Here is a 121,896-nt window from a genome sequence, read left to right on the forward strand (position 1 = left end):
CCCTCATGTAAGCAAACCAGCAGCAAATAGGAAACAAATTGCCTGTAGCCATCAGAAAGACAAGAACCCGGCACATGTCCTATTGTACAAGGCTTGCACGGTTTTCCACAAATGCCTGGTCCAACAGCAAAGCAGCCAGGCACTTCAGCAGGCCGCCTGCAGATAGACTGGCGCCACTGTGCTTCCAAGGGCAGGGCAGGCTGGCAAACTCCCAGCTTGGTGCACCCCGTTCCTGCTGCCAGGACCAACCCACACACCCTGATCTGCCTCCAAACAGCAGCCGTGCACCCAATGTTTTGCTTCTTCCTGGCTCACACACAGAGCAGGAAAAGGGGAATGGTGTGAGTCTTAAGTGACCAGAAACACCTGTGCTCTGTAATGCCCACACAAGGAGCAGCTCGCTCCTCTTCTTATCTGGTGCTCTTCATTCAGCTTCTGTCTTCAAGACAAAGCAAACATCGCCCAGCTTTCAGCAAAGATCTTGAAAAGTCAGTTGTCACCATAACATTGCTGACTCAGGCTTCTCTTACAAATATTTTTGAGAAAAATCTTTAATGGCTTGAGTAAAGCATGCAAAACCAGGAGAGCTTTATCCAGGAAGATGGTAAACATTTCAGATTTTAGCTACAATTAGTACGCACACATTGTGAAGTCCAAGGACCCACCCAGCAGCCCTGGAAATTGCAGCTGCCCTACAGACCCTCTTCTCTGCCAGCAGAAAAAATGTGCACGCGCCAAAAATCTCTTTCAAAATCTGCAATTTTAAGGAAAAACTACTGCAGAAGACATTCTTCAGCTGTTCCCATTAGATCTCAAGTACGTTTCAAACGTTTCGAGCTGTACGCAAGCCCAGGGACGCACCGATCACCCAGTATTTCCTGGTCTGTAAGAACAGAGCCCTGAAACTTGCACTCGGCGAACACCTCAGACGAAGTGTCTCTGCTGCCGCCTGGTGCCACCAGCATGCCTGGCCAGCCGAGAGCTGAGCTCGGCTGCCGGGACACAGCTGGACCACAGCAGCTGCCTCCCACTGAAAAATTTAAAGACTATTGGCAAAATTAAAGCCCAGAAGGCATAAAAACTAGTATAAATTTAGATAAGCTAGATTTTTACCTTGTACGTCAATACAGTATGGTTGGTTTTACAAACAGCACTGATTACTGTGCAAGCTTTTAGGAAGATTCCACAAGAAAGAATTGGCACAAACATACATCAGCATCACAGCCACCAGTTGCACTGAAATTATCAAAGCAAACAAAAGCACACACACTCATAATCAGGCTTTAAGAGAGACTGTATAAACTTACATGGCTTGATTAGAAAAAACAAACATCTAATTCTACCTGAGAAGAATGAGGGTTAACAAGACCATATGAGCAAGGACTTTCCCTTGCTGGTCAAGGCCAGCCGCATAAAATAACATTACTGAGCATGGGACAAAACAGGGCTGTAAGGACTTACCACGTTAAGCAGAGGATTGCACACTCATCCTGTGAGCGCTTCATATATGCACCCACTCCAGCAGATACCCCAAGAGCAAGGGAAACACTTCCCCAACTCCATGCTCTCAGCATTCCCATGTTTGCAGGCACATTCCCAGCAAATGCATTCTACCTTCACCCTGATGCCTCTCACCTACAGCCCCTACCTGACAACCACCACCCCCACACTTAACCTGAACCCACAGCTGCTGCTCTCTCATTCCTAATTTAAAGCCACTTTCCTCGCTGGATTGGTCAACCTGCAGGCAAGTAAGGCCTGCAGGTTGACCTAAGGTTCTAAGGTTCCTAAGGTTGACCTAAGGTTGGCCGAAGGTTCTCCATGGCCAGGTGCATCCCATCTCCCATCAGCCTTCCAAAAGGGCTCTGCAGGGGTAAAAGCCCAATCACTGTAATTGATACCAGCTAGCACTGAAACCAGGCCCAGGCCCCTCACTGGGCAGGGTCAGGGGAAACCACCTGGGCTCTCCTGCCCTCGAACATCACCCAGGGCCACATGGGACCCTCCTACACAACCTTTCTGTACCTCTTCTGGACATGAACAAGAGTGTTTTCTATTGTACTAATGATTTTGTTTTTAATTAAAAAAAAAAAAAAAAAAAAGAAAAAAGACTCCCCCCAAAACTTTATGAAAGAGAAATCTTATGCTCATTGCTTTTTCCCTCTGAAGTACAAAAAGTAACACTGAGAAGCCTGCTTATGCTGTTTCTACTTTATTTCCAATAGATAATTTACTGTAAAAAACAATTGCCAATATATTTATCTAAATATCTCTATTATGTAATACATGTATATACATTTTTTGTACTAATTTCTATAGAATTGTCTTTCAGGGGGTTAGTTTCAGTATACTTAGTTTGTATTATTGTCCATCCTGAATAGTTTTCTGGGATAAAAATTGACCTTGGTAGGAAGTTGAACAGATTGCAATCAATAGTATATACTGTTTTCAACTATCTACCAGATCATCATACATATTTACAGAACTACTGGAAAAAAAAAAGTCAAATGAAGAATGAACTGAAGATATCTTTCCCATTAAATAAAGTAGATCTGTTGTCTTGGCAAGTTAATATCCCTGTGCAGTACTGTGATGTTTTCTAGGAGCCTGAGAAAACAGTTAGTCTTGTCCTAAAAACAAAGCTGCTGTCCACTTACAGTTCTCAGACTGCTGCAGATTCCTGTACTTGCCTCAGGATGCTGCCTTTCAGTTGCTACAAATAAGACATGATAAAAGAGAATCACCTCCATACAGTACTTTTTTTTCAAAACAAGAATTTCTCTGAAGTCAAAAATAGTAAAACCCTTCAAGTACATTTATTCATCACCAATGAAGTACTGTACAACACCCAAGAAAAGGAACAGGGGAAGGCAATGTATTAATGCTGGCTTTCAATGTCTTTGTCTGGATCCACTTCTGCAGCTTCACTCTCCTGTTGCTGTTTCTTCCAGAGTTTTAGCCATTGCAAGTAGTTTGAGATTAGGCTGATTGGCAGTATCTTCTGGGAAAATATAATCATAATATTCCTCCCAGCCAGCATCAGACTACGGAAAAAAAAAAAAAAAAACAAACACAAAGCAGGTTTAATTTGCATGTTAATGTTAGCTATTAGAAGATGCTTCTAATAAGCATAAAAATGAAATAAAATTAAAATTAATGTTTGTTACAACATCCATAGAAGCTAAAACTAGTAAGCTGAATGGGTGTGAGACCGTACTACTTCTGCTGTGCATAACAACCAAGCAGATGTGATTAACAGCTTACCTAGTTTCTCCAAGTTGCTAAACAAACACTGTCAGTATAGTACTACCTACAGCTAGTTTCATTTGCCTAGCCTGCTGAAGAGCAAGGAGCTTAACAGTCTGTATTTCATGCCAATGGTTGTCTTCAATCAGAGCAGTAATACTGGTATGCAGTTAGAGCACTCATCACTGCTGAATTTGTAAGGAATATCAGATCCCACCATAAAGCACATCAAAGCTTCAAAAAAGTACTTGCATTATGTTTTCTCTTACCCCATCTTCAGCCTGCAGTTTTCTCCTCTTCTTTATTTTTCAGGCATAAGTTTTTCTATTCTCTCTTTGGTGGTATCAGTTTCCGAATTCCTCTCAAAGTTCTTCCAGGATTCCAGAAGCATGACTCTCTCCTCTTTCTCCTCACAGTTTCGCATTGCTTTATTAGCCTCTTCATAAATCTGCCGACATCTTGACAAACTCTCTTCCCTTCCAGCGGATAGTTCAAACTGTGCAAAGCTGATCCATACCTGTGGCACAAAAAAAAAAAAAAAAAAAAAATCAAGGTGAAACATCCATCCTAAAGTCTTACAAAAATGACAGGTTAAATGATAGTTTAAAAGAAAACAAAGCAACCAAAAAATGAAATATCAATGCAAGTCTAAAGTACTTTTGTTTTTTATAAGCAGATACCCAGAAATTTCATGTTTGTTTCACGTGTAGTATTTACTTCATTTTGACAAGACAGAATATTCACATGAGCAACTTTGGCAAAACTCTTGCGCTTATTTTCAGGTCATGATAAATCTGTTTGAATTCAGTCAAATGACAGCACCAAATTACACCATGAAAATCACAACTAATTTTTCTTTCCAATGTTTTAAAATCTAAAATTCCAAAGCAATTCAGCAGGAAGAGGGCTGCTTTCCAAAGCTTCTCCAAAGCCTTCTTTCATATAAGATATTCCTTTTGTTATAGGAAAGTTAAAAATTTATTTTCCCTTTTAATACCACTGACATGAAACTGAACTTAGATTCTCAGTCAATTTCAGACAGCCAGGTAACCAAAGCAGTCAAGGCTTTCCATCAACCATGGACTGAATTCAAGCCCAATTCTGTACTCTGAGTACCTTAACATGCTGTGTCCGTTGAAGTAATCTGCGGTAAAGATTTCTTGTTTTCTCATACTCCCTCTTGCTCAATTTCAAAGTCAATGTAGGATTTCCAAAGAACCTGCAAAACAGAAGTCTCTCCTTACATTCACAGCCTCTTCAAAACAACCCTGTATCTAATACTGAGATAATGCCCCCAAAAAAAGTTTTTAATGGAAGAGCATGGATAAATGTGAACATTGTAAAAATGAATTTCAGAGACACTGAGTATTAATTCACTGTACTAGCTAAGATTAAGACTAAGTAATATGAAATCTTGCCACATAACCCATTTAGCTTACTCCTGTAAGCATGTTTCTCTCCATTCTTTGTCATGGGTTTTATAGTCTCGTGGGTACCCTGCTAAGAAACAGATGCTACATTAATGAGACACAGGCTAGGCCGCTATGGAAAGCGGTTCTGTTCAAGCTGTTAGATCATTTACATTTTAATTAGACACACTATGTAACAAATACCTTAAAATTACTCAAATGTTAAGTTCATCTTCCCCCTTACCCTCTGGCATGTCTAGCCGGGGCTGGCCAATAGCCAATTCATATATTGCACGGGCTCTGTCAATATCACCAAGAATGGTCTCCAGTTCAGCAAATTTAATCCATGATGTGCAGTTTTCTGGTGCAAATTCCAGGAATTTTTCATACAGCTTTCGGCAACGATCAAATTCTCGCAGTTGTAACTCCAGTTCAATATAACCCTTAAAAAGTTGTTTTTTGGACATTTACCTATGGATGTTCCCTGTTAAGAAGTCAAAAGCCAAAAACACTTACAGATATTGCCAAGGAGGAGAAAAAAAATCCTGCTATTTCTAAACAACTTTTACTGTTTGGTATTTAACTGAAATGCATTTTTGAGCGGAGTCTGTTTTAAGACACTGGTCAGGGTTAATATGAAATCTAATCAATGTCTGCAAATGAGTTTGCATACGTAAAACATCAACAAAAACCTGAAAACAGAAAACTTTCTGCCTGGTTACACTTTTAAATAACACCACTTGCATGAAGTATTAATTGAATCTCACCATGGCTCAACAAATGAACGCTTCATCTTGCATCAAAAGCTGAAGAAAGCGCAGTACTAGTCTGTGCCAGTCTTCAGGCAAGCAGTTTCTGAAGTACCTTATAAAACAATTATACCAAGAGAAACCATCTCCTGGACCACCAGTACTATGCATCATTAGATAGAGAATTGTCCACATTACCTGACTGCTGACTTACAGTAATGGATAGATGGAGAAGAAAGTTTAAACCAAATTTGTTTTGATATGCTTCAGCATCTGAACAAAACTGTCTGTCCTCAGCCACAAGTATCAAGCCATGAGAAAGCAGTTTCTGATTTTTAATTTGGTGAATCTTTTGAAGCAATAGTTAAGACTGACCAACCTATGACATGTATATAGTGAGCTTCACTCTGACACATTTCTGAAGACAAAGATTATTTATTAGGCACTGAAACCTCTGCTCCTTCCAGCTGGTATGAATAAGTAATTTGAGACCAAATTCCCTTAATGCAATTCTCCTGCACAGCTTCACTACACATTCCCTATATTGGTACTTAACAAAAATGGAGGAAATCAAACTCTGAAATACTGATTTGGTCACCATTAGGTCTCTCCAGCTCTAAAGTACGCATTTTCTGTTTCAAAATATGCTCGGTTCTTCCCCATGGCCCACCCCGCTACTATTTCTTAAGCAGCATAGGGTTCAGCCTGTCCTGGCTCCAAGTCCCAGCGTTTCTCAAACCCTAAGAAAACAAAGAATCCATGCAACATCTGCAGCCAGTGAAAAATAAGGCATAACAACGTACTGCCTGCATGCTGACAAGAGCTTCAGGATCAGGAGTTGAATCTGTTCTTCTGCATGGTGACAGTGTGAGACCTAGATACTCACCTCAGGACAGAAGCAAGGCTTCTTGCCAAAGAGGTGGTTCAAAATCAACTTACTGCAAAAGCAAGGTTAACTGCATGCCAAATATAGGTCCAATCCCCCCCCCAAAAAAGATTATGGCTGCACCAACAAAAGCTGGTTTGAAAGATAAGCAAAGTAACCTACTACAAAAAGGTCTGTCAAACTAAACAACAGAAATTAAACGACAATAGGAAGAAGAGAAGTCTAAAAGAAACTGAGGAAACTGGTTTTCCAGAGAGACCAAAAGAGCCTTTCCAGAATATACTAAAACTATTATGCCTAAAACAAAAGGTCTGGAAGCAGGGTGCTGATTGGTGACTAAGGTAATTTGGAAGCATCTTAAACTAAACTAGAACAGAAGTGTGCTTCAAGACAGATGGTTGTCCTCTCCTGCAGGGAGACATTAACAGCCTCACAGTGGACTTAATCCCTCTGCTTTGTGTTGTTGTTGTGTTTTTTTTTTTTGTTTGTTTGTTTTTTCTGGCCAGGGGCAGTAGTCCAGCTCAACAGAAAGTCTTATTAGCACATTAGAGGTAAACTTGATCCAGTGTCAGCTACAGAAGGCCATTCACATTTATAATCTTATCATCACTGTGACATGCGTACAATCAATTTCCTCTTTAAAATCAAGCCACCTCAACTGCTACCATTACTATCTTTCTCTCCAAATTCCTAACAGTCACCCAAATTATTGAAAGTATCTGAACCAAGAGGAAAGCAAATTTTTCATTTTAGAAGGTTTTCCTGCCAAAATGCATTCCATCATTCTCTGACATGGTAGTGAATACTGAAGAGAAGCTCTCGAGCTGCCCCAAAGTCCCCATGATTGCTTCTGTCAGCAACCAAGTAGCTGGGACTTAATCTATTATGCAAGTCTGAATTTCTGAGAGTCAAAAAACGCCTACTGATTTGGCTTTTTAAACAGCTATTGTTAGTATAAGTATTGTTCAAACAAATCACCAGCGGTTAAAAATTTTCAAGTGTACTAAGCTTATTTGGGTACTCTTGTGTTAAGATGTATGTTTTGTCAACTGAAACGGGAAAGATGCATTCATTTCAGTCCGTGGCTAATTCATCGTATCAAGCTATGCTTCGTTTTAAATCATACATGACAGTAAATACTGGTCCCTGCAGATTTTCTAGAATGCTTTATTTAAGTGGATTAGTAGTGATTTATAAAGGACAATTTAAGATCTTTTAATGTCATTCCCTTGTTACTATTAGTTAGTAAAGTCAATTATGGAATTAACCAAAGCTTACCAAAGCTCTTCTGGCAAGTGGAAGATTCTTCTGTCGTATTTCAAATTGTGCATACAGCAGCCATATTTTGGCAAATGTAAACTGAAAGAAAAACAACAATGTGATGCCTGGGTTGGAAGCTTAGCAATTAATTTGCACGTGTTCACTAAAAATCATCTCTGTCTACATACAGAGACACATTATTGCTACTGCAGTTAGTTGCATTTGACTTCTGTGTTTTCCTGCTGAAATTGATGAGAGACTGCAACCTAAAACAAACTCTCTACTCCAAGACAATTTATTCTACCATGGATGGAAAGTAAAAATAGCCAGGACAGAAGTCTCTCCAAGGAAAGAAAACACTAAATCAATCAACTGATTGGTAAAACATCAGCTATTACTGAAAAAAAAAATTGCTAATCAACTCTTAATTATTATAGATTAACACTAATCCATCTAGTTGATACTCGTATGACGTGACAAATGACAGATTAGAGAAGGACTAAGTACAGGGACTAAGATTTCTTGACATTCCAAAGCAACATGTTGGTTAATTGTTTTCAAGGTTTGGCCATGCAGATATTTTAGTTAAAATTCACTAGGAAAAAAAAAAAGAAAACAAAAAAAACAACACCAAAAAGTCAGAAAGTCAGGTATTGAAGACTGTAATGGAGGATGTAAACTCTAATGATGGTTTATGAAATGTACCTCCCTCAGCTGGGACCAGGTAAACAATTAGAAATAGTTACTACAAAAGGTGGTAACTCTACATAAAATTGACTAACAGATATTTTGCAAAGACTACAAACAAACAGGTTGAGAACAGGTATGAAAGAACTAACTTGAGGAGTAAATTAAGGGAAAAGAAGAGATAGAACAATCTTCTACCATTTAACAGCACTGAAGTGTCCACTAAGTATGTGATATTTCAGCTTTTCGTAGCATTCTTGATCACTTCAAAATACTGATGAAACATTAATTTCATTCTGTACAAGGAAATCTGACATCAGTGTGTAGCCTACTGTTTCCCAGTGATGATGCAAGTTACAGACAACTTATGCCTTAAATGGGGGGGGAGGGCACACACACACTATGGATTTTGGAAAATTAACTATGAAACTGGAAGGGAGTCTACTTAAAACCATGTATAAATACCTCCCTTGTTCTTGAGCAGTGTCTTCAGAAATGTGCTAGTAGCATTTTGGAGGGGCTTATGCACCTCAGCCTTGCTTTCTACACTATGCCTGATTAAAGACAAATTAAGGGACTTCTGAACCAGAAAATAGTGGAAAGAAGTAAGGGCAGAAAACTAAAGGATCTCAGTCCTAAGGATTTTAATCCAAGACTTTATATGAACTTGAAGGAGCCATACCTTCTTGTGGGGAATGAGCTCAATACATGCCTGATAAACTTGTCTGGTTCGCTCTGGATCCTGTAAGAACAGGCAAAACTAAATATTTCATTCACTACTCAGATTATGCTACACAGTTTTATATCACACAGTGATTACCAAATGCAGAACAGAGTATTTTTAAGCACAGGAGTTTAGAATCACATATACTTAAAAATATATATTTTTCTACATATCTGTATGCACAATTTAAAAGATGGTAACTTCTGAGTGTCATTAAGTCTTTTGAAACAAGGTTCCTCATTAAGAATGATACAATTATACCAATAGTGTTGCATTTAGGGTGAAAAAAAATATCTTTTTTCCTTTTACCAGACACAGAACTCTGATTTTATGAATAAAGCACAGCTATATTACATGACTGATAACAAGATAACTTGACTGATAGACAAGTCTTGAAAAGCCACTGTAGTGAGAATTTATCTGCTTCGCAGAACTTCACAAATAGTTTTGTCATACTACTTGTAATACCACTGTATTTGTAAATTAATGTTATGACTGATAAACAAAAGAAATAGTGAAGCTTAATACTTGTCTCCCATGTAAGGGAGATGTTACACACAAATGCAAGTGTCTGTGTATAGAGGGGAAAGATTTACATAGCAAATAATGTAGCAAATGACACAAAACTTTTTTTTTTTGTATTAACGTATCTGTAGCTATTTAGTGTAAGGAAAATACCTGGGAAAGAAAAAGACTTAGAATTACTACTTGCCTTTGCTTCCAGCTCTTCATATAATGCATAGTTAATCCAAAGATAAATATATCTCTTCCAGTGTCTCTTCTCTTGAATTGGAGGAACGTTGGCAATGGCTCTTTCATACACTTCTCGGACAGTCTCTGCATCTGCATCGCTTTCAACTAACCTTAAGTAGTCAAACCATGCATCATAATTATGTGGATTTGCCTTTCAGAAAGATGGGAGCAGAGAAATGGGAAAGAAATGTCAGTAACTGGAAATAACAAAATTTGTTCCTTTGCTTACAGTTTCTATGTAGGAATTTCTCTTTTAAAACTAATCACTGAAATATTAGTAAAAATTGTCAGTCTCCAGTATGCTAGAGGTAGAGGTTTTGAGGGGAGGAGGTTGGGGTTAAGGTTGGTACAAGTGTCGTTATTTCTCTGTTTTTATTTTTACCTACAAACGTTCTTTGAGAAGGCAAACCCAAGTATGAGCAGAGGAAATGAAGAACTGTGCAGAATTGAATAATTTGGTGAATAGTAGATAGGTATGGCACATCAGTTTCCTTACAAAAAGGTGTTTCTGCACAGATGAGTAGACGTTACTGCATAACAGAAGTGAAGGAATAAGTTACAAGCTAATTTGTGAAGGGTAATGAGTTCTCAGTGCAATCAAAAACTTTGGCTCCACCATCTACACTAGACTGCAGAAATGAAAGAGCAGTGAACACAAGTATTGTTCTCTCGCCTGTGGATGGGATTCTGTCTCCACAAAGAACATTTCTTGGAATATTTTTTGGCTGAAGTACCACAGGTAAAATAATAAATATAATAAAAAGTCAGTCTTCCTGTTATGAGACATTTGCTTCCCTTAAGCAGCAGGTGGATGTATGATGAGCCCAGTGAATATCCGTAATAAATACCTTCACCTCCTCTTCATACTGGAATCTTCTCTTGCTGACAATGATGTCTTCAATTCCCCTTCTATCTCCAAACTTCTTCTCAAAGATGGTGTAATTTTTGAAGAGATTTTGAGCGTCCTGTTTTGGAATTCTATCCAAGGCATATCTGTAGATCACCCTTACTCTTTCAAACTGAAAACATTAAACATCACTTGAATTGTATTTGGAATGCAAGTCTTCTACCCCATAATGTGTGTTTTAGTATGTCAATGACCTTTTAGCGGTATTTAATGTAAATGATTGTTTCAGTACAGGACTAACACAAATCTCCCTGAAGAGTAAGACTTGAAGGGGAAAAAAAACACAAAACCTATAAATACCAAAATCTATCATCACTTAGTCATTTACAGGTTTGGAATATTTAAAATATTTTTAAGGGTCTGTGGTCTGGAGTTCAGAGAATGTTTTGAATTACTAAATAGCCTGAGCACTTCAACAAGAGCATCTGGGAAGTACATGGCTTACGTAATTCTTCTTTTTATCAAGCAGTCAGTTGATATAAAGTGTCAAACTTTTAAATCTGAGGACAGGTATTGGATTTAAAGGCGCTGTTTTCAAGTTTGGTAGATTTTGTGCTTACTTTCTTAGAATATATTTACTCAATATCACCAAAAGGCAAATAGGAGCTAGGCAAAAAAACTGATTCCTTAACTCAGACTACAGTAAGACCTCAATGATTTTGGAAAAAAACAGAAGTATTGAAGTGATTGTTAAGCAGCCTGGAGTTTGATATTCAAAAAGAAATCTTGTGGGGATAGTTAGTATCAGCCTGATGTAAGGAAGTCTTACTTCTTTCTGGTTCTCCTCAAATTTTGCAAAAGCCACATACAAGTGCTCATCCATATGGTCTTCTCCAAAGAACTCCACTGCTCTCTCATATACTTTCCTTGCGTGAGCAAAGTAACAATGCTTCTCTTCAAAGCGAGCATACTTGATCCAGTTCTTCACATCAGGGTGAACAATAACAAGTAGAGCTACGTTAAAGAAACAGTAGCACTTGAATCAGACATCTCAAATTTCATTCTTCCCAATGACTACAAACTCATGGACTATATGAAACAACTTCCACAGATGATATATACAAGGGACACAACTGGGAAGAATACAAAACAGCTGAGTATGCAAAGGCTTCATGTTCAATACTGACAACCTGAATCTTAAAAAATATAAAGAAGTCAGACAAAGGTCAGGGAAAAGGTTGAGGAGGAAACTGAAATAAGTGATGACTACAAAAAAGCCAGAAGTATGAGTGCTCCTGCATATTCACTGTTGTGGCAGGATATGTCTATTCACGTAACTGAATTTGGAGGCAAAGTGTGTGTGCAATACCAACTGCTGGATCTCAGCATGGTGTTTTACCCCAGCACACCCCGGTAAAAAGGAGCCTAGGGACATACCTAGAGACAGAATAGACAAGCAAGAAATGAAGAAGTCTAAACTTGGCTAGCAGTGACCACGCACTAAAAAGGATATATCTCTCATAAATGGTACGTGCCCTATCCACCTCCTTGTATCTCAGCTCGAAGTTAATATAGGAATGCCAGGCTTGCTCCTCTGGTTGCCACTCCATCCAACGTTCAAACACCTGACGAGATCCAGCAACATTCCCCAACATCTCTTCCATGTAAGTATATTTATACCTTGGAAAACAGGATCAAGTGTTTACGATCACTTTGTAAGTACATAAATTTTAATAATTTTTCAAGTGCTTAATACAAGCATCACTGTGACTTCTACACCTATTCCCCACTTGCACTCCAGAAACACCTGTAGTGTTGTGATGGGCAGCATGCAGAAACATGAATATCCTTCTCTCCATACTCTTACCATTTGAAAAGTATAAAACTATTCCAAAACTAAGCCTTTACCTCTGGCTAGCCTGAAGAACTGCAGAAAGACAATGTACTTTTGCATGATGCCAGAACAAAACAAAACAAAAGATCTCTTTGGGGGTAAAAGAAACGTTCCATTCTCTGTAAACGTACCAGAACTGGTTCACCCTAGGGAGGGTGGTAATGGCTCGATCCCAAATGTTTCGGGCATGATTAACCTGGCGGTTCTTCATTTCCATTTCTGCATATTTCAGCCAGAGTGTGACATTTCTGTAGTCTACATCTAGAGCACGCTCGTAAATGGAACGGGCTCTGGAAAACAAAGAAAAGTTAAGTTGCACATTTAACATGCCTCTAAGACAGTGGTTATCAATGTTTCTTAAGAGGTTTAAGAGATCTACAGCTATATCATAATTACCTCTGTATTTCTTTTAGGCTTTCCTCCCATTGTGCGTACTTTATCCAGTTACTGATAACAGTTCTGTTTTTTCTTATGTTATCTTCAAAAGTCTGAGAAAAAAATTATTTCTGTAAGTAAAAAAAATTCTTCTGTGCAGACCAATCTTTTTATAAATGGCTTACAGATTATTATTACTAGAATGAACTCTAAATGTCTTGCATAGAATCACAGAACGGTTTGAGTTGGAAGAGACCTAAAAGATATCTATTTCCAACCCCTCACCATGGTCAGGGACACCTTCCATCATTTTGAGGTTCCTCAAAGCCCCGTCCAACCTGGCCTTAAACACTTCCAGGGATGGGGCATCCACCATAGCTTCTCTGGGCAGCCTGTTCCAGTGCATCACCACCCTCACAGTAAAGAATTTCTTCTGAATGTCTAATTTGAATCCAGTTTTTTAATTAAAGTCATTAATCTTTGTCTTATCTTTGCACTCCCTGACAGAGCCCCTCCCCAGCTCTCCAGCTAGTCCCTTTAGGCACTAGACGGCCACTCTATGGTCTGCTTGGAGCCTTCTCTCCAAGCTGAACCACCCCAACTCCCTCAGCCTGGCTTCATAACAGAGGTGCTCCATCTTTGTGCCCTCCTCTGGGCTCATTCTCATACTTCCATGTCCTTCTTGTGCTGGGGCCCCAGAGCTGAATGCAGGCTCCAGGTGGGGTCTCATGAAAGCAGAGCAGAGGGGGACAATCCCCTCCCTCACCCTATTGCCATGCTGCTTTTGGTACAGGCCAAGGTATGGGTGCCTTTCTGGGCTGCAAGCACATGTTGCTGGCTCATGTTGGGCTTCTCATCAACACCCCCAGGTCCTTCTCCTCAGGGCTGCTCTCAATCCATTCTCCACCCAGCCTGTATTTGTGCTTGGGACTTCCCAAGCCCAGGTGCAGGACTTTGCACTTGGCCTTGTTGAAGCTCATGAGGTTCACCCAGGCCCACCTCTCAAGCCTGTACAGGTTCCTCTGAATAACATCCTTTCCCTCCAGCACGCCGAGCGCACCACACAGCTCGATGTCATCAGCAAACTTGCTGAAGGTGCACTCAATTTCACTGTCCACATCACACACAAAGATGTTAAACAGTGTCAGTCCCCAGTGCTCTTCCCCTCTCCACTAATGTTGTAACCCCATTGTAGAAGAACACCAGATTTGTCAAGCACAACCTGTCCTTAGTGAAGCCATGCTGGCTGTCACCAATCACCTCCTTATTCTCCACGAGGATCTGCCCCACAATCTTGCCAGGCACAGAGGTGAGATTGACTGGCCTGTAGTTCCCTGGGTTTTCCTCTTCTTTCCTTTTTAAAAATGGGACGTTATGTTTCCCCTCTTCCAGTCAGTAGGAACTTCACCAGATGGCCACAGCTTCTCAAATATGATGGACAGTCGCTTAGCAACTACATCCCCCAGTTCCCTCAGGACCCACGGGGGATATGATGATATATATCATCAGGTCCAGCAGACTTACGCACCTTTAGTTTCCTTAGGCTGTCTCAAACCTGATCTTCTCCTACTCTGTGTGGTTCTTCATTCTTCCAGTCCCTAACTTTACCTGCTGGGGCCCAGTCCATGTGGCTGGAGCTCTTGTCAGTGAAGACTGAGGCAAAAAAGTCCTTGAATACCTCAGCCTTTGCCTCTATCGTGGGTGACCAGGTCTCCCGTTTCCTTAGGGAGAGAGCCTAAAGTTTCCCTAGTCTTCTGTTTATCACTGATATACATGTACCTACAGAACCCTTTCTTGTTGCCCCTGATGTGCATGTCCAAATTTAATTCTAACAGGACTTTCGCTTTCCTAAGTTAATCTCCAACTGCTCAGACAATGTCTTTGTAACCCTCCCAGGCTAGCTGTCCTTCCTTCCACCCTCTGTAGGCCTCCTTTTGCTGTCTGAATTTGGCCAGGAACTCCTTGTTCATCCATACAGGTTTCCTAGCATTTTTGCACAGCTTCCACTCTGTTGGGATGCATATCGCCCCTGAGCTGGGAGGAGATGATCCTTAATATTAACCAGCTTTCTTAGCCCCTCTTCCCTTCAGGGCCACATCCCTTGGTACACCACACCAAGCAGATCCCTGAAGAGGCCAAAGTCTGCTCTCCTGAAGCCCAGAGTAGAGAGCTTTCTGTGCACCCTCCACGTTGGCCTAAGGATCCTCAACTGCAACTTCCCACAGTCACTGCAGCCACGGCTGCTCCTGAGTTTCAGATTCCCCACCAGCCTCTCTGTTGGTGAGAATGAGGTCTAGCATAGCACCTCTCCTTTTTGGCTCCTCTATCACATGGAGAAGAAAGTTGTCAGCAATGCATCCCAGGAACCTCCCGGATTGCCCACACCCTGCTGTATGACAGGTATCAGGGTGGTTGAAGTCTCCCCTGAGGACCACCCAGACTTGTGAACAAGAGGCTGCTTCTAGCTGCCTGTAGTGGACTTCATCTGCTTTACCTTCCTGCGCAGTTGGCCTGTAGCAGACTCCCACTATATAATGTGGCCCATACCCACCCTCTCTGTAATCCTGACTCATCAGCTCTCCAGGCAGAGCTCCAGGCACTCCAGCTGCTCACTGACATTAGCGGGCAACATCCCCTCCTAACCTTCCCTGTCCGTCCTTCCTAAAGAGCCCATGTCCTTCCATCCCAGCACTCCAGGAGAGCCAACCCACCACTAACGCCAATGAGGTCACAGCCCTGCAGGTGCGTGTACATCTGTAACTCCCCTTCTTTACACCTCATTCTATTGCTTAGCACAGAGACACATTGAAGTTGGGCCCCTGATGAAGGTGATGTATGGGCTGGAACAGCTGGAATTCCTTTGTGCTGCTCTCCTACATCTCTCTACATCTACACAGATGTAGTGACAATACATACTCAACACAGCACTTCCTAAAAATTGCATAACAGAGCAGCTAAAAATGTTGATTGCTATACAGATAAGGACTAAACTCAAGTTCCTGCAAGCTGATACCTGAAATATTGATGGAACAGTAACTGAGAGCACTAAAACTGTGAACTCTTTTTCAGTCTCCTGGTTAGCAATTCCAGTGTCAGATGGAATCTAGTCTGCGTGACCCTGAATACACTTGAATGCACCAGCTTAAGTTTATCCGCTTTGATTTGTATACAGCATTGTTTTACGTTTTTCTTTAAAGCATGCTGCCTTGTGATTATTCCCTGGAATTAATATTTTGGCTTCAAATGTAATAAATTTCACAGCTCAGTGCGATGGTGACAGTGTTGTGTTCGGCTGCTGTCAAGATCAATACTATTGGTATAAAACATGTGGCTAAATACGGTTCAAACACAGCCAACGTGGTGGCTTTTTATTGCAATTCATACAAGCAAATAAAAAACTAAAAAATTTGTCTCTAGTTGTTGACTATATCTAAAAAGTAACTGATCAAGCCTAGTTTGTACAAGCAAAGCAGTCCTTTTCAATAAAGAAAAAAAATATACCTCTGATCTCACATGCAAAATGGTTGTTTCAAGACAACTGTCAAGAAATAAGCATGATTAGTACAGAAATCTGTTCTAATGGGTGTCCCACAACGCTTTAGTTCTACAAAACAGAAGTATTGCTTGTGAACACTGTGGGTTTTTTCAAACAGTTGACATGGAAATATCACCAGCACTACTACAACGATTGCTAACGTTACATCATACCAACTGCCATAATATTTGTGAAGAAGCTACATACAAATCACGTACGCAACCCACCTTGCAATGCTTGGAACATACTGAACGCAGACACATAACATGTATTACCAAATTTTGTTAAACATGTTTATACCTTAGTTTTTACACAATAGTTTTTCTAATAAAGTGCTATTTTTTAAAGCGTAAAAAATGCAGAAATAATAAATATGAAGAACACTGCGTTTAAATTAAGCATATTAAAATTTTGGTGCTTTATAGATTTTTTTATTAATATTTTTTAAATTTATTTTTGCTTTTACCTTCCTTTTCCGAAGTTTGTAATCGTTTAGCTCTTCGACATCTGTGATCTTCTGCTGAGGAGGTGGTGGGAGAAGCTCGAGCTCTCTCTCCTTTGCCTCCCTTAACAGCTGCTCCGCTGTGATCTGGACTTCGGCGGGTGCTTTGTTTTTCACCTACGAAGCGAAGGCCCGGTTAACGCTTCCCCCTTCCAACGCGCAACCGCAACCTCCCGTCACGACGAGGACGAGCTCGGGCCTCAGTCGCCGAGCCGGAGCCGGGGCCAGGGCCCAGCTGGGCCGGGCCTCCCCTCGTGCCGTGCCGTGCCGTGCACCCGCTCCTGCTCCTGCTCCTGCTCCCTCCCCCTCGGCCCGTCCCCAGCCGCCGCCCGGCCACCTTGGCCACTTTGGGGATCCGCTGCTTCCCGGCTGCCGTAGACGCCATCTTGTCGTCCCGCGCCGCGCCGCGCCGCGCCGGCCCCGCCCCGCTCCCGCTCCCGCCCCCCGCGCAGCCCCGCCGCGCGCCGTTGCCGGGGTAACCGCGGCGCGTCCCGGCAGCGGCACCGGCACCGGCACGGCACGGCACGGCGGGGCGGGGCGGGGCGGCGGCGGGCAGCGGGTTAGTGCCCGTCACGGCCGGCGGCCCCGTGCCCCTCAGGGCCCCCTCAGGACCCTTCAGGCCCCTCAGGGCCTCTCAGGGCGGTGTGGTTCCTGTCTGTCAGGATCCTCTGACTGCGGTGCCACCGACCTGAGCTCTGCTTTGGCCAAAGTGCACCGAGATCTCACGGAGCTGCCGTTAACGCTAGGCCGTTCTCATCCCCAGCGCTGCAGGCTCGAGGCTGTTCAGAGTTTGAGGGGACCGGCGGTGGGCACTGCTCGGATAGGTAGCGTGCAAATACATATACGTGAATAAATGCAAAAGCAATTTGTGTCCCGTTAAGGACATTTCCTGTGTAGCATGTAGAAGGCATGCAGGAGGCGTTATTGTCTACGTTATTTCTGCATGTGCACTGTGAGCACACTGTACATGTGTGTGTGCAGGCAGTAACCCTGTATACAGAGAGAGTTTCACAGGAAACAGGCACTGAAGTCCATCTGATTGCACTTCTTCACAGCTGTTATAAACATCCATTTCAAGTAACTGCATTGAACAATGGATTGCAACAGGAAAGATCTGCTAGAATCAGCAATGTTTTCTTTCTTTTTGTTACAGTTTACAAGATGACTACAATAACATCTTCAAGAGGACATACAGAAGTAGTTAGTGCCAGAAGGACAGACTTACGTGATGTTTCTGATATTATCAGCCTCTTCAGCCATTTTACAGAAGATGTTTTTGGGAGGATTGATGTCATGCACCTTTTGTAAGTGACACTGGTTTTGGAACTTTTATTTGGATATGACTGGCAGAGACCTGCCTCTAGGACAGATTAAAGGGAAATGCCCGTCTTCATGTTTTTACACCCTTATAACAGCTTTTGTATCTGTTCTCAAAATTTTTAGAATACAACCTGATTATTAAGTGTTAAACTTCCCTATGCTTTTCTTTGGTATAGTTTCTTCAAGTTCTGAATTAAATTGTTTTCACAGAGAAAAATCTAATCTTTCTCTGACACTCTGCAATGAGAAGAATGAGGTTATAGCCCATGCTGTCTTTCTGGATTATCCAAATTGGAATATCACTGATCAATCTGATTGGGAATCATTCTTACATAAAAACTACCTTAACAACAAATGCACTGTAAGTAAATTGTGTGATTTTAGTTGATTTTTTTTTCACTTAAGTCTCAGGTACAAAAATATACATAGGCCTCTAAAATCTCTTTTAGGTAGATCTGAGGTGTTCAGGCCAAAGAAGGTGGTTATCTTTCTAAACTCTCAGGTGCTCAGAAGTTTATGAGTACCTGTGCTTTTGCCACTACTGTAAAATAAGTTAACTGTCATCCTGACAGAGGCCATTAGGGAATGCAGGTTCTTTGCTAGACATGTCCAGAACACATCTAATGCACTGCGCTAGCACTGAGAGCAGCGTGAGCTATAGCTGCCACCAACATTTTTTGTTCAAATACCTGTCCAGCTCTGGTGCTATCTAACAGAGCATTTACCCAGGAGGTGGAGACCTTGCTGTAACATACTTCTTACTGTAGGGGAACTGAAATCCTAATTTCTCGCCTTTTGGAATAAAGTTCTGCTCTTTTACACAACGGAATCCAAATTTAATGGCTTCAGAGAAGAGGAGCATACTCCTCTTTGGAAGATGCTGAATTACACTGAGTAGAGGACTGTGCTGGCATGAGTATCTTGATTCTGGAGAGAGTTTTTTCAGTGCTGGTGTAGATATGGCTGCACTCCATTCTGTGTGGTGCCAGTTTTCATAACGGCTCCTCAGTCAAGTTTGTAAATTACCCTTAGAAATTATGGACTAGAAATAAGTGCTTAGAAGTTTATTCAAATGCTGTCCCTCATTCAGTCCATCTAGGCAATGGATCATCCTGTTATTGTTGAGAAAAGACCAAAAACATTGACCATAAACCCTTAAAAGCTAGGGAGCACGTGCCAGAATAAGGTATTGGTGATACTGAAATTACATCCCAACAGTGTGTTCATTAGTTTTCTGGTGCTGTTCTGGGTGTTATTAAGCAACGGCGTGCAGAAAAACTGACAAATACACTGATTGTATTTAAAACTGCTGTGCGTGCCATTAAGAGAAACAAAATTGTTACAGCCAAAGGGAGTATAGGGGAAAAAAGACCAACATGCAATTTTCTTGTAATCTGTTTTCTTTGTCACTTGAGTACACTTTGTGTACTGGCATATTGCAGACACAACCACTTCATTCACTGTGCAGCTGCTGCTGTTGGTTTATGCTGTGCTGTCAGTTCTGCAAGCTCTTCCTCAGGCTGTCTGCTTGACAGTATCTTGCAGTAAAGCTGCAGCTGACTTCAGTGTCAGGGGCATACAAAGAGAAAAGGAGACAAACAGACAAAGAGCTTTAGCATGTTAGGAATTACTGCTCAGAAGCAGGAGTAAAAGATGCTTCAGAACATTAACGAGGAGCAGAAGAACCCTTGCTTTGCTTAGAATGGAGATTATTTCCTAAAATCTAAATAGAATATTCAGTAGATCTTTCATGCTTCTGTACTGGTAAAGCAATTGTACATGTTCCAGTTGAGATTCTAAGTGAGATTCCTTTACTGTAAGGTGTTTTCCAGGTTAACTGGAGGTAAATAGGAAAGACATCTTTTAGTCAGCTCTGTTTCTGGATATTTAAATGTGTCTGACAATGCAGTCATAAGATCTTGTATTTTTTCCTACATCTTTTAAGGGAAGAACAATTTTGGGAGCATGAGGAATGTGTAAGCTTTTTTTTTTCCCCCTGAAAACCTGGGAAGAAATAATGTCTTTATTAATCAAATGTTAAATGTTGTTAGTTGTTGTGGTTAAATGGAAATTTTATTAGTTAACACAAATAAGGAACAGAACAGTGTTACAAATAAAAAAGTGATGTTTATAAAATCACAGTAACTAGCAGTAACTTACAGGAACTATAACATCACTAAGAGTAAGTTGGAGTATGAATCAAATTTAAAAATATTACATCAGCACAAATCATAATATAAAAAATGTCCTTTATTCATATAGCTTTATCCACACATGCCTTGAAGGCAATGAGTTACTCACATGCAAAGTTACTCACTTGAGTGTGGATCACAGATTTTGGATTCGTGCATGTTAACATTTGGGTAGACCATAAATACAGTATTCATGGTGTTTAGATTCTCATTCTTCATGTTCTAGCCTTTGAACACGCTGTTCATGCATCTTTTTGTGGCAAAAGAGGAATATGCAGCTGGATGTTCCCAAGAAATTATTAGGTGAGTTAGTATGCAACTTTCTGTAGTGAAGCACGTGCACTCTCCTCCCATTGTTTGCTATCAGTATTGCAGTTGCAGGGCAGATTGAATTTTTTTATTTTCTTAAATTTCCACTCCAAAATTCCATGACTGAGCATGAAGCTTAAAAAGCTGTAGATGTTTCTGGAGTATGGTTGTTCCCAGCTCATCTTTTGGTAGTTTATGAACTACAGATTATACAGTAAAGTCACAAGCTATGCAGTACAAATAGCACAATATATCATGTTAGCTAAATACTCAGTGATTGCTTGGGTTATTTGGTATCGCTCAGAACCTACTTATATAAGCAGAGTGAATTGCATTTGGTGCTGCTTCTGTGAAATGTAGTTACTTTGTCATGTCAAGCCAGGTCACATAGATGCCAGGTCAGAGATGTGCCAGCAGAGATCTGGCATCTTTAATTTTTTCACTACTGTGGAATTGATATAAAAAGCAGGCTGTTTGAAATCTAAGTATTAGGAAATTGAGGGAGAAATAGGGTAGAAGAAACAGTAAATGATGCCCTGATTAATTCCATATCATATTATTTGTGATAAATAAAATGCTTTAATTTTTGAGCCATATGGGCTCTTGAAGTAAGATTGGAGACACTGGAGAAAAAAAAAATCATGCATGAAAAGACTAGCTTCTGTTTCTGGTTTGGTGTAGTGATGAAAGACTGAATACAGTCATGTTATTTGTCCAGGAGGGTTTTTATTGAAATACCAGAACTGCAGTTCATACTTCTCTTCATACCAGCTGATGAGAATTTAGGTAAGAATTTAAAACTTTTTTATTCTTAAAATAACGAGAAGTAGTTATCACTATTATACTATGTTGATGAAGTGTGGTGTTTGTTTGTTTGTTTGTTTGTTTGTTTAATATATTGAGAACAGTTACCTTTTTCTAAACATAGAGAAACCACAGTCTTAAACTATCCTCTAATGGACATCCCTTGTAAAAGCGGTTTACGTAGCTGCATGTTCCTTTCAGCAGTCTATCCATTTCCTGCAGTCTTAACATTTGCCAGAAATGGATAGGGCTTCAAACAGAGGCACAGGTGTCTCAGAAATAAATTCCCACAAGTTTTGTGAAAACGTCTGGCTGAATGGGGTCAAGAGATTGAGATGTGTTTGTTGTCTGACAGGCAATGACTAACACACCAGTCAGCCAGGCATCATACCTATGCATCAAAAACAGTAACATCCAGTACTTTCTCTCACTTGACCAAGTGAGTACAAGAGGAGAAGAGGGCTGTTTGTGGTAAGGCGCGGAAGGAGTGCTGGAGACATGGAAGGAATCCGGGGTTTAAATTCAAAAATCCATTTTCCTCAAATAGTTTTGCTTATAATTTTAAAGTTCAAATAATTAAGTTTCTATGCTTCTCCTAACAGATTTTTATTGTTCACAGAGCCAGGCTTGGAAAGCGCCTTTGAAAAGATGATAACTGCTCCAGGTTCAGCAGCGGATACAAACTTTACTTTGCTTGTGAGCCCCAGACATCGGTATCATCCGCAGCTGCATGTTCGCAAAGCAAGGTAATGCAGTTTTCTTGCTTCTACATTTATGAGAAGATCTCTCGAGCAATTTAAAGAATTCCCATTTTGATTTACAGCATCAGTATCTTAATTCAGAGGCCATGATTTTTCTTGATAACCTAATTAAGTAGTTGTTTTATGATTATGCTGTTTTTATTCTACTTCATCGCAAGATCAATTGTATTTTTTGTAAATCTGGTTTTCTATCTAGAAATAATAGAAATAATACATTTTTTGGTCAGCAATGTTTATTCTGTGAATGTTGGCTTTATTGTCTTGTGTGTTTTAGTGAGTGCATATAGTTTTCAGGAGCATATTCCAATTAATTTTTCGTATTTTTTAATTGTATCATACTTTGACCAGATGAGCAAAAACTGAAGAGGAGGGTTTATCATCTAGAGCTATTAAGTAGAAGTAGAGACTCCCTAGTTCCACTAATCTGTCAGACATGGAAAGTAACCCTTCTGCTCTTGTACGTTTTTTTCTGCATAAGCACTTCACTAACTTACGTTCCCTGTCATTGTGTATCAGGGGAGCAGACCAGCAGGCTCCTCTACATTTTTTTTAATTTACTGCATAGTGTCATGTATTTCAATGTGTACAGTTTGGAGCAAAGACTTTTTTTTTTTTTTTTCTTGTATGATATGTTTGCACAATGTGCCTTTCACACAGCTTTGCAGTTATTTTGGGACTCATCATAAATGTCATTAAAAAGTTGAGAAAGAAAAAAATTAATATTGAGTCTCTCTGCCCATGTATTGGTAGTGTACACCAGGTAGAGAAGCAGGTTCCCCTAGCCGAATGCCTACTGATGTCTACCTATGTATAGACCATTACAACTATGTTTTTTTTCTTTCATTTGAATTCTGCTGCTTATGCCAAATTGCAGTTTTCTGCAAGTGTCAGCACTGAGTACACTAAGCAAGAAATGCAGTTTTTGCCCCAGACAGGCTTTATGTTTTTCTGTATAGGTTGCTGTATCATATATGCTATCAGTGCTTTGTAAATGCTTCTCTGTACTGTGGTCAAAATATAATTAGTATGTATCACATTTTGGTTCACTTATTTTCCTCTCCATGCTGCAAAGAGCACATGTAGTGTAATGTTTCATGAGGTAATAATTTTGATTCTGAGTCTTTCTGGTGTTGTTTTCCTTTGTTCTAAATGGAAGCGCTGTGTTGTCCTTATGTAGCAGTATTATGATTTAAGAGATTTTTCCAGTCCTTGTAATAGAAATTGAAGTTTAGGGACAAGCACGCCTCTGGGAGGCTTCATCATACAATACTGATGTATAAACAGTGCTAATGGAAGGTAATGCCACACTAGGAACCTCTGTCGGCCTGGTAAATCCACACCAATCTGTTCATGAAATAGTTCATGCTATCATCTTGCACTGGGTGCTGACAGAAACCTCTCTCTCATAGAGAGATGTTTTATACATACTTGATTTTGCCAAATAGGCCTGAAACAAATCTGCAGACTGTGCTATTTATCCTACAGTTTTATTCAATGCTTACAATATCCTATGGCTTGGGTTTAGAGCATTGTGAGATAAAGGGCTGAGACCTGATGTTGGCCACTTAAAACCATTCTGCTGTTGGTCTGGATATTTCATTATGTTGCAAAATCATTTGCATACCAACTTGATCTACACTTTTTTAAAAAGTAAGGTCTTTTTAAAGGCTTTTAAAAATTATTTCCTTTGAGTAGTCTACCATCTATCAATATATGAACAAACCCTTAATACTAAAAAGTTATCAGTGGGTGAATTAATTCCTAAGGATTTAAAGTTTTTCTGTACCCTTTGATTCTAACTGTTACAGTTTTTCATTTAATTTGAATCACATTATTTATTTTGATGGCCATCAGATATTGGCAATAGGGAATATTTTTGACATGACTGGAAGTGTCAAGCAGGCTGTAGCAATATAACACATAAGAGATACTGTCTTGCCTGGGACTTCTGTAGTTTTTATGAATAATATACATGATTTCATTTTATTAAAAACAAAACAAAAACAAAAACAAAATAAACTAAAAAACTAGAAAACTAACCAAGAAACTGCTTATTTTGTTTGAATTACACAGTCTCTGTTGATATTCATATTTAAATAAAGATATATAGATAATACAGATTCTCTGAGTAAGAATTATATTTCCAGGAGATGCTTTGCCTTTCCTTTTGCTCTGTATTCACTTTTGTACTTCGCTGGCATCCATAGTAACATTCAAAGGAGCCCTTTAGAGATTTATCTGTGTTGCCCACAGCCACCTGCCTAGCAACATGTTCTGGGTCAACGATAGGAGATTAGGGTAATCTCTTTTCCCTCTTCCCTTACTTATGGTGAGGGGAAGCAGTAAACTGATACTTTGCTTAACCATTAATTTTGAAATTGTTCTCTATCTGACCTTTATATTGTGAAATAAATCTGTAGTGTGCCTGAACCCAGTCCACGAAGCCTTTATGTTCTAGTTTCTAGCTGATGTATCATCTTTAGATCCTCTTCCTTGTTTTTGTACCATGTATGTAAGACATCACAAATGTTCAGCTCTGCGGAATTCCTTTATTGTGCTTGTTCTCTGTCCAGGAATCATATAGTGTTTTTATATATTTTTAAACAATTTTTTTGTTTTGTTTTGTTTTGCTTGTTTGTTTAAAAAAGGTCTAAGGTACTGGTTGGGGGCGTTGCAGAAACTAAAAATAGTTCTGTTCCTACAGTTTCTAGTTTGCTGGGAATTGACTGGGCATATGCAGAGCCTGCTGAGTGTCATGAGCTCAGTGTATGTATGGCAGTCTCTGCACAACACAAGTGTGCAGAATTGCCACCTGCGTCTTGAGAGGTGGCCTTGTGGTGTTGTGCTTTGCAGAGCAGAATGCTGTGAGGGACTTGGAGCAGCCTGCATGGTGAGGCATTGCATTGGCAAAGCATTCAGTTTGGAGACAGGGTCTGTGTTGTTATCTATCCCAGTGAAACAACAGATTTCAATTAAGACTTCAGCCTCAATCCTCTACCTATAAATCAGTTTAGTTTCTTTGAGGTTTTATAACACGTTAATGAATTTGCTATAATTACTATATGAAAGCAGTGAGGTTCTGATAATAGAAAACCTTTCTGCTGTTTTGCCCTTGAGATACTACTGCCTGGAAAGAATGGTAAGACTATCATTTTAGTTTGAAATACAAAGAATGGGAATTTATAATATATTTTTACAAGGTTTCATTGTTTTTGGAGCTTCATTTCACTTACAGCATTTGAAATGATTCTATAGACAAGTGATTTATAGTGTCTTAACAGTGAAAAAGGATGAAAAAGTGTGGCTTGGAAGTTTGTCTCCCCAGCAGCTGTCTTCAGTTTTGAGGGAATAGTCACAATATTCTTTCTTAGTTTCTCAAGCTGGCTTTCTTAACTTAAAACTCTATGAAAGAATCTGGTGACTGCCTTCCAGAAGAAAAATTAAATTATCTAAAACTCCTGGCAGATGGAATAGTTCTGTGACTCAGGGCATCCTAAAGGTCACAAGTTAAGCATTTATTCACCCCGCTCAAAAGGCTGTTAATAAGGCGTGTGTAACAGATACCCACTGGAGTCTGGAACAGCTCCCATACTGTCCATCTTGCGTGAACAACCTGCTCGGCTGACCTGAACAAAAAGAGGTCAGCGCAACTGGACCAGGAATGGAGGCGTGTGCAGGTCCTTATCTCGGGGCTGTTCTGGGCAACGGGAGCAACAAGGGCAAGTGGAGAGCTCTCAGACAGATGGCCTGAGAATAAGAAATAATGTCAAATAAAGGGGGTCTGTCAGAAAGGTGGTCTTACTCAGAAGGTCACATCCTTCTGGTGTGTAGGAGCGGCAAAAGCCATCAGAATTGTCCTTCTACCACTTGAATTGTCCTTCAGTCTTGTGTCAGAGTCCATCAGTACTTTGGTGATCAGACTGTGATTGATAAATTAGAATGTCTGGCCCAGCTGTGTTAACTTTAAGGCTTCTGTGAAATCCAGAAACATGCAAAAAGTGAAAATTAGAGTAGCTTTATTTGTTGTTGTTGTTGTTGTTGTTGTTTTTTCTGCACTTGCTGCCTGTACAGAGCTAAGATTTCTAAGCTATGGGTACAGGTACTTGGGTACAAGCGTGTACAAACTTGAGCAGCCGCAGCCTGAAGCAAAATGCAAGTTTTCCTAAAGCTGATGGAATTGTTATTAAGCATTCTTGATAACGATCTTCAGAAACATGTTTCTACAGCATGTATCATTTTCAGAGGAAAGAACTATTTTACAGTATTTTTCTACTGACACTGCGGGGGGGTTGGGCAAAGGATGCCCCGGCCTGAGGACTGAGTGGGGCAGTGGAGAAGGGAAGGGAAAGGAAGAAAAAGGAAGGGAAGGCAAGGCGAGGCGAGGCAAGGGAAGCGAAAAGGGCCTAGCCCTGCAGCCCACCCGGAGGCCGCCAGGGGGCGGGCGAGCCCCGCGACGCTGCGGGCCGTCGGGGGGCGGCTGCGGGAGGCCCGGCGGGGCTGTGCCGGGCTGGGCGCCCGCTCCTCGGGGTGTGCTGCACGCTGCATCCCGCGGGGGTCACCTTCCTCACACGGTTGCGCTAGCTAAGGTGGTCTAAAGAACGCTAGGAGGAAGGGATTTCCTAACCATGCCGTGAAAGCGGCCCCTCCTCACTGCCCACCGCAGGCCGATTTTTCTGAGCCCCTTCCGAGCTACAGAGTTGTCTCCCGGACCGCTTACGTTCTGGCATTGTTTACAGAAATAAAGCAGCGATTTCACCCTGTCACGGGAAAGTGTTCTGTGCTGGAGCTGCTTGGCCCGGGCCTACATGCCACGGGTGCAGCACATACCTCTGTTGAATTCCTTCATGGCAATTTCTACACGTTGGTAAAAGCAGTGAGGTTTTGGTGAGACTTGCATTGATCCTGCTAAAGAATTAACTTTTTTTTAGGTTGATTGATGAGAAAGAGCCTGTTATCTATTTAAATAAAAATCCATGCAGTCTGGGGCCTGTATGATTCTAACACTGAAACTTGGACAGTTTAGGAGTCAGCTCTGGCTGCTTTACGCCAGCAGCACGGACACCAGACTGGAGCAGCAGAGGCAGACCTGCGCTCCCACCTATGCAGAAGGCTTTTCATGAGGCAGAGGGATACAGTAATTGCACTTTGGCCTTTGTATCTTTTTCAATGGTGGAGCATTAACTTGACCTTACAAAGGCATAATGGTTCAATTTCTGCCAGTTGACTCCCACACTGCTGTGTGTAATAACAGTAATCAAGCCAATACTCACCACTGTTTCTCCCATACAAGAAAGCACTATTTTGTATTTTTTTTATTTATTTTTTTTTCTTGTTGTTCTTAACAGACACAACTGACTTCCTAAATTGCACTGGTGTAGCTCTTCTTGAGATCTCTGCCAACTCTAACAAACTGAGATTGGGCTCACTGAGTGTAATTATTTTAAATGAGGCCAAAAGCCCAGATCCAGCTGGCCTGAGATGCCTTAGGCAAGAAAATTTTGAACAGGGCTACCCTCATATTTTTTGCTTTGGGGGAAAGATAGCCATCTCCATGGTGAAATCCAGATCTAATGTAGGTTGCGTTGGCTCTTAATAATACTTTTGTCTCTCTGGTGCTGAGGCTACCAATTTAGTGTGTGTTAGGAGATGTCCTACATGAAATTACTTCTTCACTGGTAGGGGCTTTGGATCAGGTATTTTTAATATCTGTCAGTATGCTAACAGAGGGGAACAGAGGTATTGGGACCTGTTAATAGGAGAGTTTTAGGGCATTACATAATCTCTTTTTTATAGGTTGGAAGATTACAATGATCTCATGCCAATCTGGACGCGTCAGAGTGAGACTCTGAAAGAAACCTATAGTGAATATTTCCTTGCTGATATAATAGAACATCAAGATGAAGAAAATCAAGCTGTTGTTTGTGAGGTCAGTCTGTCATATGCTCCTGTTTGATCTAGTCACCATGTTAGTGATATAAATGTAAGTAGCTCATGCTGCAGCTCAATGAATAAAAAGAACAAGCTCACTTTTGGAAGGTAGAATTCATAATCTGCACACACACAATGCCCTCTGCCACTTTCTTTGCGTATCTCAGTTCTTTAGGAGTGGTATCTGCTGTTAAATAAATGAAGCAGCAATTCCTGGTAATTGTGTGGATTCTTTCCAAGTAATTAGAACAGGCTACTCTGAAAAAAGGGTTACTGTTTTAGACATTTTACATTATAGATAACCAGTTTTAATTCCTTGTGAAAATTAATATTGCATGTGAAAACTAGTAGCCAGTAATCATTTCTCAGTTAAAAATGATGTATTTTCTTCCATCTCCTGGCTGGGGCAGTCGGATTTATGCTGAATTGAAGACAGAAACTCAGGAATTAATTTAAATAAGAAAGAGGTACTAATAGCTATCCGTCTGAAAATTCCTCTTAATATTTTCATGCGTTAGTAACTGTGCATGGTATCGTAAGCTGATAGGCAACATAACCTACTTAATTCCAGAAGTCTGCTTTCTATACCAAATGATTTTATAAAACCTTAACATGTAATCACTGCCATTGGAAGCCAAATACGAAACAATAAGCCATTAGTGTAATAGCACATTACAAACGGCTATCTTTAAATATAATACATTTCAATTGTACGTTCATAGCTCAATATGATACCAGCAAAAGGTGTTTCAGGCCCTCATATTTTATACTTGCCTCTGCTGCTGTGAAAGACACCTCCATGCAAACCAAGATAGATGCCAATTTTCCCTGCAGAGAATGAAGCTGGCAACCTCTTTTTGCACATATGGTAGATGGATTGGTTAATCAGCCTCTGCTGAGCCTTGGGCCTAAAATTACACAGCAGCCAGACAACTGCAGTGACCCAGCTTTTGTTCAGTTACGCAAACAAACAATCACTTGTTGTTTGGGGGAAAAAAATTAAACTTGATTTTTTTTTAATTTTTATTGCAGTGCTGATGGCAGAATAAAACAGCTATACAAATCCATCCTGTGAGTTTTCATAATGTTTTTAAAGAAGGCTTTCATTATGTGTATTAAGGAAAAAAATATTTTGATTATTTGTTTTATGAGAAAGTTGAATATAGGAATAACATTTGAAGAGTTTCCTACTTCTAGACTGGTCTCAGCTTGAAGCCAAACCCCTCCAACATATTGGTTCTAATTTTCCAGAGTCTATTTTCCTATTTTCATCTCAACACTGCAACTTTCTGGAAACTTTCAGTAATAATCAAACATTATGTGACATGCCATTTCAGTGTTACAGGGATCTTGTCATTCCCAGGGGTTTTTTTTTTTTTTTTTTTTTTTTGAAGGCTGATTATTAGATATTTTTAGAACCGGAAAATACTCAATGCTTATAATTACTTTTTATAATACATACCGTATAACATTTTAGAACTTTTTACATACTGTACATTTTTTTTTTTTGTAGGAAAATAAAATATGCTTTTCAGTTTGAGCACACTTTATTTATGAAATAGCATCAAATGATTAGTCAACCATCATGGTTAGCTAAATCCAGATTGTAGGTTAGTTGCACTTAAGGAAAAATTATGCCCTTTTTGGAGTTCTCTAGTTGAAGGGTGTTATATTGAAATAGTAGATCATATTTTGATCCATATAAATAATTCTAATCCCCCTGCAAATCATAACCAGAAGAAGAAGAAGAAGAAGAAGATCTAATATAGATGGTGTAATACACTTAATTGAAAAAAAAAGATCTTTAACTTTCCCTTATACTTTTCTTTTACACACAGCTACAGCTAGTATGCTGAAATTCTTGTTTTGCCCTTTTTTTCCCCCTTTCCTCCTCACAACCTTTTTTTTTTTTTTTTTGTCCTCAACTAAAATTATCTGCTCAATTTTTGTGTGTGTATGACATTGTTTTTATATTGCAGGCTGGAGACACTGTAGTGGGATTCATGAGCTTATGCTCTCAAGTAGATGTTTCCTTGTTTCACGCGTGCTTTGACTTACGACCTTTCCATGGACTCTGTAAACCACATCCTGAAGATGTTCTCAAAGCGCCATGGGAGCCAAGCATTCCAGAAGGTACCTATATGCTAAAATTATAGGCAGATTTAAGGTGCATTTATTTCTAGCTTCTGAACAGGTTTTGAAAAAAAATGGAAGAGGACATAGGCTTATATTAGTAAGAAAAAAAGAATGTGTCTGCGCTTTGGAGATGGTTGCCTGGTGTTTTTTAATTCAGGGGGGCTGGTCTGTACAATGTGTCACACTGAAGACTCTCATCAAAACAGAGGTATGAGATATAAGTAGGTTTCAAGTTTTGGAAAGCCAAAAAATAGCGTCTACTTCCCATCAGTTAGCTACAGTTGTGCTGTTATATTAAGATTTTATTTTTAAACTTGGTTCTAATGTCTGTCAGCCACTAAGCAGCTGGTTATCAGTGGCTGTCATGTTGTCTTGAGATTTGTGCCCTCTTATTTCCTTGAGGCCCATTTTCTGCTCTGTCTGCTTACTGTTTGCAGTCATTTAGGTTACGAGGTTTTGGAAGATCAGGAACTGTTTTCATTGTATTTTTGTGTTGGACACAATATGAAAAACCACCTACAAGCCATCTTACTGCAACTAACAAATTGCAGTAACATGAATATGTTACCTATTTAGAGACCACTAATAATTTACAGCTGTCATCATTATTTTTCAGTGTTGAAGGTCTTTTTGTCCAGAAGGGCAGCATTTTGCTGTCTGCTAATTATTAGTAATAGAATTAAAGAAACACCACTAGGTTGTTACATATCTGCTTGTTTGAACACAAAGCACCAGGCAAAAATGCAACTGGGCATCTTCAGAGCAGTCTCCAGCTGGTATCTCATAGCTGAAAGCCATGGAACAGTAAAGGGAATGAAAAAAAAATGCCTTCCAGCCACACTTGTGGACTTCCCCTCCCCTGCAAAGAAGAATATTACTAGTAAGAGATGAAGGAACCCAGCTGCCTTGTCCTGTATCAGTCCACGCTCCTGGAACTTCAGGAGTATTATTTCAAAAGAGGTGACAGACATATATAGAAATGTAGATAGGACTGAGGGAGGAAAAAATATCATTTATGATAGTCTCTTCTAAAAACTAGACCTCTTTTTCGTTTCCTGCAGTTCTGGGCCAGCCCTCCTTGCACTGTTTGGTCAGGAACAAAGTTTGGGAAGAACTTTCCCACCCTGCAAAGTCATGCAAATTTTGCTCGGGATTAGTTCTTCAATAAGCTATATGAAAATGTGCAGAAAAGTATGAAATATATTTCATTTTAAAACTACAAATATTATCTCAGTATTTTAAATTCTCATTAACTATGAGTAGTATTGACTTCACTTTGACTTCTGTCTTACTGCTATATCAGCAGGAAGTTTAGACATATATGTCACCTAATCCCTTCAATCAGCAAATTTGCTGATGATACAAAACTGGAAGGAGGAGCCGGTATGGCAGAGGGCTGTGCTGCTGCCCAGAGGGGCCTGGATGGTCTGGAATAATGAGCTATTGGATTTTTTAATTGTTTTTTAAAAAAAAAAAAAAAAGCATGTAAAATCAGCATAAATGATTCTTTTCAGGTTTCTATAACACCAGCTTAGCATCTGAGTGCTTTTGAGAAGCGCATTAAGCACATTGGTTAGCAATCTCAGACATGATTCCCTCTCTTTTTCTTCTCCATTTAAAAGCTGTATTACCTTTGGTGGTTGTTGGTTGTTTGCAATGCTGTATTTACTTTTTAAGTACAAAAAAAAAAAAAAAAAAGGAGTAGTATACCTCTATTTGGAGTGGCAAATAAGTTTTGTGTCATGGATCCTGTGAAATACCTGCCTTCAGCACTGAGACAATTCTCAACATCTGTCTCCAGAAGAGAATGGCATCAGGAGCTGCTATGACCCTACTGTCTCCTCCATCTGTCTGCTGAGTGGGCAGCCTGTGGGTGCACTTGCAGCTGCAATTCTGTTAAGCTACAGCCACAGATTTCAAGCTTGTTGTGTTCAAGAGCAGCCTTGGGGAAAGAGAATTATTGGTAGGCTTTTTCAGATACCTTGAACACAAATCATTGAGGGTCTCAAAGACAGACACCTGAGAAGGAACTTGATTATCATCAGTGAATTGCCTGGCTCTGATACCATTCTTAGAGGGTGAGCCACTAGAAATTTAACAGTAAAATTAGAGGTAGCCCATGGCTATATATTGCTCAGGAATATTAATTCTATTATCATGGAATAATAATAAAAACTGTTGTGGTAACTCTACATTTTAGAACATAAAAAATTATAACATCTTAAAATAGTTTTGCTTGTCCTAAAGCATTGCAAACTGTTGTTTGTGTCTGCCCAGTATAGCCAAAAAGAAAGAAAGAAAGACAGAAAGAGAGAAAGAAAGAAAGAAAGAGAGAAAGAAAAAACAAACAAACAAATATATACTGTTATTTGTCTAACCTTTAATAATCAATTCAATAAAGTGTTAGCTTGTCGCAAGTTACTAAAGTTTTATACGGCTTATTGAAAATATATGCTTTATGATGGATATTTGATAAATGTCTTTTATAAACTATTAACAAATTGTTTATGTAAACACGAAGACTGCATTTTTCAAATGGTTGGAAAAAAAGCTCTGATTCAGGTTTTATTATTGCATGAGACGTGAGTCAAAATTCATCTCAGCAGTCATTCGTGAAAACATCCAGGAAAAGCAGTGGTGTTTCCTTTATTTATTTATTATTAAGAAAGGAAAAGAAAAGAGCCCACCATTTTAATAAAGAATTTTAGAGACCCCCCCCCATTGGCCATCATTGCCAAAAACAAACAAACAAACAAACAAATAAAAAAGCATAAGCATAGTTCCCCTTCTGTCTGAATTCTTCATTTTATTAAAAATTTAGTTTGAAAAGGGAATTGTATGAATTGTATCTTGGGCTTTTTTGGTAAATGGAGACCCAAATAATAGTTCCAACCTGGTAGTCCATTGATAAACCTTTCCAATATAAGGTCCTACCTATGTCCTTGTAGTTTACTATAGTGTCATTGACAAGTAGTTTAAACTTGATTATATAGTATAACATGCGCATGGCTGTATAAATGCTGTTATAATGATGGCACCATTTCTGTGGTCTATTGTATTGGAAATGTGCTGCCAAATTGTCTTTTATCTAGGGAAGCTTTGCTAACTTTGCATCTTATATCAATAGAGGACCTCGACTTTCTTTTATTGAATTCAAAGGCTGAGAATTTAAAATGTGAGCCACATTCCTTTGTAGAGTATTCACATGTTCCCATATGAGAAAACAAACAAACAAACAAAACAAAAAAAGGATATTTTTTTCAAGCTCGTTAGCTTAAAAATAGAGACCACAGGTTGATAGTATTTTTTCCTTTCAAAATGTAGTACTGACTAATAATGAAAGAGTGTACAAAAATCTGTGTTTAACACAATATTGATATGCCACTTACATTTCAGGGTAATTACAGTAATTTGGTTGTTACTCTATATGGTGTCACAGATTAGTAGCCAGAAAACATTATGATGCAGTGGGAATGATTCAAGGGCTTTTCATCAGGCTTCTTGTTGAACTGGCTTCTTGATCCTGCTGACTGATACCTCTGCTAACAACCTAGCAATCACAGAATTATTTTAATTTTCTTTTTGTTCATGTTCCTTACTTCACTGAGCGCAACGATATTTACATTCTTTGCAGTCACTTGTGTACAGCATATATATAAACAGTGATGCAGCTATATTTGACAGTAGTGAATGGTGGAGCCATTAAGGGATTCATTTTAGTGTGAAGTCAGAAACAACATATCAATATTTACATGACAGCAAGAGGCTTGTATTAATTAACTTTTGACACCTGCAAGGCTGTTCATAATGAGAAGTGTAGCTGGGTTAATCAAAACGACATTTGATCATTTCTGTGAAGTCTCACATCTGTGATACCACTGGAGAAACCATGATTTCTAACCCCTGTGTTTCTTCTTGCCCTGCAAATTGCATCTGCATTCTTTTCTGCTAACAGTGAAACAGATCTTCAGATAACAGATTTTTTTAAAAAGACTTTGGCCTAAACTTCTTTTTTTTTTTTTTTTTCCTTAAGTAGAAGAAAGCTCATTACTCTATGAAGAAAAATGCTCATGTCAATGAATGTAGCTTAGATGGATTTACCAAATTCAGACAGAGGAGTGAAGAATCCTATTGTGCTGTAATTTTTGAAACTTTTTCTCCTTCTCTTGGAGCTCAGAAACTATGACTTTCCTGTGTCACTGGAGCTTTCACATGCAGGGATGTACTGGCCTGATCTGTTTTCTACAGCCATGATACCTATATCTCAAGAGTTTATTGGTTAAAGTTATTTTCAGACTTCATTTTTTAATATAAATGCAGTAAACTGAGATTGTATCTGTAAGATTAGGGAGGGGATGATTTAAGGAATGGCAGAACTATTGAAGAGAGACACTCAAGGACTAAAAAAGAGCAGCTGACATTTAGCTTTAGTAATTTTAAGTGGTTATTTGGTGTCATATGTAGGCTTTGCTAGTACTTCAATGGTTCTTCTCCAGGTTGATGACTAGAATAATTTTAGTCCATAGCATTAACTTTAGACGTGGCCTTTATGGGTTATCAGGTGATCTGTGGTTCTGAATACCCTCACCTTCTACTGACTTTAAAGGGAATAATCCATCAGCATGCAGATTTAGGAATTGCTTTCCCAAAAATACTTTATATGTGCTGGAATGGTGATTGCCTGCTGTCAAATGAGCATCAAGGTGTTGTGAAAGTTAGTAGTCTGCTCTCTCACATTGGTGCCAGGTACCAGTAGAGTTCTGTAGGGCTGTTGTGTGTTGCTGTGTAAACTGTCAAAATCTGTCTTAAGATACAGGTTATGTAATTAAAATAAAATATAATGCATTGTGTATGTTCCACACTGGTACTGGACATTTTTATTGTGGTTTGTTAACATTTTAATTATCAGCTCTGGAATTGCTCCCAGCCAAAGGGGTAGAATGGCAAAAAATGCATATAATAATATTTAGTTAAACTCCCTAATATGTAGGTGTTTGTTTTAATTGGATTCAGCACTTTATCAGAAATGCTGTAGGTATGTAAACATATATATTGCATCATGTACGTATATATTTTGGCTGTTTCTCAGGTCAGTCATTGATTAAAAATCGATTCATAACATGGCTGCAAGTAATTTAGCCCTATCAGCTAAGGGAGCTGTTTTACTCACAAAAATATTACTACTCTAATTGGGATGAACTAAACTAGAGTGACACTGTAATGTTGCTGAAGAAGGTAGGACGATCTTTCATGTAGATTTAAAACCTGGTTTCTGTGACTTTGATTGTCAATTGTATTTCCTTTCCACTGAGCCTTTTTTTTTTTTTTTTATGCTGCTAATGTCTAAAAGCCTGCCACACCTGTGGTCATGGCTACTGTGGGCATTTTGCATGCAGTTCAATGAGTGTCTGTTTTTTGGCTGAAAAATCATACACGAAAGAATTGCAATGGTTGATGAAGTGCTTTGAAGCAGTTGCTTCAGCATCCAGGAAAAGCGGCAGAGAAGAACATTTTTTAGATGAGATAAAGAGGCAAAAATAGGCAAACTGAGAAGCGTTGACCAAATGGCAATCACTTTTTATAAGAAATGAAATAGGGGTTATAAAGCTAGTTAAATTCAGCAAATGAGAAGGGAATTTCAATCCCTGTTTCTTGTCCCTGTTTGTTCCAATAAGTAAGGGTTATGGCTTGCCTAGGTTTTATTCTGAATTTCAGTTCTGTTAGGAGAATTAATGTGAGAATCAAGAGCCTTCCTCATTCTTATGGTCATCAGAAAAAAAGGTAGCAGCAGACAAAGTTTAAGATACCAGTCAATACACTACTCACTCATATTTTTCTCTTCAGATAGGGTCAACATTTATTACATGTAATAAAAGAGTTAGAAATTGCTTCCCAACTGTGTCTTGTTCAATTCCTATTTTAAAGCCAATTATCTGATTTTGCCTTGAGATCAAATTGTCTAATGAAGTTCTAGCCAAGTAAATACAGGAGTCTATTTTAAATGTGGTTATTACAAATAAATAAAAGAAATCTGTCAACAGGAGCAGTCTGGCACACTTACTCTTTAGTTACTGCTATGATTCTGATGGTTACACTCTCATTTTTATACATGTTTATTCTTTTTCATTACACAGATGAAGATAAAAGCAAACAAACAAGTCAGGAAGCAGAGTCCATTTCATCTCAAAATGTGGAACATATTAGCGACCAAGATGTGGCTGTGCAGGTAATACCCCTCTATACAGCAGTGCTGCTAACTTTTGAAGTTAATTTGAAGAAGACGTGGAGGCTGCTAGGACAAGCATTGTTTCCACTCCTGCACTGTCTGCTGCATGTGCCCACACTAGTGTCTGCTGTTCTGCATAGCTCAGAAGCTGCTCTAGCTAGGGTCTGGTTGGAGGTGGCAATTGTGATTAACCAGAGGAGTTCTCCCATCTAGTTCCACCTGAACAGCGGGCAGCATGGGAATTGGAACAAGTGGCACAGAGGGAGAAAAAGGATGGGGACTGCTGATGCACATCTGCCACTGACTAAAATAGACAACCTCAACAGTCGAGGTTGGCTGCCATGGAGCCGGTGCAGCTGCAACCGCAGCACCCGCCCATGAGTTACAAGGGGACCTCTGTCCCTTGCTTCGTGGCCCGGGACAGCAGTGTGAGCACGCTGCACGTGCTGGCTCTCCCGAGAGAGGCTGACAGGGAGCGGGTTGGGAGAGGGTCCCTGCTTGACACTTTGAGCAAACTCTCCCTCTGCTTCCCTCACATCCCCAAGCCCCCCTAAGCAATAGGTTTGTAGCATTGGACAGTGAAGTGGGAGGAGGCGCAGGAAGGTTCCCCTAAGAGGTTACCAAGGATGAGGCAGTCGACTCCACGCATTCAGACTGCCTCTGCCAGGAAAGAAAGAAGGATGGTTGTGGGAGGCGACTCCCTTCTCAGAGGAACGGAGAGCACCGTTTGCAGACCAGACCTGAGCCGTAGGGAAGTGTGCTGCTTACCTGGGGCTTGGGTCAGGGGCATAACTAGAAAACTCCCAGAGCTGGTTCACCCCACTGATTACTCATAGGTCAGGCAGGCAGCGATGAAATCGCTCAGAGAAGCCTGTGAACTATGAAGAGAGATTTCAGGGGGTTAGGGTAAATAGTTCAAGGAGTGGGAGCACAGGTTGTGTTTTGTTCTATTCCTTCTGGGGAGGTGAAGGACATGGAGCGGGCTAGGAAAACAAGGGTAATGAGTAAGTGGCTGAGAGGCTGGTGTTGAGACAGGAATTTTGGGTTCTTTGAGCATGGGGCAGTTTACTTGACCCCTGGTCTGTTGTCGATGAATGGAACACACCTGTCTCAAAGGGGGAAATGAATCCTGGTGCAGGAGCTAGCATGACTCATCGAGAGAGCTTTAAACTAGCTATGATGGCGGAAGGGGGGTAAAACAGCTCACCAGAGAAGTGCCTAGGGGAACAATACTGAAGCTGGGGGTGAGGCAGATGTCTCATCTGAAGTGCATCTACACCAATGCACACAGCACAGACAACAACCAGGAGGAGCTAGAAGCAATTGTGCGACAGGCTAACTCTGACCTAGTTGCAATAACTGAAATGTGGTGGGATCACTCCCATGACTCAAGTACTGTGATGGATGGCTACAAGCTCTTTGGAAGGGATAGACAAGGTAGGAAGGGTGGTAGTGTGGCTCTTTAATATAAAGAGTGTTTTGATGTTGAAGAGCTTGTGGTTGGGAATGATAAAGTTGAGTGTCTATGGATAAGGATCAGGGGAAAGCCTGTAGGGGTGACATCTTGGTGGGGGTCTGTCTACTGAGACTGCCTACTCAGGATGAAAAGATGGATGAGGCATTCTTTGGGCAGCTTGCAAAAGTTACACGATCACCAGCACTCGTTCACATGGGAGACTTCAACTTCCCTGATATAAGCTGGAAATATAATACTGTGCAGAGGAACCAGTCCAGGAGGTTTCTAGATTGTGTTGAAGATAGCTTTGTGACACAGCTGTTTCAAGAGCCTACCAGGGGAGGTGCCCCACTAGACCTGCTCTTCACTAACAGAGAAGGACTGGGGGGAAATGTGAAAGCTGGGGACTGTCTTGAGCAGAGTGGCTGTGAAATTGTAGAGTTTTCTATCCTTGGTGATGTCATAAGGGTAACTAGCAAAACTGCTGTCTTGAACTTCCGGAGTGCAGACTTTGACTTTGTCCTGAATAGGACACTTGTTGCGGGGTCCCTTGGGAGTCGCTCCTGAAGGGCAAAGGTGTCCAGGAAGCCTGGACAATCCTCAAGAAAGAAATATTACAGGCACATAAGCAGGCTGTACCTGAGTCCTGTAAGACTAGATGGAGGGGAAGAACACCAGCATGGATGAACTGGGGACTTTTATTGAGATTTGGGAGAAAAAGACGTTCTAAATGTCTTTTAAAGACCTCCAGAGATGGGGACTCCACCACTTCCCTGGGCAGCCCATTCCCATGCCTGACAACCCTCTCAGTAAAGTTCTTCCTAATATCCAACCTAAACCTCCCCTGGCACAACATTAACCCATTCCCCCTCGTCCTGTCACCAGGCATGTGGGAGAACAGACCAACCCCAACCTCGCTACAGCCTCCTTTAAGGTACCTGTAGAGAGCAATAAGGTCGCCCCTGCGCCTCCTCTTCTCCAGGCTGAACAAGCCCAGCTCCCTCAGCCGCTCCTCGTAGGACTTGTTCTCCAGGCCCCTCACCAGCTTCGTTGCCCTTCTCTGCACCCGCTCAAGCACCTCGATGTCCTTCTTGTAGCAAGGGGCCCAAAGCTGAACACAGTACTCGAGGTGTGACCTCACCAGAGCCGAGTACAGGGGGACAATCACTTCCCTAGCCCTGCTGGCCACACTGCTTCGTATACAAGCCAGGATGCTGTTGGCCTTCTTGGCCACCTGAGCACACTGCTGGCTCATATTCAGCCGACTATCAACCAATACTCCCAGGTCCTTCTCTGCCAGGCAGCTTTCCAACCACTCCTCTCCCAGCCTGTAGCTCTGCTTGGGGTTATTGCGATCATTGGGTCCAACCACCCTGCCAAACCAGATTCATTAGAGCAGGCCACCCAGGTAGGCATCCAGACGGGCCTTGAATATCTCCAGAGAAGATAACTATTATTTTATTAATATATTGGTCTTTGACAACAATTTCTATATTTTTAAAGAACATATTAATCTAGTGTTTTAGAAATGAAAGCATATTAAAAATACCTCCTCAAAGTTTCGTGTTTGTCAAGGTGACAGGTAAAAACTACATCCTTGCATGTCTGCTTGGAATGTTCTAAGATAGGAATGATACAAGACTTTAATTTAAAAAAAAATTTCTTCTTCAATGTTTTAAGTGATCATTTCTCTTATTCTTGCAGAAAGGTGAAGTGACTACCATTTCCCATACTGAACTGCTTTTAGATGATATCATGCACAAAGATTTTAAAGCCTCAGCAGCACCCCTCCTTGAGACTGAAGAAAAAGATACTTTCCGTCCAGTGTACAGAGGAGCTTCAAATGCTGTCTGTATTCGTCTATTTTGTATTGATGAGAAGTATGAGACTAGGTAAGTGTGGATGAATATTTACTGCTTTCCTAATCTTAGTGACAACTTTTAATGTAACATTTTTGGACAAATCTGAAAGTGACAGTACCTGCTGAAACTAGGTTAGATTTTTCTTTCCTTTTTTTTTTTTTTCTTTTACTTTCACTGGTAACTTACTGAAATTTTCAACCTCCAACTAGAACTTCCTACCTCTGATAGAACTATGGGGACAAAAATTAGCAAGTTACTTTTGGTGGAAAAATGCTGGTTGAAATTGGATGTTTCTTTTTCTAAATAAACATTAATTTCAAATCTAAGAGAGAAGTGCAGTGCTTGTAAATCTGTGCTCATAGAAACACTGATACATACAAAACACTGGTACATACGAAAGAATAATCATGTTGCAGGAAGTCTGTACAAGAACAGTTAATTTATGGACAATCTAGACTAAAACAAAATGAAGCAAGTCAATTATTCCAGAATAGAATAATTTTTTATTTTAAATTAATACTGAGGTGAGGGACTTGCTCTGAAATGACTCCCACTACACCAAAGTAACAATACAAAACTGTGATCTGCTGCAACTATGTTGAGAAATAATTTCTCTGTAGCCTAGCTGAATTCTCTGTTCATAGTGTCCTTCTTAGGATAAGGACCTGTCATTTCTTTGCCCACTTCTGACATTCTGTTCTTCATGTGCACCACTGTTGTTCCTGTTCAAGATATGTTCATTGTGTTTATCTCTGAACATTGCAGTCTCTTTCGTCTCTCCCTGGAGACATCTCTGGAACAGTTTGAATTCCAAGATGGATATCTGTGGAGAAGATAACATTCCTTTCCGTAGTGTTCTCCTAAGATTTACACTCATGCAAGGTCCTCTCTTCAGAACTGAGGAGTCTGTAGATCGTGGTGTTTTCAGATATTTTCCGTGTATGCTTCCCTAACTTGCACTAGCTTGATCCACCTGTTTGCAAAAGGTACTGACCGTTAGAAAAGCAAATATGTCTGAGAGGATGACATGAAGTAATCCTGGCTGTATCTCAGAATATTGTCCTGAAGGAGTTACTGCTGACCCTGCATGGCATGGATCCCAACATAGTAGTTTGGTTTTAGTGTAGGTATGATTGAATCTTAGCCCTCAAGGGAAGTTCACTGCTGAGGCATTTGTGTTATCCAGTAAAGTTGCTAAATGTTTCCATCTCCTAGGTGTAGAGCTGTCTTGTGGCTTGCTAGTGCATTGTAAGTAAAATGCAAAGGAACCAAACTGCTAGTATATATCTGCAGACGTTTGATACTTTTTTTAAACCCGCTGAAAAATCTCCTACCTCTGTGCTTGAATTCCTTGCTACCAAGAAGGTACCAGATACCAAAGAATATAAAAATATGTTGCTGCAACATTTATCCTTTCCCTTAGATATTTTCCTAACTAGTCATAATTATGAATTACATGTATATAGGTGAATATATAATACCCTATCAAATCTGTATTTTTAGCAATTTTAGTTTTCACATTTTTCACTTAATCACAAATATATTAATTTTAAAATACCTCTCCTTGCATCTAGTAATGTTGTTGGTGAAGAAATTAAAGGGAGCTTAGTTATTTTAATTACAGGTCTAGATGGGGAGAGGTTTTATCAGTATTTTTAGGTAACCTATATCTGTATAGAATATCTTCAGAAGACAAATCTTGTACTTTGGAACAATACTTCATAAAGCTTCATCATAACTCTGTTTGATGGGTTTAGAGGTCTTTGGTATCCTTAAACACAGGAGAAATAGGATTAAATTATTAAATTTCTTACAGCTTTTTAAACTCAGATGTCACCTTTCACTGTCCCTATTGGACAAAGAGTGTAATTACTCCAAACCAGGAGGTGAGAAGTGGAGAGGTTAAATGGTCAGAAGCGATTTCAAAATATTGGTGTTGCCATTAGTCTGATAAAGTACATTGGATAGGTTTGCCAAATGGATACTGACACAAGCCTTGGAAATACTGTGGTGCATGACAACAACTTTTTGTAATCTCATTTAACGTTTACTATATAATGCTGCTCTCTTAGCCCATGGAAGTCTTCTGGAAAATATTTCTTGAGTCAGTAACATCTAAGTCAATTTTTTCCATTCAGTGAAGAAAGCAATGTTTTGATATTATTTCAGATGTTGAGGCTTGTTCTTGTTAATAGTGATGCTTCAAGCATGCTGACGTGCAGCATGTGACATCTACAATTGATTAACATTGAGTTAGCAGGACTGTCCAATTAGCATTATGCATAAATATTCCTTGCATTTATGGAGAAGTAAATATTGAAATGTTTAGGATCTGTTTGTTATGCATTTTATGTAATAATGTTTGCTCTTGGTTGCAGATCACTGGATTTTTTGCATTATGTTTTCAAGCTTTTTCCAGTACGTATACTTTAAAGTTTGTGTATGCTTGGTGTGACAGAAGTGCAGCTGTCAGAAGGAGTATTTAGGTCTGATGCCTGAGTAATTCAGTGACTCACAGGAGTACAGCATGGCTAGCTACACTGTGCTGAGTTACCCTGAGTCTGACTTCTGTTTTTGGCTGATTTTGGCCTTTCTGTATTGTCTATATAAGTTCTTTGCTTATGTTCCATGGGGGATTTTTTTTAATACATTTTTTGAGGTGCACATTTAGAGAGCAAATGTTTCAAACTCCTTTAAAATTGTGTATAGATCTATATGGTACCTAAATTAAAAATAATACCAAAGAAAATACATTACAGGAGCCAGAGTTAAATCATAGGAAGCAGCACTATTAAGGGAATCTGTATTACTTGCCTATATCCTAAACCGTGGGTGTTTAGGGCAAATCTAACGTGAGGTAAACTAGGATATGAATATACAGTGCAGTAACTACTTACCAGGTGTAGTAAGAAAAAAATTAATCACACAATGTGCTCAAATTGACTGCAAATACGATGTGCATTTGTATGAATAGGCAACCTGTAGCACATGCACACCAACAATGCCAAATTCAGGACAAGATGAACATCACTGTATGTATATAAACTTATATTCTTCAGGTTTAGTGTGTGTGCAGTGTAAGCTATGGTACTGTGCATGCACACTGACTATTTGTTCTGGATCTTAGGACACCCTGCTCTCCTTGATGGTCTCACTTGGCTGCAAATGTGCAAAAGATCCCCGACAGGCATACATTGTCTTAAAATTCCACTGCAACAGAATTGCAGGGTAGAAAAAAAAAACTCTCAAGGAAAATAAATAAACCCTAAAGGTGTGGGCATAGGCATAATGTTTCCACTGAGGAAGAAAAGAAAAACAGGGAAGGGAAGGACCTTGAGGGAATGCCAGCATTTTAACTAATAAGTCTTTACTACTGAAGCTAAAAGGCCCATTTCTATAAGCCAAGTTTATGTTGGGCTCATCAGTTCCTTTGTGCTGCCCAGGCATCGAAGTATCTTAAGTAGAACAGCATTTGGAGCATATGGATGTTTTAAGCATATTTTTTAAGTTAATTTATTTTCTTTTTATCCCATCTAGTCAGAAGCTTTTGTGTAAAGCTGACATTGAGATCACTAAGAACCTATATTCTCTGCAAATGTTTTCAGGACAAAGACTTCTGTATCATCCTTGTGCCACATCATGTGCCGGAGTTCTGCTTGATCCGGAGTTTTGTTCGTGTTGTCCCTTACTTTACTACCCAACTTGGCCATGAGCTTTATGTGTTCCACCGTGCAGGATTGCTCAAGTGAGTCATGCACCTCGTGACAACAAATGATGTATTCTGAGTTACTTTTGTGGAATATACTTGCATCATCAAACCTAGCACCAGATGCACATTCCTTCATTATCTCAGAGCAAGCTGATATGTCTGCATGGTACAGCACAACATCTTGCAGAAATGGTAGCTTGAGTTCCAAAACCAGTATAGTTGAATAGCATGGGACTGTGCCTGGAACAATTAGGATCCAGGGCTAAGTAACTTAGTCTTCAGCAGCATTACTGCAACTGTCTCACTTCTTGTAGAGTGAATTCTAAGCCTACTCAGATGTATCTCCACATAGCACTATACTAGATGGTGTAGAAATATCTTATATTTTCAGTAAAATAAATTAATTAGTGACTTGATTTTTAATGAAACAAAAAATAAGGTAATTAAACATGTAAAAGCAAGTGGTCTTCTGACTGCCAGCATTTATATGGTTTCCTGTAAAGTAAAAAGAAAATTGCAATAGAAGGATTCCTTGAAAGTATGAATGTATGGTACTAACTTAATGAAGATGAACATTATTATGGATGAGTAGCTTCTCCAAGGTACTTCATTGTAGAACAAGACCAACCAAGAAATATGGTGCCATGTTTGACCTTTAGACTTGAGTTGGTTTGAATAGCATTGATATTTGAAAGCCAGGTGTAGATTTAATTCTTGGAAACATGATAAAATTCTCTTGCAAGAGAGAACTGCAGTAATGTATTTCTTGAACATACACAGCAGTAACTTCATTGTTGAGTATCTATTTTACCTAATTGATCTCTCTTTCTTGTGTGTGTCAAATCAGGTATTTCATGTTTTTCAAATTTATGCTACTCTGAACATTTCTGTAGTCTGAAGTATTGGTAAACTGGGATGCAGAAACTCTGTCTTTATAACTTCTGTCACAATCCTTCATTTGTATCACAAGCCTGTGCTGGCCCAAACACCAGTCTTAAATTTTTGACACAGTAGGACATTTTCCTTTTGTTTCTTATTAATGTAGCTAAATACTCTGTGATTTCAGAGAAATAATTCTGCTTTAGTTGCATACGAAATCACCACTGATGGTATACAAATAGTCTCTGCAGGAACTGGCCAGCTACTCTTGGACATATGCAGAAGCCTTTTACCATGAGATGAAATTTGGCTTCTGTGTATTGTGTAAGAATCCAGCTGGACAAAGATAAAGCCACTGGAGTAATTCCTGTTAATCTCAGTCACAGCTGTTCAGTAATCCAGCAGTAGGATTGGTAGTCATGAGTCCTTTTGCGATTTTGTTCAAAATTAAACTCGTTATCAAGGTTTTTAAAAGACCTTAACATTCTGATTAAATTGTGCATATTCCAAGTCATACCAGTCTTTCCATGACAACAGAATAGTGTCATTAGTAGCATTTTCCAGCTTTCCTGCAGCTGTGCTGGAAAGGAAAAAATAGACTCTAGGTGAGGTTTAGGATCAGAAGAGGTGTGGAAGAAACGAGGTGAAGCTTTTAGAAAGTTTCTGTGCACAACTTGGTGTACAACAGTAGATACTCCCTTCGGGAAGAGGGAAGAAAAAAAATTATGAAAAAGTAAAAGATCAATATATTATACTTGCACCAAAAGCTTTCAAAAGGCATGTGAGTGAAAAGGACATCACATAAAATGGATTAAAAGGAAAACAGGGGTAAGAAGGTGGGAATGTGAAGACATGAAAGGGCAAAATCAGAAGAGGCACAGGCACAAAATGAGATACTGATTAGCAAAGGTTGTAAGAGGAGTAAGAAAAAGTGTTAAGTACACAAAAAGCAAGAGTGCAGCAAATGGAAGTATAGGTCTACTACTTAACAGTGAAGGAGAAAAAATAACAGATGAGAAGGCATAGGCTGAACTGCTTAATGGGTACTTTCCTTCAATTTTCACTAAAAGGCATAATAATAATAATAGTATACTGGCTTCTGAGCAGTCAAAGGAACTGGGCATCTAAAGTGAGCTAATTCTTTGCTGGAAGAGAAATGAGCCCAAACCTTGGATAGTCCTTTCTATTCTTTCATATTGATAGTGGATCTGGATGTTTCATTATTTATATATTTATTTTATTTTTAAAACAATTTTCATTTTTTATGTGTTCTATTTTTTCTAATGCTAAAAATGTAGTTCATGACTGGCCCAATCGCTTTCTCTTGGCCATTGGAGGGGGAATAACTCAAACCATGGGCACACTAGAGTGGCAGGGAGATAGAGTGCTCACAGGTTGAAGAGTTAACCAGATTGCTGGTCTTGCTGGCCATTATCCTCATCACTTGTTTCATCTTGCAATTAACTGTCTGTGGAAATGTGTTAACAAGTGTGGAAACTGACCCAAAGCTCACTTAGAAATTCAGGATTAATTTGTAATTTGGATGCCAGCTGCAGGGTTTCTTACAGAATGCAGTAATCAAATGTATTGTATGCTTTTGAGCACTCAAATAATTGAGTTGAAAGTATTCCATGAGATCGAGCTGTGAAATTTGCCATAACATATCATATATTAGGTAGGTATATATTTTTAAAATTACTAGAACTGATATTAGAACCATATTCCACAAAATCAATATTAATGTGACTTAGGATGAAGAATAGCACATACAAGTTTAAATTGAAAACAAGAACTACAGGAATGGAAATTATACTACATGAATTGCAGGCTTTTGTAAACTGTGGGTAAAAGATCTTAATTCTTGGAAATTAAGTTTTAATTGAGTTCCTTGGACAGCACTCCGTAAGTCTTAATTGCATGTGCATCTTGTTTAACCATGAAGGGTTGATGCCTTTAAAAGATAACAATAATTTCTCAACTGCTGTAGATGGTTACTGTGAAGTAAATTTTTTCGTTTTTGTGTGGGAACATGTTTTATAACCAAGTGTGTGAACTAGTTAGGTGCCAGGGTATTCCTGTCTGTAGTTAACATGTTGGTGTTTTTTGCACAAAAAAACTGTTGGAACATGGTACGTTGCATAAACATTTTTATACCGTGTCACCGTCACGTGATTAGTAATTGGCAATTTTATGTTTAGCAGAGGCATTTTATTTGTGTAAATTTATCCTCACGTATAACTGTTTGAAGAATTGAGGCCCAACACAAGTGTTAGTCATTTGGTGTTTATTGGAGAAATTCCTGTGTTGTATTGATATTTCTGCCTTTCTTTTGTTCTATATCTGAAGATAACAGTTGGCTCTACTTATTTTTTTTCTCCCCCCACCCCCTTTTTTTTTTCCCATGCTTGTATATTAATGGATTCTATTTTTATTTTTAAAGATTCCTTACTTCTTGTCTCTGGCTTTTAGTCTCAGGAACACATGATACCTTGTGGTTACAGCTATGGCTAGTCTTTGCTTTGTGCAATTGGGATTTAAGTGTTTAGTATCAATTAAAGCAGCATTCCTGAGTTGTTTTATGCAGATGGTGTGTGATCTTTCCTGTTACTACACAATAAAATTTAATATATGCATTTGGAACAACTGTCATGTTGCAGCCAATTTCGGCTATGAAAAGACATATTTAGTGCTTATAGAAGAAAGACATCTTCACATGTGTGATAACTGTAGCCTTTAACTTGTAACAGAGCAAACTTCTACTTTTTTTCTTTTTTAATAGATCCTTTACTGTAAGAAGAGCAACAACAAATGATATACCTGGTGTCAAAATGCTTATTAAAACCCTTAGCTTGAATGAAAGTATATTGAATGACTTAAAGATATTTACTTCGGCTCGCAGGGAACCAGTGAGTATTTGCTGCAAATGCATTTACAATAGAATGGATAAATAGAGATAAATACATCAAGAATTTATTCTGTTACTCCTAAACAGGTGTACTGTGTCAGTACCAGCAGTTGGTATAGGCTGTATTCAGCCTGACTTGATGATTAATCTGATCTGTGGACTAGATCAACTGCCCCTTTTTCTGGTGATTCTGCAAATGCTGAGACAGAAGCAGGATGGATACTTTGTTGTTGTTGGCCACCCACAGCCTGATTTCCATTGTTGGTTTTCTTGCATGTACATCTGACTGCATGATGAACATGTGTTCATGTAACACGTGTTTTGTGACATGATAGGGGCCTATTTCTCCTTCCCATAACACAACCAGACATATGCTTAGGAAGCAGTAGGGAACATCAGAATATTTTTGCTTGCTGGAACACACTACATGGACAAAATGTGCCTATGTTTATGTTGCTGTTGCCTTTCAGGATGGGACCCCTGTACAAGCATTCATAGCAGAAGTTTTGGATCAAATTGTTGGCATTTCAGTCATTAGAGATGAAATGGTAAATTCTATTTATATTTTCCCCATTTGCTATGTTTGTGTTGTATGAAAATAGTAACAGTGAGCACTCAGCAACAAGGGCTGAGTTCTGTGCTTGTCACTATACATGTACCTAACAGAAAATACATGTGAAAAATAATGCTTCTCTAAGCTTTCTATCTCTTTCCTATGTAAACTGTATTATTTCCCTTCTCATGGACTATGATTGACATGCAGATGAAAAAAATATTATCCCGTTATTTGCAAGAAATTGTTTGATGGGTTCTGAAAGTATGCCTCCTGCATCCTGTTTTGGTTCTTTAGCATAAAGCCATTCTGCCTCCAGGTGTTTGGAATTACTTATTTTGCCCCCAGTATCCAAAGTCAGTGAGCAGTTTTGCTAAGCATACTGCAAAGAGTAGCAGCTGTCCTTCTAGATTTCCTTTCTTAACTTCTTTTCCCAACAGTAGTTTATAAATTGCACTTGACTATAAAACAAATGAGCAAAAAACATATGCTCTAATGGAGTACCAAAAAAAGATAAAGTTGCACATTATTCTTGGAAAGTAAAAAAAAAAGTTCTTTAATGCTTAGTTTTATGGACTTCTGCTATTATTGAAAAGGTATAGATCTTTCAACAAGAAAGATCTTTCAACAAGATCTTTCAACAAGAAAGATCTATAATCTATAATAAGATTATAAGATTATAATCTATAATAAGATTTTTTGTTTTGTTTTGTTTTTCCCCCATGAATGTCCATTAACCTTTATCAGCAGTTGTTGTGAAGGGGTCAAATATGCATTCCCTGTAAATGAAGGTGGACAAATAGAATAGTAGTTTTTGATACAATTAAAAGATTTCCAATAAAAATGTGTTCAGTCAATGTGCTTTTCAATTGAGAATAATCCTTAAAGGCTCTTCATTTTCACTGGAACAGGCTGTCCAGGGTGGTTGTGGAGTCTTCTTCTCTGGAGATATTCAAGGCCCATCTGGGCGCCTACCTGGGCAACCTGCTCTAGGGAACCTGCTTTGGCAGGGGGGTTGGACCTGATGATCTCTTGAGGTCCCTTCCAAACACTTCAATTCTGTCATTCTGTGATTCATTTTGGTATTCTTATTTAATTCCTTAATTGATAAAAAGCAACTCATTGGCTCTTGCTAAAATACTGTGGATGTAGCTGTTTCATCACTGCTGATTTCCAGTTTCTTACTTTCCAGGATATTGAGTATATTCGATCACATTACAATATTGAAGACTTTATTCATTTTAACCACCACGAGCAAGAGGAACACGGACATCTTAACCACTTTGCCTTAAATCCAATATTTCATCACTATACCAAACACTTTTTGAAGGAGATTCTTCGCTTAGCCCACAAATCTTCTCTTTACTACCCTATTTATCCACAGTATACAGAGGCCAAGGTAATAAGGAAGTTGTTTGCATTTTACATATGAAAAATTGTCACCTTTGCTCACTTTGTTCTTTTTGCTTCTATGACTGACTTTGAACAGGAATTGTCTTAGCAACCTGGAGCAAATTGTACTTTGTTTTCTTGTGCTACATAACCTGCATTCACGGACAAATCTGTTGCATAGCAGGCCTAGTCTGTAGTGCTGTTAGCAGTGCACACAAGTCATGACTTCCTCAGTATCTTCAGGAAGTATGTGGAGGACCACAAGTTTGGTGTGTACTTGTCCATGGCTCTTTACCTAGGCTGTTAAGAGAGAGGAGCTCTTCTTAGGGGGTGGCTTCTTCTGAGATGAGTGAGTCTTTGTGAGTGTCTGTTTTTCTATCAAATTTAGAGGATCCTAGGGCAACTGTCCTCTAAATGTGGTTAGATGCCTAAAGTTACACACGTTAGTATGTTGCCCTGGGTGCAGCACAGTAGAAGAATAATTTGTTTGCTACTTCCTCATTGTTTCTGAGTGATGTACATCCTGCTTCTTACCCACATAGGTTCTCGTATTTGTTGTATGAGCCCCTTCCATTAAATATACTGTAGTACTTATGGTCAAGTTTCTGCCCTTTATTGTCCTTTCCCATTAGATCTGTTACAGGATGAGGTAGCAAGCATTCAGTATTCCCAGTCCTGCCTAAGTAGGACTCTTTGAGTTAAAAGCTGTAGTTTGAGTTCATTTCTTGCCCCTAGGTTGGATGTGTAGTTTCAACTTTGTACAAACAAAGAACTGTCGCAACTCATCAAGTGAGTTTTCTGTTTAATTGCTTTCAATAAGCAAATACATCTGACATATCTTTGTCATTTGCATATCAGTTACCAAGCAAATATTAAATGACAAGGTATAGTGCACATATATCACCTTTATATTTAACAATTTATATTTCTTGTCATAGTTTATTACTAGAACCAAATTGAGTTGTGCTGTCTCACATACAGCTACTCAGCTACACAATGAGTTTTGAGAAGTACTCCTATTTGTTAAGATTCAGAATGAATTGGGGGACAGGAAAGAAAAAAGGAATTATGTCACTGAGCATTGTACAACATGAGCATGTGCAAGGGAAAAGTATCAAAACAACATCCAAGTGGTTTATAAGAACACTTCGAAAGTGATTTAGATACTTCAGACTTTCATCAAAACTCAGGAGGATCTAGGCACCTCATTGTTACTGAAAACAAACGTGTTTCTGCAAGTGCTACAGAAGAAAAATAAGAACCTAATCATGGATGAGAAGATTAATTTCCAAGAACATAATTTGTGGAAGCAGAAGAAAAGATTCTTCTAAAAATACCCACATGTCTGTTTTGTTATCAGTCTCATGTCAGGCAAGAAAAAGGGAGCACAAAGTAAACTTTACAATCATGTCAATGCATTTGTGTGCAGCCATCTACGGCTAGTATCTGGTCCAGCCAAATCACGTAGGCTCCTTGCAGAATTAACTGAGAAAACACAGTGTGTGCAGAGGGCAGTTCATCTATCGATCATAGCTACCAATCTTAGGACAGTAAGAATTGCCCTCTGGAGATGCTCACCTCTTTCTTCAGCTCTGAGGGGTGTCTGCGTGGCTAGCTGGACTAAGCTCCAAGCTTTTAGATGGCGACTGAGATGAATTCAGTCCTCTGACTTATGTGGTTTTGGAATTGTCACCTTTTTTAACATAGGAATTTTTACGAGTTGGACGGGGCCATTTTCAGAAGGGTGTATTTTTCTGCTTCTCCAATGTGCACTTTTGTGGAGTTCTATGAAGAACTATTGGTTTCTCTCTTGAGAAACCAATATCCTTGTATAACATTAGGTTCTCAAGTTCTTCAGAGGCACTTACAAAAATGCAGTTTAATGGCAGTGGATAGAAGGAGACATTAATCATACTAATAATTCCAGTTTGGTCTATTTCCAGGTTAGAGTTTCTTTAAGTTACTTTAGCTCATCATTGCTTTCTAATAATCAGTAGAAGTGGTATTTTACTCAGTTCTCAGTGTAGTAACATTTTTTTCGATCTTTGTGGATGGAATGGTACTTCAGTGTAATTTAGTTTGAATTAATGGTCGTTCTCTATTTCCTGTAATTCTTTTCTTTTTTTCCTTTTCATGTCATAAGTTATGATGGAGCTAGTCATACCATAATAGATGGAATAAAGCTACATCTAATGATCCATGCTAGTCACATTAACATTAGGGTTTTCATTCACTTCAAGTTTATGCCAGTTTATTAACATTTATCACTTGTATGAAATTGACATTTTAGTTGGTATAGAATTTTTGTATAAATTCATAACCGTTCTCTGCCAAACAAGCAAAGGTTAGCAGTAAGTAGATAACATAGCTTAATGAGGTCAAATCAAGCTGATTCATGATCACTGTAGAGAAAAATATCCTCCTGGGGAAAATACTTGTGCTGAATAATCCCATAAACCAAACCACTTGTTTATCTGTCATTCCCACAGAGATAGTAATGTAATTACTCTCATAATTATCTTCATTAGTGTCAGGAATTATCTGCAATTCATTCCTCTGCTCTGAGTATGTTTGTTTATTTACTGATTTTTCTCTCAGATTTAGCCAACAGACCTAAGAATTTTGTATTTGCAAAGCCATACAAGAGACATCTGTGATGCACTGATCTGACATTCTCTCTACTGAAATATAGATCTCTGTCTTTCAGTTTCAGAATCCCCGTGCCCATTCCCTGACATCTGCCCTTCATTACATGGTTCCCGTGCGACCAAGACGACAGATTGTCTATCCTCCGGAAGAGCTTGGCATAAACGCTCCATCAGAGCAGGTCTCCAAGGATCAGGTGGGTAACAGAAGCAGTAGCAGACAAGAGGCGTAGTGCCAGCTAATGCAGGGTTTGGCAGATGGGATGGCATTACCAACTTCATGTTGATAGGTTGCTTCTTAATTACATTGAACATGGTGTCCGTACCTTTACAATCTCAGCTCTGCTTCTGCACTACCATCACTTCTTCTAAGCTTGAATTTAAAACATATTGCAACCAGCAATCACTGAACTATTACATTTACCTACTAATGCATGCTTATGTTTTACCAATATTTTTCCACGATGGTACTTTCAGACTCATAACACATTTTAAATGTTCTGACTTACTATTTATTCCCGCTTCGTGGTAAGTTTATTTATGTATTATGCTCTCCAAGTGCAAAAATAGTTTTATGCTTCTGACAATTTCTGTAGAAATTTCTTATATCATTTTTTTTTTTATCAATCCCAAAGTCAGTTTTCTTCAATGCATAGGGTACCTTCAAAAATGCTTCAAAATACCAGGAATAATTTAACAGCAAATAAAAAGTTTCTTTTCACTACCAAACAGTTTTTACTTATGTAGGACTCATACAGTCCTTACAGAGGGTCCCTACAGAGTTTCTGAAATTCAAGTCTCTTAAAATGTCATTGGTTAAATAACTTACACTTCATGCTATCTTATAGTTTTAAATAACTAAAATATGATGTGAAGAGGCTCCTCACAAGAATAACTAGTAAAGCTGAAATACTGTGGAAAAAAACAATTAGTGATAGATACTCTCAGTAGGTGGCTGTAATTTACTAAAGAAACATAATTAGAGAGCTTTATGTCTGTCTACTACCTTCCAGTTGGCTGAGATGGATTCCCATATAATATTTTTAGTGCTGTCCTTTTCGCAGTTAGTCAGTAATTTTTGGCATTCAAAACTCTTAATTAGGCAGCAATTGGCAAGGCAAAATCCAGAGCATGGCTGAGCCCATTGAATTGAGATTGGCTTTGTTGAACAAAGTCTTTCCCTCAGCATGTACATCCTTACCTTCCTCTTCTATACAGAATAAACTATCTAACCCTTCTTTTTTAAACTCCTTCCTATTTTATCTTTAAAGTGTGCTGTTACTCCTACTAGAAGAGCTCATCTTAGTGTTTTTATTTGAGATAGAAAATTACAGACCTCCAATTTCTAAGAGATTTGCAAACTGGTGTCTGTTCCATTCCTGGGTTCTTTCTGAGCATTTCTGAGAGTTGCAGATAGTGAGATAATTGTTTAAAATCTCCAATGTTTAATAAATTTATGTCGAGTAAAACACACAAGGATTTCACTAGCAAAGTTTTGCTGGGGGAAAAAAAAGTTAGCACTGTGTAAGTATCTGTGCATATGCACCAGCATTAATTATAGATTTTTGACAGACTGTGTTCTACCAAAACTGACATCTGGGGTTGATCCCTAGGCAGTAACTTGAGGATAAAACTAGGCCTGTACTGCTGTCTCTAGTTTTCTGAAATACCAAGAATGTGAAACCGTACAAAGCTAAACTGACTCTTCTGTTGAGTGAAAGAAATGACCTCTGGTCAGCATTGGTTGGGAAAGCTTCATAATTTAAGAGGTAACCTACCTTGGGGAACTGCATATGCTAGTATAAGTAAAAAGCTGTTGCTGCTTTCAGATCTTGGATATTTTGTTAGCTCTGGCAAGTAGCCAGGCATAAGGCATTTGCCCTGTCTTTAATGTTGCAGAAAGGAAGATTGATGCAAATCAATAATCCTACTCTTCCCTGCAAAATCCTGCAGCTAAGTTGCAAATAAAACTATGTGTATTTTTATAAAATTAGTATATTAGCTTTCAGCAGTCACAGTATTATTATACCTCTACATTATTTTAGCAATCAAAAGGTGTGCTCAGGCACTCTGTAGACAGAAAGGCACAATTCCTGTTGCAAGGAGCAAGATACTACATATAACTCCTTGATAGATTAACTCTGCCAAATGGAAAGGTTAAGAATATCAACCTCTAAAAATAACGAGACACATTTTGGCCATGGAAGAGAGATGCTAGCAGGCTATAAAGTGAAGTGAAAGGGAAATGAAAAAGAATGTTGGAAGGAAAGTGTGGAGAAGAAAGAGGGGAAAATGAAAGGCAGAAGAGGCTGGAGTAGGAAACTTTCTGAGGCAAGCACCTTAATGACAGCAAGGAGAAAATGTCATTTACCATCTTTGTCAGGATGGTTTTAAACAAGATCTTTCCCAAGCTGTTGTGTAGATACGGGCAGGAACTTGCAGGGTCTTAAAACTGTTGGGCAAGCAGGGCTTCCAAGTAGTTGAGACAGCTCCACCTGTCCTTTTCACATGTTTCTTCTGGCTTGCTAAGCTTCTTTTAATTGAGGTGTCTTTTTCTTATTATGTTAAAACAAACAAGCAAGCAAACAAACAAACAAAACCCACTTATTTCTCAAATTAGTGCAAGCCCACTTTGTTCCTGAAAGCTGAAGGACTTGCAATTCCTGTTTTAGGTAGCTCTGCAATGTTGGCAGTTTTTTCACATGGCATTTACAATCTCTGTGTTGTAATTTAAGTCAATTTTGAAAATGTAGAATTTTCATTTGAAAATTATTTTTTCAATTCTTTTTCAATTCTTTCTTGAAAATTCTGCCTTTCCTAATTAATCGCTTGAGTATCTCTGTTAAGATGGAGATAATTGTAATGAAATTCTTGCTTTGACACCCACAAGATGCCCCTTGATATCTAGCCATCAACATCTGCTTCTCATCTACTGCTTTTGCAGCTTTTTGCCCTCCTCTTGTCCCAGCCTTTTTTAAAGCTGTCTCTCTCCTTTTCTTGCTGCAAAATTTATTTTTCACCAGTAACAGCTTGGGGCTCAGCAGCTCAGCCATTCGGTGTCTGAGCACAGCTCTTGATTTGTGCATATATATCTCTGTAGGCCATTTGTAACTTAGTATCATAGAGAGAGTACACAGTGGGAGCCTGGGGGCTCAATCAATTTGTGTCTTTCTTTAATACATTCCAGCCTGCTTGTGACCTTGACGAGATTCACTTGTAAACAGTGACCAAGTACAGATAAAGAGGACCTGCAAGGACTCTCTTCCCTGTTTCCTTCCTCCAAAGCCAGAAGCCAAAGCAGTGATCTAAATCAGGAAAGCTTTGCCCTCAGCTATTTCCCACGTGTTGCCAGTCCAGATGGATTGTGACTGTGCAGAAGAGAGGTGGTTTTCCTGCAGGTCTGGATCAGTTGTCATAGACAGATGAGCACCAGAAGTTGTTTTTTTGTCTGTAATAACTTGCTCCCCTAATCCCTCTGTCAAAGCTCTAGTCTACTCCAGAGTCTGGAAAAAGAGAGAAGAGGAAAACCCTATGTGCTACTCCGCATGGACTCCTGGCCTGCTCACACCTGTTTTTAGCAAGCAGAATGAACTGGGTTTTATGGTGTTTATGACAGCATGGGTCCTTCCTTCTGTAGTCTTTCTCAGAGAGCTTGGTGTAAGATAGAGATATTAGCTTTTAATGCAGAAATTTATCATATGAAAACATAACTTACGAATAACCAAGCAACTATTTAACTGCAATTATCCAGCCACCCCATTCACTCCTTGTCCTTTCATTCAGTATTGTTTCTAGTTTGAGACAGGCTTTGGCCTGTGTTGCCTCTTTGCTCATGGTTAAAATGGCTGTGACTCTGAAGAAATATAGTCTTTAGACACTCTGTTCCTCTTCTCTGATTCTTGTCCTTGTTATTAAAGCCTTGCACTGGTTTTAAGGCAAGCACTGTTTTTTTCACTGTTGTTCCTAAATCACGACTCTGTACTGCTTTGTCTTGTGCTTCAGAAGACCTGACACTTCCCAAGCAGTGCCTGTCCATTTCCTAAAGGGCTAAAGATTCTTATGACCATAGTAACATCTTCCTGTAATAGTCACTAATGACAGTGTGTGTTTTTACTGCATTCCTTGAGATGGCAAATACCTTTTGCTGCTGATTTTCTGTCTGATCCTGCAAAACTCTATCTTGCATCCCTTTACGGAAGAGATTGGGATAAATCAGGTGAGGATTTACTGAGAAGGCACAGAGGGGGGGCAGCCTTATGCTTCCCAGTCTCCTGCTGCAGCCCTCTGGAATGGTGCTATTGTTAATGGTCTTATTTGCATTTAGTCCTGGAAGTATCCAGACTTTGAAATGCCTGTTAAGCCTGCACTTCTCTAGCAAGCATATCAGAGGTTCCACATATTAGCTCAAAATTGCATCAGGCCATACATCTGCCAAGCTATAGAGTTTCATGACACAGACCTGAAAAAACTCCTGTCTGCTCATTAGATCAAACACTTTCTACAGCTGTCCCAAATCAAAAAGAAATCTCTGATTTTTTGTTTTCTAAATCAGTAAACAGCATTGAAGCGCCAATTGGCAGAAGATCCAAAGATTCAAAATCTTAATTCCCACAGTGTTAAAACAGATTATTATTGTGTTTTGCACATCTGTCAGTCATTTCAGTCATTTATGTTAAAAAGCAGTTGGTTACAGCAGAATACTAAATATCTTATGAAGTGCTGCTGGCCTTTAAGGTGCCTGTACTTGTTGGTGGAGTAGAAAACTGTAGATAATGAAATAATTTTTAATGATATCTTCATAAATAAACAATTTGTAAACTTGTTTGCTTTCTCACCATCTGGGAGCATTCTGTTATCCATCTGCTTCATGTAATTATCAATAAAAGGGAAGAATAGGTGATATAATTAACAAGAATAACTGATCCACAGCGAAGAACAAAAATGTCACACATCTGTCAAATTATTTTCTTGTTTCTGCCCTATCATTATTATTCATGCTATTGGGTTTATTATATATGTTTTTATTTCATGGTATCATTCAAGCTGTCAGGTTTTATTGCACAGTTCAGAATTGTTTCTTGTGCTATAGCTTATAAAAAGAAGGAAGAACAATTGAATGTTGTGGAAGTCTACACAGCATTGTATAAATCTATTTTAAAATAACACACACAATAAATCTTTCTCGGGTAATTTTGTACTTCTCAAGTCATGCTACAGGTGCGTTAAAGGAAATGTCTAAACTGGGGCAAGAAGTAATAGGTGAAGGAGTGACAGGCAAAAGCATGGAGTGAGGTGCTCAAGCCAGACTTGAGCTTGCAGAGCTAGTCCACTGTGAACTTGTTCAAGGGTTGAGTGTTGCCAGGGTGCCTGGATTGATGTCCAGGAAATGACTAGGGGGAAGATTACCTGTACAGCAGTGGGTTTGATGCTGCATCCCACCACAGAAAAAGTTAGCCATAGTTCTGTGAATGCCTTCTCTTCAACATTATTCAGTAAAAAAATCGAAAGTGCACTGAATTACTAAAAGTGGTTAAGAAAAACTGTTGTTGCTATTTTACGTTATAGCTGTCTGCCCTCCCCTAAAATGTATTTTGACTTCATAGAAAATCTGTAACGATAGGAAATTTCATTTTGGCTCAGTTTGTTCTATGTAGATTGAAGTGAGGCAGTGGAATATATTAAAAGTGGCTAAAACATGAAAGTTGTTTGTTGTTTTTTAAATCAGTAAGCCTCTGTTAAGATAAAAGAGAATTAATGTAGAAAAAAAAAAAAAAAAAAGCTTAAGTAAAATGGGCAAGAGAATTCCCTGCTTTTTAAATGTTAAGATTGATGGATCGAAGTAAAAATACAATCATTCCTACATGATATAATTTGTATGTGAACATGTTGATATTAAAAACAAAGGCTTGGCATGTAGTTTTCATTTAAACAGGGAAGTAGTATTAATTTTTAAAGAAGTAACTGTTGCTTAAGATGCTATTGTGCCTGAGTAATGAATTTTTAATGCTGTTGTAGCATATGCATGGATTAAAATCCATTATTTATTGTACCTCCACTTGCTCGGTGAAGGTGATGATTTTTATAGCACCAATAGTCGTGCAAACACAGCCATTCTGAATTGATGGCTGATAATAAATTTCCTTACTGTAAATGTCAGTGGGTTTTGTGTATTGCTGCCATTACATCTTGTTTGGAAGGCTGAGTATTACACAATTATGGGAGGCACCAGATGGCATCATTAACAGGAATGCTCTGAATGTTTACCACTTATGTGCATGTGTGAAATTAAAAGTAAGGTGACCTATCTTTATTTTGAAAGCATGATGTCAGTGCTATACAGGTGTTAATGACATTTGCAGCTAACTAAAATAGTAATTTCTGCTTAAAAACAGGTCAGACTTGTTTTCAAGCTGTTTCAAAACATTTCCAAAGACTTTGAAAGTGGTATAATTGCAATTTGCAAGGAGGGAAATAGATGTTTTTTTCTCAAAGAAAGGTAATGTTGATTATTACAAAATGAAGAACCACAGCTGTTGTCACTAAAATATGACTCTACTGCAGTAAGCTGTGAATCAATCTCCCCTTGTATCCTCATACTGTTAGTAATTATGTTTATTATTTTCAGTGTGAAATGTGATGCTTGCCTGTCTTTTAGATTTTATGTTTTAAAGCTCTTAATTTTATACATGTTTTACATTCTTCAATGAACTTGGTACTTCAGGAAAAATCTACCTATGTGCCTTGAGCCTGTGTGTGGAGTAGGTCTGACGGACAGAGATGATTCTGCCTTCTCCCTTCCAAGAGCATATACAGTCCTGTTTTGAGATGGGTATCGTGGAAGTTATGATGTGCTGTGGTGGTTTTCTAGTGGTACCTGTTATTAGCAGCCATATTATTTATTTTCTAAAGAGAAATCCCCGGAGGGAAACCCTCCCGAGCCAGCCATCAGTGACAAATTTTTACCGTGAGGTCCTGTCAGGGATGTTCAGCTTTTACAGTTTATAAACAGAGAGGTGAAGCAGGATTTGCTTAAAATCAAAGCTTAAGAAAGTCCTGTCTTGCGGAAAAAAAAAAAACACATTGTAAGGTCTGGAAAGAGTAGTGGTATTTTCAGTTGCCTATAATTTTGCTGTTTATAGGTAAATCTTGATTTTAATTTACTTTGTTTATTCTACGTGAAGGTAATACAGTCGATGTGCATTGTGGTGGCACAAGAACTATGTACAAATAAAATACATAATAAAATAATTAAAAACAAACAAACAAACAAAAACACAAACAAGAAGTTAAGGAAACGTTTAAGTTAATAATGGTCTGTGGCTGAGACCTTGGTCCTAGTGCAGGAAAGTATTTTTCCATATCCATTTATGTTTAGAGCCAATTTGAATAAATGACTGTTATCCCATTAATTTTAAATGGCTTTGGTTCAGACTGTTAGACTCTAACTTCTCTTGTGAAATTACCAGTAACAAATTAGTTTTGTTTTAAAATGACTACATTTGCAATCTACTGTATTTACCTTGGAGTTGGAGTGACTTAGTAGATGTTTGATAATTATGCCACTAAAAGCAGGATTTGAGGAATTCTGTCACTTCTGATACTTGGGAAGCGTTTGCTTGTTCTTTTGACCCTTTGGGCTCCAGCCTTCTCTGTGCAGAGAAGGAGGGCAGAGCGCCACAGCTCTGATTTTGGTGCAGAGTAATGATCAGGACCAAGCTTCAGGGACCTGCTTGTGGGACCAGGATTTGGAAAGAAACTTCTGCCTTTTCCCTATGGAAAAGAAGAACTTCTTCACTGAAAGGGTTGTGAGGCACTGGAACAGGCTGCCCAGGGAAGTGGTGGAGTCACCATCCCTGGAGGTCTTTAAAAGACGTTTAGATGTAGAGCTTAGGGAAATGGTTTAGTGGGGACTGTTAGCGTTAGGTCAGAGGTTGGACTCGATGACCTTGAGGTCTCTTCCAACCTAGAAAATTCTGTGATTCTGTTATTCTGTGATTCTGTGAAATGCACGGTAAAGAAAACACTTGGAAATCAAGGACTGTAAGATTAGCAATGAAAGCTGGGTTGGCTATTGTACTAGTGTTCAGATGTCTTAGAAATTTGTTCAAGTAACTTGTTTAAAGATGTCAGTTACCAAAATTAATTGTATTGGTAACATGGTTATTGCAAACTATTCTCTACGGTAATTTTCAACATCTAAATTATTTGACACGCGTTTTTCATGTTTTTCAATTAGCATTTTATTGCAGTCTTAGGCTGATAAAAGAAAACTTTGTTATTTAGCATCTGCCTGCTTTAAAGGTGTACGTTATGACTTTCTCAGGGTCACTGTTGCAGGATCATGGTGAGGCAGGAGCTCCTGGATGCTCAATTTCTGAGGTGGTTTGCACCAGCTGAATTGCGGATACAGTCACCAGAAAATCTGAAGCACTTGTTTAGCTTTCTTGCAGTTGTGCCTGGGGCATCTGGTACACTAAATGGTACAAATAGAGAAACTATGGCTATTCTTCCCTGATGAGAAGGCAAGAAACTGTTACTGGTTATGGATTAATTGCATTCTTTAGGGGAAGGTATGTCATTCAGGGGAGCTGATCAGTGGAAAAGCAGAGTTGTGCTGCAAGAGCAGGCCTGCTCTTACCCCTGCCAGGAGGCATGTGGGCCACAGGGAAAATGCAGATGAAAGTTTGCTTTCTTGGGCACCCCAGCGCTACTTATCACCAGCACTACCGAGCATGGCACAAAGGTGCGCACCGGGAAGCTGCTGGTACCCACTGCAACTGCCAGCATGGTGCAAGTGCCAGGAAGGTGTCCAGCAGAATGGTTTCCATGGCGTCTCCCCGAAGTGCCTCTGCCTCTCCAGAGCAGAGCCATCTCCATGCCGATGAGCAGCAGAGGGCTCAGTGCCATCCCTGTCCTCCTGGGCAGCAGTGCCAAGTCTGTGGCTGTGTGCTTGCAGCAGCCTGGCACTGTGTGCCCGCCAGTATCGTGCAACCTGGGAGAGTTTTGGGGCATGACGGTGCCACCTGAGCTGCTGCTCTTGGCAGTACCTTGAGGTGCTGGGAGCCCAGTGGCACTGCCAGGGCACAGTGTCCACTGCAGGAATGCAGCAGGTAGGGCTCCATGGATGCCACACAGTCAGCAGCTCGGAGAGATGCAGTGCAGCCTTGGGATGTGTGCTGCATCACTCATGCTTCCACTGGGGGGAAGTGCTGTCAATTAAGAGGACGGTCTGTGGGGCTGCTGTCAGCACTGCAAGCCTTCATACATGTAGATGCTGGGTTTGTGTGCAAGATGGAGGCATCGGTTGTTCTTCTTGGCAGATGACTGAGGGATTATTGGTGGCATCTGCAATGAGACATTGGGATAACCAACAGCACTGATGAGCTGTGTGCAGTAATTTACCCGCCCCTACACATTGGCCCAGCGTCCAATCCAGTTGCTGTTTCCAGAGTACTTCAAACTGCTAGGATTCTTGACTTGGTTCGGTGTTTCTGTGCAAGCTGTGTACAGTCAGAGCATTCTCATTGGAGTCCTTTATCCAGTGACTGGCTGTCTGCACTTCTCTGTTGTATGGACTTGAGCTACAGAGGTCAGCTCTTTGCAAGGATTTTCAAAAAGCAGGACAAGGAGAGAACCTTCCAGCACTGCATCAGTAGCATCTACATTGTTATTGCGAGCTCTGGTTTTGCTGCTGTAGCTTCAGGCACAGCTAGAGCCTTCCTTGGAGAAAATCAATATAGCTTCTTGATGTTATGTGCAATAGACCTTTGATGGTTTATATAAATTTGGCATACGGAATTGTAAGCCATCTAGTCCAGCCCCTCCTGTATTTCCACATTTGTGCTTTGAGTCCAACTATATAATATCTGGAAGGTATTTCAGGCTGAGGCTCCTAAATGTTGCTACATTTTTTGTGTTTTTGTTAATCTTGTCAAAAATAATGTTTCCATTTTATTGCCTGCTTCTCCTCTCCCCTCCAAACACTTGTGGGATAAAAATAAGTAGACAAAGATGAACTGGGAAGCAAGAATTGCCAGCAGAGCATTAGTGACTTTCTCAAAACAACAGATGAGCATTGACCTCTGTAAAGCTGATTTCTTTATCTTAAAATCTGAGGAAACTAACTCTGAGAGCCAGCTGTATGCTTTGCCCACTTGCAAACCCACTTTACGCACTTGAGTGGCTCTGCTGCAGTTCCTGTGCCTTCCTGCACATCACTTTCTTCAACCAACATGGGGGAGAACTGAACTCTCTTTGAAAAAGGCAATGTTTAGAGTTTAGTCATTTGTTCTTTTAAGCTGAGCAGCAATCATGAGATCTTCATGCAAGTGCCCAATCCTCTTGGGGTTGGACAAAGAGTTAATGTTAATTAACTGGCCAAATGTTAACACTAAAAGGAAAAAAAGAACAGTTTCTTACCATGGTAACAGTGGTTCTGCAAGGATATTAAAGGTGTCCATATCTGCTCTCTTTTGCTGCTCTTTGGAGTTTGACAGTGAATCCCTGGTTTCATAGGGAGTCATAGGGATTGTCATAGGAATGATCATGAATGTATAATTTGTGGTTTTTCTAGAAGCTGAAGATCAGAGTTTCCTCATATGAAGACTGATGTAATAATACTGACTTCATTCATAAACGCCTTTTGAGGGCTGTGCATGAAAAATGTTAAATAATGGCTACATTTTATCTGGTTGGTAAAACTGAGTTACTAAAGAAAGGTTCTTCTTAAAAAAAAAAAAAACAGTTAAAATTAAAAAGTTATTCAGACTGCATTGTTGTTGTTGTTGTTTTCTTTGTTTGTTTTTCTTGTGAATCAAATGGAGCTTGAAATTAAAACAGGTCTGTTTGTTCACTCTCTTGTTTGCCTGCCACTGTTGCTGATCTCAGCACTGGTCCAGGAACAGGTTTGTTGATTGTTTTTACCCCTTCTGATGCTTTTTAAAGTAGCAGACTTCAAGTTAAGTAGATCCTGCATGGCAGTACCTGTCATTCAGATTTCTCAGTAGCAAGTGCTCAGTTAAAACAAAAGCTTTGCATATAGGTGTGAAATCACAGAAAACAGTGCTAGAAGGTGCTCCTTGCTGGAGGCCTCCCCAGGTGGTGCACTGTTACCTCCAGGACTAATAAAGGGTCTGTAAAGGTGCCGAACACACAAGTGAGTCAGTTCCACGCTTACCTAGTAGTGCCCTGAACTCAAGAGTCAGGCCTTCTGAGTACAGTGGCACTCTCACATACTTAACATTTAGCAAACACTTGATTGTTTTCAGCTGGATAAGGCCCAAGTGCTCAGTGTGTAATAAAATCAAGTCCAATCTCTGCAGCTTTATGGAGTCTTTGCACGAACGGGTCTAGCAGTGGCTGCAATAGCTCTCCTTGACACACTTGGGATGTTTTACTAGGATGTATTTACCAATACCCAATTCAGAATATCCCACTGCTCCTTTTCTGTCAAAGCCCTGTCCAATTTCTTTTCATTCTTGTTTGTTTGGTTTCCATTGTTTCTGTTTAAATGAAGGTGGAATTTAATATAAAACCAAACCTATTTTAAAAACAATAGCAATAAATACTTGTATATATCTTACAAATAGTCCAGGGCCCATTGCTTAAAAAGAGAACTAAAAGAAACTACAAAATACTCTCTATCTGAGTTTGTACTACCATTGTATACTGTGAGTAAATGTACAATTAATGCATTCCCAGGCACTAGGCAAACGGGGTGGCTACCCAGATGAGAGATCTGCATGTGCCTTGTGGATGTATGATGCTGCTTCACCTGCTTTGGAAGTGGAGAGGAAAAAGTGCATACAAACGTGTTCGCTAAAACCAAATTACTATTTTTTTCACTGCTTACTTAGTGGAGAAGGATGTGTGATTTTTTTTTAATTCTGTAAAATTTCTTCTTCTGGAACATATACTATGCGATGATGAGTAAGACATGATTTACATGCAGGATTTGTGTTTTCAGTGGCGCATTGTGAGAAATGCATATGCATTTTTAATGTAAGTAAAGTTTGAAGGCCTCTAAGTGGATGGCACTGATGGTCTACATGGAGACATATCCCCCATGGGCTAATCAAGAGAAGTCGCCTTTATCAGCAGCTGGAATTGAAGCCATAGGTGGGCGCTCTGCCTTCCCAGGTGGAAGCAATGTGACAGGTGGTGCAATGGCAGAGCCTGTCAGATAAGAGAGTAGAAGGGAAAAAAATAAATTAAAAAAAAATCAAATCTCATTTTGATAATCAAAGAAAATACTTTTCTCTGAGCTATGTGTGCCTTTTCTAACAATGGCAATAATTGTTTTTTGCTTCACATTAGTTAATGATTTTTTTTTATTTAATAAATCCGATACAAAGTAAACAAGTTAGATTTTGCTATTGACCTATCAATTATGATGTCTGATTGTTCCTCTGGGGAACATATGTAGTCATTTGTCCTGACATTTTGTTAAAATAAGGTGGTATTATGGGACCAATCCACCTAATTCCTTACTCCCTGGGGTCATTTAGTGTACTTAGCCGTTAGAAAGGTGATTTCTGAAGCATGACAGCTGTTGGTATTAGGACCATTGTGTGGCAAACAAAAACGGTTATATTCTACTCATATGCTGCCTTTGTATCATTGATACAGAAGCCATTTCATAAATTAGATACAACTCTTCCCTAGAAAATCGTATTACTGCTTTATATTTCTTTGTTGGAGTGCATTAAAAAACAAAACAAAAAATGACAACGACAACAACAAAAAAAAACAGCACTGCAGTGGAAGATGTTTGAACTTGGCATTGCTGTAAGGTCTTTTGGGTTTATCCTATTAGTGGCCAACATTCCTGTCTAGTTATTTTGGTTGATTAGACACATTAGAAGTTTCTCTTCATGTTCTTCTTACCATTTTATTGAATTTGTTAAAAGCCATGCTTCAGCAAAAGCATCACTGATAATTTTTCCTTCAGAAGGTGTTGCTTTTTTAGAAATTTGCTAATATGTGTACAGCTAAAAATAAAATAAAATAAAAAAAGCCTTTCATTGCTCCTGACTGCAGAATTCACAGACTCCAGGGTCTGAACACACAGCACCCTCAGCATGTATTTGTGGTGCCATGAGATCTCCATCTCAGCCCTTGCAGAATAATGCTAGGCGTTGCAGTCAGGGCTTACCCATTTCGTATGCTATAAAAGCATAGCACAAGTTTTGTTTTAAGCAATGCTTTTATCTGCACTAATAATTTTCATCTATTCTTGTTTCTGAAAATCTTTAACAACGACATGTTTTCAGTGAGATATATAATGTTTGTTCAGTTTCTGAAATGTGGAAGTGTTATATCTTCATTTATGATCAAACTCTTCTTATTGGCAAACCCTGCTGTAAAGAGTGTTTAACCATGTTAGAAAGCACAGGCTTTGGATTAGAAAGTTGCACTGGATCACAGAAAGCTGTGGATGCCCTACATATCGTCAGCTTGGGCAGCACTGCAGCCATTACATGCTCAGACTTGGCTATGGCTCTTCGGTGTGGGGCTGGCTGAGACTGCGGGCACGTGTCAAGCTTTGCACTGCCAACTTCCCCATTAAGCAGGACAGTGGTCCAGTATACTTTCTAAGGTATCTTCTGGAATTTTCTCAGTGGAGTTCAGCCTACTCATCTCAGAGATGAATCTAGCTCACCACTGGATGTCATCATTGCACTGTGAAGAACTACAGCCAGAAGACCATTTATCTGGCAGTAAAAAAAAAAAAAAAAAAAAAAAAGGAAAAGTTGCCTGCCCAAAGAACACATTTAATTGCCTTGTCTTAAGTTGTTTCCTCTAAAGTGATGATGGTTTGCAAATAGTTGACCCATAATTTTGCCTTAAGATGTGGCAGAACACTCTAGTGTGGTATACAGCTTCTGTAGCGAGACTGCTGAAATCTCATCTGTAGGTCACCACTGCAAAGACATAGCATAACAGATTGCCTGGGGATCTCAGTATGCCATATTCTTCTTGAAAAGGCCAATGTCATTGCCACGGCTTTAAGATAAAGTACTTATTCTTCATATGTTGAGTTACTCTGTCGACTAATATATAGCAAATATTTCTACTGTAATTTTATAGGAGGATTTTAGAGGGCTTAATTTTATTAACCTGATGTATCCCACTAGTAATAGAGGAAAACCTGTCAGAAGTCCTACATTGCTTCCTCTTTAAGTGACACTGCAGAAACATATAAGAGAAGTGGCTGACAAAGTAGCCTGGTTTTCTATTTCTCCCTTCAGTGCATCCATAAATCTATAATTATTCAGTCTGTGAAATGTGAAGGTATATAACCCAAAGCAATACAAAAGAAAAAAAGTAGAGATGTGCTGTAAGTTGGAAAGTGTTTCCCTGTCTTTCATCAAAAATTTGAAAACTAAATATAGTTTGGGGCAGAAAAAATAAAAGTCAAATGCAATGTTGCCTCTTGACTCTCTTATATTTTTGTTAATCTTTCAGTTAGTTCAGGAGGTCTAAAGAAACAGTTACAATGAAAATACCTGAAATTTATTGTCTTAACCATGTATGCATTACATGTGTATGCATTAGGAGAAAGAAAACTGAGAAGGTTGTTCTGTATTTAATAATATATATGTATATTTTGAAAGAGATTGTGTATTTAGCTAGCACATTGAAAACGAAGGCATTCAAGACACAGCTTCTTAATGATTTTACAAGTAAAAGCATTTCCATAAATGAAACAGCAGGAGTAAAAATTGCTCCAAAAGGTAAAAAAAAATGATATTAGCATGATGTAAATATGTGCCCCAGGAGTTAACTAAGTGGTGGTAAATTCTAGAAGAGACAGTATTTTTAAACCTTACAAGACTTTATAGTGTCTTTTTAAAGAGAAGCCAGAACATCAAGCTCTACTAATTTTGTGACCTATTAAAGATGCATACATTTCACCATTTTTAGTACCTTTTATCTACTGTATTATCTTGTGGTGTCCATGGGAATATCATGATGATAGTCATGTCAATGACCTGTAAGTTTTGTATGAGTGCAAGGCAGGACAGTGCTGATGCCTTAATAATTCTTAGCAGACTTTTCCAGTTATTTTTAATGTTTATCTATGTCACTATGTCATCTTTTTTTTTTTTTTTTTTTTTTTTTTGGTTGTTGTTGTGTACAGCTGAGTTACTCTTTGAACCACATAAATCGAAAGTTAATAACAGAATCTAAAACGTCCATCAACAGTAGAATTGTGGTGGTTGGTGCATCTGATGTTGGAATCTCATTTCTAGAAACGCTTGTTTTTTGGTAAGTTTTTAATTTTATTTCCTTTACTGAGAAGAATACATTACTTTTGTTTGAAGGGGTTTGCTTCTTCCATTTAAAAATCATTTCAAGCTGCTTTTTTAGTCAAAAAAAAGGGGGAGAAAAAAAAAAGTGTAGACATGCTTTGACTCTGTATCCAAGTAGAAGCTGTTAAAGTTCTGAGCCTGTAATTTGAAAATGTAGAGACGTTAGTGTCTCCACCCTGACTAACTGTGGAATTCAGAAGTACTTGCAAGGATACATGTAGATCCTCAAAAAAAAAGCCCACCAAAAATGCGAGTTCCACATACTTACAATCACTTTGACCATTAGTCTTATACAAAACCACTGTAGGTAGAGATTAAGTCCATAGCCCTTCACATGTGCTACAAAGCACTATTGATTGTTAAAGCTAGTTCTGCCTATTGGAACCACAAATCACTGTCTGAATCCCTCCATTCTCCTACCTCATGGTGTTGTTTCCAGAGCTGTGCAGGATGCCTAACACGAGCTTGTTGAGATGTACCCTCATGAGATGTACCCATCACCTAAAAGGCGAAGTAGAATACCTCTGATTCTGATGAGGTGTTTGTTTTGAGTAGTGCTTGGGAACTGGAAAATCGCTGTTTCTGGCCCCTCTGCCATTTTTACTGTAGGCCCTGGAGTGAGCATGGGAAAGGTCTGCTCTCTGGCAGTTACAAGCCTGCCTGGTGGCCCAACAGAAGGACAGGCTGTTAGCAAACATTAAAGAATTTTTCAGCCGTAAAACTGGAAATTGGCTTTGTTTACCTTGGGTTATCCAAACTGGAGTAAATAAACTATAAACTGGTTAAGAAGGGGGATAAATGTATGCAACTGTTTTTATACCTTCCTCTCTCTAAGCCAGAGCCAGCTGTGGACACAGTCTGTTTTACAGACTTTCCAAAATTAGGAAGGGGGACCCTCTCTCTGCTATCTCACTGCTTACACTTTCTATGCCAGTACCCCATCCATACCGATTTTATGGGGTTATCAGAATGTTAGTCTGTGTGAGAATGCAATTGTTGTTTTCCTCGTAGGTTAAACATACACATAAGAAATGTCCTGAAAGCATTGCAAAAATGAACATAAAATGCAAATTCTGAATGTGATCATGACAACAAAGCGCTCATTACAAAAACTAGTGGAGTTTGGCATCTGTATGGTGGGCAGAGAATGGAAAATTTTGCCTACTTTTCCAGTTAAACCAGAAGTTGGTACTTCTACAACCATTAATGTCATCACAAATTAAAATATCATTATAGCAAGAGAAGTTGTTGCACTGGTTTATGAATATTGTTAAATTACTAGAACAGTGAAGAAAAAACATCTGCTTCTTACTCTTTTCTTGGCTCCTGACTTTTAATGTAGAGCATCCTCTATCCGCCTTAGGGTAAGAGCACTTTATTCTCATCTTCCTGTTCTCAGCACTTTTAGGCATTTAGTCCTACTCAAAGTTCAGCTGAAAACATATTTAGCGCTATTAGCTGCTTTCTCATTATTCATCCTGTGCTGCTTATTTCTATGCTTTCGGTACAAAATACTGTGAGGGGAAAAAGAAAACTATTTGTGCACCAACCAGGTCTGTCCTCCTTAGCCAGAAGGTGTCTACCTGTAGTGAACAGGACATACAGATGGCATCAGGGTAGTGGGGAAATCGTTTATATCTCTGAGACACCTCAGCCAGTTGTTTTATTTAAACTATATTCTAGGAAAGAGTTTGTGCAGAACATGTCCTTCTTGTACATAGGAGAGCACTTGTCTTCAGCACTGCACAAATGGAGTGCTCCTGCTTAGGAGAAATTGAGTATTGCTCAGAGAATGCAGAAAGCAAGCTGTACTTAGTGCAAAATGTCACAGAATTTATATTAACATATGTACAAGTTTAAGAAAGATTATTATTTTTTTAATTTTCTTAGCAGCAGCAGTTAAAGAAAGTCTGATCAATGTGAAGGTCTTTTAATACAATCTAGTTTGATTTAGTCATAATTTTCTAATACTCTGTGCAAAGGTTACATGCACTAAAAATAGTTAGATTGAATCAATTTGTAAGCCCCTAATCCTTAAAAAGAGGAAGTAGTTTTCTCCTCATTATTCTTCATACTTAATTATTTTACATTATCAGTCACCATGGAAACACACAAATGTAATTCACTTACCTACCTAACAATTATTAGAACTACATTTTACAAGTGTTTTCAACCTGTTTGAGACTAAAGAAATATATTTTTCAGTGGACAGGAAAATAACAATGAGAACAGTGTCTCCTCCCTCGAGCATGCAGAAGGCTGCCTCTTGCTCCACCGCGCTGTGCCAGCGGCACTGCAGCTCTCGGCCGATGTGCCTGGGGCAGAGTGCGGTGGGGCAGGGTGCCAGGGAGCAGCCATGGGCACTGCGTCCCATCCGCGGGAACAGAGTGAGCTTTGAAATGCTGCTGCAAAGGGGGGTGGATGCTGGGAACCACCACCTTACAAACTGCTGCTGCAGTCCTTTGCTCTGGTTCGTTACTGTGCTTTGAGAGTTTCTTGGACCAGGTCATCACAGAGCTCAGAGCGCTGGTGTTCCCAAATCAGTCCTGGCTGTTTCAAAGGGCAGTGCAAAAATGCTGCAAGTGAGTATATGGAATGACCTGCCAGTAGGGGAAACTTCTTCCTAGTGCTGGCGTACTGTGAGCCTTGGAGTACCACCTCCGATGTGCTTAATCTAATGCCAGGTCAGTGAAGGTGATCTCATTGGGCATGTTGTTTACCATCAAAATAAATAGCTTCTGCTGATTTTCTTTTCTTGAGTGCAGTCACATTCGGATCTGTTCCGAGCTATAGTGCTGCGTTTTTTCAGGACACATAAGAATTTTTTATCCGAGGGACAGGCAGATGTTGGAGGAGGCAGCTCTGGGCAGTGGTACAGCTGTGGGCTTGGCTGTGCAGCTGCCAGCAGGTACAAGTGTGAACGTGGGTGCCCTGAGGGCCTGGTCAGCATGTGAGGAGCTGCAGCAAGCTAGGCAGCAGCTCCAAGGTGCTGCAGAAGAGGGACAGCGAGTTGCATCATAAATTGCTTCAGTAATTAACTTTCATGCAGAAGCACAGCAAGCAGGCAAGCAATTGTGATTCCTACAGTTCCTGCATGAGGCTTCTCCTGGGCAGTGCAATTATGCGCTTCCCCTTGCACAAAGCTGGGACTCTAGTCGCTCTAGCACTAGGATGGGGCATACACAAACTGCAGCAGCATCAGACCACTTGTTAAAGCAATGTAAATTCTGAGGGATGGCTAGTCCTAAAGGAGAAGTAGTAACTGAACAAATATTCCCCTTGTGAGAAAGCAGTTCAGCCCAGCAACGCGGAGGCTCTGCCTCTATTGTTCCCCACCCTCCAAACCGTCGTTGCAACTGGCACTGCTGCCTCCCCGTTGCTGTGGATGTGGGGAGAAAACTGTTTCAGCCTCAAGCCAATTAAATCCAAAACGTGGTTAGGCTGAAACTGCAAGGTGTTTTTAGTTTCGTTTGAGTGACTTGGTGTTAAAAAAAAAAAAAAATCAATCAGGAAAAAGTTGTAACAGGTCCTCCAGTAGATACATCTGACCTTCACTTAAGCTTGCAGTGCTGAGTCACTACCACTGACAAATTATCATGAATGAAGACCCTAAAAAAGTCTGATTTAAGAAATTTTAAAAAGTTGTATTTTTGTTGTCCACACGGAGTTGTATTTTTGTTGTGTACACGGAGTACACATATAGTTTATAAATAAGAAAGCTGTTTTATGCATTCAGCTTGCAAATGTTAAATGAAAATTGGATCTGAAAATGATTTGAGCACGAAAAACCTATTTTCATTAATATGAATATAGAATATCAATAGCTATGAATGTGAGAACAGGGGTAATGGGTTGAATTCAGAGTTCTGAAAATACCAATTCTTGGAGGTGAGCTTCAGCAGAAGAAAGAGCAACTGCAGATAAATAATAGATTTCAAACACTGTGAACACCTAGACATTGAAGTACCAAGCTGAATAGATATCCGTTAAATCATTTTCCCCTACATGTAGTTCCTGGAGAATGTCAGCTCTAGCACATTTTAATCTCTTCCTATTCCCAAAAACTGAAATTATTTAAAAATAAGCTCATTGTTAAACACTAATTTATCAGGAGAGCAGAGTGTTTTGTTTTTTCTTGTTTGCTTTTATGAGTTAAGAATGATGGTCGTAGCAGCAGAGTTAGGCCAGAAAAACATACAGTTCAAAAAATAGCATTTGTACTTAATTCTGGTGAATGATTCACAGAACAGCATGTTAACTAGTATGCTCTCAGGGCAGGTGATTGAAGTTTGGCTGCAAGAATGCAAAAACCTTGCTCACAGCAGTATCTTGTCATTGGTTCTGCTGTAGTGAGCCAATTAGCTTCTTTTCCACCTTTTTGCATATAGCTGTGGAAAGCGTTATTGTCTTCTAATTATAGGGAAAATCCTTTTTAATCCATGATTTCGAAAACCTTTTTAATCCAACCTCTTTTGTAAACAATGCCTTATTCTCTGAGGATGGTGCAAATATACATAATGTACTACACAAAATAGCAATAAATGAATGGCAGCTAAGACCACATTTTGTATGAAAAGGTTGTGAAATACATTTCTCTTTCTATTTGGATGCTTTAAAATGGTTATTGCATTAAAAAGTGAATGTATTAAAGTATTTTTTTTTTTGTCAAAGTCATGAATTTTTCTCTTAAAATAGAGTTAGAATCCAATACAGTCAGTCTGCCTGCAGGACAGCTTCTCCCTTCCTGAGTTAAAGGTGTCTGAGATGAGCATAGAAATGGCTGGGGATTTTAAAGCATGCTTTCTGACAGAACAACTACAACTGCCGTTATCTGGCAGCACAGTATTATACGATATCCTGCACATCTGTCCTGTTTGGCAATAGTTAGCATAATGCTTGCTGTTTAATTAGGCTTTTTACCTTTGCATTTGTCTGAGAACATCTGAAGCCTTCCATATTGCCTGTCACTAATTAGTTGACTAATTAAATAGTTAATGCTTACTTGCTGATCACAGAACTAGCATGTAATGAATGGTTTAGTGATCTTCATTGTTTTATACTACCTGTCTTTGCCACAAGAATCGGTATGTATGTGCTTCCTTTTGACTGCTGTTTTTTCATACCAAGGCAAACCCAGAACAATGTTGTAGTTGACCATGTGTTCACTGTCACCAGGCCCGCATCCTTCAGACATTGTTGCCTTCCATCATTTCTGGTGAATAGAGATCAAGTTGTGACAGAGATAAATATGATAGGTCATATCTCGCCTTGTTGTGTAGTCACTATCACAGTGAACGTTGTCAGTGACTGATACCAGACATAAACTGGGGAGAGGACATGGGTCCTCATCATTCCCAGCAGCCATTTGACTAGCCTCTGCCAAAAAATGGCACTCAATTAGCACCGATGTTTTGTTTATATTCTTGTTTTAGAGAGCTTTCAATTTTAAGTAAGATTATTTCAACTTCATGTACTTGTCCTTTAAACATACGCAAATACTTGTCTCAGACCAAACTGTTCTTTTGCACTTTCAACTTGTATTTGCAGATTTTATTTTGTTAATATTTATATGTCAGTAGTTGTAACTTCTTTTTGTGTATTTAAAGTGATCCTGGAAATAGTAGGTTTCTCATAAAAGGCCTGTTTCAAAATTGATGTGAGTCAGAAGAATTTTTACAGAATTATATTTATCAGGCCTTACCTGGTGAACCAAGTGTGCCATCGGTATGGCTGTTTCAGCAGCTCTGAACAGAGCTCGGTAACCTGACTACCCAGAGCAGCTCTGGCAGCAATCTGGTCAGTGCAGTTCAAAGCAAATAGAGAAGCATTGCAAGTGCAAACACCACATTTACACTTTTCAGTTACTTGCTGAAGTGATAGAGTAGCTGTACTTTCTGTTCTGTTCATATTTATTTTTCTTTGTTTTGAAGACTGCTTCCCAGAGCTGCTGCAGAGGTGTTGTAAGGATCAAGTTCTTCAAACCAGTCTATAACCTGCCTTTGGATTGGTTTGGAAGCAAAGTAAACTTCTCAGACTAGTAAAATGGAGAAATAATTAGTTGGCTGATGGTTATGTTGTGATTCTGCCCTCTAGCGATTGATGTAGATTAGATTCCTGTTGGTCTATATTTACTCTAGCATGCAGTGTAAGGGTTGTGGCAAACGAACATCACAAATCACAATACAAATGAGGGTAGTTTCTTTTTTCTTTTTTCTTTTTTGAATGTGTGATGAGCTGAAATTTTAAATTTTCTGGATTGCTGTAACTCTTGTCCAGATCCCAGGAAGGAGAAGAGCGTGAATGCAGTTTACATTGCAATGAGAGTTGGGTGTCCATAAGATATATTCATGAGATGGTGAATCTTTACCATATGCCCTGTAATCTGGATTCCCTGAGTGAAGATTGGCTAGGTTCGATGGAGCTCCTCAGTGCTGTATCTTGGTTGCTTCCAGTACCCAAGCACTATGCTGCCTTTCTGCGTAACCTGTAGCACACTGTGCTGTGCGGTTTGTTTACCTGGGAGCTGCTAGCATCTTGGCATTAATCAGGCACAACGCTGGTTCCACATTAGCTGCAGGGCACAGGCTGTTTGGGAAGGATGCGCTGTTGGGGAAGTGTCACATTGTCTGGGTAAAGAGAGGGGCACTACATGGTGCATGGTGCTGTACCTCTCAGGGCTGCTTCTCTTTCCCGGATGCAATATCAGCGAGGCAGCTGTGCTCATCAGACTGCCAGGGCTGAGGGTGCTGTGAGGCCCAGATTCGCAGCTGCTACATGCAGATGTTTGAGATCAGGAATTTTGGCCCAGCTGAATCCTCTGCCAGCCATGCCCCCATCCTTCCCAGGCTGCCAGCTTTCTGCCAAGAGAATGTGGTGCTGGGGTGGTGCCTCGGAACATGCAACTTTTATGAGCATCTTCTCTTTCTTCATGCTCTTGCTATTAGGAGGATAAATATTGGTACAAATCTCAAGCTCATCAAATTCAAGGGGAGCCCCACATCCGTGGGCTTTTCTAGGGTACATACTTTTTAATCTGTGTGAAAGCAGCATTGCCAAATCTGTTTCAACCACTATCAGAGTCAAAATTTTAATCTCCTTTGCCATAACATGCAATAATTTGTGGTAAATAGCCCCCAAAAATAAAAAAAGCAACTTAATTTTGACCTTGATAATTGTCCTATAACATTACAAATGTCCTGCTACTGTCCTGTCCTATTACGAGTTGGAATTTTCATTCTCTGTTATTCACTGAAACATTCACACGGGAGTAGACAAAACAGCAACCTCTCAGCCACTCTGTAGTTTTACTTCCCAGTTTGTGGTGCCTTTATTTGTGGAAAATGGTGATGTGACTTTGAATCTGCCAGGTGATTAGGTTTAAACAGCTAGAGACTGTAACTACCAGTGTCATCATGAGATATCCCTCATTTTCTGTCTAGAAAAATAATTGCCCTGTTTTGTGCTTTGAACAGTGTGAAATACTGAAACATTCGTGGAATGAAAATTGAAATTTTAGTTAGGAAATGCTATAGCAAAGGCAATGGCTAGTGGTACTTGGATTTGGTCAAATTCAAAGCCAACATACATTTGGGATGACAGTGCTAATCTTGTAAATTTTGTAGGTAGGGGTGTTCCTGCATAGGGATATGTATGCATCAGATTCAGATGTGTGTTTTGTATGGGTAATGGAAACAACTCTTCAGATTTTGTTCTGTTCCGTTGTATAGCAATTCATAGTATAAGGTCTTTGCCATGCTTTTTTAATAAGCAAGATCCTGAAACTACAACGAATCTGGGTGAATATTGTAGTTTTGTAAAGAGGTTTCTAAGAAACCTGTCATTGGGTTGTATGACCAGTCAGAATATGGCTCATACGATGCTACAGAAATGCAATTTGTGTGGTAAATGTGTAAATAAGCAAGTACCTATGACTCAGACCTCTGTGCCCATTCAAAGCCTTGTATGTACCTTGCAAGTACTGGCAAGACACAGTCAGACAGTAGGAGAAGAGAGCTGAACGAGAGAGGTGGTTAAGGGATGGGGAAGAGCTTAATGGTAAAATTGCAAGGGTCAATATGGGTTGAGAAACAAAGTGTGGAAAAGAATTAGTCTAACAAAGGAGAAAAGCCTCAACTGAATTAGTTTAGAGTCACAGTCACTGGAGAAGAATGACGCAAAAAAGAATAGGGGAAGCTGAGTTGACATAGGTGAGGAAAGCAAAAAATGTTGCTGGGAAATGAGAGGTGGATAGAAAGGGTAAAAGCAGTGACAGGAAAAGGGTGGCAAGGTTGTTTCAGAGAAATGAGTTATGATATGGAGAGGAGTTTGACAGAACATGGAAGAAGACATGTTTGGTAACATTCAGGGAGTAGTCGAGATTAGGGGGTGATTTAAAGCTACCTAAAAAGGAGAAATTAAACAAAGAATTGAAAGTACAAAGTACAGAGAGAAAAACATAGTTTGTGCCATCGAATACCAAGTTTGTAGAGAGAGACCCAGTGAAGGAGAGCAGGCAGCTGGGGACAGAGAAATACTCACAGCATCACTGAAGGCTGTTACTGAAGGGTCAAACTAAAATAGTTTAGTTTTTTGAAAGGATTCCTGCATAAGATGTCAGAAGTGGTGGTCATGTCTTTCACAGCCTGGGCTTGTAGGCTGCTCTCCTTTGGAATTCAGCATCTGATACAATTAATCAGCAGTACAGCCATTGGGAAGTTTCAGGAAAAAACACTGTACTTTATTTAAAAGTACCATTCCATCCAAATGTAAGTGTTTTTAAGGGCAAACATTTTCATATAAGGAGATAGTTACTGGGACATCACAAAATGTTTTGTTGGGGTTTCTTTTTTAAAATAAATTTCATCTTGAAATATTTAATAAATTAAAATCAGACCCAAACATTTCCCTCTTAATCTATGTTCTAAATAATTTAAAGAGTATTTTCTGAAATTGAAATCAGTGGTGTATTTCACCAATGTTGTGGCCTGTCTTGGAACAGAAACAGTCATGTTCTGGGATGAAGAAGGTGTGAATTTTCCCACTGAAGTAATCAACTGACTTACCTATTGCCTAGGGCCAAAAGCGTTAGTCACATTAAATGCGAGCTACTGACAATCAGATTCACTTATTGTTTTAGTTTTGCTGTTGTTCTTCTTGACACATCTGTCACTGGTCTTTGGAGGACGAATTATAAACAAGCAGGAAGAGGAAGAGTCTATAAACAAGCACAGTTCATAGAGCAAATGAGTATGTGGAAAACCTCTTTCTTGACTCTTGCATTGAAAGGTGTCCCAGTAAAGACTTTATTGTTATCCCTTCTTTCCTTGAGCAAATTCATTCACAATCATAACACTTTTTTAAAAATGTTGATCCAATGGAGAAATGGCTTATCTTTGTTTACTTGTAATTAGAGATGGATGACTTGTAGATGGACATCTGTTGGTCAGCAGTTAAGCTAAAACCCTGTTCTGAGGTTTGTAATTGATGCACTCACTAAGGTTCTTGAGAACAGAGGCTTTTGGTAATTGTTGATGCAAACAATAAACCCTTTCTGCTTCGGTCACTGACTATCTTACCAAAAGCTTACTAACTAGGCAGTGTAAGATCAGCTGCAGAGCCTTCATAATACCAGGATGGCATCACATAGCACCACACAGGGAAACAGTTCTGCTGTGTTATTTTCACATAGCTTCATATCTGATTCTTACTTGTCTGAGTTGAATGTAGCTGTTTGAAGTGTGGGAGGAAGAGGAAAGGTAGAGGTTTTTACAGCTCTGCCTGAGACAGCAATGGGCTTTGTCTGAGTAAACAAAAGCAATTTAGTATACTGCAGTGTGAAAATGCATTGCTCGTAAAGGTTGCTCCTAAAGTCTATAGTACTAAGCAACATATTCATCACTTAGTGAAAATATGCATATGTGTTTTTTTTTTTTTTTTTTTTTTTTTTCACTATTATTAGCCACCTTTGCTAAGCTGAGCGTTTTTATTTGCAGTTTTGTGTGGATCTGTAAAATGTGTTAGAAAATCTTTTCCTTTTGGAGATGTCTGTTCTTGAAGTCATGTCTTGATGACCTTGCTCTTGAAAAGTGTGGGGTGCTGATCTTCCCCCTTTTTTTTTTTTTTTTTTAAAAAAAAAAAAAAAAAGGTTTGCATAAATTGTTGTATTATTTGTGTCAAGAAGAGGTTCTGCCTATACTTTCCTTGTGGGGTGAGACCTGTACCTGGACACGTGGACTTTCTGTGCCCTAAACAGCAGGGTATTGCCTGCTGGGACTCGTTTTGTATCACCTCTCTCTCATTCAGGGCTCCTTCTTCCCCACAGAAGTCATAAGGTTCATTTTTTTGTTGCAGAGCAGTGGGGAAATTTCTCTGAATCAGAGTTTCATTAATGCAAGAAGTTCTCAACCTAATTATTGGAAGTGCTGAAAACAGACTGTTACCATTTTTAGAATTATCTAGATCTGCTGTATTTAAGTGCACTGCTACATGAAAGTTGAGGATATAGTGTAATTATGACATTTTGGAATTTTGGAATACCAGATATGAAAGTTAAATTGTTCAATGATTATGCATACAGGAGATCAGTAAATGGAGCTACATATTTTGGTAGTCATGTTGGTATTATCTTCTGTAATCCTTTCTTATTTTATTTTTTATGAATGACTGGAAAACTTAAAAAAAAAAGTGTGATGCTTAGTTTCAAATAAATTGAAACATATAGGCTCATGTAGACTATTTTGCTGCACTTTATTTGCTGTCACAAAAGTGATTTGACTCATTATTCGTGATAATGAGGGATTAATGAATTAAATAATTCATTCAGACAACTTTTTCACCATCTAAACCTATGTTTTTGCACCACACACCCAAGAAGGAAAAGCATGGAGGCAAAAAATCCTGAGAAACTAGCCAGGAATATTTGAACAGATTTGCAGATATACATAAATGACATACTAAAAATTTTGTTCATTTGTTCCTTTTATTTTGGTCACAATAAATTGGCAATCCAATTTAATTTCAAGGACGGGTGTTTAGACTTGCTTTTGTAGCTGTCCACTAGAACTGTGCAGTGAAACCCTACACCTTTTACTTATTTCCCTAGATACTCTAATCCCTCCCTGCTTCACCAGTATCTTTGTGCTGTTCTTCCCTTTGTATCCACAGCAACATGAATCCCAGCTGGAATTACTTGCTTCTGAAATGCAGGTGCACTTGTTTAATGTTGCATTGGTTCGGGCTCTTAACTTGAAGACTTTTTCAGCAGATGGGAACCTGTGCTTTTACCATGCTCCCTATAAGGCATCGGCATATATTTTAGAAGCACATAAGACATTCTCTCTTCTACCTGTTTCTCAGAGCCTTTGTTGTTTTCCCATTATTAAGAGCTTTTAGGCATCAGTAAGGAATCCCCAGCCATCATAAATAAACCATCTTTTTGTTAGTCTAGAAATAATAATGATATGTGGAGAAAAGGGTTGAACGATGTCAAGTGGTAACATGCCTGACAGTCGCTGTCCCAAATAGTCAAACCCATTACCTGCCTGTAACTCTGTGTACCACTGCCTGACAGTAACCACGGCCAAGCACCTACAGGTTGCTTGTATTTTTCAGGCTCATATTTAAGTGCCTATATATAAATTTAAAATACTAAGCTGAGGCATACCAGCTGCACTTCTCAAATCTACCTTTATAATCGTCATGGCTAGTTTTTGCTTTTATTTTCGTACTTAAAGATTCTGATAATTTTCATGAATGTCAGTTTGTGTTTAAACCCAATAATTTTGATCCTTAGGTGATAAAGAATTTTACTTCCCTGTTTGCAAATATGACCATTATTTGCATGAAATTGACAGAGATAATTATTTATTGCCTGACTTTTTTTTTGAAGGCTCTGCAGTTGTCAAGTTTTCAGCACATCACAAGTGTCTAACCTTATGCCCCATTGGCTGTAACAGAATCATAGAATTAGAGAATTATCTAAGTTGGAAAAGACCTCTAAGATCATCTAGTCCAACCCTAATCCAACCAGAGCTCCTTGCTGCAGCAAATGTGGCAAGTGGCTTAAGTGCTAGGGGGAGGATTGTCTTCTACTGTGGAGGCTTTGCCATTCATCTCTTTGTGGAAGTCAGTTAAAAAAAAAAAATCTGTTCACCTCCCACCATCTGCTTCCAAACTGGGGAGGCTCCCTGCCATCCCATCTTCTCCGCTGTGCTCACCTCTAACCTCCAGTCTTCCACTGTCTGCTCAGACAATGCTTTACCTCACAGTTTGTGGTTGCAAACCTTGAGTTCTTCTTTGCAGAAGAAACGCAATTCATGTCACCCACAGTTTGAGCCACAGTGTGGTTAGTGGCCACAGGGCTGCTTAACAGTGAGCCTTTCTCCAAACCGAGGTGCCCGTGGGGTGTCTGCCTCTTTCTGTCGTGTGACACCTCAGTGCCAAGGGACAAAGGACCAAAGCCAAGGAAGCCTGCAACTGTTCTTCGCTCACTTTTGGCAATTCCAAGTTGAGATCTGGGACTGGAAGGGTAGTATCAGGTACCACCCCTGGGTCTCTTCTGTTCTGCCTCTGACATCAGCACCCCCTTTTGATAGCTTCAATCCAATTTCCTTTGTGTATTGATTTATTATTTTTTTTTAACACAAAATAGGAATCAAAGTTATTACTGATTTCATCATAGTATTTCAAAGACTTGCTAATTAATGATTTGATGCCTACAAGATGAACGAATGGGAAACATGAATTAATGTTTGGGGCGTATGGGAATGCCGTGGGAGTTCTGAGGTAGAAGTAAGTTGTTAGTAAATCATACTGAGTGAGAGGTCTGAACTGAAGCCTCACATTTGATGGGAGAGAACTGAACAAATACCATATGGACTAAATAGAGGTACAGCATCTGTAGAAGAAAATAGTATGTGATCAGATCAATAATGTGCACCATTGTGCAGCCATGCAAAACAGGTACATTATTGTTGCTTGGGACCCTTATTCTACCATTTTTCTGATGCTTGCTTGCAGCATTTTCATCCTGACTATAGTTAATGTAATTTAAACCTAATGTTATTATAGTACCTGGATTTGGAGACATTGGCAAGCGGCCATTGGGCAAGTAGAGAGATGATTTCAGCTCTGAGTTGAAAAGAAACTTCGGTATTGGGAGGGCAGGCAGGATAGAAGAATGTCTGGGATGACTGTGTACTGTTGTAGCCATTTTCCTCATAATTACGTGTAAACTATGTGGCAAGCAGTTATACCATTTAGGTGTGTATAGTTTATTGCAATTACTCACATTTGCACCCAACTAGAAACACTCCATTAGCACAGATGACATCCTGTACACTTTAAATTCAGTTCAATGTATTGGGATAACTGTCATTTACCACTTTATATCACTCAAACAGCATAATGTGGCCATAAATGAAGAGCAAATTCTATTTACACCCACTTCTGCAGAGTGACCTTAATTTAAATGAGAATCAGGCCCATAATCTGTATAAATATATGCACTCTGTTACATTAAGGTTATTTATTACATTGTGCTTGGCCTGAGTATGCATGGAGATTTACCATAGATAATCCATAATCCAGAATTAAACTATTAATACGCATTTTGAGAGTGGCAGCCATAACCTCAAAATTCCTTGGTTTAAGAATGACCTTTAACTTTGTTTGAATATATTTTTTAAATGTATGAATAACAAATTAACATCGGTTGATAAAAAACATTCTGATTCCTTTGTACCATTTGCATCAATCCATACTTAACTTACACAAAGCCTTGAAGATTAGAAGGCTTAATCACTCATAATATTTATTTGTTTTTAAATGTCAGATCACATTTAGTTCAACATACTGTCAGTCTTGTTCCCCTCCACCCTCTGGTGTTAATGAAACTACAGAAGTAAGTACTCTTCTTTTTCTGTACGAAGACACAATCTTAGCAAGATGACAAACCACGTTGTGCCTCGCCTGTGTAAAGGAGTTGTTTTCTGTATCCTCCTGCACATGGAATTGAAGTCTGTCTTGTTCCCCTGATATGGCTTCCTCCTTTCAGTAGACCTGGTGCAGGAAGCAGCCACATTTCTTGTTGTCAGGAATAATTTTTAACTTTCCTGCAGCCATGTCTCTGCTTATGGAAGGTGAGCTATGAACAGCAGTAGCTGGTCCCAGTTCTCCAACAGAACCACAGCTTCCTGTGTTTTCACATGTTGTGTGATGGTGTACTGGAAAGAGTGCATTACTCATGAAAATGACACAAAGAAGTACAATGCTCTGGACAAGACCTTGCATGTTTTAGAACCCTGCTTTAAGCATAATACATTGCAATGTTGCAGAGATTGACTTCCCTTGTAGCATGTACTCAACAAACGACATAAAAGTGATAATTAGAGTATTGCACAGTTTTTCACCAGGTGTCTAAATAACTGCAGATTTCCAGCGTGATTTTTTTTAAGTGCTTCTTGACCTTTCTTCTGCTGGTACTGAAGCACATTCTTTGATCCACTCCTGTTAAGCAAAGTGCTTGAAATCAGTGAGACTCACCAGACTGTGTACTGGATTTCGTTTTTCATTTTTTTCCAGCCTTTGAGCAAAGACATGCTGGTCTTGCAATATCTACTGTAGTCATGGAAGTTAAGTCCTGCCAGAAAGTCTTAGGATCAGCATTTCTAGTGACATCAGAGAATCTAAATATTTCTGTCAGGATTGCGACAACGTTGTGCTACAGCTCAAATAAGAGCCATAAGGATGGACTGGGGAAATCAGTTATCTGTCAATACAGCTTATAACTATATGCTAAAAAGCACTCACATTATAACTGTACCAAATGGAGCCTCAGAAAAATTTCATTGGTTTAACTGTGGCATGTCTTTCTTTCCACAGTCCGCACCTGAAATTTAACAATCTGACCTTGATTTCAATTCATGGCCTTCCAGGAAAAGACCTTCCAGCCTCCAAACATAGAAGATTTTTAATTAACAGGTTTGATTTAATATCTAAACTCTACCATAGCTTCAAAGGAAAGCATAACACTTTGTAATTTTCTGTGAACTTGTGCTAAATTTTAAATAGGAACATAGGCAGGTGCTCTCAAAATAATGCAGTCTCTCTATAAAACATGCATTCACCTGTGAAATGCATTAAATATAACTGTTACTAGGGAAATAGCACAAAGCATTACTAAAGCAGTAACTTCAGGGTAGTGGTCCATCATGTTATACCAGGATGCTGCTCTGCTGTCCAAGACTTCTTAGATTGCTTAGATCTCCAGGCTAAGGATAGATGACAAAAGATGTATGTTTGATGTTTAAATATTGCTTAATTTAACTGCCATGAGTTTTGTTCCAAATAATGCTGATAACCTGTGAGGGAGCTGAGTATGCAGGGGAACATTTAAGATTAAGTTGACAGACTTGGAAGAACTGTGCTGCATCAGTCCTGCTGCTTGTGAACTGTTTGTGTGTCAGTCATTGGCCTGTGTTTGGAAGTCTTGCTTCAGTCCCTTATGCTCGCTACCCCCTGGCTGGCAGATCTATGATTCTGGTGCAGAATATCTCAAGGGAAGACTGAAAGATGCTTGTGTCCAGTGAGTGGTCAAATATTTTCACAAGTTTTCTTGTTTGCCAATAAATAGAGTAGCTTCCAACTAGTAGGATAAAATTTTGCCTCATTAAAATTGACAGTGTATAATTCTCACTTAAATTTAGTATATTTCTTTTAGGCATTTTATTTTTTATATTGGAGTAGTCGCTAGGAATCCACACTCAGGACAAGATCATGGTTGTTCTGGACATTGAGAAGCACAGTCATTTTGAGTAGCTGGCGATGAACTTGGTATAATTTATGTGGATTTGGCATGTGACATTTGGAACCAGCACATTGTTCTTACCAATTTTTTACTTAGAAAGCAGTAAAGCCCTAAAGAGACAGCTCTTTAAATGACAAAACAACTCAATGTCTCCTTAAAACGGAAATCTCTACAAAGCCATGGAAATAGTGTGATGTGGACATGTTTAAAACTAACTTACCATATTTGGAATTTTGCCCTGTGAAGAGCAAGAAATTTTTGATAACTAGTTACCAGAATTAATTTTTTACTGTAGAAAGGGGTGTTTTTAAGTACAATTCTAGGAAATGAAGAGATTGTATACTCACGCAAATGCATGTACAGTTTTTCTGGAATATACTGTAAAAAAAAGACTTGTAATAACAAAATATCCACCCTGACGGAAAGTTGCTGTTCATGGCTGCCTCCCCAGAATTAGCTGTTAACATTTGAAAGCAGATTAAGAGTGAAAATGGAACTCTGCAGGGTACGATTTTTGAAAGCATCCCTGTGATTTTGGAGTGTCAGTCTCCCAGGAGCTGTGTACCTCAATTATAAAGGTGCTTTTGAAAAACCTAATCTCTTCTTGATGTCCATTTTATTTATAGATTTCTGCATGATTATAGTTTAGAATTGTCAGTGGTTTTCTTCCCTTATTTATTTCCTTCTGGTATTTGTGAGTATAGAGGATGCAGAGCACCTCAGAAAGCCTGGACATTCTGTTCTAAAATTCTTCAGGTCATGAAAGCAACTTTGTTTGTTTCTCCTTTGGTTCTCTATTTGTTATTTTCATCATCCTCTAGGATAATTTGGGGAAATCACTAACAGCAATTAATGTGTACCGGTCAGCTCTGATGTTTTAGAATGTATGTTTTGGTACTAGGAGTAAAATATTTTTCGGTGTTGAGTCTCTGAGTTCATAGAATCATTAAGGGTGGAAAAGCCCTCCAAGATCATCTGGTCCAGTCTTCCCCCTACCACCAATATCACCCACTAAACCATGTCCCTGAGTTCTCTTAGTGAAGACAAGCATTTTTCACATCTGCACATTTCCCTCATAAACCTGTCAATTTTGTTTTCTTTTGGATAACCAGTATGATAATTTCTCCTTTATGCCTGTTAATATTCAGTTCATCTTGCAGAGGAATTCAGTTGCATCTTACAGACTTCTGAAAGTTTGTGGGTAGGGGTCATTTTAGGGAGTTTCCAACATCTTTCATTCTTGTATTTTGGAAAAGTTCATTTGGAAAAAGATCACCAAGAAAAAAATGGATATCCCTGCCTTCCTCTTTCACCTCTGACAAGCATTTTCCTACCTTTCTACTTATTTTTAAGCTTTTCAGACTAACACTTCGGTACAAAGGTGTTAAAATACCAGTGGTGCCGTAACTGTATTTGCATCTCACCATATTTGCTATTGGTGAAGCTGAACACCAAATGAAGCACAAGTGAAAAAAAATAACATGAGAATCTAGAATAGGATAAAAAAATGGATTATTAAAATATTTTCTCTGCAGGTACAAAGGTCTCCTCCTCACATCAAGCTGCAAATGAAAAGCAGAATAAAGCATTTATTTTTGAGTTTGTTTTTAAATTATGTGGTTGTATGGCCTAGTGCTGGGAGGGATTATTCGGTTTTAGCAGAAAGTTGTCAATTTGTAACTGAGTATTTCATAATGACTAATCTTTTACTATAGGCTGCAGTAAACTTCACAGCAAGAAAACAGACTTGAACCACTAGGGGACTTTGGCTAACTCACCAGATGTCTAATTAATGCCTGCTGTCAGCTGCTGAAATGTCACTTACAGATATTTTTTCTTCACAGCCACTGTTTTAATGATGAAGATTATGCACAGATGTCACTTTGTTCCTGGGTTAACGTTGTGGTTGGTAAAATGACTGGCATAAATCGCACTGCCAAATATGTAGTTATTTCCAAGCAGAGAAAAGTACCGTATGACTACCTTGTTCTCTGCACAGGACAGAAATACCAGGTAAGATTGTGTGCAGAGAGAAGGAATAAATAAATAAATAAAAACAAACAAACAAACAAACAAACATTTTTTTACAGTGAAGAGCATTTCTGTGATTGTGATCAGCAAAGGAGTAGAGTACTCCATAGCAATTGTATAACCAGAAAGCAGCCCTACAGCATGGCAGGTTGTTCTGTTTCAGTGCAGCTATAGAGTTTGGAGCGGATAAGAGAGGGAGATTTACAAATTTTTCTACCAGTAATGTCACTACTCAGTACCAGATATTAAGCAAAGCTGTCAGTATTTTGCCACTGTGACCATTAAATCCACTGAAGAGTAGGCCCAAATGACATGTGGCCCCAGCCACAGGAGACTTAACTCCAGCTGGTTTAACACCGTTTGACCTAGTTTTGGCAATGGAGGGAATTCCTTATCAAATTAATTACTCAGTTCTCATGATGACCATGCCTAGTGCTGTATGTTATTGTAGCACACGGTTGTGTTTCAAGTGAGATAAAATGCTTCAGGGAAGGTGACCTATGATATTCAGTGGAGTCTCACAGCATTTATGTTGGGGGACACAATCCTGGGAAGTGAAGGCTCAAGAGTGAGAAGGGCCAGTTTTCCAGCTGGGCTGCTTTGTTTTAGCCTTGGTGACAACTAAAGCAATTTTGCCATTCCCCTGGTTTACAGCAGCAGCACAGGTCTCAAAAGAGTGTATGCGTAAAATGAACTTGTGTGGGGTGGAACTGAGAGCTCTGTCTTACTGCTGAATCAGACCTCTGTGTGCTAGATAGCTTCTTCCAGTTCTGTATCATTAGTTTAACTGTGATTGCACTATTGACTATGAGATGGGTATGGGGTGTGCTCCATGAAACCTCTGCATTACATGGAGTACAACATGTGTGCAACAGATTTGTGGAGCAAGAAAAACCCATTTTTTCTGTAAACTCTTCAGAGTTGAGACACACTTCAAATGACAATCTATGTTCACTATTCATCAGGGATGAAACAGAAGTTAAAGTATGGTCTGAATGACTTTAAGTGCTCCTAGAAAAAGATATTTGGAGGCAACTCTTAATTTGAAATATAAGTTGTGGGAAATAACTACACTGCAGGGGAAAGAAAAATAAGAAAGCAAGAAAAAACTCAGGTTTTATCTGTCTTCAAGAAGACAGATATTCTTACTTCTAAGCTCTATAAAATAAAAAAGGAAGGAATTATTTTTATCATATGTTTTTTGTTTTATTACATAGAGCTGATTTTAAAAAATCTTTTGTAGCAGTACTCCAAGATTTATGCCATATATTCATTCATTCATTTGTTCCAGGTCATGTCTCCTACTGGAGCAGATATCAGTAAACTCCCAACTAATAGAGATGTCCTAAGTGAATGGCCACAGAGATACACAGGGAAAGTCCCTTCCAATCATTTTAATCTCAATGACGATCAGGACTGTTTAAAGGCATTGCACTGGCTGGAAGAAAACATTGTCAACTCAGAAGGTAGGGGTCTTGTTAAACACACGCACATTTGCAGAAATGTTTTCTGGGCTTATTGTTTCCTTAATTCCATGGTGTGATTGGTACCTGATTAATTCTAGCAAAGTGTTTCATCTGCTGTGCTTTGTTTTCCAGATGAACTTAAAATTTGTTGTCATTTTTGATACCCAGCATATTTAGCTAGGAAAAAAAAAAAAGAAAAAAAAAGTTTGGGATAGATTAATTATCTGTAATTATCATATAAAACAAAATGAATCCCAAATGCAAAGCTAGTTGGAGTCATTAATTAGGCAACTAAATAATAATTTAATTAGTGAGTGTGTTTTTATGTTGTATAGAAAAATACCTAGATTCGAGGCATAATGTGTCATCTGTGTTCTGTTGCATCAGTTACAGATTTACACATAGAACTGCAGGCTCCCTGTATTTTCTTTTATCCCTTTACATCACACATTTGTGCAGGTTTTTGTCCATCATACCTGTATTTCCTGAGCCTGCTCATGTTTGTGTTCTTCATATATTCACTGAATGTGCATACTATAGAAAACACCTGGTATCGTCCAGGCTTCTGAGTTAAACTCTTTCAACTGCAGAAAAAGAGATCAAACAGTGAATGAACTCACATGTCATCTCTTCTTTGTGCCAGATCTGAGTCAGGGCAGAGTTCAGAGCAGGAAAGCTGTCTTTGTAGAAAGTTCCTGTCAATTGAATGCAACAATAATTTCCTAAAAATGTAGTTGAACTGGCTTACTTGGTAGAGAGTAGAATAATGAAAATTGATAGTTATTTGCTATGGTCTGCTAAGTTTGTGCTTTGCTTGGCAGACCTTTAAGGAAGTTCTCAAGATACTGGAGGTTTCTTTATCATCCTCCAAGTCTGGCTGTGGTCAGGTCAGAAGACAATAAACGTGGTGATGTCTCAGTTCACATTTTCCTCAAACAGCTTCCTGGCCTCAGGCATGTAAATGGTGCAATCTGTATGGTTTTGCCTAGTGTCCAGCTGACATGCACAGCTGCATTTGCATAAACAGATGAGGTGGTTGCTTCTCCCTGTTTGTTACTGCTCATATTTCATGTATATCTGTGCATGCCCAGTCCTGGAATGTGCTCCAACACATCTGAGCAGAAATGCATCTGAGAAGGGGCCAGTGTCCAGGATGCAAGGCACCCAGAACTGTTCCTCAGGCACAAGGGCAGTCTTACTACACCTCATCTTTTTTGGGACCAACGCACCTTTATTACTACTAAGTTAATATTAATAATTTCAGTATTGCTGCTGGCTTTTGCTGTTGTGTAAAGATGGATATATTAATTAGGCACTATCATGTCTTCAGCTGTAAGCTAAATTTACGGCTTCTGCTGTGTCGAGGTGCGTTTTCCTGCCAGAGGGTGCCTGGAAGCACACGGCAGGGTCCTGTGGGACTGAGCCCTGGGCTAGGGCTGGGACCAGGAGCAACACCCCCAGAGCTGGGGCAGCTGGCACAGGGGGCTTGGGGCATGGGTCTGTGCTCAGCTGCCCCAGCTCCATGGAGGGCTGAGGAGGAAAAGCTCTGGACAGGAGAGGGAATGAATATACCTCCAAGACCACTTGCAGTTCTGGAGCTTTTTTTGAAGGGAAGTGTTAAACACTGAACTTCACTGTGTGAGTCTTATTAGCCTAATTGGGTGAAAACTTCATTTGGTAGCACTGATTTTGAGAATGGCTTTTAATTAAGAGTTAAAGTAGAGGCTTTAAACTGCCTTTTTTTTTCCCTGTGCAAATGCTGGGTACCACTTCATTCTGGTTGAAACCAGCGGGTGCTTTTTTACCAAAGTTAAGCAGAGCAGGATCAACCTGGTAGCAGGTTGGCAGGAGGAATCACACATGTGCTGAGCAGCAGGAGATGCTTGAGGACCCGTGGGACAAGCAGCGAGCCACATCCTTTGCTGCTCCGCAGTTGACCGCTCCTGGGCCAGTAACTCAGAACAGGCTGACTGCTGTCTGGGGCCCGGAGCAGAGCAAGCACCAGCCCCTAGCCCTGGTGCTTCAGCTTCTCTGATGAAACCCAGCCAGCTAGTGCATGTAACCTATTACAACTGTAATTGTAACTAATTGAAATTCATCTCCTATTAGCACTGCACTTTCCATGAAAATAAAAAGTAGGATGGGAGTAAAGTAAGGAACAAAACTGTTTTAATGGCCCAAAATGGAGCAATTATTTTTTCTCTTTACCTAAACATAGCTTACTGCTTTATTAAAAGCATGTTTGTAGGAATACTACCGTATTAAAATTCCAGTGCCTGAATCACCAACCAGAGACACTGATGCTTTAGCTAATACAGGTTTTCTTCTTTAGCTTTTGCAAACTAAAAAGAGTCAGGTCATGCTGGGGTCACTGAAATCTTGTACTTCCACTTGTGGAAAATGAATGAGCCTGCTCTGCAGCAGAACACTGACATTTGGGTAATAAATAATAAAACTACTCTAGCAGTCTTTTTTTATGGCTGCTTTTTTTCCATAGAAGATTATTATGTTTACTCACAGATAGATACATTTTCATGTAGTTAAATAATAAAAGCATCCTGAGGAATTGCTATCTGTCCAGTGAACATAATTTCAGTCCATAATGAATATCGGTAGTTCCTTGACTACTAGCATTGTAATCTAAAAAGCTACTAATATTGTAATAAGCAGAAACTGTAAATTGTTGATTTACAAGAGGTCAGTAAAGGAGCATTGCTTTCCTTAATCTAATGTAGTTGTATTAAATATTACCATATAAAACAGAATTTTAATTTTCCTTGAGAAATGCGGGGCTGGAATCTGATCTTGTATATACAGAAATGCCAACATGTAATGCAATCACTGAACTCCCCCGCTGAAGAGGCTGGTTCCACCAAATGGTGAAGATCTCTCTGCTGCCCAGACTTTTATGCCTTAGAGTCAGAATGACACTTTGCTAGCCTGCACCTTAGGTAAGCACTTCTCATTCCCTGTTGCCACTGAGAAGGGAATTCTCAGTCTGTCCTACAAGAGCTGTGCCATTTTGCAAGGGTTACCTGAAGGCAGAGCAGATTGGAGAGCCTGGCGATGCTTTCTATTCTGACAGAGAGAGCAGGGAGCAGAGGAGCAGTTTTCAGGCCTTGCTCGGATGAGTACTTAGTGCTTTATATTACACCGACCTTAGATAAAGCACACAAATGCCCTGACGTATCCAGGTCTGCCTGCCCCCTTGCCAGGAGGGCTGCGAGTCCGTATTCTGCTCACACAGAACTTGCTACCTCCCGTCCTCGCCTGTTTGACCTTGTCTTTAACTGCACAGTTTGAAGTGGTACAGCTTCAGTGGGCGAATGCTGCAGGATCCTACTGTTATAAATGAAGTATCAACTCAATCTGAATTTAGTAATATTTATAAAAGAAATATTCATTAAAAGTTTAAAAGGCAAGTAAACAGCGCTCGGTGTGCAGGGAGTCTACGCTCCACCAACACACACACACGAACATAAAACATTCTAAATATACAGAACATTGCTTTACATACTAAACCCGAGTATGCCTATACGTATGTACAATCAGGAAAGGTAAAAATCCTTTAAGTTCCATGACGTACTAAACTCAAGTACACCTAAACATACGTAAAATCAGAAAAGGTAACAAACAATTCTTTAAGTTTCTCCATTTTCCATTCCTTTTCTTGAGTACAAACAAGTCTCCATTTTCCATTCCTTTTGAGCAATATGTCTCGCTTTAAGTTGTCAAGCAACTCGGTCTTCAGGCCTTATGCATCCCATTCTTCCCGGATAGAAGAAAAGCATATCCATCTCCTTTGCAAGGCCAATAGGCCTGGGTCAAAAGGCACGTCCAGGTCAACAGGGGGGGTAACAGCAAAAGCCTTCGATGACTGTAGCAGCAGAGGGGCCCATGGCGTAGCAGTTGGATCAGTAAAGGAGCCCGCAGCTCCCTCACTGTCTAGCAAGCCACACATTTGTGATTGTGGCTCCACATGGCTCTTTAAGGCCTCAGAGACTGTTCACCAGGTGCTGAGCAATCCCACTGCAACCTTGCCATTTTTAGTTGCAGAGTCCCACACCTTGACCTCAGTTTGGTCCCATATTTCAGGCTCATAAACTGTCTGATTGTTAATAAGGAGAACAAGCTGTAAGATTACCAGGACAGTCTTTGTTCCTAAGGACGTATGATTCCCCATACTGCGCAGCTGCTTACCAGCGAGGGACAGTTGTGTGCGCAGCTCAGCTTCTCTCAGCTCGAGCTTCTCTCCAGCTTCGGTGTGCCCATTTCCAGCAACTTTCTGTACGAGCTTCTCTGAGCAGTTTGCTGAGTTTGGCCAAACCTATCTTCATGAGGCAATCAATGTGCCTGTTCCCGTCCTGGTCTCCATTCTGCCAGCCTGTTCCTCTTCACTCCTTTTTCCTGCTTCTTTATTGATCATAACTTCATCACATCGTGTGACCTTCTTTTTTTTTTTTTTTCTTTTTTTATCTTGAGGGCAGGGTCCCCTCTTATACCCTTCTCCCCACAGCAGTTCTTTTCAAAACAACTTTTCATTGGTCAAACAACTTTGCATAAAACAGCAACAGCAAACACCCAGAAACTTCCATGCCTTAATGGCTGGAGAACAAGAAACCGGAGACTGCATGGAGTCTCCTGAATCACCCTTCTTTGTTCCCTCTAAACTCTTTTAAATATTCCTGATGGCCTCGTCGTTAAGAGTCTAATGTTATCTCAAACACGGGGTTTTCCAATCCCCATGGCCACATTCCCAAATCTCCCCCTTCTTTATTAATATCAACCATTTTCTCGACGCGAATTACCATTCCACATATAACACTACCAAACAGTCTGTGGCTTTGGAGCAAAAGGCATTCCCTCAAATGGTGGGAAGTGTAGGTCTGAATCAGAGCTCCCTTTGCCTGTGGGGAAAAATGGAGCTGGTTGAAATAGTGGCAATGCACTGTGAAAGGTGCAGTGATATCCAAAGGCTGATTTCATACCGGTCACAAGCGTCTGCCTTGAACGTGCTGGTTTCCCAGCAGTGTGCAGTTCTGGGCGGGCTGCTTCACAGCACAGCATCAGGCCGGTGGGTCTGGGACCTCCCAGCAGTCACCTGCACAGAGCAGTAGGGGCTGCATCCGCAGGGGCCTCTCCGCTGTCTGGAGATGGAGGCTTGGCAGGAGGAAGCCACAGAGCTGGTGACTTCCTGTACTGCACAACGGCTGGTTTTCTCTATGTTGGTCTTTTCTAGTTTGTATATGTTTTTCTGCATGATGCGTTTAATTTGCTCCTGTTGCCCATGTCCCTCCAGTAAGTGCTTTGACTAAGCAAAACTGAGCAAAATTGAGGAGAGAGAGGAGAACAAAATAAAAATGGGTGTTTTTTGTTGTTGTTGTTGTTGTTGTTGTTGTTGTTGTTCCCAAAGGATTTTCAATCAAAATAATTTCAAATTATGGGGTCAAAATGAATGTCATACTTCTGTGTTAAGTACTTGCCTACTTTGTGGGATGTTTTGTACAGATTCTTCACTAAATTATCTTAGCTACTGTTGCTAGGTAACATTGTTTGCTTCATAGCATCAGAGAAATAAGAGGGTCAAAGAGAGCAATTTCATGTTATTATCATCTGAGTTACACTAATAAGGTTTTCATTGTACATCTTAGAAATTTGCCCCCCTTTTTTTTCCCCCTTAGGGAACGTCATTGTCTATGGGAATACAATTGACATTTACACCACGGTAGAAACCCTCTTATCTCTTGGAATTAATGGATCTCGCATACATCTCGTGCAGCCTCCACTCACCTCAGATGTTACTTGCCTTAACAACAGTGAAATAGAAAGTGCTGTTCAGGAGGCACTGTCAGAAGCTGGCGTGTCTGTTTATTATGACAGTATCCTGGCACAGTGGAGCAAAGGTGACGACCCAGACCTTATCACTTGTGCTGCTTTCACTACTAATACAGAACCATTCAAACTGCAGTGTTCAGTAAGTATATGCTTTCATTGTATTTCCTTCAGTCTGTTCTTTAAGACAAAGACCATCAAATCGTGATAGAGTCCCTTTATGATTTATCTATTTTCTCATTGTCTCTAGAAGAATTAGCATTCACTCATTAGTCTGAAGGATTGTTTTGTAAAAATCCAAATAATACCATTGTTAATTCCCTGACTGATTTGGATTTAAATGTATTTTAGTCAGCTGACTCACAAATAGTTGAGTGACAAATATTCCTAATACATTTTCAACATAATTCTAGAAATTACACACACACACTCACACATCTGTGAGATCTGAGATGTTTTTTAACCTTTCCCAATGGGCAAAACAGTCCTGTTTCTCATCATTGGGATAATCTGTGTGAGTGGGCTTCTAGTAGAGTCATTTTAAAACATGCATCCTTAGGAAGCCTTAAGGCCCTCACAGCACATCCCCACAGCCAGCAGGCTCCTTTGTGCCTCAAGTCTGCTGTAGTTCTGGAAAGGAAGGACCACATAGCACCCCCAGAGAGCTCCCCAGCCACCAGTGGTCCCTCCAAATCATTGTTTTATTTTCCCCAGTCCTTTTCCGTCTATGGATACCTCAGCCTTTCCTGAAGGAGCTGAAGACCTTGTACAACACTTTTATCCACTGGCAATCACCTTTGATCACCATATCAGTAGCGATGTTCCTCTTGCTCTCTCCTCATATACAACTCTTCAGTTTCTCCCCTCTTTCCCTAAAATCCCTCTATTTTTATTCTTCCACAGAGATGTGAATCTGTTTTTTGTAACTTAATATCCATTCACCACCTCCCCACGAGCCCGTCGCCTCTTCCCCATCACTTTTCCTGTGTGGCCTGTGCCATTCCTTCAAGACCCCCATTTCCTCGCGGTTTGTTTCTCTTGCCCGTTGTGCCCCTTGCCTGTCTTTTCTCCGGTCATGGCTCTCGTCTCTTGTGGTCTTACCCAGCCTCTAAGCTGAGGGACATGCAGTTACTTGTGATGTTGGGGGCTTTCTGTTCTCCAAACCCAGTTCAGCTGTCTTGTGGGGCTTGCAGCTGCCTGTGAGGACGGACTCCAAGGAGGACAGGAGCTCCAGCAAGCAGCTGTGTCTGCCAGGGAGCAGGCTGTGCAGGAATTGGCACTGCAGCCGCGCTGGGCCTTTTGGGATTTGAGCCAATGTCAACTGTTGATTGGCAGTTTTTAGGGGCTTAATTTGTAGAGTCCTGCAGGATAAAAACAACAGGAGAAAATCTCTTTCTTGAATGCAGCAGCCTCCCTCTTTCCCCTCCCAGGCTGACAGATGGCTCCCAGCCCAGAGGCTGCAGCAGTCCCCTCCCTCCCCCCCCCCTCTCCCCTCTCTCCCCTCCCTCCCCTCCCCCTCTCTCTCCTCTCCAGTCCAGTGGCACTGTCCAGCCTGTCAGCAGGCAGGACACCAGCCAGAGCTTCCCTGATTTTGGATCTGCTAGATGGTTAGCCTTTCTTTAGCTGCACATTGTTCATTACCTGTTTATGTACAAAAAGCACAGAGGCTGTAGCTCCTCTGCTGCTGTGTGCCTGCCTCACCAGTAGTGCTAAAATTTCGAGCTCTCTTGGCTTCCCTCTCCTGTGCCTTTTCTCCTGACTGGCTTGTCCAGCTGGCAGTAAGCATTTCACACTTGCCTTCAGTCCCTAGGACAGCTCCGTGGTGGTGTAATTGGGTAATTCCTTTACCCTGGTCACAACTGTGTCCTCCCTGAGGCTGACTGTAAGCGACGGATGTGTTCCTGATGGCTGTTTACCCTGATGCGGTTACGTCTCGGGCTGCTGAAGATGAAGGCAGTAATGTAATGCACACTCATCCGATAACTTCTTTCACCACCCTTTCCTTGGCTTGCACAGTAATATTTCTTGGTTGTGGACAGGAGTATTCATTGTCATGTAATCATTTTAAAAGCTGAGGGCACTGATGAAGGAGAAAGCTCCTTTTAAAGGATCTGGAGCTTCAATATATATATATTGCAGCAACAAGATGATAAGTCTTTGTTCCCTTTGCACACCATGTGATCTCACTGAAAGCATATCTCAACTTTGTCATTACTACTTTTAACCCTCAATGCCCAATTTACACTCTTGTTCTATGCTCTTGTTGGGAGCTGCCAGCCATAATTTCTTCCTTTGTAAGAGACATCTGAGAAGATCCTGTTTGTAGCTGTAGCTTCTCCCGCTTCTGTTGCTTATGATGCTTTCTGCCAGAGGTGAAGGTGTGGGGCAGGCAGGAGTTTGGGCTTGTGCCCCCAGTCCCAAGCTGTAGTGACCCAGGCTCACTCACCAATGCTTCATTTCTTGTGCCCCAGGACTTGGGCCCCCCTGAAGACACAGGACTTTTAACTTCACCGGTACCTCTCTCATCTTGGCCTGAATAGGCACTTCTTTCCTTGGTGAGCACGTTTTTGGCTCCAGATTTCAGGTGGGCATTTGCCTCTCTAAATCACTTCTAAACATTGTAGAAAAGCAAATAAATCAGGCATCAAGAGATGTGTTAGATGTACGTGATTCTGAGAGCGGTCTGAGAGCCTCTCTGTTAATCAACATGCAGAGCCGTGCAGAGCAGGCAGACAAAAGGGGAGGGCTGGCAGACCCTGCAATCCTCTCCCTCGCACTGCGCTGGGTTTCAGAGCAGCTCTCGGGGCACCCAGTGCGTTTTGCATGACGTGCTGTGTGCACATCTGTTCCACACCGGCGCCTAACGTGGGTGGAAATGGTGGCTGCTTCCAGTGCCACCTGCTTTGTGGTGCTCATCGTGGTGGTGCTGCCTCAGCTCCCATTCTGGGGAGCGGGGGTCTCATCTGCTTTCTGGCATCCCAGGAGAGGGACTAGGCAGATGCCACAGGAGGACAAAAGAAGGGAATTATCACTAGCTTTTTCTTTCAGACTTAGAGGAGGAATTCAGGGATTTAGGGCTATTTTCTTTCAATGCCCTTGAAATCCCCTATGGGGAAGACAAGCTCATGGCCTCAGTAGATGCTGCTCCTGGAATAAATCCCTACCTCAGGGCCAGTTCTGTAAGATGAGCAGTAGGACAGAGGGGGCGGTGTTTACAGAGTGGAAGTCGTGTCTCTTTTCACTCCCATAAACCAAAATGTACTGAATATGTATCAGCTCCGTTTATTACCAGATTCAGAAATGGACTGCCAGATATACCAAGGATTTCACTTAGCTATGGTCTCTGCGCTGACCCAGATAACCAGCGGGTCTGTCCGACATCCAAGACCTGTGCCTCTGAGAGCAGGGTAACTCCAAGCAGTAAGGGCGTACAGAGTAATCTGCTTCCTAAGGCAAGCATTTTACAGGCCTGGAATAGTTAGAGATGTGTTTCAGCCCTGACAGAGTTTGAATGTGCTCTCCAAAGTTTAGGTCACTATGAGGTATATTAAATTTGAGCGCTTTCCTTTTCATGTACATGTTCAGTCTTTTTATACCTCTCACAAACTTCTTGGCCTCCACAGCACTGACTGGCATAAATTCAGTACTTTGAATGAGGATGAAATTTCTTCTGAACAATTTGAGTTTCCTATCTTGTAATTTCATTGAATGTGCCTGTGCTGGTAGCCATGGTTGCATAGTTTGCTGGCATACAGTTAGGCACAACAGTTTGAAAAATATTTGTAATACATGGTTATGCTGCTACAATACAAACTACATTGTGCTTTTTCGATTAATTTGTTTTTCAATTTAGCTTCACCATTTGAAAGAAGCAAAACAACTTCACAAAGAATTCAAGTCTGTTTCATACACTAACACAGAAAATGTGCACATCTACTCAGGCTATCTGACATATGTAATCTTAGAGTTTTTTTAAATCAAATTAATTTACTTAACCAGAAGTAGGTGAGTCTGGTTTAGTAATCCCGTTCTGATCCAATATTTGTAGCTTTAATTTTAGTTGCTATGAATACTGGATAAGAAGGATTTATCTGTGTATACAAAATCAAACTGTATTTCATGTTCTTGTTTTTATAAAATAAATAACATTCAGAATGAAATGTATATTTTTATTTATGAAATTAGCCAGTAACTAATGTATAATAACCTGCATTTGTTTACATTTCTTCTTAGGCATTTTTCAGCTTTGCCTACAGGACTGTGGATTATGAAACCTTTAAGGCAATTAATGATGCTTGCCTTGTTTTTGATGGAAGACTTGTGATTGATACCGAATTCCATACTAATGATGTCAGTATCAGGGCTGCAGGTTCTTTAACAAAGTACTCCAGGAAATATTATGCAGATGAATGGACACACAGCAACTTCAATTCAAAAGAGATTGGCTTTGAACTTGCTACATCTATGCTGAATCTCTTTGATCCAACCCTTAAGCCCTTTTCTAAGCCACCAGAAGGCATGGATAGCCTCATCCCCGTGTACAAGGGGTGTAAAATTAAAGGTATGTGAAAATAGAGTTCTGCCATCCTTTCATACCCTCTTTGTTATTTTTGCTGCTATATAGTCAGTGTAGGTCCATTTCACTTCAGTAGCCATCTAATGGCAGTAAAGTCATCAAAACTCCCTGTACAGTCAGTGGAGAGAGGTGATGGCCTCTAGGTGATACCAGGGAGTGATTCTGCTTGCATTCACGCAAGGATTCATTTCTTCTTGTCACCACCTAGCTCAAGATATTTAAAAGCTTTGTCTAACCTATGCTAGATTCCCTCTATTTTCAAGTGAGAGAAACAGGAGCATCCAGAACATGACTGATGCAGTCTACTGGGAGGTATCTCAGATGGGATGCATTATTTACAAGAATTACATGTGAAATATACCATGTAACCTAACATTTGCCATTCCTCATTTGTCTTTAGCTCTGTAGACTTGTCTAGGAATTGGGAGGAAGGGGAAAACAAACAAACAAACAAACAAACAAAAACAAACAAGCTTACACTGAAGATTTTTGCTAATAATGGACCAAGTTGTGCTTTTATTTATATTGCAGTCATGATCAGAACTTTTCAAGATGTGGCTGCTGCACCAATACGTATAACAGTACCAAAGCACATGAAGCCACAACAACAAAATAAATTTTCCTCTTTAGACACGGTTAAAAAAATAGTAATCATTCTGGGAAAAGGAGGATAAAGAGACACTTTATTTTCTTTTCTGTGCATGAGTGAATAAATCTCATCTTTTCATTTATGGCAGGAGGTGTTCTTCCCAGAGGTTGTAATTACTTGCATATTTCCAAACCAGAAATCCCCATCCAGTTGGACATAGAGCTTGCACTGTCTGACCATGTAAGTTATGTTATTTAACTTTTCCTTGTTTTTTTCCTCTGTTGGGAAGATATCATGTTTGCTTTTCTTCAGTCCTCTCTTTTTCAGGATGGCCTTCTTTTTGCTTGTTTCTCTAGAGAGACACAAGTCATTTTCTCAGTCACATGGAACACGTTGCTTTTGAAGTTCCTACCAAATAGGTAATACACAGAACATCATGGTAGTGGTGGTATTTGCCATCAGATTCGTGTAGTAAATCCAGAGTCTGATAAGCCAGCGTGCATCATATAAATCAGGTGCAGCTGGTGAATTATAACAGTATGAATTAAAACGAACTGAACCTCTTAGATATTCATTACCATACTTTCTGATATTTGGCTTTCTCCAAAAATGTACTTTTGTTATAAAGAAGAGATAGGATAGCATTAGCTGGATTTCACTGAAATATGCTTTCAGCCTTAGCTCTTACCTTCTTTCCTCTGTAATAAGGTGCCATAAATGCATACAGATGATAAAATGTCACAGTCTTATCAGTGAAAATCAGTTGATTTCTAGACTAGAAGGAAAAGAATGTATCCTGGAAGGGATGGTGTGTACTTTGCTGCTAGAAAACAGCCAGTCCTAGAACCGTGAGAGACTTCTTTCTCTGAGTGGGAAAGAGGGAAGCACTTCGTGCAGTTAGGCTATGTGGAAGATTCTCCCATGACACTAACGTGAAGCCACTTCTCTTACTGCAGAACCTCACTTGTGAAACGTGAAGACTAGATTCATGTATTTTAAAGCCAGAAAGGACCATGCACCTATTCAAGCTTTGTACCTTTGTACATTGTATCTTTTTCCTTAGGGATTTCTACATCAAGCCCATTCTTGTAGATGAGGTAGAGTGTTTTCTCAAAGACTACTTCAGTGTTCATTTTAAAACTCAGGTAGCAATGGTCCATAGAAAGAAATGATGTTTTAAAAAGGGAATCCATGCTTTAGAGAGGGAAGGAAATCAAAGCATGGCTCACTTTGTTTTCCAGCTTTTCAGATCCAGGATGAGCTGTCCGAAGCTGCACATACTGGGAAGCAAAAAGGACTATCAGAGAGAGAAAAATAGATTTTGTCAGTCCAAATTGCTAGAACATGATAAGAATTCTTTTGCTGCAACTTTGACTCTCCATTGTCTGAAAATATAACATCTTTAAAGCTGCTCCACAAAATTCATGTAAATCCTAAAAGAATTTCCCAGGAAAATAGTAAAAGAAGCTAGTGAAATGTATTAACTGAGAGATGTGGAAGTTACAAAGGCGACTGTAGCCTAGCAACAGGTTTTAAAGATATATAAATTGGAACATGAATACAGCTTTAAAAAATAGCTTCAAGCTATTTGATCATCCCACTGTGAGGTCTAAAACACATTTTTACATTTTTGTCTTGTATTAAGTAATTGGTTTAACTAGCTGAAACTAAATGCTAGAGTTTGAGCATCAACATCGAACACTATTATTTTTTTATTGATAGTGATAATGTAAGCAATAGTCGGCAGCTGTGTTTGTATTAGCAAGAGGGTGTCACTGAGAACAATTCTAAATGATGTGTGTATATTTGCATGTGTGTGTGCGTGTGCGTGTATATATATGCATATATATATATTTTTATGTCATGTATGTATATGCATATATTTTAAAGTAATTGTAATTCCAGGTAACATCCAAAGAGATCAAGCCCAGCCTCCTGCAGCTGCAGACAACCATCTAGTTCATAGTCATTTATAAAATTTAAAGACAGGGTCCTTCTTGCTGGTAATTTTATTGTTGGAAGGCTGCTCCTACACATCATACCTTGGACTACTACAGAATTATTGACATGTGATAAAGCTGTGGGTTGTAACATTGAAGCCTGCTTGTAACTGATTAATGTGGTAATATCAACTCTCTGTCTGTTGTCATATAGCTTCTACAATGCACCATAAATTTGGACTCTGCACATATACTGCTTGTATATCCATATAAATATATATGTATATACACTTATAAATCTGTAGGGAGAGTGTAGGTATACTAGTGTGTTCTTTGTTCATCGAGATGCTATCTTATAGTAAGTTATGATATGCCATGTGTATGCAATAGTATGGACACTGTATAGAATACAAGGACAAACAGGTTTCAATTTTCCATAAACAGAGTGTTCTTGTGTTTGAGATGCCCCAGGTCATCCCTTCTGACCTCCAGCTCACAGGTCACAGGTCTCCCATGGTTCCTTTGTCATAACTGCCAGCCCAGTTCGGATGTCCCAGATACCCTTAGGTGTCTCACATGGCACTCGGTCATGGGCAGCTGAAGCCTATGCTGTGCTCGTGGTCATATGCTTCACAGTTCCTGTGCAGTTAACCGAGGTCTAAATCACAGAGCAAATCTTTGTGCCCAAATGATGGTATCTTGTATAAACTGTGGTACCAGGAGTGGATATTCTTGGTTAAAAATGTTTGTGGATTTTAAGAAATGGTAAATATCAAATATCAAACCCTAGCAGATCCTGTATGTATGCCAGGTCAGGTGTTCTTTCCATTTGCATAGTTTGCCTTTTATTTTGTGTTCCAGGGTATGGAAATTATAACTGGAAAGGCAAGACATGGGAATTATTTTAGAATGCATATCAACAAATATAGTATGGTAGATAGCATCACCTGCTTTTCAAAGACACCCTTTCCTGTGTCCAACTATATTTGCTTGTATGGACAGCATGAATGTCTTCTTAATGATCTTCATTATCGCTGGAATGAAGGGCAGATTACAGACCTTTACAGGTAAGATTAATTCAACATTGTGCATAAAATTTATGTTCTGGATGAATTGTAGTTTTGTTTTCTTATGATTTATCTTCTAGCTGTTTTCCCTTAGAGCTCAAGATAGATTTAAAAAAATATATTTTCAACTACTTGGCAAAATTATCAGTGGCAATGCAAGCCCTAAAGAGATTCCTGGAAAGAACTGTCTTTCTCAGATTTATTTAGAGAAGGAGCAGTGGTTTACTTGAACAGCTTTCATCTGAAAGAGCATTTCAGAATCATTATAACATTTGCTTAGAACAGTCAGTAGGCTTAACTCATTAAGCTGAGTCTGAAGAATCCTTTTTTATTTTTTAACTCAAGATTAATATTCAGAAGTCAAAATTAAAAATCAGTGCTTTAATCACTTCAAATCAAATTTTTATCCAAAGTTTTCTAGGGAGGTTTTAAATCACACATAATGTTAGTCACACTGCTTAGCTTGCCTGTCAGCTGATGATGAAACAAATCCTAGAATTTATCCTGTAGACTGTTGTCTGTCTAAATGAGCATAGGGAGTTACTTTTACTTAATTTTATAGCCGAAAGCTGTGGCAGGAGTCTGCATGCTTAGTGGACGTTCCCCATCCAGCTTGCAGGCCTCTAAAGCAGTTTGCAGCAGTGAAACAGGTCTTGAAGATTTTCTGACGTGCTCCCCTCCACCTGAGCAAGCGCAGGGCAGTTTTGGGGACTAGGCATTTTGGGGCAAGGACTGAGACTCAACTGGAGAGACTGAAAAGCCTGGCTATTTCTATCTAAGATCTATGTCCTGTCTCTTCTGAGAGACATTCTCATTGCTTTTGAAAGCGCGAACTTTAATTAAATAAGTTGTTTTGGAAAAAGGGGGGTGTTTGAAAAATGAGATCTACCGTATCTTTAATCTTCTGCTACTACTGCAGAACTTGATATTTCAAAAAGTTACATGGACTAAAAACTCAGACTTGGTTTATTCCTTATGCCTCAGCTAAAATAAGTGCTTTTGAGTTCAGGCATGGCAAAAAAATCCTGAGTTTCATTCATGTGATAGAATTCTTTGAGCATGTAATTAAAACTTGTCAATACATCTTATTTGGATTTTTTTTTTTTAAATCCCTCGCAAGTGATGGCTTGGGACAAAGAATTGTCACAGGTACAGTGTAAGTGAAGTACTTCCTTACACAAACTGGTTTGGAGACAGGCAGCCAAGCACAGGAACAACTGGTAAATTTTCATCATGATACAAAGCTGATAGTGGTGCCTTAAAAGTCTTTAGGCATGATTTGGTTATATTTTTAACTGATTTGAAGAAAGACATAAATGACAGTAAAGCTTTCAGATTAAACAATATTATTTAGATAACATTTAGTAAAAGTTTGATGTAAAGGATGCACTGTGGTCCAAGAGAAGTTTTGTGTGATGACAGAAGTCTGCTAGTCCAAAACAAGCTAGAAATATGTAGTTTTAATGGCACAGTCCTCCATGCCTACATTGCATTGACTGTGCTGGTAGTTGCAATCCTCTGTAGGAATGAAGCACCTGGTATCTTGAGACAGGGACTTATGAGTCTCTGAATTCCTGTACCTCTTTCTCTAGCTTTTGCACTTCTGCTGGTTCAGTGTCAAAAAGCTTCACTGGAATATGGATAAGGCATTGTACGTGGCTGAGGACAGAGAAATGAGAATGTCTGCTGAAATGGGGGAGGGAGGGAATCCAATCAAGCCTTTCATTTAATGACAAAAGATTGGTTTGTATGCCATGTCTTGAGAATAGTGGTATCAGCTGTCGTCTCAAAGGGTGAGCTCCCCTGAAAAAGACTCGGTGCGTCACTGCAGCTGGATGTGCGTCTCTCTTATTTCTTCAGATGCTTTGCACTCCTCTTTCTGCAGTCTGTCCTCATTCTAAATATGTCAGAGACTGACTCCTCATTCTTTGTTATTCCCCATCTTTTACAGGAAGATGGGATGAACTCAAATGTTAACTGTGGGTTTTAGAAGTTTCTTGTAGAAAAATGCTTCTTTACAGATTTCACTTCAGGAGATCCAATATGCCTCTGCTGGGAGGCATATTGATTTATAGAAAAGGTTGGGTTTGTTTTCCAAGAGAGCAATGGCACCCAGCAAATGTAAAGTTCACATAAACAGTATTCTGTCAGCAGGTGTTAAGTAGAAACTGAAGGTGGATGACACAATTGTATGAGATAAAGGCCAAGACTGCAGAAAATTTTCTTCTCACAGCTGATCAGCTAATACATTTTGAGCACTGGAAGAAGCTCAGTATTCAGGTTGTGGCAAGGTATCATCAGCCTTGTTCATGGTGCTACAATATGCAAACACAGCTGTGAACTAATCTTTTCTGTGAACCACAAACATTGTCAGACACACTTGTGCTGTTTGCCCAGATGTGGTTAGTGTCAGTAGTTACATGCACTAGCAAGTTTCACACCAACATCAACATCTGGAAGAATACGTCATTTTGCTTTGGGATTTCTGTCTGCAACACAGGTAGCGGTATTTTCCTGACATTGACAAAACCAGCATTTTTTCCCTTTCACTGTGTTACTCTGCACTGGGCGTGTAGCCCAGCCCAAGGACCTCAGTGCAGCTGCACATGTCTGCACTCCTGATAGCCACACACAGATTTTAAAGAGATGAGACGTTATCTTTACAAATGGACAGCTTATTTCTTCATGAAAGCAATTAAGTGTGTATTAGCCTCCATTGCTGTCATGATGGTGACAGGATCCCTACACACTGTGCAAGCTCATCAGGGGTTACAAGCAAGATCAAGTTCTAAACATACATGGAGATTTAAAAAAATCTCAGGAGAGATGGAGATCCCAGTGACAATCTGTTAATAGGATAAGATAGGCCAGTCAACATAAGAAAAATAAGAGGGGCAGCTTTATCTGATGCCAGCACTGACACTCAATGGAGGAGTCATCAGCTCTTGCAGAAGACTGGTTGCATCTTAGCTGGTCTTTGTCAAGGCTGTTTATTGGCCGAAACTGCTGGCAGCCTAGCAGGCTCTGAAGCTATGCAAGGTCAGGGTCCTCTTGTACCCACATACTCACAGGCACCTCCACAGCCTGCGTGTCCAGGAGGTCTGGCCAGGATCACAGGTGTGCCACACAGGGGCACACTGCTCATCAGTCCTCATAGCATCTCTTCAGCTCTTCTTAAGTAGTGATGCTGAACAAAGGTTGCCAAGGCAGAGTGAAAGGGCTAGTGAGAAAAGGAGGAGACGGTAAGAAGATGAAGCAAACTGCCTGTAAGCTCCATGTAGCAGTCCTAGTGCAAAGCACATCAGCACAGGAAATTGCTTCCTTCAGGAAGAGGTACAGCAATGGAAGAAGGCTGGGAATACAATGTAGTCTTAGAGTGTGCTTATCACAGAACCACAGAATCACAGAATCCTCTAGGTTGGAAGAGACCTCTAAGATCACCCAGTCCAACCTCTGACCTAACACTAACAAGTCCTCCACTAAACCATATCCCTAAGCTCTACATCTAAACGTCTTTTAAAGACCTCCGGGGATGGGGACTCCACCACTTCCCTGGGCAGCCCATTCCCATGCCTAACAACCCTTTCGGTAAAGAAGTTTTTCCTAATATCCAACCTAAAACTCCCCTGGCACAACTTTACCCCATTCCCCCTCATCCTGTCACCAGGCACGTGGGAGAACAGACCAACCCCCACCTCGCTACAGCCTCCTTTAAGGTACCTGTAGAGAGCAATAACGTCTCCCCTGAGCCTCCTTTTCTCCAGGCTGAACAAGCCCAGCTCCCTCAGCTGCTTCTCGTAGGACTTCTTCTCGAGGCCCCTCACCAGCTTCGTTGCCCTTCTCTGGACTCTCTCGAGCACCTCCATGTCCTTCTTGTAGAGAGGGGCACAAAGCTGAACACAGTACTCGAGGTGCGGTCTCACCAGAGCTGAGTACAGGGGGACGATCACCTCCCTAGCCCTGCTGGCCACACTGCTTCTTATGCAAGCCAGGATGCTGTTGGCCTTCTTGGCCACCTGAGCACACTGCTGGTTCATATTCAGCCGACTATCAACCAATACTCCCAGGTCCTTCTCTGCCAGGCAGCTTTCCAACCACTCCTCTCCCAGCCTGTAGCTCTGCTTGGGGTTATTGCGCCCCAGGTGCAGGACCCGGCACTTGGCCTTGTTGAACTTCATGCAGTTGGCCTCAGCCCATCGGTGCAGCCTATCCAGATCCTCCTGCAGAGCCCTCCTACCCTCAAGCAGATCGATACATGCACCTAACTTGGTGTCATCTGCGAACTTACTGAGGGTGCACTCGATCCCCTCATCCAGATTATCAATAAAGATATTGAAGAGGACTGGCCCCAGTGCTGAGCGCTGGGGGACTCCACTAATGACCAGCCTCCAGCTGGATTTGACTGCATTCACCACAACTCTTTGGGCCCAGCTACCCAGCCAGTTTTTAACCCAATGATGCATACGCCAGTCCAAGCCATGAGCAGACAGTTTCTTCAGGAGAATTCTGTGGGAAACGGTGTCAAAAGCCTTACTGAAGTCAAGGTAGACCACATCCACAGTTTACGTGTTTGTGTACAATATGCAACAATATACAATGTTAAACCTAGCCATTAGAAGACTATCCATTAGAAAACCATGAAATTGAAAAATGTTTTGGCATCTCTTGTGGAATTAAGATTGTCTTGAGGCTTATATGCAGGTGAAAAGTGGCCTTTGGCAAGGAATATGAAAATGTGATCAGTGATTTCTCTGTGTGGGATAGAAAGAAGAACTGGTTTGGGTGATGTTCACATGGTCTGTAATGATCTCACAGCACTGGGTGAGTGCAAACCTGATGTTAAGGCTGAATTTCTCTTGCTGGGAAAAAAAAATTCCTTTTAAACTACTACACGTTACACCTATATCCACTTGCAGCATTTTCTAGCAAGTTGTGAAGTGCCATTAGTGGAAAAAAAAAATAGACTGAAAATGTTGCAGTTTGTTAGTTAAGCTTACAAACTTGCTGGTTTGCAACATTCATTCCCTTCATCCTTTCTTTATGCCTTATTTTGGGAAGGGCCTTCTTATAAGCCAAGAAAATACATCGCTTTAATCTTTTGCTCTGCATTTAGATTTCACGGCATGGCATCTAGTTCCAGGAACGGACACAGTAGAACAGCTGTCACCTGGGAGCCAATTTATTTCTGTGTAGCAAATTGTCTTTTAAATAATTAGAGACTGCACCTAGCAATGAATTTCCTTGATGATTTGCATTTGGTATGAAGGCTGAAGGTTAACCCCATGATACCGGATTTCCTGGCCATAATGGGCCAGTGCCATTTTCAAATTAGCATTAGTGACAGGCCCTCAAGATTCAGCTAACTTGAAGAAGTAACCCCTTCCGGTTGCACGCATGAAACTGCTACTAAAGGAGATAAATAATGTTTCCTTGTATGAAGGGAAAAGTTCCATTGATTTCAGTATGAGTTCAGCATGATTAAAAGCTGCCTCTAAAAGAAGCCTCTAGGACTTCAAGTTGGCAGATTTACAAACCTGGTGAGCAATAACTGAAAAACAAAACAAAACAAATAAACAAAAACAGCACATAGTTGTGAAACTATATTTCCTTGGTCCCATGGCTAAGAAATGCACTAGGGCACTTGAGAGTCTGTTATCGTTTAGTGAGCTGAATACTCCTCCTCTGTCTGACAGTACTTTGACAGCTCACTGAAAGTCTCAAATGCTTTTGAATTATTATCATGTTTAAGGGAAACAATGCTTTTAGCTTTGTGTTGGCTGTTCTAACTGAATCTGATGGAACTAATGATTTTCCAAGTTTCCTTTCTCCTACTTTAGTGGACAGATACTATGGACATTCTTAAAGGAGGTCTCAGTGCAACTCTACAATTGCAGAGTTAAACTGAATGCTCCTCAGAATGCCCAGCTGCCTTAGCTGTGATCCCAGTGACATAGATATTAATGTGATAACAACAGATACTAGATTTTTCAAAAACAATTGCCTACAGTTAAGCCTGATCCTACCATGTGTTAGGTACTCCAGCTTAATTTAGAGTAGCATCTGAGTGGCCCAGTCCATTACTTAGCTAAACATGAAATTAAGAGCCAATGTTTTTGTTTCTACCTATGCAAACAACATCTGAGGAAACAGGCTGTTAAGCCAAAAGATGGTCACAACCAGTCAGACAGCTGTCTCTTCTGGCTGCTCATCCCTCTGGCTGTTTTACAGGATGCCATGGTCTGCCGGGCAAGTTGTCAGGGTCGTAGACAGGCAACAGTCCCTGACCATGCAAAGTCTCATTCTCACTTGTCATTGTGCTCCAAGAAGCCAGCACAGCATCAGCAATGGTCAGTCTTCCATCTGCCTGGTGCCGCCATGGCTGGTGCACTCACTCTGTCTGGGCCTTCGGCCACTGTGTTCCTGAGCAGAGAGGTCTTCAGATGTTGCTGTCAGACATCAGGCAGACACAACCTTAGGAACCACAGACAGTATCCTGAAGCTGAGGATTTTGTGTACATTCTTTTCATGTCACTTGGATGTTTCACAGTATTACTACCTAGATTTGGAACCCACTTCAGGAAGGAATTTCTGCAGGTTTTATTGATTTTCTGTAAGGTTGCATCTTGAAAAGGCTCAGATGGAATTTAAGCACCTAAGAGTGAGGCTCTTCCCGACAGGGAAGATTTTTCTTGAAGGGAAAAGAAAGCAAATCCCAGCAGGTGTAACATGAAGCACTCCCTACACCACACTCCTTCCTTTCCCTCGGAGGTCTCTGGTGCTCACTGAAACCCTTCAAATCTTTCCCATTCCCATAGCAGCAGATAAAAGAGGCAGGTGTGGGAAGAGGCCTGAAATACTTTTTCTTTTAAGCTTGTGCATTTGGTTTTGGTTGTCAGTGCTCCACACTGCTTCACAAAGGAGGAATGTAACTGGCCAGTTGTACCCTTTTGTATGCTTCTGAGGTGAAGGCAACTGTAAGGCAGTTGCCAAGTTATGGAATGTGTTTACAGAGCAGTGGAATCTCCCTTTGCTGCATCTTGAGTACAGAACATATAATTACAGGGGTCTCCTGGTACTTGGCAACCAAATGGATGCTCACTGGCATCATGCCTTTAATATGAGAGAGAAGTGCTTCATATAGGCTTCATTTGGCATTAATGAAAACCAAATTTACTAACACAATGCATAAAAATCTGGCCCACTAGTTTCTAAAATACTTAACTAGCTTATTTATCAAATTAGGTGTGAGTGCTTTTCTTACTTGGGATGTTGTAGGGGATTTTCTTACTTGGGATATTGCATTAATGAACTTGTTTTCAGACATGACCTGCAGAAGATGCTGGTTGCATCCCATTAATGAAGCAGTAATGCTGATGACAAGACAAAGGAGCACCACTATCGCATGACAGCGAGAGAAGCAAAGGCAGCAGTGCTGGGACAAACAGCACGGATTTGGGCTGGCAGTGATGAGGAATCCTGTCATAGGCACACCGTTATGCCGACCAGTTTCTAAAAGGCACCCTCTGAAATGTTGTGTTGATCAGCCATCCCCTTCTACAGTTTCTTCTTGGGCTCATTCAGAGTTTACTCTTAGTGTAACGCTGAAGTTAGGAAGATGCTGTATGAGAAGCGCTTCTGGTACTTACCAGTTTGTAAAGCATGGTGATAGACTAATGCATGATGTGGCAAAGTGCTTGAATCACACGTAACACAGAGTACTAAGTGCTCTATTTATACTGCATTTATATTTAGCTCTTACCAGAAATGTGTTTTAGCCATCTGTACTCACTAGGCTTCGGTTTGCATCCTGGAGCCATCTCGGTGCACACAGGCTGCATGCCTGGTGGAAGAAACGAACTAGCACGATGAGTTGCATGCTGGTGTCCTGCCCATGAGACCACATGGCAGTCGGCCCAAGAGAGCAATCAGAATAAAACCCTGAAACACGTCCAGTGGGGGTGTCACATCCACTCCACTGTCTGAACTGTTTGCTGATATAGACAACGCCTTTGAGATTCATACAGATAAGTGCTGAAATTTTGCATTAGTTGATTTAAAATAAGGACTGCCCTTCTTCAAAAAATGAGAAGAAAACAACGTGAAGGATTCTCAGAAGTATTTTTTCTTGTTGTTTTGATTAGGGGAGGAACAAAAAGGCACCGAGTAATTTCTGAGTGTGCGAAGTAGTAAGTTAATTCCTACTTCCTATTTTGAGGGGAACACCTGAAGATTCAGACGTTGCTCTATTATATATGTCAACTTTCCAGCTATAACTGGGAAGTGCATATGTAAGATAAGACTTTGCTGCTCAGTCACGGTTAGAGAGATGTACTTCTGGGCATCTCCACAACCAGATGTTTAGGAGAAAAGCCTTGCAAGGTTACCCAGTAACCATGTAGAAGTTTTTGAGGTACCCCTGTTGGCATAAGTACGTAAATCTTGTGTAACGCTCTGTGCCTAAGTCTATTTTTTTATTTTTTTTTACCAAAGAAATCCCTGATGCAAGAACCTAAGTCTTACTGATACGCAGTCAGACAGAAGGCTCCCAAACACACAACAGCAAGGAGTGAAGGGGCTCAAGCTGCCATTCAGTAAGGAGCCTTGGAAAATTCCACCCACAAACTATAAAAGCAGATAATACCACTGGATGTTTCCGTAGCTGTTCTCTTCAAACACACTCATTTATGCTCACGTTAATTTTTTGTACTAGCTGTTCAAGCTAAACGCTTAAATATTTTGAGCAGTATAAACAACATTTGCTTCTTTCAAAGTAACTGTTGGGCCTTTTCTGCTTAAATTCAATTCACACATCATAATACTATGTACTTTAGGCTAAAAGTGATGTATTAATCAGTGTCATTTAATGAGAGTTTAAGCAGAAATGCCACAGTGGATTGTTTAATGGCACAGCTCTAATAAATCTCACAGCATAATAGAAAAATTAGGAAAAAGAACATTTGATGTTTCCAATATTATTTTTTAAAGGACTAGTTACTGATATACATTTATTACATATAGCCTGGATAATAATTGATTAAACAAGAAATACATTTTACATACAAAATCTGGTTTCAAAACAGACTTTCCAAAATGGAGCATGATTGTTCATTAAGAGAAAAACTAGACTGCAGTGCTGTCCGAGATGTGCTGGGTCCCATACATTAGCACACTGCAGTTACATTTAAGGGATTCCACCTGAGGCTTTTGTTCATCATGCGGACAGTGAGACTTATTTTCTGCAGGCTTGAAAAAAAACAGAAAGGAAATGTGGCAGGTAGTGAGCATGGCTGAAAGGGACTAATGCTACTCAGTACACTTTGCAGCCTAATTAGAGGACAAATTGTGTGCTTTTTATGAAGAGAGAGCAAAGGAAAAATGAACGCATGAAGGGATATCAAAGCACTAACATCTATTTTCCTTACTAGAATTAAATGCTAACCCCAAGGTACCCTGGTAAAGCTGTACTTTCACAGCAAATCAATACCAATGGTAGACCCCTTTAGGTGACTTTCAGTTTTTATATATTAATGTAGTTTTAAGAAGCAGCTAACTTGCTAATGAAGAGCTACGTTACTAAGAAACCCCACGTCCAAATTAGTAAGTAAAGGCCAGTCAGCTGAGTCTTACCACACTAATTTGCAGTCAAACATTGCTGATTCATATTAATAATTATGCAAACCATTATGAATGATTGAACTCTGAATTCATAAGCAAGTAATTACAGAAAAGCAATCATACCACTCCACACAGCATATTTGTTGATTTTGTGAGTCAGATTTAATTTCCTTTTAATTGTTTTTCATAATACATTACATGTGAAATAGTCTTATGTGAAAAAATGCAATAAACCTTACATGAGGGTCAGCTATAATTTTTCTGTAGAAAGAACAGACAGCAATGTTTTTATATCAGATCTAAAAGGCACAGAGTTTAGAAAGTTTAAAGAGTAGCATTTAGTGACAATGAGATACACAATAACTACTACTATCTAGTAAAATAAGCACTGGACACAAATTCCCAGTGCTGAAATAATGGAGAATGTCTCTATGTGGTTACTGAGAATAGGAAAGGACTGCAGCATTTCAACAGGAAGCAAATGCTGCTAAGATTTGTTTTTTAACGGTGCCTCCAGGTAATGGCACTTTATTGTAACATTTCCTGGATATTAAAAATGCAGAAAACAGAAGTGATTTATCAGTCATGATGGATAACTGGCCTTTGCAAAGTGAAGGTGCTGGCAAGCAGTAAACACTGTAAACCATGACCTACCATTCCTACTGAAGTCACCATGTCTCTGCAGTAGCCCCAGTGTGATGCTTGTGTGTGTGTTGTTTGTTTTTATTGTTGTCTTGTTTTGTTTTGATTTTCTCTTTGTTTTGATTGGGGGCTGAGCCTTGCCCGCTACAAAGGCTTGAGTCAGTGGCCATTTGTCTTGAGCAACAACTGAGAGATTCGTTACACTGCACTGTTTTTTGCTCTTTCAGCTGCAAACAAAAGGGTTCGATAAACCAGAGGTTTTAAACCAGTTGTCTTCCAAGTGGAAGGCTTTACTGCTTCTGTTAAAAGTAGAAAAAAACCCACAGGCTTTCTGTCTATGATTTACTTACCAAAAAGGACAAATGAATCATCAGCCTATAAGTTAATGAACTGCATCACTATTTTGTAAATATCCCTAACACAATAAATCATAGATCCAGACTCATTGTCCATAAAAGTACTGATTTCACTAATTACTGGGTCAGAGCAGTAATAGTCCCAGATTAATGAATTCAACAGGAGTAACTCAAATGCTTGGGCAAATGGGTGTTCAGTGAGTGGAACTATAGAGCAAGGAGTTAAATAGCATTCTTGCTATTAGCATGCAATTGTTCCAATTTGTGCTTGATTGTTCAGCAATTTTAAGTGAGTTTTAAGAAACTGCAAACCAGAGAACATTTTATATTCTTTGTGATTAAGAACAATGTTTTCAAGTGCTTCATTATGGGAGTTAGCACAAGTTGGTGTTGATTTTTACTTACATATACAAGCTGTTTTTCCAAATTATTGGTCAGTTAATATATAGTAGGAAATGCTCAGTGTTTATGGTATTTGTATTGTCAGCAACTGAATTTCTACTCTCTGATTTCTGGTCCACTTATACAAGGTATAGCTACAAATATTCTATATCTTCCACTAGAATCACAGTATTTTTGTAATAGATTCTTAAAAATATCAATTATTTTCCCCAAAACAATGAATCTTCTCTTTTCATGGCAAGATGGAACATTTCTTCTTATACATATTTCTGTCCATCCCAACAACAGTTTCCTCTCCCCGCTCCTTGGAGTGGAATTCCCTGCTCTTCATAGGTACTCGTGGTGTAACTGTAGTATACTCAAGCCCAGGTCAGCTGAGCAACTGTTTAGTTTTGTCTGTGTTTGTCGTTGTGGATAAGTTTGTGTCTATAATTGCAGCACCTTTCCCTTACTGTGGCAAAATTTAGCAGAAGGAATGAAGTATGCTGAAGCAAAGGCACACCACCAGTAGGGTAACTTTTTCCATCACATGCTAAAAGCACCAATGAGAAAGTCAGCTTTCTTAAATGGCCAAAATCATTTCAAGTCTGAAGAATCTAAATGTGTTAAAAAATTATTTTGAATATTTTGAAGGCTTAATATTTGACAACTGATCAAATTGGAGCTGGCAGGGCTCATTGAGAGGACTTTAAACTAGGTAAGAAGGGGGATGTGGAGGCTCATTAGAGATGAGCCAGAGGGAACAATGTCAGGGCTGGGGGAGAGAGCAATGGCTCAACTGAAGTGCATCTACACTAATGCACGCAGCATGGGTAACAAACAGGAGGAGCTGGAAGCCATCGTGCAGCAGGCAGGCTATGACTTGGTTGCCATCATGGAAGCGTGGTGGGACCACTCCCATGACTGGAGTGCTGCAATGTCTGGCTATAGGCTCTTCAGAAGGGACAGATAGCATAGAAAGGGTGGTGGTGTGGCTCTCTATATTAGAGAGTGTTCTGATGTTGTGGAACTCGAGGCTGGGAATGCTAAGGTTGAGTCCCTATGGGTTAAGATCAGTGGGAAGGCCAACAAGGCAAGCATCCTGGTGGGGGTCTGCTACAGACTGCTGAACCAGGATGAGGAGACAGAAGAAGCATTTTATAAGCAGCTGGCAGAATTCGCGCAATCGCCATCTCGTGGGGGACTTCAACTTCCCAGACATATCCTGGAAATACAACAGAGCTTAGAGAAAGCAGTCTAGGAGGTTCCTGGAGAGCATGGAAGATGCTTCCTGATGCAGCTGGTTAGTAAGTGTACTGGGGAGGTGCCCCGCTAGACCTTCTGTTCACAAACAGAGAAGGACTGGTGGGAGATGTGGTGGTTGGGAGCTGTCTTGGGCAGAGTGACCACGAAATGGTGGAGTTCTCTACTCTTGGCAAAGTCAGGAGGGGGATCAATAAAACTGCTGCCTTGGACTTTTGGAGGGCTGACTGAGCTGTTCAGGACACTGGTTGGCAGAGTCCGTTGGAAGGCAGTTCTGAAGGGCAGAGGAGTCCAGGAAGGCTGGGCACTCTTCAAGGAGGAAATCTTAACTGCTCAGGAGTGCTCTGTCTCCACATGCCCAAAGACGAGCTGGTGCGGAAGAAGACCGGCCTGGCTGAACAGGGAGTTGTGGCTAGAGCTTAGGAAGAAAAAAGAGGGTTTATAATCTTTGGAAAAGAGGACGGGCCACTGAGGAGGACTGTAAGGATGTTGCGAGGCTTTGTGGGGACAAAATTAGAAAGGCCAAAGCTCATCTGGATCTCAAACTGGCTACTACCATTAAAGATAACAAAAAAATGTTTTTATAAATACAACACAAAAAAGAGGACTAAGGAGAATCTCCATCCTTTACTGGATGGCGGGGGAGGGGGAACTTAGTGACAAGAGATGAGGATAAGGCTGAGGTCCTTAATGCCTTCTTTGCCTCAGTCTTTAGTGGCAAGAGCAGTTGTTCTCTGGGTACCCAGCCCCCTGAGCTGGTGGAAGGAGATGGGGAGCAGGATGTGGCCCTCATAATCCACGAGGAAATGGTTGGCGACCTGCTACAGCACTTGGATGTATGCAAGTCGATGGGACCGGATGGGATCCACCCGAGGGTACTGAGCGATCTGGCAGAGGAGCTGCAACAAGTCCTATGAGGAGTGGCTGAGGGAGCTGGGCTTGTTCAGCCTGGAGAAGAGGAGGCTCAGGGGCGACCTTATTGCTCTCTACAAGTACCTTAAGGAGGCTGTAGTGAGGTGGGTGTTGGTCTGTTCTCCCACGTGCCTGGTGACAGGATGAGGGGGAATGGGGTAAAGTTGCACCAGGGAGGTTTAGGTTGGATATTAGGAAAAACTTCTTTACCGAAAGGGTTGTTAGGCATGGGAATGGGCTGCCCAGGGAAGTGGTGGAGTCCCCATCCCCGGAGGTCTTTAAAAGACGTTTAGATGTAGAGCTCAGTGAAATGGTTTAGTGGAGGACTGGTTAGTGTTAGGTCAGAGGTTGGACTGGGTGATCTTAGAGGTCTCTTCCAACCTAAGTGATTCTGTGATTCTGTGATACAGTGATACAGTATCATTCAGAGATAGCTGATGCAGCCTGGAAACTTTTGCATTTCAAGGATTACATTTCTTTAAAAAAAAAATAACCCAAGAAAAATGGACATCTAATTTGTGACTTCACCAGTAAGTGTGGGAAGCCGTGGAGACAAACAGAAACTTTAATCACAGATTCACAGGAGATGAGCTTACCAGTGACTGCTTTATTTTATGTCCTAAAAAATGCATGCCGCTCTGACAACCAACTGCATGTGCTTACAGTGCTGGATGATGGAAGATGCAACATTGAGCAGAGTGCCTCTGACCTGAGCAGGACATAAAGCAGGTCATTATTGACCTATGGGCTGCTTTGTTATGACACAGATGTGATTTCAAGAGATCCATATGGATCCTAGCTATCTAGAGACATTTACCAGAAGTTACAAAGGGATGCAAACCACTTCATAGATTCTCTGTGAAAGAGTGGGGATAGCAGGAGGCAAGGAGTTCAATTTGGTTTCATTACTGTTGCCATAAAAGTTTTACATAACAAAAGAAGACCAACAAACAGCATCAGACAACATCACCCAAAACTGTGGTTCAAACATGCCAGTGGTCTACCAAAGGATTCTCCGAAGGCGTTCTCACAAGGAACCGGTGCACAGCTGCCCTCTAGGCTGTTGGAATCCTCCCTCATCCCAGCCTCGCAGCAGAGAAGTCACCAGGAGCACAGATGGGGCAGCCACAAGCATCCAGCTGGCGAGGTCCTTGGCTTCAGTTCTCTTAGCTGGGTTCTGCACGAGAGCCTTTCTGTCTTGGCACGCGCACACCTTCTGGTAACCTGATGAACTCACCTGCAGGCAGTGACTGTTCCTCCGTAGTTTAATGAGCTGTTGGCTCTGCACTCCTGATCCACAAGGTGTGCCCCAGGCCTGACCACAGCGGCACCAGTTATTTCTGCTGTCATCTGCCTCATGGAAGCAGCAAGAAAAGGAATGGACGTAATTAAAAACCTATTACAGTCCTTGTATTAAAAAGTAAACCATTGGGTTTTAAGTTGTAATTAATGAGATTGGCTTTCAAATTAAGAGGAATCAGAAAACAAGCTTTTTTTTTTAAAAAAAAATTGGTTTCTAATTTCTTTTTGCTACTTTTGATACATTCACATCACTGCTCTTAGTTTCTCTTTCCACTGGTGATTTTTTTTTTTGAGAGAATTTCAGGTGAGATTTTCCAAAAAAAGTGCCAAATATAAAAATGACAAAATCGGCAACAATCTTTATAAACGTATCTTTGATGGTATGCGTGGGAGCTACTTGGGCCTCACTTTGTTTCATTTTTATGAAGGGAAGCCCAACTTGCAGAAGGTTGGAAAATACTGCTGTGGTGTGATAAAACTGGTCTGTATGAGTATTACAGTTATGCCAAGCCTGCAAATGGTAAGGATGATTAGCATTTTCCCTATGAGGAAAGACTGTGAGACCTGGGTCTGTTCAGCTTTGAGAAAAGAAGAGTGAGAAGGGTTCTTATCAATGTTTACAAATATTTTAAGTGTGGGAGACAGTGGGATTTGGCCAACCTCTTTTCAGTGGTTTGTGGGGACAGGACCAGGAGCAATGGCCACAAGATAGAGCACAGGCAGTTCCACACCAACATGAGAAAGATCTTCACGGTGAGGGTGACGGAGCACTGGGACAGGCTGCCCAGGGAGGCTGTGGAGTCTCCTTCTCTGGAGATATTCAAGGCCCGTCTGGACACCTACCTGGGCAGCCTGCTCTAGGGAACCTGTTTTGGCAGGGGGGTTGGACCCGATGATCTCTTGAGGTCCCTTCCAACCCCTACAATTATGATTCTGTGATTCTGTGATTAAATCTATCAGAGTAGATAAGCTCAGCCTGCAGAGCTTCACCCTTCTGCCATTAGTTTCTTACTACGGGACTTCAAATTATTTGTAAAGCTGTAATTATTTACATTTTTTTCTTAACTTTTGTTGCTTTTTTGTTTTGGTTGTAAGAATTGATTCTTATTTGAAGGCTTCTGCTTCAATCGTTAAGATTTCCTGGCCTTCACATCGTGCAGTCAGCGGCACACCTCATGCCTGCTGCACCTGGCTTACCCGACTGGACCATTGCCAGAGGTCGGCACCAGGTCCTCACTGCCTTTGAGAGGACACATCGCACAAGTGTGGCCACTTCAGAATTAACTTCCCTAGAGACAACAGCGTTGTTCTCTGAAAGTGCTGTGTAGGTGCAAATGAACTGCAGAGTAAAGCTCTCAGACTGAAAACCGTTTCCATGCATACTCCATTTTTGCTTGCTAGCAGTAGCCAACTTTACCCATTTTTTGTTGTGCTGTATCTCTTCAAAAGTGAAATATTCCCTGTCTTTTGTACAGGATGCCACTAAATATTTTCCTCCTTCTTCCCTTTCATCTAATATAGGCTATATATGACAAATGAGGCAGAACAGACTTTAAATATTGTTTGTCAATGAAAGGCAAGAACAGCTCCCTAGCAACAAAAAAGATGTCGCTTACTGTCTTCAAAAGGAGACCATTTCATCCCATCTCGTTACAAATGCCTTCCTGTGATAGCTGCTGTAGATATAAAAATCTGCCAGCAGGGGATCCCCGTTAGGAAGTGACCAAGTTTGAAAACCCGTTATGCTTCTGGCAAACATTGTCATCTTGTACATATTTAGCCTGATCACTCTGGCAGGTTATGAAAGACTAAATGGTGCAAACATGTGGCAGATGCCGTTCTCATGATAGTTGAGGAGCCTTTGAGCCTCCATTGGTAGCATGCCAGCTTCATCTTGTATACTGAAGAGCATTATACTTTCAAACCTTCTACAGCTTGCCCTGAGGGACTGCTGCTAAATTGGTAATAAAATTCAGAATGAGCCTCAGAAAGTTGACTTGTTGGTTTGGCTTCGATTTTTTTTTTCTTCTCATTATTAAACTTTGCTTTAACAGCTATACATAGATGTGCTTTCTCAAAAATACCATATGTCCTTTTAGAAAGGTGCTTAGAATGGAAAAAAAAATAATAATTAAAAAAAAAAAAAAAGAAAGATAAAAATGCAGAGCCAGCACAGCAACGGAAAAGTGTTTCTGTGAAGTACCTCTATAAATTGCCTTTGATGCTTACGTTTCTTCAGATGAAGAGAAGTAAAAGAAATCAGGGAGTAAAGGTTGTTTACTGGTAGCTCCTCTTGGCAGTCTATCTGGAAAATGCAAACAAAGCATTTTCCAAAAAGGGCATTTTATTCACATCAAATATTGTAAATTGGTGGCAAATTTAATTTTTTAAGCTCCAAATCTGGGAACAATGACAAGAACTGGCAAAAAAATGCACTTACTGGCTGAACTGGTGATGGTAGCAGCAACATAAAGCATCCCTGAAATATTTTATAAACATTATTTAGTGCGACATCTTGGTGAGGTAGGTGAATGATGTAATGAATGTAAGGCAGTTAGATGTGCCTCAATCAAGAGATGAAATCACCATTAGGGTTAGAATTTGAATCCAAATACCAACGTGTAAACATAAAATGTTTGGCTGGTGGAACAGGGCATATCAGTAAAACTGGACAGCCTTTAATTATCTTAATGTATTCTTATATAACACACACACTCACACACCACCCTTCTCCTTGCTTTGCTACCTAATTTTGACATTAAGTTAAAGGTTTGGGTTGGGTGGGGCTTTTCTTCTGAAACTGAACTTGCTTCAATATTTGGGGAATATCCTGTTCTCTCTGCACCTTACAGGTACATAATTACTTAAATTAAGATACTTGAAGCTGAGCTCTTTAGCACATTTCATATCCAAATGACCAAGTAGCATCAGTCTTGGTCACATGGTGCCAGAGACTCTGAGGCTGGGCAGGATTTACCGTAGCAAGAACATAGTATTTGTAATAGCGTCAATAAATATTCATACTGGGAAAACATCTACCAAGAGCCCCACTGTGCCAGACACTGCAGATCACATGTAGAGGCAGCCCCAGCCCAGACAGCTGACAATACAAAGTGAAATGCAGATGAAGGGGACACAGTGAAAAGGGAAAAAAGAGCTTATCATGAGATGAGCGTGTAAAAAAACAAACTAAGTTCTGCCACATACACAAAGTGTTGTGAATTGTGCAGGTCATTAATGAGAGCTGAAGTTTAATTCAAAAAGAATGAAACTTTTCATTCAAGAAGAATAAAACTTTCTGAGAGGCAGAAAATAGGGCAAATTGACATTACAAAAACCTTTCTTCTGCCAAAAGGAAACAGCACATTCGTTTTCTGTAGAGACAGATAAGTCAGACTTATTAAGTTTACATGTCACCTTTTAAGTTGCTTTTACGCAGATGTTCACTTATTGACCATGCAACTGCATTGAGCAGTAGCGCAGGTGCACTCCTAACAGCAGTGCCAGCAATGCCACTGACTTTCCAAAGAGAGCAACATTGGTTGTGGCCACGCAAGTGCACCCCTCGTAAAGCCTCCCGGGTGACCCTGTTGACATCCGTTCAGTCGTTCTTTGGGTGAGCCTCTGGTTAGCATTAGCAAGACATACACATGCACAGCATTTTGTGAAACTGTAAAAATTATTTTTCCTTATAGAGGCAACAGAAATAATTCACAGCTCTGTAATTGAGTTGCCTCACATTGTATTTGCAGCATTGAAGTTCTACGTCGAGTCATGTCCTCGCCATCCTTTTACTCCTTTTTCACAGAAGAATGCTGTCACGAATGCTGTCAGTGGAAGAAAAAGTTACAAGAGCTTCCTCCTAGAATAGCCTCAATTTAGCTTCAGCACACTACTGCAAAGAACATATTGCAACATTGTTGTGGCCTGTTTTTCTGGCCTTTATTAATCCAGAAACCTTAATGATGAACAACATTTGTGTCATTGTCTACACAAATTTAATTTGTTTATGCAGCAGTTCAGTTAATCCTGCAATCTGCTTTTCTCAAATGAGGACAGATAATGGAGACACCGTTCTTTACAGGTCTTTGGGCTTTTAAATTCTGATAAAATCAGGATTCTTCACTGGGTCTTGCCACAGCTCTGAATTAAGCCACTTTAAATGTAATTACTGAAGCTGGCTGTACATCAGGAACATCCATTAAAAGAATTGATTGACCATGCTGTTACGGGAGGCATTTCATGAACAAACGATCATGATGGGTTCAGAACTGTAATTTATAAAGGCAAAAAAGCAGGTAAATACTTTATTAGTGGTTAATGAGAGGTTCACAAGATAACTAAATTTCTTCTTTTTTAACCAGCTACTTCAGGGAACCTTGGTCCATGGCCATCTATCACGATCAGTTTATTGATCTCAAGAAGGAACTGCGCCAAATCCTGCTGTCGGAACAGGTAAGAAAAATGACCAGTGAGTGCATTTTATTATTTGGACAATTTGTTAGTGTTGTTCACTTTGGTTTCTTTCCCCATCCTTCTCCTAAAGTGTTGTGTTTCTGTTTAGCTATTTCCTTTGGGAAACCTGAACAGATCCTATACCTAGCCAAGGGGTTTTACCACGTATAGCATACTGTTTGGTTTCATTGTTTTGGCACATTTTTAGATTTGTCAGTAGAACTTTTCATTAAATTGCTTTGTTTTCCAGCACAGCATTTTTACATTACACGTGCAGTTTAGTAAAAATATCCAGGAGGATCTGGAGGCTTATTTTGTCCAGTTATCACTTAAAAAAAAATATCCTAATAGGAACACACTAAATGCCATTCTAAACCTGTCTCAGTTGAGGCTATGAAAAGTAGATTTTTCAACATCTACACATAGGGAATGGCCTTTGTAAATAAAAGAGTCATTTTTTTTTTCAGTGATAGGTGGATTTCCTCAATAAGAATTAAAATGTTTGTTAGCGCTGTTTACAGCTTTAGCCTTCGTACTGTAGACAAGAGGCATAAAGCCTCAGTAGCCTGTAAAAACCCCTGCTCAAAACCCAAACCCACAGCACACCGTGAAACAACTGCTGTCTGCAGCAGATTTCCAGCCACCCAAGGACTGCCCCACCCCAGCGCATTTCTGGTTGCTCTCAGACCTAATGGCAGCCCGAATCCTGATCCTTCCAACCTGCTCTTAGGGACCACTTGGCCTTCCCTTTCCTCATGCTGTCTTTGCTTTTGTTTTATGCAGTGAGATTCTGTGTGAATGCAGTGTTTTTAAGCATTCACTTGCAAAGTTTTTAACTGCAGAAAGCAAACAGAATCAACTATGGACGGACAGAGGCTGACAAAAGCAAGGGATGCTGCGTGGACGGCAGCCCACCTGCTCACAGGACCCAAACTGGTGTGCTGTCTTGTGTCACAGCTGTAATACACAAATGCTCAGCCTCTGCCTCCTCCCAAAGGGCAAGATGCAATTTTCCTCCTATTGTCATGATACTGACAATGCCTTGGTACAGTTTTTTTTTTTTTTAGATTCTCTTGAAAGATACCTATAAAAGAACACAAAATGAAATTCTGTGCAGAATGGGAGGCCTGATGAGAAGTGTTTCTCCTGCCATCACTCAACCACATTTTACATGCTGTAAATGTGAACAACTTTAGAGAAAGGGGAATTGGTGTCCTACAAATGTCACTATTAGAGATTTGCTTGCCTTACCCTTTTCTAGTGGCAGCAGACCTGACACACAAAAATAGTCTCACTGAATGCACCAAAGGCACCTCTATGAGCCAGAAACACAGATGACGGTAACTGCATCTGGATGCAAATTTGGCTTTGCTTTTTGTATTTTTGCTTGGATTTTCTTCATGGTGATTTTAACAATACTTATTGACTGCCACTTTTGTACACTTTCCTCGGGCGCTCCTCCCTGGCACGCTACCAGAGGCATGGTATGGAATACCTCACACGTGCCTTGGGACTGGGTTGGTGTTGCTGTGTGGGGCAGGAGACCTGCCGTCTGTGCTTCCTGTTGCTCATAGCTCAGCTCACTTCGGCATGCAAATAAGCTAGTAATGAAATGTAAAAGCGAGGAAAAAGCATGTCTTATAGAGAGTTGGTTAAGAACCCAGAGTAAACACGCACAGGTCAGCCGTTTCCAGTTACGGTTTCCACAGAGACTGGTGATGAGTCTCACGCGTTTAGGGGCAACGTTTAAGGAAATATTTAAGGAACACCGAAGCAACACATGCCTGGAGGGGCCAGCTGCGGCTGGCACGGGGAGCGCTTCCAAGCCCCGTGCAGAAACCTTCACCCAGCGCCGCAAGCGGCGTGCGCACGGCTCGGGCGCGGTGCCCGTGCCCAGCGCCCGGCCCCGTCCCTTCGGCTGGGTCCCCGCCAGCACGGCCCGGGGCTGGGGGGGGGGTAACCGGGACCCGGGGGGACCTGAGCCTGGGGCGACTCCGTCCCGCGCCGCGCCCCGGCTGAGCGCTGCCGCCCCGCAGGTGCCCGAGCCGCCCCCGGAGCGCCTCGCGGACGAGCGGCCGCTGCCCCCAGAGCCCGTCCTGCGCTACCTGCGCCGCCACCGCCCGCACCTGCCCATGTACGCCCCGGCCGCAGGTGAGCGGGGCGCCGGGGGGGCGGCGGGACGGGCCCGGCTCTGAGGGGAGAGGAGGGGGGGGGGGAGCGGGGGCGGCGTCTCGGGGGCAGCCCCCGGCGGGGGGGCGCGGCGCGTGCCCGGCGGGCCGGCAGCTGTATGCTAATAGCGGGACGGGACCGGGCGGCACGGGGGGGGCGGCACGGGGCGGGCAGCGCAGCCCGTGGGCCGAGCTCGACCCGTGTCGGCCCGGCCCGGCCCGCCGGCGCCTCCCCCGG

The 121,896-nt window shown here is 40.2% G+C and overlaps 2 protein-coding genes across 2 annotated transcripts; one reads left to right on the forward strand and one right to left on the reverse strand.

Moving 5' to 3' along the window:
* Nucleotides 1–2,794: 2,794 nt before the first annotated feature.
* CRNKL1 (crooked neck pre-mRNA splicing factor 1) lies at nt 2,795–17,260 on the reverse strand. The gene is given in 18 exon segments (XM_032184781.1): nt 2,795–2,956; nt 2,958–3,044; nt 3,516–3,550; nt 3,553–3,763; nt 4,363–4,422; nt 4,424–4,482; nt 4,900–5,109; nt 5,112–5,139; nt 7,569–7,649; nt 8,920–8,979; nt 9,674–9,865; nt 10,563–10,733; nt 11,391–11,569; nt 12,075–12,241; nt 12,587–12,745; nt 12,852–12,943; nt 16,832–16,984; nt 17,205–17,260. Coding segments are annotated over 18 exon segments (2,070 nt in total). The 5' UTR covers nt 17,253–17,260; the 3' UTR covers nt 2,795–2,878.
* A 301-nt stretch (nt 17,261–17,561) lies between these two features.
* On the forward strand, nt 17,562–121,685 carry CFAP61 (cilia and flagella associated protein 61). Its single transcript, XM_032183662.1, has 26 exons — nt 17,562–17,691; nt 18,021–18,171; nt 18,398–18,548; nt 20,606–20,682; nt 21,407–21,474; nt 22,112–22,238; nt 28,047–28,179; nt 30,161–30,314; nt 36,452–36,543; nt 39,704–39,891; nt 42,240–42,279; nt 43,467–43,606; nt 47,229–47,355; nt 47,825–47,902; nt 49,100–49,306; nt 51,992–52,141; nt 67,087–67,214; nt 82,139–82,237; nt 84,908–85,076; nt 86,386–86,560; nt 92,242–92,534; nt 96,626–96,953; nt 97,706–97,797; nt 100,359–100,564; nt 119,400–119,490; nt 121,527–121,685. Exons 2-26 carry the CDS (start codon nt 18,029–18,031, stop codon nt 121,683–121,685), a joined length of 3,615 nt encoding a protein of 1,204 aa, XP_032039553.1. The 5' UTR covers nt 17,562–17,691; nt 18,021–18,028.
* The last annotated feature ends 211 nt before the right edge of the window (nt 121,686–121,896 follow it).

This window comes from Aythya fuligula, chromosome 3 (genome assembly GCF_009819795.1).
Source record: "Aythya fuligula isolate bAytFul2 chromosome 3, bAytFul2.pri, whole genome shotgun sequence".
NCBI lineage: Eukaryota > Metazoa > Chordata > Aves > Anseriformes > Anatidae > Aythya > Aythya fuligula.

What these genes read in the sequence shown, in the direction of transcription:
- CFAP61 (XM_032183662.1), top strand. Translation starts at nt 18,029, where the DNA reads ATGACTACAATAACATCTTCAAGAGGACATACAGAAGTAGTTAGTGCC. An exon ending in ACCAAGATGTGGCTGTGCAG is followed by an intron (nt 36,544 to 39,703) that starts GTAATACCCCTC and finishes TTATTCTTGCAG; the next exon opens with AAAGGTGAAGTGACTACCAT. An exon ending in CACCGTGCAGGATTGCTCAA is followed by an intron (nt 43,607 to 47,228) that starts GTGAGTCATGCA and finishes CTTTTTTAATAG; the next exon opens with ATCCTTTACTGTAAGAAGAG.